A 144179-nucleotide genomic window follows, 5' to 3' on the forward strand; every position below is an offset into this window, starting at 1 on the left:
ACAGGGAGCTGGACACTCAGTAAGTAGTAAAAGTCTAGGCTACAAATTTTGGCCAATTTGGGCAGCAGTTTGGATGGAACATGTACAATATCATCACTTGGGAAATCTCTCTACAGGTTAGCACAATGATTGGAGATAGAGCATCCAGAGGAAAACCAAACTAAAATACCAATAGGTAGAAGCATAGGCTAGGCTAAAAGTCAGAATCCTGAAAGAGAATGCCCAAAGAAGACTGGGAATGAAATACAGACAAAGAACAAGCAGCAGTTTCTTGAATCCCTAGGGTATGGCCCAGGAACCATTAGTAATGTAACCATGTCATGGAGTTATGAGTAGAGTGGTTTATTAAGAAAAATGAGCTATTACAAACACTCCATTTCTAACTTTAAGTTTACATGTTTCTATAAATACCAGAGAGCTGTGCCTGCAAGTTGCCTTTCTATTTGGAAAAAGAGAGAGAGAAACAACAGTTTTTAGATAATTAACTTCAACTTTCATTCATCTGGAATTTGGAAGGGAGATGTAAATAAATCACCTCATCAAGCTTTTAAATTGGTTCAGATCCGGTCCTGTGAAAGATTATTTTGAGTATTATGAGGTGGCCACAGAAATGGACAACACAAAAAAGAATTTGGGAAAAATGAGAATAAGAACTAAAATGGGTGGGGAAGTAAAAGAAGTAAACTTTAAGATAAGTAAATTAATAAAGCAAAATGAGTAAATTAGTGGAGCATATATAAACTGAAAAGTAAAGGCATTTAGATACTATTTACTTTGCCAACTGAATGTCCTTGGTGGAGTCAATTCAACACCAACAGGAATCCCCAATTTGGGTGTAGTCAGGAAGGAAATTATTCAGTGTAAACAGCTCCATTGTGATACAGGGTTGCTATTAGGAGGCCCTGAGGCATGGAGGCAACCCTGGGGCCAGGCCTCCCTATCCCTAGACAGCTCTGCTCTGCTCCTCCCCCGTGGGCTCTGCCCTGTGCTGGTCGCTTCACTCTGTTTCAGCTTCATTGTAAATCTTCAGTGTTTCAGCTTCATTGTAAATCTTCAGTGTTTCAGCTTCAACAAGGGAAACACAGTCTCCTATGTTCAGTGGAAAGGAAAAGTTGCTCTCAAGAGCCAGAGGGGCACTGACTTACATAGACACAACTACCTGACCGGTGTCCTTGATTGGTTTGTCCTTGTGCAAATGAAGACTCCAAATACTCACAGTTTCTTTGGTCCAAAAAGCACTCTTCTGACTGATCAGAAAAGAACTGCTCTGACTGGTTGATGAAGAAGCTAATGAGGGATATACCTGCATAGCTTCGATTGGATGTGGAAAGCCTCTGAGTTATTGGTTGAAAAAGAATTCCAGGAATTCCATTAAAAGGGTTGGTTTGGATGGCAGAAACACAGTGCAGGCAGGCAGTTCAGTACAGAAGCAGGGAGTTTAGTGCAGGCTTCTCCCTGAAATGCAGTTTGCATGAGAGACCCCTGTGTAGAAATGGTTGCTAGCTCTGTTTTTTCTTTTTCTTTTCTTTTCTTTTTTTTTAAAAAATATGACGCCAATTGGCCCTGGGAGCCCTTCTTAATAGGTTTCTTTCTCAGGGTCCACAACTTACATGTCATACTTTTCTAGTAACATATCTATAAAAAATCCCTGGCATATCCTACATAGTCAATAACTTTTAAAACATATTATTTAACAGAAGAAAATGAAATTTTCCTAAGATAATATTTCTGTCACATAAAAAGTGAGATATCTGAGCAGAAATCTTGGATAAGAAATATATGGCAAAAACTGGGTTAAATAGAAAATTGAGAAAACTATTGAAGGACTTTATACTTGCCTGTTTATTTCTTAGTTTTTTTACATATTCCAGATTTTCAAGGATGTAATCATTACTGTGCTTTATTAGATATAAGTAAATAAATTAAAAGCTATCCTATTCCCCCCAAAATCTTGGAAAAATCTCATTTACTTATTTATATCATTTACATGATTAATGAAATATACCCTTCAGTTTAGTTTTGTGCATGAAAAAAATCAATCTATGACAGTGATCTCCAGAGATTCTTGAGGAAGATAAGGATAAAGAAAATATTTCGAATTTTTAACAAGGAGAATGCTCCAACAGGAGAGTGGACTGCCTCACAGAGTAATGAGGTCCAATCATTTCAACTGCCGACATGCAGGCCATTCATAATTTGTCAGAGGGGTTCTGACAAATAGAATGTTAGCTAAGAATATGTACTAAAGTAATTTTTTGTATATCTCACTCTGAGAGATTGTGCTTTTTTGATCCTCTGCTCCCACATTTATGTCTTTAATATCAAGAGTTTTAATAGCTTAATTCCAATCAAGTTAGGGAGCTTGTGTAAAGTGAGAAAAGTCATCTTAATTTAATTTTATTTTATTATTTTTCAATTACAGTTTACATTCAATATTATTTTGTATTGTATTAGTTGTATTAGGGTATACGACATAGTGGACAATCATATACTTTACAAAGTATTCCCCCTGATATTTCAAGTACATCTGGCACCATACATAGTTATCACAATATTATTGATATTGTAATAACTACAAAATCACAAAATATTGTGATATCACAAAATACAATATCACTATAATACGATACTATTACAAAATAGTACATATATTACCTATGTTGTAATTTACATTCCCATGACTATTTTGTAACTACCAATTTGTACTTCTTAATTCCTTTACTTTTTTCACCCAGTTCCCCAAACTCCCTCCCCACTAGCTACCATTAGTTTCTTCTCTGTATCTAAGAATCTGTTACAATTTTGTTTATTTGTTTATTCTGCTCTTTAGATTTCACATATAATTGAAATCATATAGTAGTTGTCTTCTGTGACTGATTTGTTTCACTTAGCATAATACCTTCTAAGTCCATCAACACTAACACAAATGGTAAAATTTCACACTTTTTTCTGACCTAGTAATAATCCGTTGTATAATAAAAAAGTGATGGTACATCATTTATTGATGAGCACTTGGGTTGCATCTATATCTTGGCTATTATTGTAAATAATGCTGCAATAAACATAGGGGTGTGCATATTCTTTCAAGTTAGTGTTTTGGGTTTCTTTTGCTAAATATCCAGAAGGGGCTGCACCAATCTGCATTCCCACCAAAATCACAATAAGGTTCCCTTTCCTCCACATCTTTGCCAACACCATCTGTTTGTTGATTCATTAATGATAACCATCTTGACAGGTGTGAGGTGATATTTCATTGTAGTTTTAATTTGAATTTTCCTGATGATCACTGACATTGGAGATAAAAGACCTGTGCCACCCAAGTTACAAGACACTAAAGAAATAAATTGAAGAAGTTACAAATAAATGGAAATATGAAGTTTGTCCAGGAAAAAAATCCAACAATTGCTAACATACCAAAATGGTTTGTGCAACATTGATGTCACCTGGCAGCTAAGGAAAGCGGAGTAGAATGCCCATGTGTGAACAATGACGACTTCTCACTGTACTAGTAAGTGGAGGCAGTAGACACCGTTGAGTGAGCATGTGTACTGTGTGGCCATCACATCAAAATGACTAAGCAGGTAAAGCAATGAACTGCATCAAATTTTGTATTAAGCGTGAACATTCCTCTGCAGAAAATATTTGGGTAATTCAGAAGGCTGCAGCTATGAGCAACTGGTGATTGGCAGCTTCATCATGACAATGTGTCCACTTGCATCATGTCTCACAGAGTTTTTTTGTGAAACACCAAATCACCCAGGTGATTCAGCTCCCATACAGCCCAGATTTGGCACCCTGTGACTTTTGGCTTTTCCCAAAATTAAAATAACCTTTGAAAGGAAAGAGATTACAGACTGCAGATCAGATTCAGGAAAACATGATGGGGCAGCAGATGGCAATTGGGAGAACTGTGTGAGGTCCCAAGGTGACTACTTTGAAGGAGACTAAAGTAGCATTGTCCTATGCACAACATTTCTTGTATCTTGTATCTTGTTCAATAAATGTCTCTAATTTTTATATTTCATGGCTGGATATTCCCAGACAGACCTTTCTCATATATACTGTGCTCATGGATAGGAAGAACTAACATCATTAAAATGCATTATTACCCAAAGCAATCTATAGATTCAATACAATTCCTACTGAAATACCAATGGGATATTTCACAGAACTAGAACAAATAATCCAAAAATTTACATGGAACTGCAAAAGACACCAGATAACAACAACAATCTTGAGAAAGAAGAACAAAACTGGAGGAACCATGCTACCTGATATCAAACTATACTATAAGTCTATAGTAATAAAAACAGCATGGTACTGGCATAAAAACAGGAATATGGATCAATGGAACAGAATGGAGAGCCCAGAAACAGACCCACACCTATATGTTCAATTAATATTTTAAAAAGGAAGCAAGAATATACAATGAAGTAAAAAGTCTATTTAAAATAATTGGTGTTTGGAAAATTGAACGGATACACACACAAAGAAATGAAACTAGACTACTTTCTTATACCATATAGAAGAATAAGCTCAAAATGGATTAAAGACTTAAATGTAAAGTTCAAAGCATAAGACTCCTAGAAGGAAACATAGGCAGTAAAATCTCTGACATTTCTTTTAGTAATATTTTTTCTGATATATCTCCTTAGGCAAGAGAAACAAAAGAAAAAAATCACAACAACCTATCTTTTAGATTAGACAAGGAAAACAGAAGGTAAATTGTGAGAAAACAAAAGGAAAAACATCTGTATATCTCTCAATTTAGGGTGGTTTATTTCTTTTCACATATTTTATCTCATGAAAATACTCTTAAGTCATACACTACTAATTAAAATACTCAATTAAAGTAGAATACAAAATGTTTGTATAAATATTCCCTCAAAATATTAAGTTAAACAAAAAATATCAGGTCAATTTCAGGTATATTTTTTTAAGATAAAAACTATACACATTTACTCCAGAAAAACATTTTTAAGAAAAATAAACAAATGTAAGATTTAAAAAATCCATAATTCAATATCAGGAGATGAACAGTGTTAACACTTGTTAACATTTTCTATTTCTCTCTCTCTCTCTGTATGAGTGTATATGTGTGTGTTTTGCATATATGTTAAATGCATATGTGCATACAAATACATATGTACCTGCAATAAAATATCATGAATGTATTTCACATGCATAAAATTTCTCTAATACTCTTTTGTCACAGAATAATATTCCAGCTTATTCCTAATAATTAATGTTACTGGCAACATTAACATAGACTTGAAGGAGCACCTTCATTTTTGGCATACATTCTTAAAAAACTAATTTCAAGTTCAAAGAGTATGATTCTTTAAGAATTTTAATATACATTGCCATGTCACACCCCAGAAAGGTCATACCCCAAGAATAACACAGTAACCAAACTTCAGTATTCATCAAAACTGAATTTTGTCAGAAAATATACCTTATTATGATTCATTTGCTTTCTAATGAAATTCATATATTTCTTTAAAAATTTTTATTTATTTTTAGAGGGAGGGGAAGGGGAAGAAGAGGGGAGAGAGAGATATACACTGTGTTCTTTGCACGCCCCCAACCAGGGACCTGGCCCACAATCCAGGTGTGTTCCCTCACTAGGAATCAAACCAGTGGACTTTCAATTCACAGGCTGGTGCTCAATTCACTGAGCCACACTGGTCAGTGTGAAATGTGTATACTTTTAAAATTTTGTTGGACTTCTTTATTAAAAAAGAAAAGATTTAATTAATTTACTTTTTAGAGAGGGGAAAGGAGGGAGGGAAACATCAACGTGTGGTTGCCTCTTGAGCGCCCCCTACTGGGGACCTGGCACTCAACCCAGGCCTTGGGTGGGAATCAAACAGGTGACTCTGGTTTGCAGGCCAGCACTCCACCCACTGAGCTACACCACCCACCGCTGTCAGACTTCTTTTATGATGTTCTTTTGTCTATTTTTCACTTTCAGAATCATTTGTTTTATTGTTGATTAGTGAGAAGTCTTTATGTATTAGATATTAAATATTTATTGTGTCATATTTTACAAGTTTTAATGGCGTGTTGAGCCAAAATCTTTGAATTTTCATGTAAGAAAAGAGATTAAGTCTTCATTTTATGTGCCCTGCTTTGGTCATCGCATATAAAGTATCCTTTCCACTTAGTTATATGCAAATAGTCACCCATAGTCTTTCCTAAAATTTTGTGATTTTACTTTTTACATTTAAATCTTTAACATGTAAGAAATTTATTTTGATATTTGAAGTAAAATAGAGGCTTTAATTATTTTAAGATGGTTAACAACTTGTCAACAATCACTTATTAAATAATACATCCTACTAATACATTTACTATATTCAATCTCTCTCTACAGACACATACATACACAAATCTGCAAATATCTATCTATCTACCTATCTATCTACTTCTATTTCTGTAATTTCTTTATATGTCATTGATAAGTTGTCTCTTCAGAGGCAATCACCACTGTTTTAATGAATTATTTTACCTTGCAATATCTTCTGATTTAGTAAGAGAATGATGATCCACCATATCGCTTCTATATTGTTACCTAGTTTTTTAAAATGCATTTTTTTATTTTAGTTTAGTTTTTTCATCTATAGGTCCTGTCTTTTAACCAGAAACATTTTTATCAAGCATTCTTGGAATAGGTATCTTGTCTTTTTCATGGGAATGCCTAGCAGTCAGGGCTGAGAAATCAAACTGCTATTGAATCCCTATAGCAATGATCATGACCAACATCAGCAGTGACCCCGTGTGCTGAAAACTCCAGAGATAAAGCACAGCAAGGAGCAGGAAGTGAGATAATGTGAGTGCTGGACTGTGAGTACATGGCCACACCCCAGCTTATTTCTGGAATGTGCATGTGACATCTATTCACATACTTTGCTATCTTTATGCTCTCCAAGATATGCCAAATAAAGGAACAACTCCAAAGGTGGTCTGTCTTAGAAAATTAATTAGGAAAGATGGTATAATTAAGTCTCATCTATACACAAAATAGAAACTTGGAGGCTCTTCTGAGATTTGGCCTAACTTCAGATGAAACAAGCTAGTGTTCTGGGGTGTTTTGATTAGTTGACTTGCTCTAACCCCTCTTACAATGAATCCTTCCTGGCCCTAGGCAGCAGTGAAATCAATGTATATCCTCATTATAAACAGGTAAACAGGTCTTTGCTTTTGTGTGTGTGTGTGGAACAGATGAATCTACACTGATCCATCAACACTCTTTTGTCCAGGAGGCTTACGCCTAAAGATATAGAAGGGCAATTAGCTAAGATGAGACTGAGGAAAAGTGTAGAGTTACAAGGCACACAATGGGATTGCCGCCAGGGTTGTGGCTGTGTAGTAAACATGTTTTAATCAATTGCTACTAATATCAAAGAGACCCTTGATACACAGAGTCTCTAGCCTGTGGCATTCTGATTTGAAGAATTCATCCCTTCCAACTTTACTGATTTGTTGCAAGAGCATCCCATGCCAGTGCCATTCCAATTGCAGTTTCTAGAGAAGGGCATCTTTGGAGTATTATAAGTAATTTTTTTCCTGTTCGTGAAATTCCAACAATAAAAACCAGTAATAATCAGTGAACATTTACATGGCTTTGCTTAGTTCTATTAGAAATATCCTGAGAAACTTCCCTGGACATCCCTAAGAAATCTCTTTGCTTCCTTAAGAGCAGAGCATGTTATATTTAATAAGGTTTTGCAGTTATCTTCAGAAGATGGTCTTTGCTAAACTGGCCTTCAGTTTGGAAAAGGGGAAGAAAAATTGATTCCTCGTTGATTTCGCTCTAAAATTTAACCCTCAGGCACTTAAAGCTTCTTTATCCAAACTGAGTCACTCTTTAAGGAGGCCCTTTATAACTACTCCAAAACGCAATTTCAAAACAAAAGTTAGAAAGCTGTATGACCCATTCTCAAGAAAGATCTGTTTCTGTTCAAAACCCTCCTTGACCTTTTTGTTGAAGAAGAACAAAATAATGTAGTAACAAAAACACAAGTGGCTGCCAAAGGAAGAGAGAAAAAAAAAAAGTTCCTGTAAGGGACTGAAACAATAAATCTCCTCTCTGCTGAACTCCCAAAGGGAGTGTGTGTATTTCCTCCCGTTCTTTATCAGAACCCCCGAAATAAGTAGGAATGGGCAGTGGTTGTTCACATTCAGCACACCTTTTCCATTTGCTAATAAGGTCCTGCCAGACTGGAAAGGAGTTGTCCCTGTCTGACTCTGGAGTGAGGAGCCACTGCAATAATCCACCGGCACCATGAAACTGCTTCAAGTGACCATCCTTTGTCTTCTTGTTTCCAGTATTCTTCATACCAGTGAAGGCGACGGTACTATTTTCTCTTATCCTTTGACGGTGTGGATTAGATATCACTAGCAGGGGCTGGTAGCCTCAGTTTACCATCAGGGAGCTTCCCCTGAAACTTAGATGCAGCAGTTCATTTGCTGAGTGGAGTGTGTGGGTGCTGAATGTGAGTGCATAGAGAAGGCTCCACAGAAAGGATGTTTGTTTTCCCTGAAGGGAAATGTTTGCCGGTGCAGTGGCCTCGAAGTGTAGGTGAGACATCACAGAGGTACTGGAAATACACAAAGACCTTTTTAGAGAATAAAAATCTGGGGATTAAATGCTGGTTTAAAGTGTTCTCTTTTCAGACATAATTCTAGAAATAACAAGGTTGTCAGTATGGGTGAAAGGCTGTAATTGGAAAAATCTCTTTGCAGATGCTGGCCTATTATTTTTCCCAACTATATTTTGGCTTTGATAAATTGAGAGGTTAAGTTGCCTAGAGGAGTAAATCGTAGCATTTTGAGGAGTGGGGTGGGTAAAGAGGAGATTCATTAAAGTTTATAGTTGTTTGCTCCAGAAATATGCACATATCCACACACACAACATTTTGCATAACATTTCAGGGAATTCTACACACAAAAAAACCCTACATGTTGATTGCAGGTTCTGAAACTCAGATAAAGGCTATATGTTAAAGCCTATATATGTACCTGCCTAAGCCCTGACTCTATTCGTGACCAGTTGCAAGAAATGATTACATTTGTCTTTTAACCCTTTTAGGAGAATTCACAGTAAGCAATTAAATTTAATCAATATTTATTAGTCTCCTGCCATGTTCTCAGCAGTGCAAGGAATAAAAAATGAGTAAGACATTGTTCTTGCCCACAGTGGTAAATGTACTATTGAGAGAAATAAGCATGTAATTCTAATACAAGACAAACTTAATAAATGCAAAAACCCAAGTACAAACTGTCATAAAAGAACTCAGTTGGGAAAGATTGATTTTGACTCTGAAGAGCCTTGGGGGGAAAAACAAAAAAGTTCTGTCTAATTTCATTTTGCTTGTGCTCTTTTCAAAAGTTTGTTTCCTATAAAATTCTAATTTGCAGTGATAATGTAGGAAAAAATGAGCACACTCCTTCATGAAATACATTTATCATTAATTTTTCAAATATATTTGTAAATTTAGCACAAAGTTCTGAACACTTCAACATCACATGTGATTGCTCACCATGCATCTTGAAGTTTTCAGGGTTGTGTTGCCATGGCTATCAAGGCCGTAAAATTTACTTGGAAGAGTTACTAAGAATCTGATTTCTTAAACTAAGAATATTTATGAGGTGTCACAGAAATCAATGCACTAGTTTAGAAGAACTCTTCAGTATGCATGGGAAAGCTTGATAGGAATCCTGATGCCATGAAAACACTGCTTGCAAGCAGGTCAATATAAATTGAAAAGGTCTGGTGAAGCTGCTCTCCATTTCAGGTCTGTGAGAATCATGAGGACACTACTTTTCTGGCATCGTTAAACTCTGAATGAGCACATGTCTTTCTGAAAGTAAAGTGAAATAAGATCAATAGAAACAGCCTGCAAAATGCAGCCATTAAAAAGATGGAAAGGTGAAAGACAAGCCAGAAATGACTTAGCAGATTTTTCTACATGGACGTTTTTGGGAAAATACTAACCTGCTTTAGCTCACTGGTAATAAGCCTAACCTCTCTGTTAACAGTGTCCTCTTTCTAATGAACTGTTAACCCAACTAAGGTAATTTCTCACTAGAGCAGAGACAACAGTTACATAATGACTTTCTTCAACCTCTGCCAACAAGCCTATCTGCTCACTGTAGGCAAGTGTTTGTAAAAACCACTCTATTTATCTTAGAAGAGAAAGCTCTAGTTTGGGAGTGTAATTTGACTATCTAAGTGGTGCTGTGAGTTGGAAGAGATTTTCCCATCCACGTGTATGATTTTGCTGCACCTGGCTCTGCCTGTATTATGTTTTCCTTTGCAGATACGGTGCAGGAAATGAAGCATTTCCCAAGCTGATTTATTAAGTTGTTGTTTTTTTTTTCCCTAACCCCGGAAACACATTGATTTCAAAGCTTTACGTGTTCTCAAAACTTAGAATACTTAATGTATTTCATTGTCATAGTTGATTATTGGAGGTGGGGCAGGAGGCGTTTCATCTGCATTAAATTCACAAGTTGTCAAAAAGATCCCTTTTTTTTTCTTTTTGTGTAGTAATTTATTCCTAAATAATGATCTTTTGAAGAAATTGACTACTTCCTTTTCTTTTCTGATGATTTTGTCAAGTCAGTCTGAGATTTAAATAAATACGATATAGCCTTTTGTGCTCTTTGAGAAAATCAAGGGAATCTTTCTACATGGAAGTGAGTGATTTTCTATTACTTGGTTGGTGGTATAATATTTTACAAATTCTAATTTGGAAAGCTATTCTATTGAGATGTATATGGAAGCTTCCTGAAAAGGAACTGTCATTCTTTTCCCAGGTTTTCTAAATTATATTCCAAAGTGAACAGACATCTATAATGACCCCTTTGGCTTTTAAGTGTAGATCCATGAGCTTTTGACTGTTGTCACTGAGAGAAGTTAAATAAAAAGGGATTCCAAGAAAAAGAAGGCCCTGGAAGCAATTTAATCTTCAAGTGTCATTTGCTTTTTCACCTTTATTAAGTTAATCTAGGAAATATTAAAATGTTTTAGGCAAGTAGGAACAAACATCACTTTATTGGTATCTGAAGAATTTAATTGCTTGGAGAAATTCATTTGTTGGTGATTGAACATTCAGTTTCATGGGGGAAAAATGGATTGTACACACTGAAACACACACTATGCTAAATACTGTAGGTTTATAGGGATCAATGAGACTCAGCCTTTCCCTTAGAAGTGGGGGAAAAAAGGAGGAGGCGGCAAGTAATATAACTTTGATTACATTGAGCTTAGTTTTGGGTGTACGGACATCAGAAATATCTTCATCTAAAAGTGGAAATTATGATAAACTATGAAGATTGAAAATGAGAAGTTTCCAGATGAATGTAAATTCCTAAGTAGAAACATTAAACATGAGTATAATCTAGTCTAGAAATGAAAGACAATCACAAGTTGAACATAGATGAATGTTGAGAAATAAGGATGGATATACAGCCTCAGGATATACTGAATACCAGGATGAAAAATATTGACTCATATAATTAATTAGTTTAGACACTCTGAATTTATTTGAACAGGGAAATTACATGATTGAGCTATAAATTGGGAAGATTAATCTGTGAGCAGGAGATAGACTGATAATTGCAGTCAGGAAAGGTAAAAGTTAAAGAAAATAGTTAAATGTTATTGCAAGTATAAGGGCCTGTCAATAAAATGAAAAGAAGGGTCTGAGGAAAAGTTTTAAGGATGTAGAAAGTCTATGATTTGACATGTTATTGACTGGCAGTGAAGGAGAAAGTGACTGAGATGTACAGAGAGTCATTTTAATACTAGAAGTAGAGAAATGGCTTGAGAGCAGAGATAGGGAAAGAGGAGGTGGTGTAGGGAGAGAAATGATGTATTTGATTTGGGACGTGGTAAGTTTGAAATCCTATTAAGATATTTGAATAGATATATCCAGTGGTAAATTGGAATTATCTGGTAGGTAGTTGGAATTCCTCTGGAGCTGGAGGTGATGGTGAGGAAATGAATTTTCTTTACTCTTGTATCCCAAGAAAGTTTAATCATGCTCATTGTAAAAGTAATAACATAGAAAGCAATTTCTTTCTCTTTTGGATGCTCATATTTCTCACTGTCTTGTGGCATTTTTTTTCTAATTCTGTCATACTTATTTGTGTCTATATCTTACCTCCCTTACCAGACTATAAGTGCTTTGAAGGTAAAGCCCATACTTACTGTTTGTTTGTCTAGTAACAGTCCTAAACACACAAGGGCATAATTTGCTAAATAAATGCATAAATGAATGATACAGTTGCCACCTTACTTTTTTATTTTTATTTTTCTCTTATCACAATCACTTTTCAGATTACTACCTTGCCTTTGTGTAAAGGTTATGGACAGGTAAGAATCACAGAACATAACATGGATACAAGTGGATTATTTTGATTCTTGGGTGTAAAAGTAGGCACCAAATATGAGGAAAGGAGCTTCTTATGAAAGTTAAGCCAATTCCCAAACTTCAGCAGGAAAGGAGATGATAGAGGAAGATGGATGACCTAGTTTCAGGTGATAGTAATTTATAAAAAATCTGAAAGAAGAAGCTGCTATGTCTTTAATCACTGGGAGGAAGAATATCTAAATAGATTGATCCCCCTACCCCTCACATTTTGAGGCATCAAATACTTTAAACATTTTCTTGTAGTTAGAAATATTCAAGGAGAAATTTTATTCTAAACCAACTTACCAAAAACACAAAGTGGCTTTCTAAAAAAGCAAAGTTCACAAAAGGAGAAGTTGAAAGACAGTTAACTACTACACATTGTTAATTCATGTGTTATTTTAGGAAACAAATTGGTTTAGAGATCATTTTACTAATGACTTCTTTTTAGCTTAATTACTATAAATAGATCTTACATAAAATGGGGGATTTGTCATAGGAAGCATGAAAAAACATGGACACAAATCTGTGGAGAAAGTTCAGTTCCCAATCTATTTGTTTAGCATTCTTTCTTCACTACTTATTTTTTTAACGGTCTGTACCTAAAAGTAGATGGAATCATTCTAGAATTCATATTTTCAAGAGACTTATAACAGTTGTCACCAGCAAGTTCTCTGGCAATTTTATCTTGCTGATTATAATTATTCAGATATTATGAAAAAACAATGAAAAGTTGAGGTTCTCAAAAAGTTTTTGACTTACTGGATAATTGCCCAACCTTTTCTTTTCATTGATGAAGTTACATTTCAAGCTTCAGGTAAATATTTTAACCTGTAAATAATTATCTAATCCAAACAATTTTTATTCATTTTTTTAGTCATCACTTACCAACTTCCTCTTCCTCTTTGAGAACAAACCGAGATGTGCACTGCTAAAACAGTGAACAACAAAGCAGGAATTACTCTAAGGGACATTCAATTCCTGTGTAGTAAGTGTTTATTTTCCTGTTACTAAATTCCTATAAATAATAGTTCTGTCTATCAGCTTAGGATCATAGTGCCTGCTTGGTGTTAGAAAAAGCTCTCTTAGTTAGCAAACAAGATCCTTTTGTACTGTTACTCTCAATATTATCATCAGCATGGGAAACATTAGTGGTGTTAATTACATCCAGAAGGGCCATTATATAGTACCCAAATTTCAGGCAGTCATAAGAATAATAGTTTTCTAAATTTGAGTAGAAATTTTAGGTCTTGTAGAATAATATATTCATAGAGATAATCATAACTAGTCTCTAGAAACAATCACAATATTATTTGACACCTGTTATGTCTTTCCCTCTATTCCCTGGGGCTATGTTTAGTCCAGCCATTGCTATGACAGCACAGGATTTATTATATTTTTTTAATGGGAACATCTTGGTTTGGATAATAATGTACGTCTAGGTATAGATTAGTTACAATTTCTCTAACACTAATTAATACTCACTATTTTTCTTCCTCTTCACTTAAAAAAAAAACTAAACTTAAAAAGCTTTGATCAATCTTTTGTTGCCTAAGATTTAAATGATATTCTTAAGCAGGTTCTATTCTAAGGCAATCATTTGTCTGTTGAGTCAATAATAAATTATATTGTAAGATTAGTAGTCAAAAATGTCAATGTCACTGATTTCATTCTTGGTATACTGCTTATCCAAAATGTGAACTGCTTTTTAATTTTTTTAATTGGTCATATTATAGCCTAAACCTAAACCAGAGACTGGAGATTGTCACTGGGTTTGGTACAAGTTAACCCAAATAAGTATCATCATAACATCTACTGACACCTACTATTTACTGTGCCTCACCTTTAAACACATTACTTCCATCACAACACTTCAAGTTCAGCTTTATTATTTCTATTTACCGATTAAGAAACTGAGGTTTGGACATAATATAAAGTTATACTAAAGTGATACAATTAAACCAAAAGACATTGTTCTTCAAAATCTCCCCCTATAGTCTGCTGCCTTCCAATGTAGTGAAACTGCAGTAGCTGAATTTTTCTGATAGAAAGTAACAGGGATAGAGGCTTGTCACTTGAAAATTCAGAAGCTGTTGCTATCTCTCAGAGCATCTTCAGCACAACTAAACTGACAGCTAAGACAACAGAGCCATGAAGGAATTTTTAGTGATAACAATCTTTTTAATATCCTGAATTCAACGAACTCTTAGGGAATGGGTTGAAAGGAGTTGTAGACACTTGCATACCTACTCATTGTTACCTTGTTTGAAAAAATATGCTTAGGGTTCTAATATTAATACCAGTACAATTAATGTGGGACTTGGAAGGGAGGGAAAAAAGCAAAAAAGAAATAACTATTACTGAATTAATCAATTAGTGTCACATTTATAATTTTCCTGGAGCCAGACTGTCTGTGTTCAAATTCCAGCTTGGACACATTTGTGTATACATGGGCAAGTCATATAAACTTTAGCTTTCTCAGCTGTAAAATGAGGTGAATATAGTCCCTGCCTCATAGTGATATGGAGATCGTGTGAGGTAATATATATAAAACTCTAGAATACTGTTCGCAATGTGTTAACTTGATAAGTTTTGCTGAGTTTTAGAATGCAGAGTCCTATAGTTTATTATATCCCATTATTTAGATAAATTAATTTATTTCCAAGTTGATTCCAATCCATAAACAGCAAATATTTAAATTATAATGTTAATTCTCACAAAGTGAAAAACCAGCACATAAAAATTTTTGACAATAGAATTGATACACAGTACTAGAAAGATGATTGCCAAATTACATTCTTAATCACAATATATATGGGCACAATTTGTAATATACAGACTGGTGTATTCTCTAGAAAGCCTTTTGATTTGTAAGGTACTTAACTCACTGTGTAAACTAATCACTCAAATTAATAAGCAAAATTGTGTTTGTATTTAATGAGAATTATTTTTAGTCTGAGAATCATCAGCACCCTCAAACATTATTACCTATTTTAAAATATTAAGCATTGCTTAATCTGAAAAGTGGAATATGTTAGTGGGAAAAAACCTAGGTCTTAATCTGAGAACCTACTTGGGATCCATCTTCTTAAATATGCTGAAATTGGTCAAGACACTAAATATTTCTTAGCCTCAGTTTTTTTAATCTAAAAATGAGAAAAAAGTATTTGTTGAAACAATGTTGGTATTACAGGAAAAGAAGAAAAGCTATTTTAGTCTTGTGTAAATTACAAAGTATTATTAAAATATCAGTTGTTCATATGCAAACTAACACTTAACTCACAGAACCAGGCATTTTATAAATTTTAGAGTTCTTTATTGGCTGGGTCTTTAACTGCCAGTCACCACTGCTCTTTTACCATCATACCTTTACACATTTTTTCATAGCTAGTAGACTGTCAGATAGCCACATGTCGAAATAATGCTTGAGTTATAAAAACCACACACATAAAAGACAGAAAAATATTTGAATAACACATTGAATTTATTTTTAAGAGTGAGAAAATAATTTATTTTGGTAGGAATTGTGAAATTGCCCTCCTAGGGCATTCAGCAAGTGTGAGGGCACATACTCCAAAGTCTAGGACACTCTCTCTCAGGAACAGAGGCAACTCTTGAACTCATTGGCTCACCATTGTTACAATTTTGCCCTACAATGACACATCCCCCAATTATCTGTATCTCTGCAAATCCAGTTTTAAAAAGTAAGGCTCACCTTTTTAAATGCAAAAGAATGACTTAACATAAAGATTTATTAATGTTAATTTAATTATTAGGATCAGGATATTTTGATTGTATTAATCAAAAAGATTTTTGTTATTGTTCTTCCTTTTTCATTTCTGAGAGCCTCATTTATTGGGTACAAGTTTTATATTAATTAAGTTTAAAACTCTACAGACTTGAAAAGTAGAAGAACGAAAAATGGTAATAGAGCCAACCATTTAAAACCTGTTATTACGGTATATTACAATCTAACTGAATATAAGTCTCTTGGGAGCAAGGACAATATCTATGAGGGGAGACATCAAAATGGAATTTATTTCTAAAACTTCAGTCACCTTCAAAGCACTCTCCATTTGATGCAATACACCTATCGAGATTTTTTTCCACTACTCAAAATAGTTTTTAAACTCACAGATTTTGATGCCTTTTAGTGCTTCTCCCATTTTTTTGTTTCACTTCTTCCACATCGACAAAAACATGTCCCTTTGAGGACTTTTCATCTGGGGAAACAAAGAAAAGTCACTCATGGAGAGATCAAGTAAATAGAAAGGGTGGGGCATGGAGTGTTGTCATTTTTAGTCACAAACTGCTGAACACTCAGTGCAGGTGGGCAGGTGAGCTCCTAAGTTACACATCATAAAATGAGCAAACACATTGGAAGAGTCTTCAAAAAAATTCCACTGAAGCCAAACACAGCCTCTCACAAAACACCAGCGGGTACGCTACTACAGATGGGTTTAAAGAACACTATCCTAGTGAGGGAAGCCTCTACTACAAGGGGCCTACCCTCCCGAAGATAATTAATTTTGCCGGGGGGCGGGGGGGTCGAAATTAATTAATCTCTTTTTCCCTCAGAGCATATCTTTGGACATTTAGATAATGCTTACTAACTAGCTCTTGCTTTAATTTGAAGAACTGTGTTTCTTCAAAAGTCAGCCGACTTGAAAATGTGCAAGGTAGTTTGAATTTGTTTTCAGTAACTTGAGGGCAATATTTATTTTTATCTTTGGCCTGTGTAGTGGAGAGGTTGTGAGTGTCATTTTCGGATACTCTCTTGGTTGGCTGGTCTTATTTAACTTGCTTTATGAAGTTGACTTGCTATCTTATTATTGTATAAATAACAGAAAATAGCTGTCTGTGATTTATATTGATTGTCCAAATCACACAAGAATGGCATGATTATCTGAATGCAAGTGTTGAATCATTCCCAAGTCTTGCTCATGCACATACAAAAAATCCTATCATTCTGAACATCATTTGGTGTCCTATAATTCTATACATCATATGTCATGTAATCATGAACAATTCAGATCAAACTAATTCTCACCCCCACTAGAATAAAATGTAAACTTATGGAAATTCAGTCATAACAACATGTTGATTATAGGTTTCACGTCTCTATTTCTGAAGACTTGGTTCAGTATTTTGAGAAATTAACTGTATTCTTATCATGTCCAGAAGCAAAGGCATCAGATAATTCTGTTGTTCCCAGGTATTTAAAATTTCATTGATCGATAAATAATCAAAATGTCCTTTGGGCAAGTAACATTGTATTAGTAGCTTTTTACTTTTTCAAATAAAGACACAAAACCCCTACAATATGTAGACTATTTACCAATATTTTACATAAAGTAAAGGCTACTTTAGTGCACTCTCTCCTCTCTCTCTTTCTCTCTCTCTCTCTCACACACACAGTATAACAAAGTTCTCATATTTCATTCTCACTGAGCTCTGACTGGTGTCTTAAGTCAGCACTGTGCAGTGGTGGACAGTGCACTGTCCTCTGAGCCTGGAGCCCTTGGGTTTAGTTACCAAGCTTGCTGTGTGTCTGAGCCAAGCAATTTTTTTAAAATGCTCCAGCAAGGCTTTAATTGCCCCATCCACAAAATGAGTATGGTTTATATAAATGATATTAGAGTTGTCTTCCAGATCTACAGTTATATGATCTTACTGTAACCAATAATTTCTATGCATTTCACCTCAAGCGATCCTGCTTCACTTTCATCCCGTTATTCCTAGACGCAGTCACAGGAGCAAAGATTCAATTGTATTTCCTAATGTTTACCTCCTTGGGGAATTTTCAGATAGGACTGTTGGAAAGCATCTGCTTTGCATGTGAAAGGCCTATTCTCTGCCTTGAGAGACATTTCTCACAGTGCACGCCAACAGATGACATTTTTAAAAATAATTTCCATGTGGTATTATGGTTCTATTTGTATATAAATTGGAGAGATTTGGTGGTGGGAGGAAAAGAAAAAAGATAGACGGGAAGCGGGGTGGGGGGTGGGGGAGAAAGAGAGAAAGAGAAAGAGATTCGTTGACATCCAGAAGATGGAAAGAAAGAACAAGGTTAAAAGAAATTGAGATAGTGATCGAGTCTGCAGGAAGGATAGGGCCCCCCTGACAGGGCTGCATGGGAAAGATGAAGAATGAGAAGGAGGGAGAACAATGGAGAGATGAGGGGGTACTAAGTGCTCTGTGTGGGAGAAGTATTCCCCTCAGTCCCTCCAGCGTCTTTTATAGGTCCAGTACCCAGTGGAGTTCTTCTTATTAAATGTCTTGCCAGCCCTTCAGTTTTCCATCCATTTAACTTGCAGAATATTGTACATTTTCAAAGCAGTTTCATCGATCAATTATTTCATTGAATCCTTCCTGTTGCCCAGGGGATTGGGCAGACTAGTGTTGTTTGTGCTCCTTGTCAAAGGAGGGAAGCTCAACACACACTTTGTATACAAACCAGTAGCTCTTAACATTTATTACTCATAAGAATCACCTAAGTATCTGTTAAAAAATATGTTTTCCTAGGGCTCAGCCCCAGAGGTCCCTGAACCCTTTTTAGGAAAAAGAACCAAAACCAACCAACCAAACAAAAAACTGTCTCCAGCAATTACTACTGATAATTTTTACACATTGGTACATCAACACATTCTCTGAGAGATCTTGGACTGGACTCAAGTTTCCTGACTAGTTATCTGAGTCTTTTTGAGTAGCCCATACCCATAAAATAAACAGAGATGTTTACCTTTCAAGGAAAGTGCTGGAATCTAGTGTTCACAGGGAAAATTTTCATATTATTTCAGTGTATTCTCTCTCTCTCTTTCTTTGTTTTGTTTTGGGGTTTTTTTTGTGTTGTTTTTTTTTTTTTTTTTTTTTTTGCTTGTACTGGTTTAGGCTAATAGGAAATGAGAATTGGCCAAGACAAATATTAGTTGAAGGAATGAAATCTCCCTTGGCACATAGGCTTAAATTCTAGCTTTTTGGGCCATCTCTTCATAAGGAGATATCCTTCACTCCCTACTCATTATAAGATCTTACGGATTGATTTCAATTCTATTAATTATCTCCCTCCTGTTTTCATTAACACTAAAAGACCCTGGGCCTCCTCCCCATACACTTCTTGAGAAAATTAGCCACCTTGAATAACAGAGTATTTGATTAGGGGAAAAGCCACAGTGATTTTCATCAAAGTTTCAAGTGGGGTTAGGGTGTGTTTGATATTCCAAACACAATTTATTTTGTTTCCCAGGGAAGTTTGAGAGTAGGGAGGATTAAAAGACTAGTATTAATAAGTAATTTGGAAGCATGAAGAGAAATGAAAAAGCTATGGTGTTACAAATCTGAGCTAGTCATGCAGGAAAACTTCTACTATTGAAAAATGGCCAACAAATTTGTCAATGGGTTACTCTGCCATTACTAAATAAGCTGAGATGAGTTTCAAGATATCAACAGCCTTTCTCACAAAGTTCACAAACTAGCAACCTCAGACATAGGACCTGCAGGTGTGTGTTGTTTGCCCACATTGTTTTAAGACTACAAGGGGGAATAGTATTTAAAAATAAGAACATTTCACAAAACAACAGTAACAGGGAAAAAATGGAGAAAACCCTATGTTTAGCTCTTCAGGCAACTCTTGGACTCACATTTCCTCAGGGCAGCATTCAGTTAAATCTGGATAATGTGTCCCTTTAAAGTGGGAAATGCTCTCTCTCCTACAAATGTGCACACTTACATGTTACCTGATTCTCTTGTTTACCTCACTGCTTAGGCCCTGTGAAAATTGAGTTAATCCTTTTACCTATTTCATAAAATTAGAATTTCATCAAAGCATTATGTGTGTTGCAGTTCAATAAATTTTGAAAGGACAGGCTCTGGGGCAATTTCCTACAACTGACTAAGCTTGCCAGCTCAGTCTCAGAATTTTAAATACTTATTCCATTTACCATTATTTCATTTTACATAGAATTCTTTTATTAAAATATTCCTATAAATAATTAATGGCACTGATTATTACTCCTATTTAATAGTCTTAGCAAAGCATAACACTTAGAAAATAATTTAAAGAAAGTAGAAACCACAAATTATAAAATGTAATTAAAATTGTATTTTTTTTAAAATATCACACAATCTCTTTAACATTTATTTGGTGAACAATAATTTCCTGACCTTGATGAAAATATTGGAGGCCTGTGACTTTTTTTTTCATTCTTAATAAATGTATATTTCAGTTGACAACTAAATTTATAGAATGTATGCATTCAAAATGTAAATGTACAATCCAAAATAATAATTAAAAATTCTGTCCTGTAGCTCATGCCAGTGTGGAATAAAATTCTACAGACTGACTTTTTTAATAGGTTCTATATTTTTCTGCTTCTCTGTTCTCTCTCCAACCCCTCTGTGACCGCTCCATGTTGGGAGCAGGGTGAGGGAGCAGTGAGAAAATTGAATGAAATGTGTTAGTTGACCTGGCACCGTAAGTTGTACCCAGGGCCTGGCAGATGGTTAAAGCCAACTGCTTAGTGATGCACTTTAATGGGTTCCTCAAAGGTGTGGCTTCGGGCCTCTCTCTCCTGTAGCTCCTTGGTTCATAAGGATGGATCCTTATTCTGGGAATTCGCTGGATACTCCTTCCAAAGCACTGGTAGTCCTGTATTAACCAGGGCTTCAAGACACCGACTGTCCAACTCTACATAGCTCTCAGGACAAGCACTCATTCTCTCTTTCCATTTGGTCCACAGGAAACAATCATTTACCTCTCTCTAAAATCCCTGCCAGGGCAGGCTTATTCTCAACATAGTAATAACTCTCTTGGTCCCATATCAAAGCAGCTAGACAGCAAACTTTCATTTTCTTGATTTCCCAGGTATGAGTCAGCTCTGAGGCCACTATGCCTTTCAGCTGTAGTGGGGGCCCGCATGTTAAGGTAGCTGTGAATTGCAGAGGGCTGTCAAATCTTGCTCCTTGGTGGTGGGAAAGTGGGAATGGGATTCAAAAAAGTATTCCGCAAAGACAAGCTCTTCTCAGGTAATATCTACGTGTCTCACTCGACACTTTGATTTTTCTAATGTTATAAGTGGGCAGAAGAACTCAAGTGTCCACAGAACAGGTTTCAGATATTTTATTTGAAAATCTATATGTGATTATTTGTCCCATCCCTTTGTAATTTCATATCTTTGTACCTTATTAAAACTTTAATGTTCACATATTGTGCCCGATAGCTTGCACCAGTCTTTCCTTTGAAACAAGACCCAAATGTCTATTTTTCTGAGTTTATTATAATTATGCTATAAATCAATAATATAATTAGAACAATTAAAATATCAGTATGTTTAAAAAGTAAGACATTCACTTATGAATAACCTATGAATCATAGAAAAATCATGATGAAAAATAATTTCTATAGAAAAAATATTTTATAACAAAATATGAATGATGCAACTAAACCAGTGATTAGGGGAAGTAAATTCTGTAGTCTTAAATGTACATATTAGTTAAAAAAGTTTTTTCGAAGACCAAAATAAACCCAAATAAAATGGATAAGAGAAAAAATAAAAGAGCAAAAAATAATGAACTAGAAAAGAAATATATAAATATAAATTTCTGTTAATAATGAGATTGCTAAACCTCTGCCAAAACTAATCAAGAAAAGTAAGAATAGAAACAAATAAACATTAAAAAGGAGACTTTACTACAGATGCTGCTAAATTTTGTTTATTAGGTGGATAAGATGAAAACTTCATATAAATAATTTTGGAATTTATGTAAAATGAATAAATTTATAGAAAAATATAACCTATCAAAACTAACTCAAGAAGAAATACAAACTTTTATAGGCCTTTAATCATTAAAAAAATTGAATCAGCAAGTAATAGTCTTCTACCAAAAATGAAAAATTCCCAGTCCAGTTAGTATCACCAGAGAATCATACTAATTATTTAAGTAATAAGTAAACCAGTTTTATATAAAATCTTCCAGAGAATATAAATGGAGGTTTTACTTCCTAACTTGTTTCACGAGGCTAGCATATGGGTGAAATCAAAACCTGCCAGGAATATAAGGAAGGAATACTATAGGCCAATCTTTTTATTTTAAAAATGTAAAAATCCAGTAAAACATAAAAACAGGTACTTAAGTGTGTAAAAGTTGGGATTGTACTAGCAATGTGAATTGGGTTTAACACTAGGAAATCAATCAATATAATGCATTCCATTGACAGAATACAGAAAAAATAAATAATCATTTGAACAGAAGCAGAAAAAACACTTAATAATCCAATATAGATTTCTCATTAAAAAAATTTAGGAAATAAGTCTATAGGGGATTTTCTTAATTTGATAAAGTAGCTTCAAAAACTACAGTCAGCATTATAAAATCATGCATAATAGAGGAATGTTAGATTTCCCTTTGAGAATGAGAATAACACAGTCTTGCCTAGCAATATTACTTGTATTAAATATTGTACTAAGTATGCAAGCTAATGCTGTAAAACAACAACAACAAAAAAAAACACCTCAATTAAAAAGGAAAAAATAAAATTTATTTTTAAATAATATCTAATTGTATAAGTAGAAAATCCACAAAAATATACTGATAAATTATTGGAATTAAAGAATTCTTCTCCCTGGCTGGTGTGGCTCAGTTGGTTGGAGTGTCATCCCATAAACTGAAAGCTTGCAAGTTCAATTCCTGGTCAGGGCACCTGCCTGGTACTGGAGTTTAGTCTCCAGTCAGGATGTGTTACAAAAAGTAACCAATCCATGTTTCTCTCTCACATCAATATTTCTCTTCCTTTCTCTCTCCCTCCCCCTCTCTCTAAAATCAATAAGCACGTCCTCGGGTGAGGATAAAACAAACAAAAAAAGAATGTATCAAGTTTTCTGGATATAAAATTCATATATTAATTATATTTCTATCTATGCGACAAAAATTTTAAAAAGAAAACTTAACAATATGCCACTACAAAAAATCAAAATATATCAAGTGCCTGTAGTAATTCTACTAAAAGATACTCATGATTTCTATGAGAAGAATAATAAAAGATTATTGAGTACCATTAAAGAACACCTTAAATATTACAAATATGTAGTATGCTCATTGATTGGGCAATCCAGTATTTTAATTTTATTCATTGTCTCCTAAAAGACCTTTTGATTCAATATAATTACAAATGAAATCATAATAGACTTTATTGTGGAATATAAGATGATTATAAGTTTTTATATGGAAATATATACAGTCAAGAAAATCTTATAATTCTTGAAGAAATACAAGAAAGAGGAACTTGCTCTACCCTGTTATGTCCCATATCAAGGATGTAGTAACACTGATGTAGTAAAAATTGTTAAGTTGTTGCAAGTTAGATACATTAAGCAATAGTGCCATTGATGTCATGTAGATCAGTAGGTAGAATAGAGCTCTGAAGACAGAGCTCTGAAATGGACCTACAGCTATAGGGATCTTTGATATAAAATAAAGATGGTACAGAGCATTGGGAAAGCACTGGCCTTTCCATAAATGCTGTTGACACAGTCAGGAAGCCATTAGGGGAAAATTATACTGGATTCCTATATAACAATTCCAGTAGCCAATTCCAGAGGAATTACTTACTGGATATAAACTTTAAAACTTTAAGGAGAATATATAGGAGAATATTTTTGCTACTTTATTCTGGGAAAATATACAAAAAGCACTAGCCATAAAGGAAAATACATATATGTTATTGTTTTAGAATTTGTTACTCTATTTATCAAAAGACAAGTAGTAAAAGGGAAAAGACAGCCACAAAATGGCAGAAAATATTTGCCATGATTATACATGACCAAAAAAACTTCATCTAGAAATATATATAAAAAATATAAATCAGTAAGAAAAATAAAAACAATCCAATCCAAAAAAGGAGAAGACTTACATAGGTACTTAACTTTTTCATAAGAATAGAAGTAAAGTATGCTTATAGCATTCTTTTTATAACATGCAAAAATTAATGGAGCTCAAATGACTAGAATTGCAAATTAATAAGCAAATTAAGGTTTATTCATTCAATGAATTATACAGTGACAGTGAACAGGCTACAGCTGTAATCAACAAAATAAAATATCTTAAAATACAGTATTTAACAAAATACAAAAAATACATACAATATATTTCTATTTGCTTAAAGTTAAAAACAGTTAAATTTAAGTTTTGTTATATTGAGATGTGCATATAGACAGTAAATCTATAAAGCAGTGATTTTCAACTTTTTCATCTAACGATATGCGTAAACTAATAAAATTCTGTGCATACCAAAAAATTTATTTTTTTACTGATCTAACAAAAAAAGGTATAATTTGATTTTTCACACCAGAGGGCTAATGTGTTGGTTCTTGTCATTTTCTTTTTTCAGTTGTTTTTTTTTTTAATTGTTGTTCAAGTATAGTTGTCTCCATTTTTCCAGCACCACTTTCTCCTGCCTCACTCGCCCTCACCTCCCACCTTCAATATTTCCACCTTTGGCTTTGTCCATGGGTCCTTTATACTTGTGCCTTGTCAATTTCCTTTTTTTAATTTTTCAATCTAAGGGAAAGGAGATCAGTGCCCCTGACTAAAGAGTCAGGTATTGCATGTTTTAAAAATTCTTGCAGCGCACAAGTTGAAAATCCATGCTATAAAGAATGGCTAGAAGCGATGGCCCCAAATCAGATTAGCTGTGGGTAACCTCTAGAGCAGCAGGAGAGGTACATAACTCACAGAGCATTCCCAAGGAGCTTCTGAATAGCTGGCAATATTCTTTCTTAAACTAGGTCATAATTACACCAGATTCCTGAATTGATTTTGTCCTTTACTGGCTTATAATTTAATTTGTAATGTCAAAATCAAAAGCCTTACTCAAGCCTAACTAGATTATTGTAGGGCCCTGGCTTCTGATTCGTAGAGTAATCCTCTCCTATTTGTGGATAACACTTCAAAGCCACACAGTGGATGCCTAAAACCACAGACAGTGACAAACTTTCACTCTTTCACTTAAATGAAGCACTTTTACTGCTTTTCTTCAGCGTATCTGAATTGCCAGCATCACTCCTCTTGTGCTTTGAGGCCATTATAGGTAGAATAAGGGTTATTTGAACAAGGGCAGTCAATCTTATAACAGAGAAGGCTACTATGGGACTAACTGGCAGGGAGTGTGTAAGCGTGGAGACACCAGACAATGGGATGGTTCACAGTGCAGACGGGAGGGCTAACGCCACGAGGTTACGTCATGCTACTCAGAAGGGTGTGCAATTTACAACTCACTAATTGTTTCTTTCTGCAATTTTTCATTCAGCATTTTGGACCATGGTTGACTGTGGGTAACTGAAAATGTGGGAAGTGAAACAATGGATAAGGAGGGCGACTGTCTATCTTCTTCTCCACATAGGTATCTGAGACATTAAATGATTACTAATCACCTACTCAGCCCATACTTCTACCAATATTATCAGGCACTTAAACAATAATATTGTTTAGAAGTATGGGCTCCAATGACCTTGGTTTTGGAAAGGTGGGAACCAATGCATGTTTGAGAAAAAAAGGATAAAAATGGAGTCAAGGCTGTCTTTCTTCCATATAGATAAGCCATAATTTGGTGCATCACATGGTGCTTTAAGACTGATTGGGTGGCATTAAAAGGCTTTCACCTGAGGCAGTATCCCTAGGATGTGCACTGAGTGTAACTGATGAGACTTGAGATAACTGTAGGCATAAACGGCCACAGCGTTAAGTAACATTGACTCAAATTTCTATCATACTTCTGGTTGTCTAAGTCATGCATTTGGTGTTCTTATGTCTTTCCTATGCCTTGCACCCACCAATTTCACTTGTCAACACCGGGAGAGCAGACTCAAGCATGGAGCCATCGTAATTAGTGGTCTCTACATAGAAAATGACTTTTTTCATAGTTTTTATTTTTATGGCTATTTCAGTTAAAACTAAATTTACTTTTTAAAAGTGTTTTGATTTTAAGAAACTAAGGAACTAATAGTAGATAAAGCATACGAAATACTCAAAAGTGGTACAGGAGTGAATTAAATTTGGGACACACTTTCCTGGAGATTAAACCTTAGGAAGCAGCTACAACTAAATTTAGCATTTCCTTTTGTCAACTCTTTTGTTCTCTCTAGTAGGCTGCTAAAATGGGCAAGAGTTTTGAGGACATTTTGATAGTTGGTAAGTGACTCTTCTGAATTTAACAACTACATTTTATTTCAACCTTTATAACCCAGAAGAATATGAAATATAATGCTTTCAAATTTTACAGAACACTCACAATAGATAAGAAAATGCCAAAAACGTATTCTTCCTACAAATTCTTCCCAGATTTTAAAGTGACCCTATATGAGAAAAAAATCATAAATACAAATTTATACAGTATTCAACACTGTTGAGGTCACAAAAGAGCAGAGATATGTTTACAAATAGAGCATAAGGAATAATGATTTACTAATAAATTTAAACCCAGAAATTTAATTTCAGCATAAAATTTCAACAGTAGATCATATGTTCAACATAAATTCAACCCGAGTTTTCCTTTTTAGCCATTGGTAATCCTATTTTAAACAACAGTATAAATGTAACATTTTGAGGATTCTGGCTATTCAGGAAAAATTTACTTATATTTATAATTTAATAAATATTTAATAAAGGTCTATCATCAAGTACAGCACAGATAGTGGAAGATACACAGAAATATTAATGCTAACCTGATATTCAATTCTAATTGCTTGAAAGCTATCATTCTGGTATATCTTATATAATGATTCTAAACAAATAAAAACATTTAATTATACAAGGTACCATACTTTTAGGCATTCTGAATTAAAGAATCTAATTATATATTGATAATAATGAAAGATTACACATATTGGTTTCTCTTACTTCCTCTGTTACTCTGTCAGGAAACTAAGTTTAATTGTTCAGACAGGAATTTGTCTTCACAACCAGAAAAAATCAGTTTACAAATAAATGTCAGCTGTGATTTAATGGCAACCTTCACACTTAGAAAATACTTTATTGGTTAATACCAGTGATAGCTCAGATTTCAGTAATTATTACTGCTGCATTGAAGTGTTTATTCCATGGCTTGAGGATCTATTTTTTTTTATTACCTATCTTGCCATATTTATGAGGCAAACAATTTATAGCCAACTCTGCCTGGAATAATTTACTACAGAACAAATTTACGATCATCCTTTGCTCAACCAGCGCATAAATATGACTCAGCAATTCTGAATCAGTAAACGGTATTTAATAAACTAAGAAAATAATTTTATATAACTCTGATGTCACTGGGATATCTCCATCCTTTAACACAAAAATATGCTTAGACTGAAGACTTACTCTCTTCTCTGAGGAAAGGCCAAGGCCCCACATTTCTGCAAACAAATCTTTTGTGGCAGAGCGAAGATTAAGTTCTCAGGCTCATCTTTCTAGATACCTGCCTCCTTCAAATCTTGTAATCCCTTTGGTATCTCACAACATTTAACTTTGCACTGACAACAATAAAACTGTAGTTCCCTTTTCCTTCATACAAGTCTAGACAGATCCTCTTAACTAAAGTTTTGGTTGGTATTTATAGACTGCGTGTGTAGAAACCGAGTTTAAAGAAGAAAGGAAGGTTTTACATCAGAGTTAAGGATGAGTTTTAAATGTCCCTGTTCTTAAAATTCCTTCTTACTTGGCCTTTCCTCCTTGTTGTTCCTTCACGTCTTCTGCCTTTTCAACTTTATGGGTAAAAAAACTAACAAATTATTTCTGGGGTTTTGTTTGTTTGTTTTTGTTTATTTGTTTGTTTTTTGAGCAGAGGCATTCAGGTCTCCCTAGTGCTTTCTCTTACATCTCTTCAGCCTGGACATCCTTTTACATTAAAAAATCACCTTTAGAAAAAATACATCTGACCATTTGTTCTTAGATAAGAACAAATTTTCCATCCTAGTTTTCATCTTGGCATTTGGGAATGGATTTTTGGAGGGTTCATTCTTCTAGTTAAAATTGGATGATGTCATACAAGAACATACTACTTTAAAATAATGAAAGAAATGAATTTCCTGATTTACTCCCCATCAAGAGAGCAGATACTTCCCAAATAGGCTTTGAAAGCATATTCTGGAAATGTGTGTGCTGCCTACTATTAAGTACAAAAATCTGTTGCAATGTTCAGTGTAAGCTTTTTCTTTTTCCGAGGGCTGCATCTGTCCCATGACATGCAGAGTTATTTTTAAATGTGTTAGATTTAATTAACCCACCACAAATGACTACTTTGATGGCATCCTAATGAAATGTTCAGAATATTTTTAATTTGGAAAACATACCATGTAAAAGCTAGTCTCTAAAATCAGAAAGTAGACAGCATAACTTCTCTGTTCTTGTGTAAATACATGATGAGGTCTTAATGGGCATGTGGTTCAGAGCAAATTTTCCATCACAATGTGGAGAAACTGTGGGGAAGGAGATTTACCGAAAGCACTTAGATATGGGATATACCGGAATCAAAAGGGCTTAATAAGTCCCCTGCTCTGTTAGTCTTTGCTTGTTTGTTTCTAATGAAAAAGTATGACTCACGGGTGTTTAAAGAATGTCCCTGACCATTTGCAGGGAATAGTTTAGACAAGATAGCAAATTCTGATTCAGTTTGTGATGCTAGATGAAGCCTTCAGTCAAAATAACAAAATTATACTGTTATTGATATATGAAGACATATTGTACAATGTAGTGGACCCCAATTTTCTGAAGATTAATCTCATTTATGTGGAATTTATTATGAACTCCTTTTCCATTAAGATAATAACTACACCCATATATTTAGAAATAGAATGCTTCTAAATATTTAGCAATTTTAAAATTTTTGTATTTTATTACAGTAGAAAATATTCATATTTAAAAATAGCATACATGTGTGACTTTTTTTTAGTATATAGACAATATTTAGTGTGGATAAATATTTAATAATCCCTGGGAAAACTCTGCAGATCCCAGTAGTACCATACCCATAGCATCACAGCAACCACGGGCCTATGAAACGCACTATGTAAAATCTTTTTTACTACACGAAAAGAGCTTCCAAGTTTTCTTTCTATTGTTCTGAAATCTTTCTGTTCTACAACAATAATAAAAATTTCTTAAAGAAAATGGTATAAGGGTGTTAGAAAAAGAAAAGAAGCTAATCTATAAAATCTGGCAAAGGAGTTGTCAAAGTTAGGACACAAATGAGAGACAGGTAATGATTTAGGGAGGATTTAAATTTTTTTTCAGAAAGACTTTACTAGCTTGAACCTACTGACTGTGTTGGACATAGCCCTGTAAGAAGTTAATCAATCACTGAAGCACAGTATAAGCAAGAAACATAAATTTGTCTGCCCTAATGGTTTTTAATTAGGATAAATTTAAGTGCAACCCAGATGTTAGCTGTACCTCTCACCTTTTTATATATATTAATCTTTTGATCTGTACAAAAACCCTATAAGTTTGGTTTCTATAATATTGAAAACCTAAAGAGACTAAGCAATTTGCATAAAGTCATATGGATGGGAAATGGTGGGGCCTAAGCTCAAACTGAGCAACACGGCCCCAGAGCCCTGCTGGTATCCACTCCCGACCCCACACTGCCCCTTGATTCAAATCTTGCTCACGGATTCCTTCAATTATTTAGCATTTTTTCTTAAATTCACATGAGACCTTAGATATATATGTTAAAAATAATTTGATGCAAATGAAATAAAGAGGGCAAAATAGTTATTTGATGTGATCAAGGTGAAGTAATTAGTGATTTTGCTATAAAGGTGAGACAAAACAATAATATATTTACCATATCACTGCTGCTTTATCCCAAAACAAAAAAAGATAAACATTTTTCCTGCAACATTGCCCTAAAAATAAGTAAAGTAATAAGGACACTAAAAAAGTTGTACCTTAGGAAGCCCTTCATAAATTTTCTCTGAGTGATTTAATATTATAATAAAAGTTGACTTTTTTACTTTAAAATTTCTAGTACAATTGTTTCACACTAATATTCTAATGAAGAACAAGATAATATAAAACTCTGAACTAAGATTTTGTTCTGTTGATTTATTCAATAATCCTTGATGGATAAAGTAGCTGGTCAACCAAAAACTGATGATCACTGTTTTAACTTTCAATACTTTTCATATCGTAACTAGATATACTTATTTTCATAACAATTAGCAATAATATAAAAAATGCACTCTAAAGTCATTAGAGTACTGAAGCAGTAGCACAGCAATACTGCCACCATAAACATGACTGTAGCTCTAAGACTCTAGCCAATATAGAGGAAAAGAGTGTGAAATATGAAATTAGGACATCAGAACTTAATTATTGTTTCAGATGCTTGTGTTCTGGCAATATCCATCATTTAAAGTGTTTTGTCCCTTCAAATAACTCTTTTCAGGGCAATAAAAGATAGCTTTGAATTTTCCGAAGTTAGGAATCAATTTTTGTCCTTTTATTTTAATCTTTTATAACTAAAAATAATGTCCTTCAACTGATACAAATGAAATAACATTTTAAATCAGCTAGAGTTTTACTTTACCGTTGGTGAAGATAAAAATAACAGTAGACTAAATGATAAATATCTCTAATTCAGCCAAATATCATTTTCTAGCTCCAAATGCAATATTGTAGGCTATTTTTAGAAACTCAGTTGTCCACAATTAAATATAGACATAAACACACATGCATACACACACATACACATGCACTTGTGGGAGGGAGTGGACTAGCTTATTAGATATGAGCTCTATTTGTTCACATAGGAATTCATCTACCTATACAAAATATTTTATACAAAAGTGTAATATCTTATTACACTTTGTCTTCTATGTTGAAAAGAAAACTTTAAAACAAAGTATTCCAAATGTTTATTTCAAACTTTTTCTTTCATCTTTCCTTTAGTTCTGGGTAGAGAAACACTCTAAAAGGAAAAACACTTAGTCAAGGTAACAGTATCAAATTACAAATGGATGTAGACAGTTTTGTCCCTTAAAATATAGAACTCCCTTTAGGGCTCAAATTTCTTCCAGGTAACAGGTTAATATCTCCATGAAGCCATTGTGTAAAACTGCTAAAGGATATGCATCCTCTTGGTTTGTACAAATGCAACTTTATTTTTTGCCATAACAAATATTTACATCATAATTAAACTTATAGCTGTAAAGACAGTATTGAACAGCCACTTTTCATAGAAAGGAAACTGAGGCTCAGAGTGGTAAAGTGGCTGAATCAAAGTTGCATAGTTAGCTGATGTCAGAATTGCCAGATCTATGTTTTCCTTCTGCTTCCCATCATGTCATTTCCTATGTGCAATTCTAAATCACTATTCTAAACTAACAGACCTTCTGGTAAATGTGTCTAGTGAGCCCTTCCCTGTTTCTGAAGAAATGCTCAAGAGAAATGCTCAGGTGGCCTTCCCTGTTTCTGAAGAAATGTTTCCTATAGTTAAGACTCAAGACTTGAAGTGACTACATTCTAAATTCAGAGGAAAGCTGCAGGTGCCATTAGAGAGGTAACAGGAACGCAACTTCCTTTGTTATCGCGGCCCCTACATGGAGCCCAGAGAAGGGATAGAGCAGTGCTGTTTCTCCCAGGACTGAGAGGGCATCCAAATTTATCCTCCTCCTAAAGTCATGATATGGGCCCAAGAGACTTGCTTGTGAAGGCTGCTGGGGCATACAAGAATGTGTGAAGCCGAAGCACCTTGTTTCCTTAGAAGGTACATTTTAAGTTGTAGAACCATAGTTCTCTCTGAAGTCCGAGCATATATTGGTGGAAAAGATTATGGGACATTTGTCTACAAGCCCAGAGGTAAGGCCAGGTTGTTCTTTTTCCCTCTTACTCCCACTCCTACAAATGTTAAATATAACCTTTGTCTTTTTACACATCAAGGAGCTGAAAATCTTTGAGAAAACTTTGTACAGTATACAAAAATCCGTTATCATAGAGTCCCCCATTTAAAAATATCTCATTATTATGGAACATGATTTTTAAAGAATCACGGTTATTTTGTAAAGGAAGAATAACTGCATTGCCCCACAATTTCCAACCTAACACCGGGATAAGTGGAGGCATTTGCCTTGTACACCTCCATTCATTTGTCAGCAAAACGCCTCAGATTTTCAGGTCCATTTTGCAGATATTGTTGTTTTCTGTTTAAGAAACTCACCAATGTAATGCTGCCTTACTGTTCTCCTCAGAGGGGCCAGGTGGCTGAGACACCTGTCCACACTCAGAGCCTGCTAGGCTTGGCGCGCCCTCCACACCTCACAGATGGCTGGCAACCTGAGGAGATTCCTGTTTTGACCACAGCTTTCTCCCACTGATCCAAACATTTTTCTCTCTGTAAAAAATGAAATTTTCTTCTTACTTATCCCCAAAATTTATTCCACCTAGAAAATTTAAGCATTCTCAAAACTTCTCTGCTTGCTACAGTACTTTGTTAAACTTAATTGAAAATGTACTTTAAATTTAAAATTTTCTGAGTTGTCACTACCTCTGATGTTTTTATTAAAAACGAAATTTTCCTGTTTATCTCTCCCAAAATATTTTGCATATAGTGTCTAATATCATCAATGTCCTCTTACAGCCCATATATTGTATGACCTCTATTGAATTTCCCTTCTATTTGACTATCCTTTCTTTTCTCACATGAAACTTTTTTCCATGTAGTATTAAACTGATTCCTCTTGAATCTCTTCTTTCAAGAAAATGATTCTAATTACTCCAGACACATAAAAAGACATCACCTTACTTTGATTTCACTTCAGCTTGTGTAAAACCAGCTATGTGTAATATGACTCATATAGCACCATTTTTATATGGCACTTTAGCATAATCTTACAGCTGTATGTACATATCTATATCTATAAATATATATGTATGTGTGTGTATATATCTTGAGAGTCAAACTCTAGAAAACATAGTTGTATTTAATGAAAGTTAATTGAAGTAAATAACATTGGTTAGTGTATTACTTATACATTTCATAGAGGATTTATGAAGTTTTGGATTAATGCAAACAGAAGAAATCATCAAGGATATATTCTAAGATAATAATTCTTTTTTTCTCTTAATTGAAAAAAATGCTTTTTATTTGATTGACAGTGAACCAAAGTGAACCTTTGCTATGTCAAAAGAGAAGGATCACCACTAGTGTAAATATGTGTTGATATGAAACTGATCATGAAGGCTCTGTTTTGATGAGAATATGAAAAGTGGTACCATATTTTATTTAATTAATTTAAATATATTTTGCCATTCATTATATTTTGTTTTTTAGTATGCATGTTTTAGTGTGTGAGAGAAAATTGAAATTTTCAACTTAAACTTAATGATCATTTCCTAACAGTTATGGTGTAAGGTTCTCATTAAACAAGAATTATATGCTAGCAGTTACTGACAAATCATTATCAAGAGGGACCCTCTTACCAATTGTAATACACTGATTTATGCACTGATAATAATACATTGCTATCACATGCAAACTTTATGAGTGGATGCATGTTCATTATAAGCTGTGATAGTTAAGGGGATAAGCATCAGCAATCATAACAAAACAATTAACAATTACTTTGCTTCATGATAAAATCTGTGTAAAATTTCTGAATGCCTGAGAGTGCAGCAATGTACACAGAAGGTGGCATTGCATGAAGATGATATGAATTAGTGGAAATAATACATAATAAGCTATTAAAACACAAATTATCTACTTTATCTAAAACTCTCTAGATTAGTTGGTCTAGATCAGAAAATTATTACCTTATGATTATACTTTGAGGGTTTACAGGACCATTTAGTAATTAGCATTTTACTGTAATTACATATTTTTAAAGAAATTATTATTTTGTTGCCATAAATAATTTAAATCTTTCTTCTGAAATTTTGTTATTAGCTAAAACTGGCAAAGTCAATATTATTTTCAAAGATAGTTCTGGGGAAAACAACACTGTCTCCTTCAGGAGTGCATTTCACATGCCCGTATAATAGAATGAGAAACAAAAACAGACCTTTCTATGCTGCATAATAGAGTGCTGAATTGGGAATCAGGGGAACATTTTTACCAACTTATGTAATGGTCTTTTGAAACTACCTTAAACTAACATATTTTCTAAGCCATAAAATGTAGAGATTATATTATGTTAGGATGTTTAAAACATTTTTGGCCAGTTTCAGGTCCTAGAAAGCTGACTTAGTCATTCAGTGTTAGTGTTGTCCTAGAAGAAGCAAGTTATATTCTCTTTAGTAGTAGATTTCTAGAGGACTTCAAACATGGATGTAGTAAGGAAATAGATAACTGGAGAGATAGCTGCTCAATATGAGGACAAATGAAATTCTAATTTTTAGAGACTATTTGTGAATTACCTAGGAAGATTAGAGTTGACAACTTAGCCGTTTGAAAACAGGAGAAAATGTGATTGTTGGTTTCTAGCCATAGATGAATTCTGAAAGACAATATATATAAATTCATATAAGAAATGTCCCATATGGTGCTCTGTATGAACACTGCGGAATTTCATACCTTGAACTTCAGAGGAAGGAAGACTATTCAGGATCTATGTGAATACCTTAGCATAAATTTATCATGTAATTTCTATAATTAAAATAGTTATTTATTAAAATCCCAACAATGCTTTGTCCTTTCACAGCACAGGAAACTAGTGTCATGGAGTCCCAGGCTGGGTGTATCAGGCAGAATCAGGACAAAATGCCATCTGTTTCTCGCAGAACTTCCCAAGAGTAGCGCTCTCTGATTTGGCACAAGCAAAGTCACTGGCACAAGCAAAACACAGGTCTTGTTAAGTTTATCTCTAATCACCTTGGAGAAAAAGAGAAGGAAAATGCTACTTTACTATGTCCTGTGAAGACAAAATACTTCAGAATAAATAGTCTACTATCACATCAAATCAAGCCTAGAAGAACCATAAATACAGTACAATCTAACTGCTTCTTCCATCATGGACAATAAAATCTTCAACAGTGGTAGTTAGTGGGAATAATTCTTACTCACCATATAATAAGAAAAAGCTTCTATTTGCAGAATGTTTTGAACTGAGTAAATCTTTATTTTCATTTTTAAATATAGTTTTAATGGATTGGAAGTTTCTCTTAAAGTGTTGTTGAATATGGAAATATTTTGTGTGAGTGTGTGTATATGTATGTAAAAAATGAATGTTATTTTTTAAGAAAAATTGTGAGTTATGCCTGTTTCCTCATTCTAGGTGCATAAAGGCAAAACACTAGTCACTTTCTCCCTTTTACTATCACACCTTGTTCAAAGAGCAGGTGGAGTTGGGGTAAGTGGTTTTGTTGGGAGCCACTTTCCTTTGGCAAAATGTGTGGTAGTTAATGGGACTTTCTCTGGGGTCAAGGCTGCCTGAGTAAATATTTCAACTGTACTACTTCCCCATGAATAATGTGGGCAAGCTGCTTAGCCTCTTTGAGTTTCAATGTCTTCATCTGTAAAATGATGTTCATAACAGTATGAGCATTGTACTGCCTGCCTTCTGTTAGGATTAAATGAGATAATCCATAGAAAGCATCACATTGAACCTGGCACATGATGCCATTCAATACTTTTAGGAATTGTTGTCAGTCCTTGACAAAAGAGGGTACATTCTGTTGAACATACTGAAAAACTAATAATAGAAATGTTACTTATGAGTGTTAGTAGATAAAGATCTACTCAAGGAAATCAGCGGCCATATGTGTGGTAGAGGATGGTAACAAGGAAAAGTCTTCCAGTACATTTCTTTCTTACTTCGTCAGTGGCTAGAAATTTGCCTCCTTGTAATCTACCTCTGGTTATTTCATGGGTGGGAACTCATTGATCTCACCTTCTGATTTCAAGAGGGCAGATGACATTTCTAACATAAAAAGGGGACTTTCAGTGCAATTCCACTGGTGTCTTCTCATTCTCTGCCACACCATTTCCTTATCATTTTTTTTTCTACAGGAGATTTCTGTTCAGTCATTTTCAAAAGCTCCCACTGACCTATTGATAATGTCCCAAGTCCCCACCTTGGCATTCAAGATTCTCTACAGTCTGGCCTCCAGAATTTTACCAAACATCTGTTGCATCCTTTCATAGAATAGTGCAATCCAGCCAAACAGAACTGTTTGCAGTCTTCTCAGTTATTTATTAATTCCCCACCAGAACTTTGCTCATGCTCTCTCCTCTTGTCTGTGCGGAAATACTTTTCAAGCTCCAGCTCCTATGTCAACTCTCTCATGAAACATTCCTTGCTCATGCCAGCACGGTGGTCATCTTCTATCCTATAAATTCTTGATCAGTTGTTTGTCCAGCAGCTTTCAAATGTTTAGCTGGAATCACAGTAAGGAATACATTGACACATATTTCATTTCATTTCATTTTACACACAAACACATACACCTACACCCCTAGACAAAAGCTTCACGAAATTATTTGCAATATCTAGTTTTGTCTCTTTTTCTTTTCATTTGGCAAAACATCTAACTATGATCCATTAACTGGATTTTTTTTTCATTTTTTAAGTCAAATTTATGGAGTAACATTAGATAACATAATTATATAGGATTCAAGTGTACAATTCTATGGTATATCATCTGCATATTGCCTTGTGTGCTCACCACCCAAAGTTGAATATATGGTGACAGAAGAAGATTTGACTTTGGGTGGTGGCCACTAAATAGTTTTTAATTATATTTTAACTGCCTCATAAGCTACACTTTGGAAAACACTGGTCTACATACCAGATATCCTTTATTATTTATTTTGTGTAGGCATATGTTCCCTACCAGATTGAAAGCTACATGAGGATGATACTATATGATACCTTATAGGATCTTTTACTGTATCGAATTATGCCTTTCATACTAATTATTGTTTGTGGAAGGAAAAAAGGGAAGGAAGGAGGAAGGATGGAAGCAAAGGAGATAAAAATATCTCTGAAGATATCGATTATACTCACAAGTTAAGGTTGTTAATATTTAGGTAGTTAATAGATGAGAATCATTCAAGTTATGTACAAGAAAATTTTCCAGTCAGTGTGATATGTGCTTCTTTGAGTAACTTCTTTAGCCACAAACTAAACTTAGAAATTAGTGTCACATCATGGGCTCTGTGAAAAAAAGAAAGATAGTGAGAACAAAATGACTTAGAGAAGATAACCTCATCCATGCTCTGTTATTTCTCCAGGATGAATATTGTGGGAGGGAGTGGGGTGACGCCAGGGGTGTGAAGAATATCTAAAAGGTGAAAAAACGCTTTTGACTTGATTTCCACAAATCCTGTGAAGAAGCAGTTCTGTCATTTCTGCATGTGCTGAACACATCTGTATATGCTGAATACATCAAGCAATTTCTGTGTACGTCTATAAACAAAGCTGGTACTAAACTCTAACACTTCCAAGCACCTCAAAACTATAAAGCAGTGATTTTCAACCAGTGTGCCACAAGGATTTTTAAAACATTCCAATACCTAACTGTAGAGTCAGGGACACCTCTTTTCCCTTAGATTTTCAAATAAAAAAATGACATCAGCCAATACACCAATAGCTGTCCAGTGTGAATCAAAATTATACCTTTATTTTTTTCAGATTAGCACAAACTATATTTTTGGGTGTGCTGCAGAATTTTAATAATTTGTTCGTGTGTACTATGAGATGAAAAAGGTTGAAAATGGCTGCTATAAAGTGAAATAGGAAATACACCCTATCACATGGCATCTGAAATATTGCTTTTCACTGATGTGAAAGATGATTGGTTTTTCCCAGATTCAAAGAGCAAAATTTTTTAATTAACTATTTTTATTCACTATAAATAAAGAAGTTAATATATTATATTTTAATGTAACAAAAGTTATAATTGATGAATTATATAGCCACATTTTAAATGATTACAACAATTATTTTAGTATACCCAAGGGCCATTTAGATTTTACTATTTTTGAAATGTAAAATTCACAATTACAATACCCAGGCTAGATAGCTTATTTTTTTAACATTTTAACTTTTTAAAATATTAAGTTACAGTTGACTTTTAATATTGCAAAGAGAAAAATTTTAATATTGCAAAGAGAAAATTTTTGGATGAAATTTAAATTTGAAAATGATATAGCCAGTTTGGGATTTGAATATGTCTTTGTTATTCAAAATCCATCTTATTTTTTTTTTCTAATTTGTTTTTTTTTAAATTTATTTACTTTTAAAATACATTTGTCTCTGCCTCCCCCCCACCTCTTTCCCTTCCCCCTCCCTCCTTCCCTCCCTCAGCTCTTCCCCTTTGGTTTTGTCCATGAGTCCTTGCTATATGTCCCTTGACCTTCCCCTTCCCTTCCCTTTCCCTGCCCCCCCGCTTCCCTCTTGTCTCTGTTGATTTCTTTTCCTTTCAGTGTTGCTGGTCATATTTTCCTTGCTTCTTTGCATTGTTGGTTAGGTTCCGCTTATAGGTGAGATCATATGGTATTTGTCTTTCGCCCCCTGGCTTATTTCGCTTAGCATGATGCTCTCCAGTTCCATCCATGCTGTCGCAAAGTTTAGTACTTCTTTTTTTCTTTCTGCTGCGTAGTATTCCATTGTGTATATGTACCATAATTTTTTGATCCAATCATCTACAGATGGGCATTTAGGTTGCTTCCAAGACTTGGCTATTGTAAATTGTGCTGCTATGAACATTGGGGTGCATAGGTTCTTTTGTATTGGCGTTTTGGAGTTCTCAGGGTATAGTCCCAGCAGGGGAATCGCTGGATCAAAAGGCAGTTCCATTTTCAGCTTTCTGAGGAAATTCCACACTGCTTTCCATAGTGGCTGCACCAGTCTGCATTCCCACCAACAGTGGACTAGAGTTCCCTTTTCTCCACAGCCTCGCCAGCACCTGTTGTTTGTGGATCTGTTTATGATGGCCATTCTGACCGGTGTGAGGTGGTACCTCAAGGTGGTTTTCATCTGCATTTCTCTGATGGCTAGTGATGCTGAGCATCCTTTCAAATGCCTCTGGGCCCTCTGTATCTCCTCCTTGGAAAAGCATCTGCCCAGGTCCTTTGCCCATTTTTTGATTGAATCATTTGTCTTCTTGGAGTGGAGTCGAGTGAGTTCTTTATATATCTTGGAGATCAAACCTCTATCTGATGTATCATTAGCAAATATATTTTCCCATATGGTTGGCTCCCTTTTCATTTTGCTGATGTTTTCTTTAGCCATGCAGAAGCTTCTTATTTTGATGAGGTCCCACTTGTTTATTCTTTCCTTTATGTCCCTTGCTTTAGGAGACATATCAGTGAAAAAATTGCTGCGTGGGATATCTCAGAGTTTCCTGCCAATGTTATCCTCGAGGACTTTGATGGTGTTGCGACTTATATTTAAGTCTTTTATCCATCTTGAGTTTATTTTTGTGTATGGTGTCAGCTGATGATCCAATTTCAATATTTTGCATGTAGCCGTCCAGCTCTCCCAACACCATTTGTTGAAGAGGCTGTTATTGCTCCATTTTATGCTTCTGCCCCCTTTGTCAAATATTAGATGTCCATAGAGACCTGGGCTTATTTCTGGGCTTTCTATTCTGTTCCACTGGTCTATGGGTCTGTTCTTGTGCCAGTACCAGATTGTTTTGAGTATGGTGGCTTTGTAGTAGAGTTTGATGTCCGGTATTGTGATCCCTCCTACTTTGTCTTTCTTTCTCAAAATTGCTGCGGCTATTCAAGGTCGTTTATGGTTCCATGTAAATTTTTGAAATGTCTGTTCTATTTCTGTGAAATACGTCATTGGTATCTTAATAGGGATTGCGTTGAATCTATAAATTGCTTTGGGTAGTATGGACATTTTGAGGATATTAATTCTTCCAATCCATGAGCACGGTATATGCTTCCATTTATTTGTGTCTTCCTTAATTTCTTTTTTCAATGTTGTATAGTTTTCTGCATACAGGTCTTTTACCTCTTTGGTTAAATTTATCCCTAGGTATTTTATCTTTTTTTGTGCTATATCGAATGGTATATTTTTTCTGATTTCTTCTTCTTCTATTGCATTGCTGGTGTACAAAAACGCCTTTGATTTCTGAATGTTGACTGTGTATCCTGCTGTTTTGCCAAATTCACTTATTAGGTTGAGGAGTTTTTTGGTAGAGTCTACAGGGTTCTCTATGTACACTATCATGTCATCTGCAAACAATGATAGTTTTACTTTCTCCTTTCCTATTTGGATGCCTTTTATCTCTTTCTCTTGTCTGACCGCTGTGGCTAGGACTTCCAATACGATATTGAAAAGAAGCGGTGAAAGCGGACATCCTTGTCGTGTTCCCGATCTTAGTGGGAAAGCTTTCAGTTTTTGCCCGTTGAGTATGATATTAGCTGTAGGTTTTTCATATATGGCCTTTATTACATTGAGGAATGCCCCATTTATTCCCATTTTGCTGAGTGTTTTGATCATAAATGGGTGCTGTACCCTGTCAAATGCTTTTTCTGCATCTATTGAGATGATCATGTGGTTTTTGTCTTTTCTTTTGTTTATGTGCTGTATCACGTTTACTGATTTGCGTATATTGAACCATCCCTGCATCCCTGGGATGAATCCCACTTGATCGTGATGGATAATCTTTTGAATGTATTGCTGGATGCGGTCTGCCAATATTTTGTGGAGGATTTTAGCATCTATGTTCATCAGCGAAATTGGCCTGTAGTTTTCTTTCTTGGTAGGGTCTTTATCGGGTTTTGGGATCAGGGTGATGCTGGCCTCATAGAAGGAGTCTGGCAGTCTTACCTCCTCTTGGATTTTTTGGCATAGTCTGAGAAGGACAGGGGTTAGCTCTTCCTTAAATGTTTTGTAAAATTCTCCTGGGAAACCGTCTGGCCCTGGGCTTTTGTGTGCCGGGAGTTTCTTGATGACTGCTTCAATTTCCCCAGCTGTTATCGGTCTGTTCAAGCTTTCTGTTTCTTCCTCCTTCAGTGTTGGAAGATTATACTTTTCTAAAAATTTGTCCATTTCATCCAGATTTTCAAATTTCTTGGCATATAATTGTTCATAATAGTTTCTGATGATCATTTGTATTTCTGTGGTATCCGTTGTTATTTCTCCTCTTTCATTTCTGATATTATTAATTTGGGTCCTCTCCCTTTTTTTCTTGATGAGTCTGCTTAAAGGTTTGTCCACTTTATGAATCTTTTCAAAGAACCAGCTTCTGGATTGGTTGATCCTCTGAATTGTTCTTTTTGTCTCTATGTCATTCAGTTCTGCTCTAATCTTGACTATTTCCTTCCTTCTACTTGCTCTGGGATTTATTTGTTGTTGTTTCTCCAGTGCTTGAAGTTGTAGTGTTAGGTCTTTTATTTGAAATGTTTCTATCTTTCTAAGGTAAGCCTGTATTGATATGAACTTCCCTCTCAGGACCACCTTTGCAGTGTCCATAGGTTTTGGACAGTTGTCTGTTCATTTTCATTTGTTTCCAGAAATTTTGTGATTTCTTCTCTTATCTCATTATTGACCCATTCATTGTTTAATGGTGTACTGTTCAGTCTCCATGAGTTTGCAAGTTTTTGAAGTTTCTCTTTGAGGTTGATTTCGAGTTTCAAGGTCTTGTGGTCTGAGAAAAAGTTTGGTATTATTTCAATTTTCCTGAATTTGCTGAGGCTTGCTTTGTGTCCTATCATGTGGTCTATCTTTGAAAAACTGCCATGAACATTTGAAAAGAATGTGTATTTTTCTTCTTTGGGATGTAAGGTTATATATATGTCAGTTAAGTCTCTTTGATTCAGTGTGTCATTCAATGCCACGATATGTTTATTAATGTTTTGTTTGGAAGATCTGTCCATTTTTGACAGTGGGGTGTTGAAATCCCCTACTATCAGTGTGTTGCTGTCTGTATCTTTTTTGAAGTCGTCCAACAATTTCCTTATATACTTGGGGGCTCCTATATTGGGAGCATATAAGTTTACAATGTTGATGTCTTCTTGATAGATTCTTCCTTTAAGTATGATAAAGTGCCCCTCTGGGTCTCTCTTTATGGCCTTTACTTTGAAATCTACTTTGTCTGATACAAGTATGGCAATGCCAGCCTTTTTCTCATGTCCATTTGCTTGGAATATTATTTTCCATCCCTTTACTTTCAATCTGTGTAGGTCTTTTGCTCTGAGGTGGGTCTCTTGCAGGCAGCATAGGTGTGGGTCATGTTTTCTTATCCATTCAGCTACCCTGTGTCTTTTGATTGGGGCATTTAGTCCATTCACATTGAGAGATATGACTGATAGAAACTTACTCATCTTTTCTCTTTGTACTTGTGTTCCTCTCTGTCTCATTCTTTTCCTTCATCTGCTTAAACCAGTCCCCTTAGCATATCTTGGAGTGCTGGTTTGGTAGAGATGTATTCTTTTAGCTTTCTTTTGTCTGGGAAACTCCCTATTTCTCCTTCTGTTTTAATGGAGAGCCTAGCTGGGTAGAGCAGCCTTGGCTGTAGGCCCTTGCTTTTCATGGCTTGGAATATTTGTTGCCATTCCCTTCTGGCTTGGAGTGTTTCTGTTGAGAAGTCAGCTCCTAGGTGTATCGGGGCCCCCTTGTATGTTACTTTCTCCTTCTCCCTTGCTGCCTTGAGGATTCTCTCTTTGTCTTTGACATTTGCCATTTTAATGATGATGTGTCTTGGAGTGGACCTCCTTGGGTCCTTCTTGAGTGGGGTCCTCTGTGCCTCCTGGATCCATGAGAGCCTTTCTCTCCTCAAATTAGGGAAATTTTCCATCATTACTTTTTCGAGGAGGTTCTCTATTCCTTGCTCCTCTTCTTCTCCTTCTGGGATCCCTATTATACGGATATTATTGCATTTCAGGTTGTCCTGCATTTCCCTAAATGCATCTTCATTCTTTTTGAGCCGTTTTTCCATTTCCTGTTCTTTCTGGGAGCTTTTTTCTACCTTATCCTCCATCACACTGATTCGATCCTCAGCTTCATCCAGCCTGCTTTGGATTCCTTCTACTGTGTTCTTCAAGTCAGAAATGGTATTCTTCATATCCTCTTGTGTCTTCTTGATAGTTTCTATGTCCTTTTCCAGGGTGATATAGTTTGCTGTAAGATCCTGATAGTTGCTCTGCAGTTTCTCATAGTTATCTTTGAGCTGGCTGAGCTCATTGAGCTTCCTTAGAACCATTGTTTTAAATTCCATATCTGATAGTTCCCTTGCCTCTATTTCATTTATCTCTCTCTGTGGGGAGTCCCCTTTTCCACTCATTTGAGGGGAACTTCTTTTTCTTCCCATTTTTGTGAGAGTCTGTTAAGTATTTTTGTCCTTTACTTTTCTTTCTGGGCTTGGCTCTGATGATGTCAGTTGTTGACCCTATAGGGCCTTGGGTTGTTTGTTTGAGTCTCAAAATCCATCTTCTTAACTAAATGCTATACTATATTCCATTGACTATACAACATAAAAATAATGACTTCATAGACATGAATACTTTTTCCAAGTCCTTTGTAGATATTTGTTTGTTGTTTTTCAATCTTCAAACTAACAGTGAGTATACAGAGTCAAGAGCAACAAAATTGAGGAATAAAAAGCTTATATAAATGCTAATAAAATCTGTGAAACAAAGTTTCTCATAAATCACTGAGAATTAACTCCTACATCACTCTGAAGAAGTAATATTTAATGGGAGTTCTAAGAATTATTATTAAATACTGACTTTTTACTGCCGAAACAAAATTGTTAAAAGTAAGTATACAATTTAGATCACAATTGCCTTTATTTCTGTGTCTTTGGTTATTACAGTTTAGAGAAGTAAACCGTTTGAAAATAAAGATTTATGGCGGCTTAATGGCCAAAAATTTAGGCATGTTGCAACATTAAAAATATTTAGTAAAACAACCACTGCCCAGAGAGTGCTTTTAATTATTTCATCTGACATTAGTTTAGTTGACTTAAAAGTAGTGTTAAATTTCAAATTCACATATTCATTCCTTGCTAGTTTTGTCAGATACTACTTTGTTTCAGACTCACAGACTGCTCCTTCCTGCCGTCTCAAAAATTCATGTCATTGGTGAGAAGCAGATGAGGTTGTGAGTGAATAACAAGCTCACGGCTGAATTCATGACAATCAGAAAATTAATTTCAAACTGATGCTCTAATGACTGGGTTAGCAACAATATACTTATAGTTTATTTTATTTAAATGTAATAGTCTGACATTTGGCAAAATAAATGTAAATTATAATGTAACCACTTTAACACAATTTACTTTTTCAGGTGAGCAAATCAAAACCACTCCTCCATTAAACACATCAGTACTTTCTGCAGCAAAAACACCTGTCCCAGGAACACTCATGACGTCATCACCAGATGCTGTGACGACACCAGCAGTTGGCACATCTCCCAGAGGTAGGATAAACACTTAGTGAAATTTACTCTAACTTTGACACATAAAATTAGTACTGCCTATGTAATTTAATCACAGGAAAATAATTTGGGACCTTATACGTATTATGAAGTTTCGTGCTATTTTATTATTGTGAAACTCATGTTATTTTGGATTGGATACAGAACTCAGAGATCTCAATAGGCTTCTTTGATAATGTCCCCTTGAATCTTCCTGGGGGAGAATTATCCTATCGTGAAGGTTATATACACAAAGTTTATTTTTAGAGAAGAATAAAATTACCATTTCTTAAATCATAAAAATATCTTTTCAAATATTTTAGTTCTCCACTTAAGCAGCACAGCTGATAAAGTGAAACTATATTAATAATAAGCTCATTTTGTTAGTTATATTAGGCTGATTATAGCTTTAATTTGTAGGTCTCAGTAACAATGCCATCATTATTGTTACTGGACTGAGTGACAACTGCATCATGTTTTATGGCTCTAGGTACCAAACGGGTTACCTTACTGTCCATGAAAAGTAAAAGGAGCCATTGAAATCATTGAATTAAAAACTCAAAAGGTTATCAATTCAATGAATACTTCATTATTTATCCTGCAACACACATAAAGTGTGGCAAATCGTTCAGGCCCAATAATCTATAGAGAGAAAAAATAAAATTGTTTATTGATCACCCATGGGCAGAAAAACTGGTTAGAATGGTAAGTTCACAGAAAGCCCTGATAATCATATACCCTGATGAATGAGTGACTGCAATCCCCACAGCTGTCTCTCTTGCCTCTCTGTCCTTCATTCCCCTCTTGCTCTAACGCCAGGCTCAAACACATGCTGAGAACCCATGAGGACTAGTTCACTGGGCCTCCGTGAGGTGGCGATCTCACAGAAAAAGGATGTTGTGAATATAGTCCATTATTTCTGATATGTTTAGTTTTAAGACAAAACCTTAAACTCCTAGAATTTCTCTACCAACCCAGGAGAAAGCATTATACAATGAGTTCAACACAGGAAGTTTTACTTTCAGAATCTAGTATAGCCTTTATTTTCAACCAACAGAAACTCCAAATGAGATAATCAGGAAGCATGAGGCCCCCAGTTCACTTCTGCACAATGTACTTTTATTTGGTTTTTAAAAATTGTCTTAGTTCTATTTCCGGGTTAATAATGCCTCCCCCACCTCATAAGTACTGACTTGACATGCCAACTCAAAATGTTGAAGTTCCACAATTGTTATGAGAATTACTGAGAACTTATGTTTTTTCAACAAGAGGACCCCTAACCTTGCCTACAATGATTTATGGTGCATAACACAATCCAAATAATAACACAAACCCTAACCACTATGTTAAAAACAATGAAAGGGCAGAGGTGGGGGTGGGGCATTCAGTGAAGGAATTCAGACAGAATTGTCATTCGTGATATCAGGAATGCATCTTATGTTTCTGACTTGGAAGGGAAACTCTATATCTACTCATGTAAAGCACAGCCGAGAGACATTTTTAGTGCCTTTATGGTTGGGGGCTTCTGTAAAGGGATCCTGAAGCACCTTTCCCTGAAGCAAGTGTTAGGAACACTTGAGATTGTATGTACACACACACACATACACACACACACTTCTCATTCTTTTTCATGGGCATATTTACTGCTTCATAGTCCCCAGTTTAAAAAATTCAGCTCTAGTCTTGTTCTTCAAGGGTGCTCCAGAAGAATTTTAAACTATTCACAATCAATGGTAAAAAATTGTAATAAGCTAGAGAAGCTTTTGTTTTTAATTTTTTTCTTTAGCGTTGCATAGCTTGAATGTTTTTATATATCGATCAAATTATTTTCAGTAGAGTCCCTGGCAGAGCAGGTCTGAATGAAAAACATTCCAAATTTACAAAAAAAAAGATATTGCTGATCAGTTAGGATACCTTTCAAAACTATGTAACACAAATCCTTTGTTGCTCCAAGCAGAACATGAGTTATAAAGATGGCAGGCAGTCCGGCCATCAGAAACCCATACATTCGGTTCCTCAGGCTGAGGTCAGAGTTTTTGCCATCTTTCCTGAGTATTAAAAAAAAAATTGTAACAGGCTAGAGAAGCTTTTGTTTTTAATTTTTATTATAAACATGCTCACATAAACCCTAAAGTAGTGAGTATTGTTAATTAATATCCATATGCCCATCTCCCAGAACCAATAATTATCAAGATTTTACCACAGTTGCTTCATTGCTTGTCCTCCCTCCCTCCTTCCTTTCCTTCCTTCTTCCTTTCTCTTTCTCTTCTCTCTTTTTATTTGGTTGCAAAATATTTTAAAGGGAATCAAGCCTTTATGCTGTTTTACTTCTACACACTAAAAATCTACAATGTCATTATGAAATCCCTCAAGTTAATAATAATTTCTTAGAATCATCTTTGTTTAGAGGGATTTTAAGGGTTAAGAATATAGTAACCTTGAATGTAGCAGTGAAGAGGGGTTGGGAAGGAAATGAGTCCCTTCTGGAGTCTCTCAGGAAAGCAGCTGGGAGAGCAATGGTGGGTGGCAGGTGAAGAAGGAAAGACAGGCTCTGTGGCCACAGTCTGCTCTGATGCAGTACAAGCAACAGAAGGTCTGGCAGGGTGGATGGGACAGATGGGGCCATCAAGCAGCTGGGGGTTCATGATGTCTATAGGAAAGTGAGGGAACAACAGAAGGGACGGAAGACAGAGAAAGGAACTCCTTTTTGTCTGGCTTCATCAGCATTTGTGTATTAGGGTGTAAGCAAGTTGAACTATGTATACTAGAGATTGCCCATGATCCTAAAACCAATATAATTAATACACAAATAATGAACATGATGGAAAATTAGTCTCTAATTCTCATATTCTAAGAAGTGTATCAGGAGAGATGTTTTCTTAAATTCAGACCTGTGAGGGAATTTACATATTGGGAAGTTTTATACAATGTAATCATCCTCCAAAATAACTATCTTTAGATTACACAATAATATCACAAAAGGTACATCTATAGTGAAGTGGTTCCATATCACCCCCATTCTCATGGCCAACATGGTCATTGTAGCCACAATAAAAGTTTTAACCACAAAAAAAGTATGCCATGAAGAAGCTTCTTTATTTTCATAGTAAAAGTTTCCAATCAGATTATCTTTTTCAAAGGTCAAAATACACAATTTAATACTGTATATGTGTATTCTTTTTTAAAGATCTTATTAATTTTTAGAGAGAGAAGAAAGGAGAGGGAAATGGAGAGAAACATCGATGTGTGGAACATCAATCAGTTGTCTCTCGCACGCCCACAACCGGGAACCTGGCCCACAACCTGGGCCTGTGTCCTGACCGGGAGTTGAATTGGCAACCTTTCCATTTGTGGGATGATGCCCAAGCCTTGAGCCACACCAGTCAGAGCTATAGTGCTTGTGTGTACTCTAAAACATGTACATTTTTATTCTCCTGAAAATGGCAAAAATTTTATTATCAGAAGAGTGAAAAATGTGCAACTAAGATGGGAATTCTTGCAGTGATGGCAGAGGTGATGGATAGAGCTTTGCCCAGAGCAGGGCTTGCTCTCAAGAGGTTTATCCAATTAGAGAGAGAGAACTTGATCTCTTCCTAGATTTGTATCGAAGGTCGAAGGCCGAAGGCCAAAGGCCAGGATTAAAAATCAATCTTTGGCAGACCCTGAGTATCATCGTAAGTTGAACTTCTAAAATACAAAAATAAACCTGAAATTTCAGTCTTAAGATGTAATTATTTTCCAGATTGATTTTTAAAGCATTTAATAGTCAACTTTTTAATGAGATGAATTACAATACAGAAATAAAAGTTTCTCAGTGCTGATACTAAACATTTCTGATATTAAATAGATGTTCAATTTCAACTGAGGTCAGTCAGAAGCCAGATATTTTGTCCATTCCTTCCATGTGGGTGCTAGATGTTCTCCCTCTCTAGAAACTAACATGAATCTATAAAGAACAGTTTTAGAAGGAATTTTTGTAAATTTTCTTATGTTATTAGTGGGAAAAAAGAGGTTTGGATACCTCTTTTTCCACAACTTTATTTCCTTACCTATTGTCTTTATTGTCCTTGTTAACTTTGAGTTGAGAATGAATTACCTAAAATATCTTTGTATGTGATTTCTTATTTTTTCCTTTTCATAGAATTCCTAAGTGGTAAAGTTAACATTTTGCTTTTAGTATATTCTCACAAGACATGAAATGTGTACAAATTGATATTTTCCTGAAATCCTTATGTCTTAAATGGAATTGAATAAGTTTTAAAAGTTTATCTTGCACAGTGTTATGAACAATAGTTTACTAAACAATTGTATAAAGAATAGAATTCTTCTCTGATTGAATCTTTTATAAACATCTGACTGAAAATGTTATTGTATCCCTAAAGGTATAGAGTTATACTACTTTCTTAATGTTCACATTAAATTCAGTCTATTTCTTTTATTAATCACTTTCAAGTACTTAATCATTATTTGCACATAAAATTAACAGAAATAACAATTCTCATTAGTTTCTACAACATTTTAATTTTACAATTATAAGGATGTATTTACACTCCAGAATTTTAACATATTTAGCACATAGAACTGTACTATAAGTTATATGTAGAATCCTTATCCACATTTGAAAGTGAATATTTATACATTAACCATAAATCTAAAATAAATTGTGTTTTGTCTGTGTTAAATTGTTGTATTGATTATATATTATGGTCATCAGTATGATCACAACAAGATCACCATTTATAAATGTACTTCCACTTCGGTTCAGTTTCCCAAAGATCAAGGCTGAAACTGAACCTAAAAAGAAGATTTGGGCTAAATGCTTGGTCAGAGCTCAACTTTGTTATACCTCTTTTCTCTCTACAAACACAAAGCCAGGATATGCATAAAAGGAAAGGATCAAGGGCTTCAGAAACTCAAAGATTATATACATTTTTTTATATTTATATTACTATCATTATATGTGTCCTGATTATTTCTTATAATTATCTCTATGTCTTAAATTTTAAGTTATAAATGAGACATATGGCAGTAAAACATAAAGGCAAGGTGACTGCAAAAATTCATCTCAGCCTGTTATTGATACCAAGAGTCTGTCTGGAGGGGACACTTCATTTATTTGTTGCATCTTCACTTTAAGATGCTGGCCTCATGTGAGTGGGCAACCCAAAATCTTAAACCAAGTTTTTTGGGAATAATGTTTCCTTTGTTGGTTTCTTCTTTTAAAATAGAAACACATATGAGTGGGGGTGGATAACAAACAAGAACCTTCTAGAAAGTCCTAAGTGCCCTGATGCATTCCACGTTATAATTCACAAAATCTGCCTATTACAGCCACTGTCCATTGCTATAATAACCTATTTCCCTAAATAAGCAGCAAGGACAGAGGAGTGAGCAGTGAATAAAATCTTCAATCTCTTTAGAGGTGTTTGTCTTCAGCAATTCTCCGAAGGTCTCGTCTTGTTCTTACGGTTCCTTGGGATCTTTTGATATATAGCTCCAACCAGCCTACCCTTGAAAAGTTCCTCTGGACTAGGGTTTTAAAATGTTAGATAAAATGCCCTGGCTGGGTGACCGGGTTGATTGGAGCATTGTCCCATACACCAAAAAGTTGTGGGTTCAACTCCCAGGCAGAGCACGTATCTAAGCTGTGGGTTTGATTTCCTGTCAAAGTGTCTGTAAGAGCCAACTGATTGATGTTTCTCTCTCCAGTGAGGATTAAAAAAAAAATAGATAAACTTTGCAGATCCACATAGTTCCTGCCCCAAATACAGAATGCATATTTGTAAGAACCAAGAATTTATATATGTCACATACTAAAAATGGGACCTAGGACCTAATCACAAAAGAACATGCTAACACGTTTTAAAAGAGAAGGAAATGGTGACTTTTATGGGTACCTACCTGGTAAGTCATGTTCACTACTTAAAGCAGAGCTTTGTCTCTTTGTTGTATGAGTGACACCTTTTTCGAAACATTTATTTCATACAGGCTGTATGCCAGGAATTATTCTTGATACTACTCAGATTAAGAAGATGACTAAGGATTGGATACTGCCCTCTATAGTCTAAGGAGGGTCTTGTGCAGAGTGGGAACCCGATGAACATTTTGTGAATGAACAAATTAATTAATTATAGCAGTCTGAAACTTTCTTTTTTTATTTCTGTTTATATGGAAATTTGAATGTCAAAACTAAATCAACAGAATGAAATGTGATTCCTAAAAAAAAAAAAGTTATGTTATTCTCAGGTCCTGTTGAACAGGTCATTTTTCCCATGGGAAAATCATTCGTTTCTACAATAATATTTTTTGCACATTTTAAGATCACCAGGTAACAAACTATTAAAAGTGTGATTCTTGGGTCTCTAATACAATATGTTTGTGTGTGTGCATGTGTGTATATGTGTATGTTTCCATAGAGCCAGCCAAGTATTCACTACTTACCTTTCCCACTTTGAACAAAGGGAGCTGGAAAATGGACAAATTAAAGATAGGCAGATGCTTACCCAGTACCTCTGTTGATGGATTACAGTCCACCTCCAGATTTGACTGACTTTTATTTACTCCTTGGCAGATGAGATGAAATTATGATTAATAATACTGTCATCTCTCTTATCAAACTAGGAACAACTACCAGGGGGTCCTTACAAACTTCACTGCCACCAATTACTTCCTTAACCACTACAGTTAAAGGGAAAGGTGAGTAATAATGTGTTTTGCCACCATTTTTCTTTTCTATGTATAATTTGCTTACCATAATGTCATATACCATACTGCATATCCTTTTAAAATACAGAATTCAGTGTTGTTGGTATATTCATGAGATTGTATATCCATCATCACTATCTGATTCCAGAATATTTTCATCACTCCAAAAATAAACCCTGTATTTGTTACTAATCATTTTGTACTCCCAGCCTCCTTTAACTCCTGGCAACCACTAACCTACTTTCTGTCTCTATAGATTTGCCTATTCTAGAAATTTCTTATAAATAGAATCATGTAGTCTATGACCTTTTGTGTCTGGCTTCTTTCACTTAGCATAATGCTCTTATGTTCATACATGCTGTAGCATGTTTCTGTAGCTCATTCTTTTCCATGACTGAATAATATGTCCTTATATAGATTACTAGATTTTGTTGATCTATTTATTAGTTGATGGACATTTGGGCTGTTTCTACATTTTGACTCTTACAAATAATTCTACTAAGAACATTCCTGTACCAGTTTTTATATGACCATGTGTTTTCATTTCTCTTGGGTATATACCTTGAAGTGCTGAGTTATCATGTGGTGGTAACTCCATGTTTAACTTTTTGAGGAACTGATTTCCAAAAGAGCTGCATTGTATTATGTTCCCACCAGAAATGCGTGAGAGTACGAATTCTCCATTTGCTAACCAATACTTGTTGTCTGTCTTTTTCATCATAGTCATTCCAGAGGGTGTGAAGTGATATCTCATTTACATTTTCCTAATGACTAATGATATTGAGCATTTTTTCATGTACTTGTTGGCTACTGTATATCTTTGGAGAAATGTCTATTTTCCTTGCCCATTTTTTAAGAAATTGAGCTATTTTTCTTTTTTTGCTAGGTTGTAAAGGCTTTTTTATATATTTTGGACTAGATCCTATTGGATAGATAATTTGCAAATTCATCCTCCCATTCTGTAGGTTGTCTTTTCATTTTCTTGGTGGTACCCTTTGAAGGATTAAAATCTATAATTTTGATGAAACAAAATTTATATTTTCTTTTGTCATGTAGAGTAAGCAAAACTTTACCCATTTTAGGTTTTTCATATGAGGACTTTAGCAAAAAGACTTACAACAACACAATAAAAACCCAGCTCTTTTTAACACATGCAGTGCACATCATGCGAGAAACTTAAAACAAAAAGTAACTCAAATCAGCGGCTTAGAATTCAGCTTATATACCATCTTCAACAACAACAAAAGTAAACAAATAAATAAATAAATTTGTAAAAAGAAAAAGAGAAAAAAAGAAAAACAGGACAAAGGAAAACTGTTAAGCCTCCCAAGGGTGGCAGACTGAGGGAACATAAATAAATGAAAGGAAACCTAATGGACTGGGTTTTGTTTGCAAATTCCTCTGCCGCCTTCTCTGGGCTGATAAGTTTGTCTCCAGCAGTAGGAAAATTCATATCCTGCCTTTAGGCAGAAACAGGGAAGCTTTTTCTGCATTTGCTGCTCCTTAATTGCCTTCAGCTTTAAAATTTTGTCAAATACGTCTAGTTTGGAATAACACTAGTTTTCTTCAGTCACTTGTGCAGTGGGGTCTAATCTAAGAAACCGTTGCTCAACTCAAGTCGTAAGATTTACACCAATGTATTCTTCTAAGAATTTTATAGTTTTGGGTCTTATATTTAAGTCTTTGATTTTATATATGGTGTAGGGTAGAAGGCTGGCTTCTTTCTTTTGCATGTAGTTATTTATTTGTCCTAACACCATTTTTTGAAAAGACTATTCTTTCCTCATTTGAATTGTCTTGGAACTCTTAATGAAAATCAATTGGCTATAAATGCATGGGTGTTTTTCTGGACTTTCAAATTTACTCCATTTATCTTTATGTCTATCCTTATCCCAGCATGATACACTCTTAATTACCGTAGCTTTGCATTAAATTTTGCAATGAGTGCTCCAACATTTTTCTTCTCTTTCAAGATTGTTTTGGCTATTCTGAATCACTTGAATTTTTATATAAATTTTAGAATCAATTTGTCATTTTCTTCAAGAAGTTAATTGAGATAGAGGTTACATTGAATCTGTTTGGGAAGATCATTTTGGGAAATGGCATTTTAACAGTCTTAATTCTTCCAATCCATGAATATGAGATGTTTTTCCTCTTATTTAGGTCTTTTTAAATTTCTTTTGATAATGTTTACAGTTTTCAGTGTCAAAGATTTGCTCTTCTTTTGTTCAATTTATTTCTAATATCTTATTAATTGTGATGATGTTATAAAAGGAACCATTTTATTAATTTTATTTTGGATTGTTCAATGCTACTATACAATTTATTTTCAAATAGTAAAAGTGTATCCTGCCATCTTATTGAGCTCATTTACTGGTTCCAATTTGTGCATGTGCTGTGTGTGTTGGCTCCTTAGGATTTTCTATATCCAAGATTCATCTGCAAATAGAGATAATTTTACTTATTTCTTTATAATATGGATACCTTTATTTTATTTTCTTGCATATCTGCCTTGGCTAGAACCCTCAATACAACTTTGAATGGAAATGGTCAGAGGAGGTATCTTTGTTTTGTTCCTAATTATAAGGAAATGCCTTTAGTGTTTAATCATTAAGTATGATGTTACTGTGGGTTTTTCATAGATGTCCTTTATCAGGCTGAGGAAGTACTCTTCTATTAGTAGTATATTGAGTGTTCTTATCATGCAGTGATATTGGATTTTGCCATATATGTTTTCTTACTATATTGAGATTCTTATGTGATTTTTCTCTCTCATTTTGTTAATATAGCATATGATATTGATTTCTGTATGCTGAACAAACTTACATTCCTGGATAAAACCCACGTGGTCATTGCATGTGTTTCTTATATGGATATAGTTGGATATGATTTGTATTATTTTGTAAATAATTTTTGTGTCTACACTTATGAGATATAGGTTTTTAGTTTGTTTTTTCTGATTTTGGTATGAGATTAGTACTAGCCTTATGGAATGAATTGGGAAGTGTTCCCTTCTTTATCGATTTTTGGAAGAGTTTATGGAGAGTTATTCCTTAAACATTTGTCAGAACCTACCAGTAAAGCTATCTGATCCCAGTATTTGTGAAAAAATTTTTTATCTCAAGCTCTTTATTTGCTATAGGTCTAGTTACACTTTTTATTTTTTTTCTTGACTTACTTTTCTAGTTGTTAATTTGCTAAGAATTTGTCCATTTCCTTTACTTAATTGTTGACATGCAATTGTTCATATCATTTCCTTATAATCCTTCTTATTTCTATTAAGATGGTGGTAATGTCCTCTCTTTAATACATTGTTTTAGTAATCGGTGTCTTCTTTCTTTCTCAGTCTAACTAAAGGTTTATCAACTTGTTTGATCTTTAAAAAAGACTTGATTTTATTGATTTCTCTATTACTTTTATTGTACTTCTTTCCTCTCTAATCTTTGTTGTTTCTTTCTTTTTGCTCCCATTAGGTTGAGTTTGCTCTTCTATTTCTAAATTCTTAAGTTGTCAGGTTAAGATATTGATTTAAAATCTTCTTTCTTTAATAATTATTGGTTTTATACCAATAAATTTCCCTCTAAGTGCTATTTTTGCTATATCCCATACATTTTCATATACTATGTTTTCATGCTCATTCATCTCAAAGTATTTTTTAATATCCCTTGTAATTTAATTATTGACCAACTTTTTATTTAGGATTACATTGTTTAATATCTACATATTTATTCACTCCTCCCCATTAAGTTTAAACATTTTTTTTTCTTCTGTTTATTTAAAATTAAATTGAATTTAATTAAAAATAAATGATATGGAAACTATTCTAAAGAATATTATGGATATCCTTTCTCATTAGGCAGAGCATAATAAACCTGACTTGCAAGTGTTTTGAAATTTTTTTAAAGTATTATTTTTAAAATAGTGCATTTGGCTCTCATCTTAAGAAATTTATTATCATTTTCTAGATTGGTTTAATGTTATTATTTAAACATTATTGTTTAAAGACAAGAATACTGAGTTTCAGAAAGGCTAAATGGTGTAACAATTTTTTTAAAATGACAAACTTTATAAAAACAATTTTGAATTTGAAATTTGGTCCTTTAACTTCAAATTGTTCTTTCTATTTAACAAATTCATAACCAAGTGTTTCTTAATGAATTGATATTATTTTAATCTCAATTCATCACTTGGCTATTAAATAGTGATCCCTTTAGGTATTAACAACACTCATGTATCATTTCTTTTTCTCTCTCCACAAAGCAGTCACCATATTCTATAAATATTTGTTTGTTTCTTTCTGTTTTTGGTACATGTTCTTCTTTTTCCTTGCTTTTACATTATCCCTTTGGAGAGATTGCCAGCCTGCTATGGGTAATTATTTCTTTTAAGTTACTGCTGTTTAAGTGGGAACAACTTCACACACACACACACACACACACACACACACACACACACACACACACACCACCCACCCACCCACGCACCCACCATCACCACCAACAACAACTTGTTAGAATTCTGTTTACAAAAGACTAAATAAATCCAGGCAAAAGGCCATGTTCTTGAACATAGTGTAGGAACATTATTCACACATGAATTTCCCAATAACAATAGATCTTGTTATTTCTGTCTACTCTGATGTTCTTAATCTTACTTTCAATGTGGAATGGCAAGGTTATCATTTTGGAGCCTCACATTGAATAAGGCAATTGTCTAATTCTTTTTAATTGGCAGAAACATATCCACAGAAAATCTTATTATATATCAAACAAATGGAAGTTGAACTGCTCAATTTGAAACAGTTTGGTGGTGCTGCATGTGGGTAGGCAAAGTGGACATCTATCCATTTCTACATCTTAATCACTAAAGGTGGTCTATTTGACTTCCTCACTGAGCCTTTAGAGCTGTAGTAGTACAGTTAAAAATTACTGGAATAAGATATTATGTTTATTTAAATTCTATTCATAGTAAAAAAAAGTGTATGAGAGAGGACTCCAAAAAAGCGGAGTTATCTTCTGGAGGGCAGTCCCCTTGGAGTACAGGCTTCCCCCACGAAGTGAGTGTTTTAGGAACCCCTCTGCATCCGGGTGCCAGCTGGTGTTGGGAGAGGCTGTGTTTGGCTTCAGTGAATTTTTTTTTGAAGACTTTCAGTGTGCTTGCCCATTTTATGATGGGTGATTTATGAGCACACTTGCCCACACCATGCTGAATATTCAGCAGTTTTTCACCAAAAACAGCATGACCCCATGGCCCACCCTCCCTATTCACCTGATCTCACCCTGGGCTACTTTTTTTGTTTCCCCCAATGAAAAAGGTCTGCAAAGGGAAATGGTTTGCCTATGTGGAATAGGCGAAAAAAGAAAAAAAAGAAACAGCAGAAGCTCTAAAAGGCATCAAAATTGATGAGTTCAAAAACTGTTTTGAGCCATGGTAAAAATGTTTCAATAGGTGTATTGCATTGAATGGAGAGTACTTTGAAGGACTAAAGTTTAAGCATGTAAGAATAAATACACAATTTTTAATATAAATCCCATGTTTTGGGGTCCCCCTCTTATTATATAATTAGGAAACAAGGCAACTCTTTCACCATCACGTGACCTGAGAATATTCCATTGTGCAATTATTGTGAAACGCAGTTTTCAAAAGAGCAACTCAAATGTTCCAGAAGCTTTTAATGTCCCTATAAGCATCATTTGTGTTATTCGCTGATATGTAAAACCTTGTGGGTAAATAGGATACTCACAAAATAAAGAAGCCCTTACTAATATTTTCTCTGGCTCCAAGAAACACAATTAAAATAGAGTTTAAGGAAGTGGAAAGTCAACATCTACTTCTTAGTGAAGTCTCTGAGGAAGAGCAAAGGGTTTGAAAAAGAATTCCAAATTACTAGATTCCTCTGAAGTCACCAAATTACTCCATCCAACACATGTGCTTTGTGAGTTATATATGTAAAGATCATCTCTAAGTACAACTTTATTCTTGGCCTAAGATCAACCCCAAATTCCTGTATGAACTTACCTTGGTAAACTGGGTTGGATGATGGATAGATCCGGAGGCTCCTATATACCTGTTGGCAATGCCTCAGGGGCAGGTAGTCCTTCAGTGGTCTGTTCTGGTTCACCTGCCTTGGGGTTATACTCAGGTGCTAAGTAGTCTTGCAAGAGGGAGGACAGTGGGCCATTAACATCTACCTTAACCCCCTTGTAAATGACATGGAAATGAAAAAAAATATAAAATTTACATTAAAATAAAACTCCTTTTGTCTCCCACAAAAAGCTCTAGTTTTTTTAAATTTACCTATATTTTTCTAATACTACTATTTTGTTTTCTTCAAAAACTTTGAAATTCTTGTGTAGCCTGGTCCCTTACGAGTGAAGGACTAAAGGAGATGAGATTTTAAATTCTTGAATTGTTCAGGTGTTTGGCCTACACTCCTTTACATCTCTTTTATTATCTTTTAATTTCTTTGTCATGGGCTTAGCATTTAAACTTATTTACAGTTTGGGGTACTGCTTTTCACTTCAAGGGAGGAGATCAAGAGAATCTAATCAAAATCTTAAGAAGCTTCTTTTCCAAGTCTTTACTACTGCTTTTACACATCTCCCTGGGATCATTGGTACAAACATTTATGTTCCTCACAATCTTTCTATTAATGGCTCTTCTGTATTACCTCAGGAATCAGTCAAATGAGTCAGGACATTAATTTAATTAATTTATCCCAGACTACCCATGTTGTCATGGGGACAGAATTTCTAGGGAATACTAATTCATAAAAGTGATCCTTGAAAATGTAGGTTTTTGCGAAATTAGAAAATACTCTCAGACCCTGGGGTTTTACGATGCAAAATAAAATCTTTTGTAACTCTTAGTGATCTTAGAAATCTTTTTAAAATCTTAGTAATTTTAAAACAAAGACATTTATTTGATTTTAAAACCTAAAGCAGCTTCAAATAATTTGACTATAAAAAAGATACTAAAATTTAAATCATATAATTTCAGAAGAATGAAGCTGCTTAATCTCCTTCCCCGAACAATTTAGCTCAGTAATCCTTCCCTTTCACATCAATCTGTCATAAACACATCTTAATTTTCTAATATAGCTAATGTTTACACTTACTACTTCCTCCCTAAAATGTGGTTTCCCAAAATAGGCAAGATGAATCCCATATTAATATTTTCAAGGCAATTATAAAACAGCCTCAATCCCTTTTCTCTGCACTTACACTCTAGTATTGATGTGTCTCTCTCATGTATCGCTTGTGTTAGATTTTCCTTATTCCTATTCGAATATGGGTTAAAAATTACTTATATTTTGTCTTGCATGCATTTCACCTAAAACAAAGTTCTAAGAACTAAAACAGCATGAATTTCAAAACCATAAATCCTAAAAGTAAAGAGAGTATTATTTCAATGTTGCAATATAAATTAATATTTCTCAACTAAAATAGTGTTTGTCAAAACCTATTATTACCTTCACTTACAGTACAATGTGAACCTGGAGACTAGCAATTTTCAGTTGGTATGCAGCAAGAATTTTTAAAACATGCAATACCCAACTATTTAGCCAGGGGCACTGGCCTCTTTTCCCCTAGATTGTCAAATTTAAAAAATGACAACAGCCAACACAACAATAGCTGTCAGGTGGGAATGAATCAAAATTATACCTATTTTTTTGTCAGATTAAAAAAATACATTTTCTGGTGTGCCACAGAATTTTGGTAATTACTTTATGTGTGTCATGTGATAAAAAAAAAAAAAAGGATGAAAATCGCTGCTGTAAACCAAACCAGATACATAGTGATACCTGGGGAAATGGCCAGAAAGAGAAACTAAAAGAGAGCAAACCATATAAGTTTGGAGAATAGTTTTAAGATTGGTTTTCTTCTTTCTCTGAGGTGACAGTCGCCTTTTGGCAAGAGTTCAAAATCTTCTATATGTGAACCCATAATGCATTTAGGACAGTTTTTCCAACAAGACATTAATACAAGGTTATGATTCTTCTACATTAACATATGTCGGTCACCAATTTTTCCCCTCTCCTGAGACTAGGATTTGAAACATTTTACTATACTAGTAAAACTTAAGAATTTCCAACTCTGGCAGCATTACCCTCCATATATTTTATTCTTTTCATTGTAGGTCCACCATGGATATTTAAAAATATTTTGCTTGCTTTCAAAGCATTGGAGATTCCTTCCATTTCCTAACTGGCAGTGTATCATTGACAGCCTCTCCTGAATGGCGCGTGGACTCTTAGTCTACCCTCATTTGTGTAGTATATTACATATTAATAACAGGTAGTTCTCTAAGCATGATCTTTGGTGTTGCATCCTCAGTCAGCCATTCCATTATCTTACTCTTTCGTTTGTATTTTCTAATCTGGCAGCTCCCCATATTTTTCTTAGCCCTATATTCTCTTTCTGTTGCCAAGATTGTTGAGTCTACTTTATACTGCGAAATTTTTTAGATCATTAGGATACCTTTTTCATGTTTTCCAATTTTAGTTTAACAGAAGAATTATTCTCCAAAGATTTCTGAAGAGAATCCCCTGTTCTGATGTTTCCCAAGCTTTTGTTTTTCCTTTTTTAAATTCTAGTGAGAAACAAAATCTTTACCCTCACGTGTGCCTTTATCCTCGGGTATCAAGTTCCTGCACCTGGGGTGACCTTCCTGCCTTCATCTATCACAGATGTCAGTTTCTGCCCTCCTGCTACAAAAAGAACTTTCTTTACCTCCTCAAGTATTTCCCTCTCAGTGGGTACTTCGAGATGTCTCTGACGTTTATGCCCATTTCCGCTTCTTCTTTCTCATATGCAGTGTTAATGATGTAGCTTATGTTTGAACTTATTTTACTTTTGTTTGCATGCCAATTCCTGAAGGCTTTTTGTGTGAAGACATATTTACCCACTGTCTGTGAGGTTTCCTTGCAAACTATTATTTTCTCTAGCATAAATCTCTCAGCTGCTCTAAGGGTTTGCATTACATGATAGGTGCTTATGCTATAGAATGGAAACTGGCACTTCTGGAAGGCCCCAGCAATTCCAGGTTCCAACCTACTTTTTTGATAAAAGTTTATTAAATTGCTTTCCCCCCATTTCTGGCCAACATCTTATCTAGCTAACACTAAGTACACACTAACCAGCATGCCTGTTTTTCCTTACTAACCCAATGTTAGTAAAAACGACTGAAGGGCATCAATCATTTTGTTTTTATAATGTTTGTGCAAATAGGGGTTGTTTCAAGTAGACTTATTCCAATGTTATTTTTGAAAGCTGAGCTTATTTTTGTTGTTAATTTTCTTTTAAAAAATGAACAGAGTATAATTAAAAGATTATTTTATTTACTTCCTGTGATCCTTCTACTTATGGCTAGTATACCAACCTAAAAATTATTTCTCATATAGCATGGGAATCATGGTACCATCTTCAACTATTACCACTTTCTTACCATTCCTTTTCTAGGGTAGTGAGTTATTAACTTTCACATCAGAAAAATTTGCATTCAGATGTTAGCTCTTTCCTGCTACAAGTTATGTCACTGTGGGAAAATTATTTAACTTTTCTGGGTCTTTTATATAAAATTATTATAATTATTATGTAATTCATAGGATTACTAGTATAATTAAATGAGATAACCTATTGAAAACATATAGCAGAATCTAATATGCCTCTTAATTTCTTTAATGCAACTAACTGGATCATTAAAATATAGACATCAAAATGTTCAATTTCTAAATCTTGATCAGAAGACTTTCCATAATTAATCTTTAAGTTGTAACTGAATGTTAATATGAACATTAATGAGACTATTTGGTGATTGGTTATACCTCTGATTTTTTGTTGATTCTTTTGATTCTTTTTACATAATTAGGAGCCACAACCAATGATGTCACGAAGACACACTTCACCACCGCAAGTATAATAGTAAGAAATGTTTCACTTCCAAGTGTTGTTTCAACATTACAAAGTTCCCAACACAAGAGTAAGTATAAGAATTTGTGCTGAAATATTAAACGAATGTGTTAGAATTAGTCTCAAAATGGTTTTCTAGACCACTGCTACTGAAGAGTCATGCTCCCCCAAATTCTCTCCTAGTTTCTGCGAAATGAGACCACCATTTGGCGGTGTTGGTTTGTAAGGTGATCCTCTATCCCTCCATAGCTACAAGTGGCTGGTGCCAATGAAGGTCAATGCAGGGGTGGGCAGTTACCTGAGATATCATCTGGCACAAAAATGTGAGCTTGGTTTACCAATTAGACCACCTTGATAAATGGGAAACTTCTTAGAAACAACAAATTGATAAAACTGACTCAAGATGATGGGAAGACTGAGAAGACCTAAAATATTTATAGATATTTCATTATAAATTTAAAAGGGTTCCATGAAGCAAACTGCATGCAGAATGGGTTCGCATGTGAATTCTGTGAAATATTTTCAAAAGAAATGAAACAATTCTTTTTGAATTCTTTCATGAAGTAAAAGAGGGAAAAGCACATAAATAATTATCCGAAGCCAGTCAAGAAAACTATAGCCACGTCCATCATAAATGTAGATACAAGTATTCTTAAAAAAATATTAGCAAACCAAATTCAATAACATTTAAAAAGGGATATAATCAACAAATGGGATTTATCCAGGAGTGCAAGCTTGGTTTAGCATATGAAAATCAAGTAATGTAATACACCATATTAGTAGAATCAGTAGGTATAAAAAATATTGACAAAATTTAACACACTAATAATTAAAATTCTCAAGAACTATAAATAAATTGATACTTTCTCAAACTGATAAAGGACATCAATGAAAAATAGAGCAAACACCATACTTAATAGTGAAAATCTTAATGTTTTTCTCTTAAGATCTGGAACATAGCAAAAATGTCCATTGTCACCACTTCTATTAAAAATTCTAACCAAAGATTCTAGATTGTACAATAAAGTGATAGATAGAAAGACACACAGAGAGCCAGATAGATAGAACCATTTATCCAGATTGGATAGAAAAAAACAAAACAGTTTTTCTTAGCAGAGTACATCATCGTCTACATTGAAAATTTCAAGAATCCACAAGATTTACTAGAATTAAGAAAGACTATTTTGTATCACAGCATTTAAGATATAAAAATAAATGTTTCTATATATTAGCAATGACTATTGAAAAATAAAATTAAGGAAATAATGTCATTTACAATTGCATAAGAATGAATATATAGGAATAAATTTAATCAGATGTGTAAGATTTATACACTGAACTACAAAATATTTCTGTGAGAAATAAACATATAAATAAATGAAGAGATGTTATATGATCATGGATTACAAGACTCAATATTTCAAGATATCAGTTCTCCCCAGCTTGATAAATAATTGATTAATATATTTAATGCCATCCTTATCAGAATCACCACATGCTTTTTTTTTTTAAGAAAGTGATATGCTGATCCTAAAATATATATAGAAATAAAAAGGACCTGGAATAGCCAAAACACTTTTCAAAAAGAACAAAGTTGGAGGACGTACACAAGCCAATTATAAAACTTACTTTAAAGATACAGTAATCAAGACAGTGTGTTACTGAGATAATGAATGTTAATAGTAGAATTATTAATAATAGTCACACTGAAAATAATCCAAATTTCTACTAACTGATGAAATTGAATATTCCATTGGATTTTTCCATTTGTAATGAGTTTGGAATATTCCAAAAAATGGGATAGCCATATAATGGAATACTGTCCAGCAATTTAAAGAAACACAATACTGAAACATGTTGGAACACAATGAACTCCAAAAGTATCATGCTCAGTGACAAAAACTTCGCAAAACATGATATATTGTGCAATGCCATTTATATAAAACATCCAGAAGGAACATTTTTATAGGGAAAGAAAGCAGTCAAGTAGTTGCCTAAAGCTGAAGGTGGGACTAGAGATTAACTGCAAAAAAGGGCTCAAGGGAGTCTTTTGTGTTAATGAAAAGGTTCTAAAACTGAATTATACTAATTGTTACACAATTAACTTTTATGAATTTACTAAAAAGTACTGAGTTGAAAGTTTAAAATTAGTTGATTTAGTTTTTAATTTCTTTATAAAGCTTAGTTTAAAAACTAAAGAAGAGAAAATGTTGACCTAGGCTAATCAAATTTCCTGAGTGATAAGAACTAGAAAACCCAAAGAAACAAAAAAAGCGATTAGGTGGTGGAACTGAAGCAGCAAGGTTTCAGTACAGTGAGTCTGAGATAACTGTGTGATTTCTATGCATGCCTAATACATAATAAAAAATTTATGAATAAGTAGAGTTGATAGGGAAGAATGGAGAAAGAGTATATGGGAAGATGGAGAAACCCCATGAGCAAGATTAAGTTGTTCATGAGGGACAGAGAAAGTAGCAGGACAAATTTCTGTCAGATATCCAGTTCCAGTTTACATGTTCATAACGAGCACTCTCCATTTCCTGGCCTCCATGATATAAAGGAATCTGTACTTTTATTGAAACTATCTTAACTAGAAAAGCTAGTAATTTGTCAGAACAGCATTACCAGATACCATTTGTTATAAATAACGGATGCATTTTTGAGAGATCCATCATCCTTAATAAGAAGCAGCTACATTTGACTCCGAGTCTCTAAGTCTTTTCTTGGGAGACCTCTTAGATAAAAGGAGGTGGCAAGTGGGAACCATGATGTCCAAGGCCCACTCCTGTCTTGAAACATATCAGGAACATCCATTTTCTTCCTTTCTATTGTAATCATGTTAAGCACAACATAAGGAAGGTTACCTAGAATGAGTCTGATTTCACACAATAATTGTGAACTAATATTTTTTTATGAGGCAGGGACCACATAGAGGAATTCAAAGGGAAAAATCATTTCTACTTCATATAAAGAATATTTCCTGGGGTGGTGTTTGGCTTCTTATAAGTAGAACTTATTTTGTAGGCAACATATGTCTGAAAGGTGCCTTTAGCAAATCACAACCTCACGCATCTCATCCTATGACTGCCTTGGATATAAACAAAAATAAAAGTAAATATGAATCTTCAAAATGTTTAACAGTGAAAACTTACACTCAAATAATTAGTATGCTGCACTACTACACATTCAGTGACTAATGAGGACAATGTCATTCAGGTCCATAGTTTATTCAAACTAGCTCTTATACAGAAGTGAGTGGCCAACCCTATGTACCACTTAAGACTCCTAATTTTATTTTGATTTGTACAGTAAAATGCCCTTTGCATCTCAGTTCTAGGGACTACTGTATTCATTTGGCTTCTAAACACAGTTAGAGTTGGCTTTGTTCCAGGTAGTTTTAAGAAACACCCACAAAGCCATTTCTTGAAAAATGAAATATCCTGGGAAGCAAGATAATGAAATAAGGGTATTTACAGCTGTCCTTTATAGCTGTCATTCTATTAGCCAGTTCTATACTAAGTCCTTTAGATATTTTGTTATGAAACTCATTTCTCCCCAGATCACTCCCATTCTCGAGGTGTTTCCTACTTAGCATGGAGTCCACTGGATATAGTAAGTTTACACGCATTTCCATTTGTACGTGATGAAACCAGGAGCCTGCCCGGATTCCTGGTTAGCACCCTTTCTGTTTCCATCCTTCAGGTACATAAACATTTAGAATTAGTGAAGCCAAGACAGAGAGGCAGGAAGAGAACAAAACAATCTACTGGTAGGGGAAGGTTGAAGCACTGACGGTTTGTCTCCTTACATAGGACCTATATAGGCAATGGGTCCTCAAAAAGTGACTCAGATAAAGGCACTGGGGATACATTATCTCAAGTGCAGGTTTGATTTGGAGTAGAGAAGAGTGAGTGAAGTCTGTTGCTTTACTCCCCAGAAGGGTGGAATGAAGGTCTAAAAAAAGGGTGTCTGAAAACATTTTTTAAAAATTTTTTCCCATTCTCTTAAAGTCCTCTTTCTCTCAATGATAACCTTGCTGGGTAAAACAGTCCTGGTTGTAGGTCCTTGCTTTTAATCGCTTTGAATATTTCATGCTAATCCCTTCTGGCCTGAAATGTTTCTGTTGAAAAATCCAGACAAGAAAAACCTAAAGGAGTTCATTACCACCAAACCAATACTACAAGAAACGATAAAAGTCACAGGTACCATATGATTTCACTTATATGTGGAATCTAATGAACAAAATAAACTAACAAAAAAGTTGAGTGTGTTTTTCTTGTTTTACTTATTCTGTTTTATTCTGTCTGTAGAAGACACATTGTTAGAATCCTAAAATGTTTAAGACAGAAATCTCCATTAATTCAGTGTCTGGACATTGTAGTTAAACTAATAGGGGACCTTTGAATTAAGTAATAAATTAATTTATTCACTAAAGGTCCTTTGGAGGGCATCTGTGTGCCATCACACTTCCTAGCTTCTGGGGAGGGCCCGCAGTCCTCTGTGTTCCCTGGCTTATAGATACGTCACTTTACTCCCTGTCTCCATCTTCACATGGCCTTCTCCCCATGTCTCTTCTGTCTTTGTCTTTTCTTATAAAGGCAAGTGTCATTGGTTTTAGGGCCCAGTCTGATCTAGAAAGATTGCATCTCTAGGTCCTTAATAACATCTGCAAAGACTTTTTTTCCAATAAGATCACATTCACAAGTTTCAAGTGCACAGGTAAGAAAGGGGTATCATCACTTAACTCATGCCAGGCCATGTCCTGAATTTACCCTTACTACACCTGGGTTTCATCATCAATATATTTGTCATTTTCTATATGCAGGGGTACCTTGCTGGGCATTGAGGGGTGATTTAATGGAAAAGTCAACCCTCCAAAATCTAAACTATGGGAGGACTAGGTCTGAAACTCTTATAAAACTACAAGTTGTCTCTGCCTGAGTTCACTATTTCTTCCAATGTCTGAAAATATGGCATCCTCCCTGATTCTTCTTTTTTCATTTCTTGTGCACATCCTGATGATTTCTGAGCAAAAAAAGAGAAAAAGAAAAGGAGGCTGGAAGGGAGAAAGCAAAATAGATGCTTTTCTTGCTGGGAAATGAGTCATTCAGGTTTCAATAACCAGATTTGAAAGCAAGCATGGTGCATACTGTAAAAGACTGTAGGGAAAAAGATGTTACTGCAATATCTTCCTTTGGTGAATTCAGACTTAGCCAAGGGAAAATAATTATAGAATAGGATTTTAGGTAGAAGGCAAATTGAGACAAGCAAAATGCCAATACCTAACTCTAGTAAGGCAAGTTATTGAATAGAAAATTTTTTGATTTTTCTAATCTAGAACTTCTGCTATCCTAGCACATACAATATTACAGTCTTAAAATCCGAAGGGGAAAATCTGGCTTTTGTTAAGTAGAAATGAATAACACATAAGTAATCAGTAGGTTACTAACTAGGAGTTAATTACATTTATATATAATAAGAAGTCTATATCATGTTTCCTTTTGAATAATTTGTCCTAGTTTAATATGGAATTTATTTTTATACAAAAGCATAGATAATTGTACAATAACCAAGTAGACATTTTAGAAATATCACTGGCTGAACATGAGAAGAGCCTACACCCAAGCTTGTGATTTTCAAGGGCAACACACTTTTCTTAAAATAAAAATTGTGCATTCTAACCATGCCAAGAGAAACTTGCTTTTTTGGTTATAAATAATGATTCTGAAGTCAGATTGCTTAGAGTCAAATAATAGCACAATCATTTATTTACTCAACTTCTCTGTGTTTCAATTTTCTGATCTATAAAATAGTTTATAATAATATTATACTCTTATCAGATTCTTATGTATATTAAAAGAGATGAAACATATAAAGCTTAAAACAGTATATAGCAAGTAAACAGAGTAAATTTTAGCAATTGTTTTATTAATAAATATCCTTGCAAAAGCCAGGTAATGTTAGTATTGATGATACCAGTTTCACAAATAAGGAAACAGGTTCAGAAGATTAAATAAGTTGGTTGGGGTTAAATTAAAAAGATGAAATTCAAACTTTGTTTCTCTTGCCTCAAACCCCATAAACTTTACTATATCACACTTATTTTATTACAGATATTTTATGTAAAGTTTCTAAAGGAAGTAGAAAACAGCTAGCTTTTAATTGGGTATATCATATGCTTGACAAGTAAGTGTTCAATAAATATAACACAAGAGATGAACTGAGTGACTGGCTGACAGAATGTAAACCTGCAGTTCTGACCAGGGTGCTTTTCTCTCTGTTGTCCACCATATGCCAGATTTGTCCTTGACTCTGCATGTGTGTGTGTTTCTTGCCCTCCTCATTAATGTGGTCCTTATTTCTCCTTCCCCTTGCCCTTCTTCTAATATCTCATTCAAATTATATACATACCTCAGTATTTCCCACAACTAAATGAGTGTTGCCAGATATGTGTACCATCTGCACTATTATTTATTTAGTACTTTTCTTAAATTATGCACTTTTTATTCTTAAATTTGTTGGAAAAGAAAACCACCATAAATGAAAAGCCAGTTTCACTTGGCATAAGCAAGAGCTATAAAATCACAACGATGTAAGCAAAATACAATTAAGTTCTAGCTAGGTTTTGTTGCTCGCCAAAGGCTCTGAGTGTGAGGCTTGCTTGTCCTTCTTTACAAAAATTAGTCAAATACCTGGCAGGGGAGATACCATGATCACGAAGGTGTTTTCCCAGGGCCAGGCTTATCCCCTGCACTTTGGACATGTTGGTCCCTGCAATTTCCCCAAATGTGGGCAACCCATCTGCATCATTTGTGGTAGTGTTGGACTGTGTTCTCACTTTCTCCTGAAAACAAGAAAAAAAAATGTCAAGGTAAATGCAAGGTAGTTATTAATGACATACTTGCATTAAACTGAAGTTTTCAAATTTCCTCATTGAAATAATCAAATAAACTGAAAGAAAAATAAAAAGAAATAACTTCCTATTTAGTGTTTCAATGTTATTTAATACCACTTTCTAGTACCACCTTACAGAATCTCTCACACAGTGCTATGCATCTCATCCTTTGGAAAACCTTCGGAAAATTCATCTGATCTCTCAGACTCATTATTTCTTTTGTAAATGGCATGATTTATTTATGCCACTTATTTGGGAACTTTATCATAATGTTTTTATATGCTAATTAGTCTGTATCAGTTCTTGTGAACAGATGCAAGATGAATCCTCAAGATAACAGCGTCCTAGTCACAAATCATGGTTCAGACAAATGAGAAATAATCTCACATAAAATGATTCAGACAATAACATGTATGGAGGAATAATAAGGAAAATTTAATTGTTTATAGTAAATTATTTTAAGCAAATCAGTAAAGAATTGTAATAACTGTATATTTTTTTTCTCCTGGACCTGTTAATGATATTTTGTGTATAACTATATACAGCTCTATATAACTGGAAACACAATATCCTTTCTCAGATAAGAATATTTAGCAAAGTTATTTGTTGTACTGTTGTTTAAAATTTCTGTTTTGAAACCAAATTAGTTGAGTAAAGCTGAGCTTTGGATTAATGTGAATTAAAGTTTAGCAGTTTAGAACTTCATTTGCATTTCATAAGACTTTAGTTTCATATTAGAACATCAAACTCAACAGATTTTAATTCACCAACTACCCTGACTAAGATGTTGGTCTTTATTAAACATCTAAGTTTGAGAATAGGTTAAAAGGATGCACTACACTCATTTGTAATTTGAATTAATCACTTCCTCTATAGATCAGATCTTGGCCCGTTCTCAAAACACGTGTGTATTATGAAAATTGGACTTAATTATATAAGCTTTCCTTTCAAAATAGTTTAGTGGGGGGGAAAAACTGTCTATTTTATTAAAAGAGGATCGACATTAAAACCAAGAGATCCGAATTACAATCACTGTACTCCCTTGCAAAAGTAGTTCCACTTGTCTCAGAAAATGTTTGCAGATGTGCAAAATGAGAATGTTTCTTGGAGACATCAGCAAATAATATATGGGACTAACCATAAGAGTGCTTCAAAATTGGTAGCTGTGATTATCTAACTAGATATTTTAAGCAAAGCATTAATTTTCCCTTAAATTTTGGTATATATAATTAATCTTATTTATTATTGTTACTATTACTAATGTTTTCTATTCCCATTCATTCATTCCAGATTTTTTAGTAGAATCTGCAGGGTCTGGCAGAAGTAATGCCTGCTTGAGTGTGGTTGGTAGGGTGCTAATATGGGTGTAATAATTTAGAGTTTAATTTGGACATTTCACGTAAAATGTCATATGGTGTTCTTGAGTGTGCAATATTGTTATGTTACAGAATTACATGCTTATGATTTGGTAATAAAAGATTTTATAATAAAAATGGGGCATTACTTGTACTGGACCTTGTACTTTCCCATGTCCTAGTGGTGGGCATTGGAACTATTATAAAACAAGTAATCTTGGATGGACCTAGAGAGTATTGTGCTAAGTAAAATAAGGCAGGCAGAGAAAGATAAATACAGTATGATTACACTTATATATGGAATCTAAAAAACAAAACAAATGAACAAACAAAACAGAAACAGACCCATAGAAACAGAACAAACTGATGGTTCCAAGAAGAGTGTGGGGTGGGGGATAGGTGAAAAAGATGAAGGGGTACAAACTTTCAGTAATAAAGCAAATAAGTTACAGGTTGTAATAGGGAATAGAGTCAATACCGTAATTTTTGTTACTAGACATATCATGGTGATCACATTGCCGTGTATATAAATGCCAACTCGTTTATGTTGCACATTGAAAACTAATATAATATTACATATCAACTATACTTAAATTTTTTAAATGAAAAAAGAAATCTCTGTGTCATGGACTTTACATTCTGACAACAAAATTTTTTAAAAAATAAAGTGAATGTCACTGTAGTAATGAAAGTACTATTAAACAAATGAAGCAGATTGGTGGACTAGTGTGAAGAGAAAGAATATACAACTTTAGATACGGTGGTTGGAAGAGGGTTATTTGAATGGTGATATCTGAGCAGAGTCATTAAAGGTAGAAGGAAGCTGATGTCAGCTTGAGAGAACAACAATGAGGCATAAGACAGAAGAGAAGCCTGAGGCAGGAAGAGCCTCCTCACTTTGACCTAAACAGGGGCTGACTTGTTGGAGGTGAATTGAGGAACAAGGCAGGGACTACTTCCTGTAAAGTCTTGCCAGCCATAACAAGAATAAGGAACTACTGAAGTAGCCAAGTTTAAATTTAAAAACATTTTTTCTAGATGGCTCTTATTGTAGCTACCAAGAGGAAAGATATGGGTTCCAGATGAATAGAAGGCGATTAAGTGGTGAGACATATTTGGAACATATTTTGAAGCTAGAGCTGATGGAGGTGAGAAACAAAAGAGAATCGTGAAAGGCCACTACTTTTGGTGTCGTGCAACTGGGGGACTATTGAGCTCTGCCCTGAACCAAGAAGGTGGGGGAAAAGGCAGATTTAAAGATATCAGTCAAGTGAAGATACAGAGGAAACAATTGGATACCCTAAACATTTATCATTGGGCTCCTGTTTGTTTAAAAAATATTTTCTATATTTTCCACATGGCAAATATTGTTCATGGAGAATATACTCAAAGTTGTTGAAGTGAAATTTGATCATAATTATCTGAAGTAATTTGACTTGTACAAAACTCTTATGGACTGTATTTACTTTAAAGGAGTTCCCTAAGTTTCAAAGATATCTGTCTGAACCTTCCTGCATTTTCCCCAGGTCAGGAGATGCATTATATCTTACTAGGCATACAACACATAGAGCACCTACCAAAGGATCTGTAATTGTCTGTGTTATCTTGGTGTATTCAAGATGTGAGTTTGTACCAGATGCTCTAAAGCAAGGTTCAGCAAATTGTGGATTGCAGGCCAAATCCAGCCTTCATCTATATTCCTAAGTACAGTTTCATTGGCACATAGACATACCTATACTTCAGGTATTATGTATGGTGGCATTCACACTACAACACTCAAGTTGAGTAGTCGTAACAATGGCTTATGGCTCACAAGCCTAAAAAATTTACTATTTGGCCCTTTCTATAAAAGTTGGCTGACCCTTGCTCTAAAGTATCTTTTAATTATAAAGCCTTATGATTTTATTATTTCAGAGAAAGTGATTCATAGATGAGCTAAGTTCTATATTCATTTGCCACCTGAAATAATTATGAGAATAGATTTGATATTCAGCATTTAATTTTGGCGATTTTCTTTTCTTTCCTTTAAAGCTGAGAACCTGAGTTCAATCAATGCAACACAAATACCAGGTAAGTTAAGATTTTTATCCTTTTAGGATGTTCATGTGTAAAGTCCCAAAAATAAGACAAAGTAGATCAACCAGATGGAGGGCAGGATGAGATAGTACAGGGAAAACATTACATAGCAACTAAAATGTTTAGGAGACCTCACATTTAAAAATAAATGCAGTCCATGCATAGGTTGTGCCTGAATGTTCTGTGGTTTTAGTGAGTGGAACCAGCCCTGGTAAACGGATGGAGCATTTGGAATTGTCCTCTGATCAGAACCTGCTGTTTCTGGTCTGTTTCTATGGTTGGCATGTCCTGTCCCAGAAGTCTAGTGAGTGTTGAGCTGTCTTCTCTGTGTTTCTGAGCAAAGCCTGGCCCTGGCATCCAAAAAGATAATCCTATAAACACAGTTAACAACCTAAAATGTTGTCACTTCAAAAAGCACTCATTTTGCCAACCTTAGTTTTAAACTGAATGAATTTCAGATGATGGAGCAATAGGAACTGAAAGAGATCATTGGGCAGAGGAAGATGGTCACGTTAAATCTTCCTCTTGTTTTGAAATCAAAATTATTTGGGTGATTATTATCTTCCTACATCCTAACTGTACTTTAATAAATGACAAATCTCTTAGGTTCTCAATCCTGGTCATCTTCGGTATTTATAAAATGAGAAATATATGAAATAAACATAGGAGATCATGTAATTTTTTTTAAATTGAAAAAAATGATGCTATAACAATTTTGAGTGAAATCTAATAACATTTTCATGACAAATGTCCAAAATAATCATCATAGTCTAGATTCTACTTTTTGTGTTTGAGAAATTCAAAACTGAACTGATTACACTTTTAACTTTTAATAAGTCTTTATCTTCTATATAACATATGTCATGAATGAAAGTATTTTTATATTATTAATTCTCTGTATTTCATCTCATCACCATATTTTTATTATTTCCATCTACATAGTCTGGAAATGCACTCAAAAGAGCACTTGGAAAAAACAAAGCAAAACAAAACATAAAAACAGTGCATCCAGGCAAAAAGGGCCTCTGTGCATTGGCGGATGCTATGCACATTCTGGAGAAGTTCTTCCCCTCTGCTTCATGGGCTGGTTTTTCTGGAGAAGTTACAGATGGGGAAATGGAAAGCTGTCAAAATCCTCAGCTCCTTCTAAGGAGGAGTGAAGTAGCCTTTATTTTGTTTAGAGAAACTGAAGTTACAAAGTGCCACCTTTAACTATAATCTATTTTTAAATGTAATGAAAAGCCCATTTAGAATATTTTAATTTTGAGTTATGGAAACTAGTTCTCCTCAAATGGATAATAAAATGAGCCAATGATTTGAATAGTGGACTAGAAAGAAATGAGACTGATTTTGTAAGCCACAAGGAAAGACAAGCTCGAGTTTCAGATATAAGTTATGGCTAAAGACTAAATCAAGATTCATTAAAAAAAATTAACATTTACCTCTTAACAAATACCTCTGTTAATACCTGTAACTGTGTTTATTAAAATATTCAGTTATATATATATATATTTATCAAAGAGGTTTAAATATCAACTTTGTGAAATTTTTACCCCTAGATCAAGAATATTTACCCTAACATCAAAATAATTAGTATTTCTTATTTTATGCATAAGTTGAGGTAGAATTCTAGCCTACAGAACTATTAATACTGCTTCTATGAGCTAGTATTCATGTGTTTGACTAGATCACACATATTTCTCACATTTGATATTTTTTCATATGCATACAGCTTTAATTTTCTTGAAAAATGATAGTTTTACCACCCACTTCAAAACCTATAGTAAGGGTCTAGAAGTTGATTGTTTTATATAGGGTATTTTTTTGGGGAATCCAAAATAAGTAAGGTAACTGTCCATCAAGTGTGAATTATAAGAAATTATACATAGATACGATGTTTAATATTATATAAACAAATAGAAGAAAGGTGGTTGTATGAAAATGATTGATACAGATCTGAAGACATATCCATTCATTCCATTTGATAGTCTGCAGTAGTTAGCTGTAGTTAACAATGCTGAGGATGAGGTAATCATGCTCAATGTCTAAGGCATGTGTCAAACCTCAGCTGCCCACTGTCACAGATCTGGCAAGACTTCAAATTTAGTCTGATACCCAGTTAAATATACAAAATAGTATGTTCTACTAACTGATACATACAAAGTACCAGGTGGAATAATATTAACCTTTGCTAACAGAGGTATCCAGTAATATGGAACCTTCCATTAAGTGTTCCCCAGGGAGACTTGTCAGCATCATAAATAATTATAAAACCCTAGTAGTTGTTTAGGTATAAAATGATAACATCAGTTTATCTGAAACTTTTCTAAGATTGGTGGAGGGAAAGATTTTTTTCCCTTTAGCTGTAGTTATGTTATACATTGCGTATGGGGAAAGCAGTTTAAGAAGGATGAGGAATGAGTTTATGAAAGAAGTGACCTTCTAGCTGCCAGATTATTCTGCCTACTCATTTTTCTAACTCTGAGCTCATAAGGGGATGGAAATACCTACTAAAAAGTGATGAAAGTCTGTTTACTCCCTAGAGGTATGTGCAGACATCATGTGGCCATTACAAGTTTAAGCAATGATGAAGTCACTTTTCTTTAGCATTATCATTTTTCTACAGACTTGTCCTTGTAAATAAACCCCTTTATTTCTTTGATAAGAGACCTCAGCTCTGAAAAACAATGGATATACCATGACTCAGTGAACTAGGAAAGGAATAAACCATTTGCCATTAATTTTCTGTAAAATACAACTATATTAGAGTTCTCCAGAGAAACAGAACAAATAGGATAGATAGAGAGATGATAGATAGATGAAAGAAAGAAAGGAAATATAGATAGATACAGATAGATTATCATAAGGAATTGGATCGTGTACTATGGAGGCTGAAGAGTCCCAAGAGCTGCAGTGAGCCTGAAGACCCAAGGAACTTGATGGTGTCATTCCAAGGCCTGAGAACTAGGAAAGCCAATGGTACTAGTCTGAAAGCCAGCAGGCTTGGTGATCAAGATGCTCAAAGAACTCATTGAGTATGGCTACAACATAAAGGAAGAAATGATGATTACACTAAGTGAAATAAATAAAAATCTACAGGGAACCAACAGTGAAGGGGAGGAAGCTGGGATTCAAGTCAATGATTTGGAACATAAGAAAGAAATAATCATTCAACCAGAACAGCAAGAAGAAATAAGAATTCAAAAATATGAGCATAGTATAAGAAGCCTCTGGGACATCTTCAAATGTACTAACATCCAAATCATAAGTGTGCCAGGAGAAGTGGAAGAGGAAGAAATTGAAAACTTATTGAAAACATAATGAAAGAAAACTTCCCTGATTTGGTGATGAAAATAGACATACAAGTCCAGGAAGCACAGAGAGTCCCAAACAAGTTGGACCCAAAGAGGACCACACCAAGACACATCATGATCAAAATGCCAAAGGTTAAAGATAAAGAGAATACTAAAAGCAGCAAGAGAAAAGAAGAGAGTTACCTACAAAGGAGTTCCCACAAGACTAGCAGCTGATTTCTCAAAAGAAACTTTCCAGGCAAGAAGGGATTGGCAAGAAGTATTCAAAGTGATGAAAAGCAAGGATCTACAACCTAGATTACTCTATCCAGCAAAGCTATCATTTAGAATGGAAGGGCAGATAACATGCTTCTCAGAGAAGGTAAAGCTAAAGGAATTTATCATCATCAAGCCATTATTATATGAAAGATTAAAGGGACTTATTTAAGAAAAAGGAGGAGATCAAAACTATGAACAATACAATGGCAAAAAATTCACCACTATCAACAACTAAATCTAAAAAGAAAACTAAGCAAACAACCAGAACAGGAACAGAATCATAAATATAGAAATCATTTATAGGGTTATCAGCTGGGAGAGGAAAGGGGGAAATGGGGGAAAAAGGTGTGGGGATAAAGAAGCATAATTGGTAGGTACTAAATAGACAGGGGGAGTATAAAAACAGTATAGGAAATGGATAAGCCAAAGAACTTACATACATGACACATGGACATGAACTAAGGGGTGGGAGATTGCTGTAGGGAAGGGAGTACTGGCCAGAGGGGGCAAAGAGGGAAAATTTGGGACAACTGTAATAGCATAATCAACAAAATATACTTTAAAAAATAAAGAAGAGCCAATATTTCAGTTTGACTCAAATGGCAGAAAAGACTGATGTCCCAGCTCAAGGCAGTCAGGCAGGAAGAGTTCCTTCTTAGTCAAGGAGGGTTAGAATTTTTTCCTCTTTGGGGCTTCAAGCAATTAGATGAGAGAAACCCACATTGGAAGGCAATCTGCTTTACTCAGCCACCAATTCAGGTGTTAAGCCACATAAAAACACATTCACAGACACAGTCAGAATAATGACCAAATATTTTGTCATCCCTTAGCCAAGTAGACACATGAAATTAATCATTACAACAATATTCCCGTAGTGACCAGCACCACTTGTAAAGGATCTCTTTGTACCTATTTACTTCACTTTCCTGCAATGTATTTTAGAAGCTCAATTGCACTGCAGACATTAATTTTGATGGGAAATCAGAAGCCAGAGCAGATATAAAAAGTACCACTAAACCTGACCATTGGCCTTTGAAAAGCTGAACACTTTGTCCTGTTATATTCATTGTGCTCAACACCCTATGTAATGCCCAGGGTTTGGTTGCTGATTTCCCGGAATTCATATAACATGAAGCATGAATCATTATATACATAAGGTTATTTATCTGAGTATTCTAATTTTGAATGACAGAATCTTGACACTATTGTTCAGTTAGGATCTCCTCAAGCTGAAAATATACATATACCAAAGCAATACCTACTGGTGTTTTTTTTTTAACTTGGAAATTTTATGATGCTTGAAAGATTAGTTGATAATAAAAGAACTCACTTATAGAATGAGAGGTATATCAATGTGGTAGGGAGGGTCTGCCATAAACTTCCACTTAAGAAATGGTATAAATCTGGGTATGGCTCAGTGGTTTCTCCTCTGGTTCTGAGATCTGCTGAGTCTCTGAAGTGCTCTGCACTGTTCTTGTGCCTCTCTAGTACAAAATTAAAGGCCATAAAAACTCAGTCTCAACCTGGTAGCTGCCCAGCATTCACTATATGGACCAACATTTTTCAGTGGTATTATTATGGGTGTGTGCTCCTCTACAACATGTTTTATTTCAATATATTAAGAATAATTTTGTCTCCTTACATGCATCTGCATGGTCCAGTTTGGCCTATTAAAAGAAGGAGGTGCTCAACTCGTCTTAAAGAAAAAAATACATTCTTAACAAAAGCATGAATTGAAAAAGATTATATTTCATGCAACAAAAATTAGAGACATGTACTTATAACTTATTCCTGCTGAAATACAGTAGCTTAGGCAACACTAAGTTTTGGCTGACCGTGCAGAGCTAGAGCCTGCATTCAAATCCTGGCTCTGCCACCTACTTACTGTGTGACCTTGGGCAAATTAGTTAATCTCTCTAGGTTTCAGTTTCCACTTCGTACAATGCAAATATTAATATCACAATAACTGAATGAGTTAATATTTGTAAAACACTTTGAATAATGTCTGGCACATAGTGTCCAGGGCTTGAAGATGAAATCTTTTAAAATATTTTTATGTCTATTATTTGGACTGCTTCCATTCATGTTCTCAGAAAGCATATCGCACAGGTACAGTTGCATATTGAAAAGCTTCTCAGTGTTTCCAGGTCACACTATCCAAATTGTAAATCTGCATGTTGGGGGAGGGGTGAGGACATTCTAAAACTTTCTGAATGCTGAGAAGAAAACTTAATTGATCATTAATAATGATACCACTAACAAGTATGATAACTCATTGCAAATGTGTTGGTTACATGGCAAAAAGGTGTTTGAGTCATACTTGGCTTGTGGCTTAGCTCTTCCACTATTGTCAGGTGTTACCTTATCTTTTTGAGCCGCAGTATCTCTCATCTTTAAAGCACAGGATTAAAGTGTTTAAGAATAAGGTGAATAAGCACATATGGAAGTAATTAGCACAGTGCCTCATTTATTCTTTGTATATTGTGCATAACTTTATGTATACTAATAATATCATAATCAAATCTAAAAAGAAAAATACATCCTCCTTCCTCAACACGCATTTCTACAGATATATTTAAAGTAAATGAAACTCTATGCAAAGTTTCTACTGAATTAGAGGACACCATTACCTCAGGTTAGTCACTCTGATGGCCCAGAGTAAAGTAAAAGAAATCGGAGATAAAACTTCTTTCTTGCATCGCTTTAAGAATACAGCTATGTCAGAAAGGTAAGGTCTGATGAGAGTAGAAATCAGTTCTCATCATGTGAAGCCAGAAACCTTCCCGTTTGGTATTTTGCCCGTTAAGTAGACAGGTAAGCCATCATGGGTGCAAACATATTCTAGTTCTGACAAAATCTGCACTGATAAGAACCCTGACAAGATGTAAAATCTTAAAGCCAAAAGAGACTTCAGGGATTATCTCAGCACATTCTCTACCCAAAACACGGAATGGTACCAAACATTCTCACAGCATTTATTGTCTGTAACACTTATGTGCCATTTATTTTATGATAGACCATTTTCCTCTATGATAGCAAAAGCCTAGAGTAGACCATACTCTTTTTTTCTGAGTGTGAATGTGCTCAGAGTCAATTCTTATGGCAATGCCAGCAACTAAACTAACTCTTAGAAGGAGGCTGTTTGTTTCTTCAATTTGCATTTGTTCTGATTTCCTATTTCTATTTTATTCATTTTACAGTATATATCATTGCTTAAGTTCCTCAAATCCTTCTTGTTAAGAGCTAATTTTTAAGTAAAAGTCAATGAACAATAACATAGTCTCTCCTATTTTGATCCCTGACATACTGTTTTGTTGTACTCTTTATCTCTTCACATCTATCAATTCTGGGCTGTGCTGGAAGGCCTACCTCTCTTGTACTCTGTTATATTTCCTTCAACATCTACTCTTGGGTACTCTTGGGCCCAGAGTACGTATCTATTTTTTTTCTGTTATTGCAGAATGAAGAAAAAACTAATAATGCAGTAATTTTAAATATGTAACAAACCTATGTTAAGATTAAAAAGGCATTCTCATTAATACAGTTAGTCTTCAACAGCAGTCCCTTTAGCTGCCAAAAGTTTTATGCATTTAGCAAAGACTTGTGGATCCTACTTCTGGACGCTGTTCTAGCATTTGAAAACATCAATGAGCAAAATAAAGACCCTTGCCCTCAAGAATTTTTTATTTTGCTAGGGCATAAAAACCATAATCAATAAATATATTAATTAACTAAACTATAATAAGGTAGAAGGTGATAAGTGCTATGAGCAAGAAAAAATGTAGAGCCGTTTAGGAAGAAGAGATGATGAGTTCTGGAGTGGTGCAGTTTGCATATTTATAAAAGTGGTCAGGTAAGCCTCCCTGAAAAAATCTGAGTAAATACAAGAAGTAAGCAACCCAATAGGTGGGGGAAGAGCATCCAAGTAGCGATAGAACATGACGAGATGCCTGGTATGTTAAGAAACTGTACCAAGTACATGGGCAGGGGGCAGGCAGGGGATTGACTGGGCACATTACCCAGGGTTTCATGGGCTATTGCAAAGGCTGAGTCTCTCTATAAAAATGGAATGGAAAAATACTGGATGTTTTGAACAGAAGGGTGACATGGTCTGACTCATGTTTCATAAGTATAACTGTGAAATATGAGGAGGGACTGTCTGGTGAAGCAAGGATACCTTTTACAAATTTTCCAAGAGGCAGATGATGGTAGCTTGGACTGAGGTGACATAAGGTAAATGGCATGAAATATCCAAATTCTGGATAAATTTTGAAGGTACATTCAGGAGATATTCTTGATGCTTGTGTGTGGGATAGAATGAAAGAGATGAGTCCAAGGAATTCTGAGGTCTTTGGTCTGAGCAGTTGAAAAGAATGATGGCCATCAGCTAAGATGAGGTGGCTGCAGATAAAGAAGTCCAAGTTTGACATGTTCAGTTTAGGTTTTTATTATTTTCTGAGTAAGCATCTGGACTTATGACGTCAGAGTTTAGGAAACAGGCCTGGGCTGAAAATATAAATTTGGGGATCATTGGCATTCATGTTGTATTTAAACTTTGAAATTGAATTTGATCAATGAAGAAAATAGTGAAGTTAGAGATGAGGAGTAAAGACTAAGTCCTGGGACCTCCAAAACTGTAAGTCATAGCAAAAAGGATGAACCAGCCAAAGAGACAAAGAAGAATAAGCTGTAAGGTAGGAGAAAAAGAAATATAATATGCTTTACTGGAAGCCACATAAAGAAAATGTGTTGAGAAGTGAATGATTTAGTTTTAAATTCTGAGATGCTCTCTTTAAAAATGGAACAGAAATCCATCAAATTGCAATTAGAGACCAGTTCTAATTATTTATAAATAATTCAAAACAATTAATGATCATTCAATTCTATTGAATTTAGCCCCTCAGACACATTGAACCTACACCTATCAATAAAAAGTGTAGAACACATAAGGGAAATAAAAATAGAATACAGTTTTACTTTTTTTTACATTAGAATGCTTTTTCTTCTACTGTATCTCACTCTTATCTGCCATTAGTTATATGTATTATGTGACTTCCTCTAAAGAAGGTTCCAGAAGACCATCAGGGACTCTTCCAGTCTGAATCTCTCCTCAGAAGAGTCCCTGGCTTCCAGGAACAGCCTGCTTTCACATTCTTGCTAGGCTCAATTATTGGTTGGGAGCCTTGGCTTCATCCCAAACACAGGGATGGAATTTACAGAGGAGGTGGAGAACCTTGGTCAATTATACTGTCTATAGTGTCCATTCTGTGAGATGCATCTTCCTAACCAACACAGGTGCCCTGGGTTATCAACAAAGACAGTCTTCTGTCTTTAAAACTCCCACTGATTTATCTAGTAACTGATTTACAGCAAGGGTCAAATATGTACCACTGTCAGACACCAATTGTATAAATTTGCATAATATTATAACAGTCTTGGTTCTGAAGTTCTTTTTATTATAATAAACTTCGCTCTGAAAGTCTCTGCCTCAAATAGCCAGCTGCAAGTCCTGGCCTGAAGTTTGCAAATTGGATTTAAATCATGACACAAAATATCTGCAACTGAATAATCATTCCAATCACCAAAAGTCAAAGTTCAAGAGCAAACCCAAGTCATCTAAGGGTACCATCCACTCTCTTTTCTCTTGTCTCTAACTAGAGCAAGGAAGCATCTGGAAACATGGAGGTTTCTTAAGAGTCTATTTCATGTATTTTTACACTTTAAATTTTGGAGAAAATTAGACACATGGACTTTGGTTGAAAGGTACAACTCTCTAGGGGCCTAACCATGCTATAATAATATGATATTATATGAATAAAATATAAGTTAAAATAGCACATAATTTTATAACATTACATATAATGTTAGTATCAAGTACTTTTCTAAGCAATTTAAATTATTTTTACTTATTTTTCACAACACAGTGATGTAGAATTACTATAATCACAATTTGTAGATGTGAAAACTCAGATACAAAGAGGTTAAGTGACTTGTCCAAGATTCCACAGCAAATAAGTACAAGAGTCAGATTTTTAACCAGGTACTCAGTCTTTAGAATTCTGCTCTTATCTATCTATTGTATCTCTCTTGTACCTCCCTTGTGCCTCCTCTGTCAATAATATTTTAGTAGTAACCTAGGAAAACAGAGTATCAACAAAACTTGCAGAGATCATTAGCTCTGAACACATTGTGGTCCCACTAACTTAGTCTGAGAATGTATCACATTAGGCTCACAATTGATGAGTCCAGCCAAGACCCATAATTTCATTAATATGATCACGTTATTGGAGGGAATTTCTCGAATTGTTTGTTTACTCTCATTACTGTGGCATGAGGAGTATTTAAAAAATCAAATAAAAGAGAATAGAAAACATCAGAAGGCATTACATATAATAGAGGTAAATTGTGTGTGTGTGTATATATATATGTGTGTTTGTGTGTAGGTACTGGATTCAGAAATGATTTATTAACTGAAGGTTGAGGTTAAAAGAAAAACAAATTTTTTAAAAAGTTTTTGTTCAGGGGTCTAAGGAATTCTCCTTCTAAGAAAAGTTCATTCTATTGCCTACCAATAGATCATTATCAATAATAGTTGAAAATTTTAAAATAGAAAATTAGAGTTTCATCTCAACTAGATAGATTATACTCAGAACTATAATTGCCATTTAACCTGTCTATGAGAAGGTAATAATGTGGGAGTCTTGAAAATTAACCCTTGGGAAATTCTGGATGGATTAATGCCATTAGTACTTGATAAAAAGTACTTGATACTAACATTATATTATATATAATGTTATAAAATTATGTGCTATTTTAACTTACATTTTATTCATATAATATCATATTATTATAGCATGATTAGGTCCCTAGAGAGTTGTACCTTTCAACCAAAGTCCATGTGTCTAATTTTCTCCAAAATGGTTATTTAATCAGCCATCTCATTCTCTACCAAGACAACTGAAAGAACATCCGCCCTTATTCAAACACTTGACACTGAAAAAAGCAACTAAAAGTACCAAGGTTTCAGCTAGATCCTACTCTTTCATTTAATATTCCTTTTTTGGCCTGCCTAGTGCACTAGCCTGACATTTTTCTTTGTTCTTATGGGCATATATCTAGCTTCCTCCCACATATCTCTTGCATGCAAGAACAGTACAGACTCTAAACATTATTCTTCCCCCACAGATGTCAAAAATGCATGAGCATGCAATACATGCCGGTGTGTGGGTGGCACAGAAGGAAAGATCCAAGGCAGTCCATAGGCAATATCAGTTTTTTTGAGGCAATTATACATGGCCTCAGTACTTCTCAAGGGGACATATCTGTAAGAGATGCCTCTTCAGTTCCTCCCGGCTGCCAGCTGTATTTTCCTGCACAGCCGGTGTGGTCAGAGCTCCACGCGGGGCATGGCGGGAGCTGTGTCCTTCGCGTTCCGTGAACATGCAGTTCAGTGGAGAGCCAAGGCAAATAGCTGTGATAGAAAAAATATCACTTCATATTAAAAGAAAAAGAGAATGATTTTTCAAAAATTTTCTAAATGCAGATTTCATTTTATCCCAAAGTTACAAAGAATAGATACTGTACACTGACAAAACATTTGATTATTTATATTTCTTTGAAATTTTTTGAGACTTCTGGATTTTGAATAACCTACTTTTATTTATTTTGTGTTTCAGTCCTTCTGACTGAAGATGGCAAATGTTGATTTATGCAAACAAAAATAATTATAATAAGTTAAATTCGCATTTTCCTTGGAAGAAAAGATAATGGTCAGTGGTAGAAACCAAGCAGCAGGTTCTCTAGATAAGATATATAAATTTTCTTCTGTGCCTGCTGAGCTTTAAAGATGAAAATGAAGGAATTTTTTTATTTTTTTCTCCAGTCCTTTTAACCAGAGCCTCAACTGCAATTTTTCTCTTCAACCACTAAGAAACACTACAAAAATGAAAAGAAATGAAATCCTGTGTGTTTATGTTCATTTTAAGGATGGGTGATGGAAAAATATCACTATCACCCAAAGTTATAATAACTGAAATGTGAATACTTTTGCATAGATTTTCAACCCAGAAGAATCTTGTGCAGTAGGTGAAACAGATTGTAGCCTAAGATAAGAGATGTACGCACGTTTTCTTGGCAGTTCTTGAGAATGTAATACTGATACCGAGGTATTGCGATTCCAGATTGAATCATCATTATAGAAGGAATTGATGAACTTAGGATTTAATGTATAGTTGTATACGTCCTACTGTGCAGCAAGAAACAGTTTTCACTAATCTTCAGAGACACTGAATCTGCAAAGAAATGCAGTAAGAAGAGTTGATAGGATAATCTGACTCTGGATTTCTCATTTTTTTTCAACAGTTAGCAGTATACAACCAAATGCCTCCACTTCTAATACTAGTTTATTGTCCTCAATATCAACAACAATTCCAGAAAACATCTCACCATCTCAAGGTATGACTCCTGTGTGCACGACTAGGAACTCACTTTGCTTAACTCCTTCTCACCAAGAAAACTCTACCATTCTTTTAAAACCCAGCTTTATTAATTTATAATTGGTATTCAAAAATGCACATCCACAAAAGGGGGGACACAAGGAAACTGTTGGAGGTGATGGATATGTCTATTACCTTCCTGCAGTGGTGGTTTCATGGATGCATACCCCAACTCATCCAATTGTATGCATTAACTCTCTGCCAGTCTTTATTTGCAAAACAGAGTTCTTTCAGAATGAGATCAAATGTACTTATTTGGAACATCCTACCTATAGATCACAGAGGCTTACTTCAATTAGGGGTCATGGGGGAATGAAGGGAGGATTGTGAGGATTGGAACACATACCTGAAAGTAACTTATTTTTTCTTTCTTAAAATAATAGGCACTGAGAATGAAAAAAAGGAAAGTTCTTCTTCAACCAACCCCTCCCATTCCAGTGAGTAACATTCATAACAGTAGATGTGTGGAATATTTGAATTTGGAGGGATTTGATTATAGACTTTTATCAGCTTTACTGAACCTGCAACCCCATTATAATCCTATCTAACTGCCACTTGCTTTAAGAATTTCCTACTTGTGAGTCTTATTTTAATGAGGACACCTTTGAGATTATTTTCTTACTTTAGTGCTAAGCAATTACTACCAAATTTCAAGGTGAATTAAAAGACTAGTCTCAGATAAGCCAAAGTATGCAGAGATCTCCATAAAAAAATAAATTGTTCACCTTTATAAAACTTTGCCTTAATTTTAAAAATAGCCTTTTTATAAATGTTCCATTTTAGCAAAAACATATATATCATATAACATACAAGGTGGGGCAAAGTAGGTTTATAAGTTGTTCATATGGACAATAATATAATAGTTGATAAATAATAATACAAGAATAAACTATGTTTCACGTGCTCACAACTGTAAACCTACTTTTACCCCACCCTGTATATGTGTATGCTGGCACTAAATAGAGAATATTCATTAATTTCCCTGGAAATTAAGATGAATACATATGAAGCTGGGATATTAAAAGATTATTTGAGGTTTAGGTAAAGCCATTCCATTCAATATAATAGCATCACGTTTACTGATCTGCTGACTCCTACCTTCATTTGGGGAGGCATCACTCAAGGTCTAATATGAACCCAAAAGATTGTACTTGAAACAAATATTTAATCATAACAGTGGAAGTGTAATCCACCCTACAAATTAATTGGATAACTATTCTCATTCCCTAATAAACATGAGAAATACATAAGGAAGCAGATAAGAATATCTAACTAAATGGCAACGGTAATGTCTATGTCTCTAGTTATATCACTAGGGCAGTGTTTTCCTTTTATCACTGTTGTTTTAATCTGAGAAATGACTGTCAGAAAAAAAGGCGGATGCTTTTTTAAAAAGTAAAACCCTCCTCTTAATAAAAGGAGGAAACACCAAAATCGCCTATATATATATATATATATATATATATATATATATATAGCTATATATATATCTCTATAGCTATAGATATAGATATCTACACATCTTTCTTGAACCATGTTGTTTTAGAAATAATATACACTGTGATATACAATTATATTCACTTATGTCTTTTCTAGTTTTAAGATATTATTATGGAAATATATTTGTGAGTTTTTTAGAAAGTCACCTTTATAACTAGAGTAGTTCCAACATAGGCTATATGTGGTTTTTTTCCCAATAACATCATCATAAAGTAATAATATAAAGTAGTAAAAAATATAATGTGTGAACGTAAAGCTGACTCTAGGTCTAGAGAACATGTTCTGCCTCTTGTTTCCTGTCTCCTCACTCCTCCAGTCTCCAGGAAAGTGGGGAACTACCTCCTTAAGGTTTGAAATTTTATTTCAGAAAGGCTACAAGACTGACATCAAGTGGATATGTCAGAAATGACAACTAAGGCAAAACTCATGAATCAGATAAATCTTCTTTGCTTAAAATACAGTATTTTAAATAGAATGATGTATAAAGAAGAAAGCATGCATGCTTTTGCTCAGTTCATAAACTATTTATTATGAAATTCAATTCTGCTCTAACTGACAATGTCTCCAATACTTTTTAGGTATTATTTTGCCGGTGGTTATTGCTTTGATTGTACTAACACTTTCAGTATTTGTTCTGGTGGGTTTGTATCGAATGTGCAGGAAGACAGACCCAGGTGGGTAACATTGTTTTGTTTCATTTTGTTTTCCCCAAAGGAGAATACACATGCTATATCTAAACTTTAATTTAAACTCTGAAGGAGAGAGGAATTAGAGAAAAAATAAAATGCCATATTGCTTGATCACAGAAATAGAGGGGAAGGGACAGAGAAATCCATGAAATGTTGGTGAATGAAAGGAGTAGGGATAACTACCAGTGGCAGATATTATCAAATGGGGACAAATACTTTTCAGTGAAATAGCCCCAGTTTTGTGGGTGGTAGTAAAGAAGGCATAAAATACATGCTTTTCTGTAGTGAAGATTTGTTTTTGTTTTTGTTTTCCATGGAACAGAGGGCAAAGAGAAGTCTTGTTAGGAATCTAGTTCAGGGGCCCAGAATCTTGGGAGGAACGTTCTGTGACCTATTTCCCACCCTGGGAGGCACAGTTTCCATCCAATGAAAGTGTTGTCTTCCATGACAGTGTGTTCTGCTCCTTGAATTGGTTCCTTGGGATTGAACGTTATTGCAAATATTAGTGGAATTCTAGTTTGAAATTCTTTATTATCTTTCTTAACATCTCTAAGAGCATTTAGATGTCTTTCTCCTTTTCTTTTAAATGACACTGCTCTCTTTTAAGCATCCTCATTCTTTGTTTTCTTCTTTTTGTTTTCATCTTCTCCCTGCCTCTTAAATACTTTTTGTTCCTATATTGGCATTACATTTTTTTTAAACAAATGTTTTATTTTAATCGAGATTTAGATTAACTGAAAAACTGCAAAAATAGTTACAAAGAATTCCCATATACCCTATAGCTGTTATTCTTATTAATAATATGACATATTTATCACAATTAATTAACTAATATTGGTTGATACATTATTACTAAGGTCCCTACTTCATCAGATTTCTCCCAGTTTTTATTGTCTTTTTTCTGTTCCAGGAAGTGGAACTTTTTATTTAATGTTTCACCTGAATCCCCCTTCAGTTTCCATGGCTCACAATCCCCTCTGTTATCTTAAGCATCAACCAATCATTCCACTCCGGACCCCTGCCCTGCTTGTGTGCTGTGGTGTCCTGTAGCCATGCTTTGTCCATGCCATTCCTTTTAGAATGTCCAGCCCACCACTTAACTTTTGTCACATGCCCAACCTCCAATTTGTCCATTAGCACCGAGCTCAAACACCAATTTAATACATCTTTTTATAACACGCCATCTCTTTATGGAGAATAGACTGCTCTCACTTTAAATGCTGTAGAATTTTATGATATTCCTCATGCCATAGTAGAGTTGCTTTTCTATGTGCCTGTTCCCCCTTAGTCTGTTCTGGGTACTACAACCAAAATAGCATAGGCTGGGTGGCATAAAAAACAAACTTTTGCTTCTTACAGTTTTGGAGGCTGAGAGATCCAAGCCAGATGCCAGATGGGTATCTGATGAGGGTATTCTTCCTGGTTTATAGCTGGCCACCTTTTCACAGTATCTTCCCAGAGAGGAAGGAACAAGAGAATTCTCTGCAGTCTTTTTTTTATAAAGGCACTCATCCCGTGAGGACTCAGTTCTCATGACCTAATCGAGTTCTAAAGTCCCAACATCCTGATACCATTATATAGGGCACTGAGATTTAACACAGGCATTTTCTGGGAACACAAACATTTGGTCCATAACATCAGGCAGCCTTTCCAGTCACATACCACATAGTGTTCACATTGCATTGTTTATAATATATAACAGAACCTACTATATTCTTGTTGAGTTGAATTTTTAAGTTACCAGTAAAATAGAACCTTGTCTTTCCTCACTTTAAATGTAAATATTTCATTAACAGAACTCTACCTAAGTCTCAAATACTATTAAAAAGTAAAAGTCTGTTTTTATAAGATATATAAGCTACACTATTCTTTGTTTACCCCATGGACAGTATGCCCCCAGGATACTAATGAATGCTGCTCCTGAGGCCGTCCTTAACCATGCATGGCCTGGAGGGCTTGGTGCAAGAGCATGACAATGCAGGGGAAGTTATGAGGACAGAAAGAATGAAAGAAAAAAATGGGAGCTTTCATTTTAGCCCTTGGTGGAAAATAATAAGAAGATGAATCAATGACTCTCCCTTAGGGAGTTAGTGAATAAACTTCTTAATAATATCTAAAATATGTTTTCTTACTGAGTTTCCAGGAGGGAAATATCCGTTTAATAAATCAATTCAATTTCCCTAAGTTTCTAAACCACCAATACCATCTTTTATGGGAAATCAACTATCCAAGATGAAGTCTGTGGAGTGCATAGGAGAGGTAAAAACAGTGTGCTAAACCCACTTGTAAAAATACTCTTTACTGAAAATCGCTTTGCATAGGAAGGTTTACAAATAAGTTACCTGAAAAGTTCACATTTGCTATTAAAGAGGATTCTATGGATGAATTACATCATTCAGGGAAAAAATGTATAAAATTCTTATCACTGTGAAAAATAAAATAAAATAAAATTTCTACCACTAGGGAGAGTTATTCTGAAGACATACTATACTTTATAACCAAATTTGGTAGTTGTACAATTAGCCAAATCTATTTGGTTATCATTAACTTTGTTTGTCATACAGAACTTGTAGCATTGTTACTATTAAATTAGCACTATTAAACAACCACAGTAATCAATCTTCAATGTGTCAGTGAGACTTCATTAAGTTCAGAAAATTAGTAAACCTATTCTGCTCACTGGAAGACAACACGAATCAGATTCAGTACGAAATTGAGGTTATCTGGATAATGTTGACTGTAGTCTGAGCTTTAGCCCAAATAAGAACAGCATATAGTCTGTTGGTAAGCATCTGTCTGGTAATAAACTCATATTACAGTATTTCTAGGAAAAATATTAAAACAGACACACAAAAAGTGTCGATTCATGTTGGAACAGGGCTATTAGAGTCACAGGTGATATCATATAGAGCACTTATAATAGGAATTTCAAGACTCTTAAAACCCTACTGATGGTAGGGAAGACAAGGTTCGATCTACTTGTGGGACAGCACGTGGTAACATGAATTAAACCACAGGGATTAAGGGTCATTGTGGTGTATCTTAATGAAGGGGAAGTAGACATAGCAAAAATAGTAGTGGCAATCGAGGTCTTCATAAAACGATGCTCCAGGGCAGGAGAATTGTATTTAAAGGGCTTTATATATCCAATGTCAAGAGCTAGACTAAAGATGGAAAGAAATCCAAGAGACAAGAACTGAGGAGCAACTGAATAAAACTACAACAAAATCGGGAACAGAACCAAGGAGACCTTAAGTGATTATATATTTTGCCTAATAGGCCACAGTTAATGCAAAGTTTTACCACCATTGGCTTCTGGAGGCCGTGCTCTTGTGCAGAAGGAATCACCTGAGTTCTCATTCTGACCAGGTTTGTTTCTCCCAGAGCAGCCTGGCAAAGTGTGCAAAAGATCAGTTGCCTTTAGTTGCCTCCGTGACATTTTGCAGGGCACTTTTGAGAGGCTGAATTAGTATGATTCAGATGCAATTAGAAGCAATATTGACATCATAGTTCATCACAAGTGCAGTGATTTGTGTCCCCAGAAAGAACAATATATAAAGAAATGTCAGAAATTCAATTCTGTGGTATAAAAAGATAATTAGGCACTTTGAGGAGAATTTTTTCCAGAGGTACTGAAATAAACAGAGACATTTGCTGGTGTTTGTGGAATGTGTGATAAAAAATTGTAGTTTCACATAGTGATATGAAACTACAGGATGAACATTATTAGTACAGAACTAAGTTCAGTGGAATTGGCCTAGTTAGGACTATACCATGAATGTACTAGCCTCACTCCTGAGGAATGAGTGGTAATCGTATGAGTATCTGAGAAACTGATCAATGAGGCAGGGAGTGAATAAAAAAGGTAATCACTGGCTTTAGAAATGTCTCTGCATAGAAAATGGCAGGGTCTAAGGTTTGTTTTTGTTTTTGTTTTTTGTAGCCACGCTTCTTCGAACTCTAATAACAATTCTCTCTTCTCATTAGGCACACCAGAAAATGGAAACGACCAGTAAGTAAGGCTACCTCATTCTTTTTTTCTTCCCTGGAAGCTCTGATGGTATCATTTACATAAGGAAAAAAGTACTGAACTTCTATTTACACTTTGTTTTTTTTAAGAATTTGTGTAAGAAGTATTGTAAATGGAGTTTGACTGTCAGAGCTCTCTCTTTTCAGCAGGGAAATTCCAACAACTAAAAGAGGGTTGTTCTTAAACTTGAATAAAGTATTAAAATGGAAAATCAAAAAACATAAAAACAGAAGAATGAATATAACTACAAGGATAAATATCATAGAAAACACACCTAGAGTTTTGAAATAATTTTCCCAGTGAATTTTTCAGTGTGTTTCTCACAATTAGGGAAAAATCATGGCTGCCCCTTGAGACAGTTCTGAGTGGCTTTATTAAAGGCAAAGTGTGTTCTGCATTGACTTTTTAAAAACAAAACAGTTGTTACCATTCCAACCAGCTGGGGCAATCAAGGTGCTACAAAGAGACAAACTGTCAAAAACCAATTCTGTGGTTTCCTTTGTTGACTTGAATTTGTACCCTGTCTTTATATAGACGTTTTTGTATGTTCATGAGGCTATGAACCTTCCAAATAAAACCCGTAGATCACCTACCCTTCTTAATTAGAAATTAAGGCTTTAGAGAAAGGAGCAGGGGTTTCAAACTGTTTAGAATCTGAGAAAGGACAGGTGGGACCTCTTGGTTAAAATAGTTGAGACACTATACAGCAGAACCCAGTGCCTCGTGAAAAGGGACACCCCTAGAATTCAGCAGCAGCCCCCAATGTTCGGAAACATATATATATCTTCCCTTTCACAATTCAGGACCGGGAACATGTACCATATAGACCTTGTGACAAGTGTTTCACATGATCCATCTTGATGTTTAATTTATCAGATGATCATTGCTGTATCAGAATGATGGCAATTTATTGGGTTGATTCCAAAACTGGAAAATACTATAAAAGTATGTGTATATCTGTATGTGAAGAAACACAGTTTTTGCCATAGAAACACATAAACTATATATGCTTGTGTATCTTCTTCATTCTGTGTCTATCATGTTTACTTTCTATCACAGACATGCAATGCTAATTACATGGTGCTAATTTAATGTTTTCTGTTCCAAATAGACCTCAGTCTGATAAGGAGAGTGTGAAGCTTCTCACAGTTAAGACAATTTCTCATGAGTCTGGTAAGCTCCCAAACTGTTGATTAGATGAAAAATGCTTATTTCAAAATCTAATTTGGATTTTGCTCATGTTAAAACATAACTGAAAAATAGAACTTCTTTATAAATAATCAATTAGTAACTCCCACTAAATACCAAATTTTCCTTTAAAGGAATGATAAGCCCCCAAAATGTAATTTTTAGTAAAATTATTGCATTATCTTTTAGAAATTGCTTTTTATAATGTGTAGATGTGTTCTAAAGAAAAGGTGGTAACTGGAAGCATTTTCCATTCTGCAGTAGTGGTAAAAAGAACACTACATGTGCTACAAGGTTTTTATTATCACTGTTATTTTGTTTCATTTTTGGTATGGCTGCATGTAGTCCACAGGAAACCAGATTTATAAACTGAAATGTAAATCATGTTTTGTATAATTTCATATGATTTTAATTGAGTTTCCTCATGAGGAAAGAACACAATTTCCTGTTGATAAAATTTACATTTCTTCTTCCATTTTCTTAGGTTTTAATTTTTCTTGACTTGAAATGTAAAGGTTTTTTTTAAAAAAAATAGATGTGATTTCTATGAGTTATACTGTATCAAGAGCAATAATAAATGAGATGCTACATATCTTTTAAAATTAAAAAAACACAGATTATTTTCTTGAGTAGAACACATTTAAAACATTGATATTACAAAATAGATAAATAAAAATTATTAACTTTACAAAAAGTACATGTGACTCTAATTTAAATACGAAGTTACATTAACACATTTACAATATTGAGTTCCACTAATTTTATCTATGCAAAATAGTCTGAGAATACAGATGTTATGTGAAGTGTATGTTAAAGAATGATAAATAACATTATAAATATGTAGCAAAATTTTTTTGTAAAACAAAAAGTTATATTGCCTCACTTTAAGAGCAAGATATGAGAGCCTGAATTAAATTTCAGGTAGGAAATTCTAACTAGAACAAACTACAAGATGGGCAAAGGGGAGCAAAATGGGGAACAACTGTAATAACATCGAAATAAAAAGACAATAGATGAAGTGAAGGGTGTCAGCACCCAAAATCTGTGGACATGCCCAAACCCCCTACATGAACCACTGTCTCTTAACAGAGACCGTCTTCAATTCATTGATCTCTTCTACTCTTTAATGTACACGATTCCTTTATTCCTATGCTGTTCTCTCAGAGGTAACTATCTGAATGGGCAGAGGAGTTAAATTCATTCATAGGATAATTAGAAATGACTCACATGTTCTCCACTGGCTCCACTAAGTAGCCAAGCCTATTCTACCAGATCAGGGAAAAGCAGCCTAAATGTTAACTAGTCCCAAGTAAGTTCAAGAAGAAACCTAAGTGTGACTATACCTTTTGTCAAGAAGAGGTCTCAGAACCTGCCTGTGACTTGCAAGCAAGCATCATAATAATTTCATGCGCTTTCCCTTACTCAACTGAGAAGGTAACCTAACACTGCAGCCTCCGAGCTCTTCGAGCTGTGGGTTGGTGTGCTAATCTGCATTTGGATGAAGCCTCTGGGTAGGAGCCTCTGGCTCTCCTCGTGAGGAGGGGGCTTGGGATCAGGACCATCTATTCCACCACCCTTTTCTACCAGGGAAAAGACAAATGACACCTGAATTGAGGCTTCTGGAAGAGAAAACTCCAAAGAACCTTCTATTATTTGATGACAAATTTAATATCTGACTCTTCTCTAAGGCTCAAGGAAAATTCTGCATAAGCTGCTATCTCCCACGCTCAAAGTAACGGCAGTAATAAGTGGAATGGACTGTGGTAGGAGAGTCAAGACCCTTAACTCTCCAAGCTTTCCTTTCTTAATAAGGAGGCAATATTGTCATGGAAATAATAATATCTGTTCTCTGGTACTTTTATTTCTGCCAATCTCAACTTAGAACTCACACCTCATTTAATAAAATAACCTCTTAATGGTCAACCCAACTGATTACCATGGAAAATATTCGGTCAGAGGACAAGGCTAAATTGGTGATTCATAGTCTAAGTTTCAACAACTTAGAATTAATAATCTGAAACATAATGATCTCCAAATGCTCTTTGTGCTACCACAGTTTTTATTGAAATCTGGTTCCTGAACACTCACAAATCTCTTTCTATTGCCTTTCAAACTTATTCAAGTATGCTTTCTTTATAAACTTACATTATACACTATACTCAATAGAAGTTATATATAATTACTTTTACTTAATATCTTTTGCCCAATAGTGACATCTTTCCTAAAAATATAACTAAAATAAAATCAGAAATGATTAGGTTTTATCTAAGTTCACAGATATAGCCCAATTTCCCCCTAACTCTTGTATAGTTTTTTTATAAATTTTAAAAATACAGAAAATAATTTGATAGAATCTGTCACTCGGAATGGATAACTGATACACTTTTATTTGCTTCTAAGAAATATGGTGGGAATTAACGTGCCTAAGTGGTAACAAAAAGAAACTTGAGCTTCTATGACCATAAGAGTTCACTGGATTGGTCAGTGCTTCAATTTACAAACTCTAATCTTATATCTGAAAATAAGTTGTGTTATTTTGGAGGTCACTAAATCATGTTTCCAAGGAAACAGAGCCCTGCAGCCACCGACCTTCAAGGGAAATGCCAGGGGTGCTAAATTGTCTGGGTTTTTCAAGCCTCAGTAACCAGGGTTATTGCTGATGAGACAGTTCCTTGCCCTCAAGCCTCCTCTCATCAGGCCATGGTGTTCACATTTCCAAACTCCCTGCTTCTTTTAAGTATGTTCTCTCTCAAGGAGGGTTCTTCTGCTGAAAATATGAGCCCATAAATGTTCAAAAGTTGATTATTTAAATTAGGAGGGTTTTCTTTTTTTTTTAAGTAAAAGAGAAAGCCTACTAGAGTATAACAAGAATGTGCTTTTAGAAGAAAAAAAAATTAACACCAAATATGAGATACTACACAGCTACAGTAAGGAATCTGGACAAGTTAAACATCCCGTGACAGACTGCAAAATATATATGTGATGGGATGCATGTTAAATATGTTTTCCACTGATATCACATCTGAGAAAGTTAATATACCATATCTCATCTGTAATATTAAAAGCAATGAGAATTACGAAGAAAACTTCTTAAAGACTGCATGACTTCACAGAAGAAAGAAAACATGGTATTTTTTAATTTAGTTTTGAAGCATTACTTGATTTTCAAACACTTGGAAGAATAAAAAGCAGATCTGAATTCACTATAGTATTGTTCTGCTTAGAAAACTCTGGTAAGTGTATATTAGCTAAGATTGAGTTCAAACACTTGAGCCTGCCAGGCCTGCCATGGAGAACCACGCTCCGTTGCTCAGCTTTGAACCACTTCACAGGGCACGTTCCCCAACGTCATTCATCTCCCGTCCCTGTCTCTCTCCACGCGCTCAAGGTCTTTTGAAGGAGGAGGTGGTGTCTTGGTCTCTCCACCTCCTCCTCCTAAAGTATGGTAATTGCCCATTATTAGCGTATTATTAGCAGGCACATCTGTATTTGCTTATTTATTTTTACAAATAAAAGCTCATTAACAGCAAGAAATGAGCAAAAGTGTAAAAATCAACAAAAAGATTAATAGATTTATAATGCCATATAGAGCGATTCAGCGCCCGCCTTCTCAGTCTTTCAACATTTGGCTCCTTCTCCCCATGCATTTTGACTAGACCACCCTTCGCGCCCAAGCTGCACATGGGCTTTCTCGCCTCTTAACGTATTAACTTACTGTTACTTGGGAAAATCAACATATATTACCATGTAAATATCTCTTTATGTTTTAAACTGCCATTTTAACATTTGACCACATTATATATAATGGGAGATAGAAAAATACAAAGTAGAAAAGAATTAAAAACTTTCATGAAATATAACCGTATCAAAATCACTATTGACGTTTGGTATATTTTCTTCCATTTGCTTTTTCTAGGTACATGCATTTTGTTTGCTTTTACCATTAATATCATTATTATAACTGTTTTGGAATCAGATTGCTTTTGAATCTTTTTCACATTCTTTATTCCCAGTTAGAGAGGCCTTGAAGGGAGAGATTAAGAGTTGTAATGATGTTCATATAATTTGTTTTGCATGACTTCTGGAAGACAGTAGGTGTTCAAGAATGTTTATTTTGTTTACTTGTCATCCCTGTACTTCATATCCATAGATTCCAGGAGGTGCCACACCTTTAGTGAGCTAAGAGTTGCTCTGGATTTGGAGCCATGAGGGCCATTACTCTGGTGTGGCATTTCTCAGAGCATGGGACCAAGGAAAATTCCAAGAACAAATCTGGTCTGTTCTCCTCATAGGTTTCTGGCACTATTTATTGACCATGCAGGGAACAGGTGACATCAATGACATCCCCAAAAGACAGGTTTCTTAAATGGCAGGTAAAACCTAGAGCAAAATGATGACATTTATTCTCAGAGTTGGAGACTTTTGTCCATGTTGCTTCTATATAGTGTGACTGGTGTTGAAATTTGAATCTACCTGAAAGACACAGGTAATGTGAAGTGTGTTGACTGCAAATCCAGGGCCATGTCTCTAAACTTCCTAGGTTAATATTTATCTTTATACTGGGCAATGGAATAACACTGCTATTTTGCGTAACGTCCCCTGTGTCATTCTGTATGTCACCAAAGTGTTCATGCTGACCTATAAATTCATTTTCACAAAGCTCTCACTGAATTAAACAGAGGATCCTAGAATGTCTTCCCGATAAAATGGCACTTTAAATATATGACATAGTTTTACTAGGCAGGGCCAGCTAATGGAACAAGCAAAAATCAATAACTCATTCCATAGGGTTCCTCTCTTGCTATCACCTCCCACTCACACCCCATCCTACTCCCAGGGAGTTAGTTAGCTTTGCTTCTCTAGGGTGAAAACAGACGATGGCCAAAAAAAGCTCATAAATCTTTGTGAACAATTTCCAGACCTTACCAAAAGGCAAATTGTGGCTTTAATGTCAGTCTTGCAGGGAAACTGGACTTTTCTTGAAAAACAAAGAAGCCCAGAAACTTTATTTTCATCCTTATTCACTCTCTGAGCTTACAGATCAAAACCTATCTCCTGTTTTTAGGTGAGCACTCTGCACAAGGAAAAACCAAGAACTGACAGCTTGATGAATCCTCCCCACACCTGGGCAGTAAATATGTAAGATTCCTAATTTCATTCACTCAGCTACTTGTTAATATCTGTTCTATTAGCCTGCTACAGCTTAGAGTATTTTTAAAGACTTTTATAAGATGAAAAGTTAATGGTCTGTGTTAGTGAACCCATCATCCTCTGTTTGTCTAAAAACAAACACTGAAATGATTTGCCAGTGTTATAAATGGCTGGGTGGCTGCAAACAATTCTTCCTGTTGCCCTGCCTGCCTCAGGAATGACACAGTCCACTCTTCGGCCTGTTGGTAATGTTCCCTTCTAATTGCAGTTTGCAGTTTGGGTCGCTATACGCACACTGACAGTGGCAGTTGGGATTCTATTGCTATTGACAACTTGCAGGACTCAAAGTGACATTGCTTACAAATTTATAGTTTATTGCAGGAAAGGTTATGTTACAACAGCTCCACTAAAGTTAAGATGTACATCACAGGCAAAGACTGGCTCAGGTCATGAAATCTGGAGAAGCCAGCTCAGAGGTCTGATTGTCCTTCCTCCGTAGGGACAGTACCAAGATGTATTTTCTTTCTGGGTCCAGGAACCATGATGTATGAACAGAGCACCTCCCAGAAGGTGATCCAAAATGCTGTTTCACCTGGAGTCTCATACCCAGCTGGTCATGTAAGAAATTTCTTGCTGTATATAACCAGCTGAGTGACAGAGCCCTTCGGGTTTCAGTGAGACCATAAGCAGATGACCAATTTCATTACAATAAGTTAAGCAATAAATAATTGAAATTTTTCAAAACTCCGGTTACAAGTAATACTGTTATTCTGCATGCTTCATGCTTTGACCAGGAATCAGTGCAAAGCAGATACATTTCTTACTTCAGTAAAGTAGCTCAGGCCAATTTTAGGCCTGCTGAAATGAACTGCCCCAGCTTAACACAGGATTGTTTTTTGTTTTCCTAGAATTGCTAAGGGGATTTTTTCTGATTTAATTTGGTTTTCATAAGAAGCATTGATTAAGTGCCCACGCAATTAGTGTTTGATGCTTTTTAGGGTGTACAGAAGAATTTGCCCTCTGACAACTAATAGCTTTTTAAAAAAGAACAAAAATATGTATTTGCCCATAAGTGGCCTGACCAAAATGGCAGCCATGGAGATAGAATATAGTTGTCCAGCGGGAAGGATAGAGTTGTGTCCACTCTCTATGTCTCTTGTCAAACCACTAGTAAAATGCTATTATCGACATTCTGATTAAAAAAACTCCAGTTTGTTCCTATATTGGTGGTAGATCATTGAAAAAAATGGTCAATGCTATAATAATCATGAGCATAATCTTACTCACATAAATTCAGGTGTTTACTTAGCTGATCTATGCTGCAAACTCTTGACTTCACTTGAAAGCTCCATGGAAACCTATGGAAGAGCATGGTTCAGTTAACAAAAAGTTACAGAGACCTTACTCCTTGCCAAGTACTCAGCACCATATAAAGAAGGACAGGACATGGTTGATATCCTCAAGGAGCTCATAGAAGTGGAGAGAAATAAACATAAGGAATATCACTTTAACATAATATAGGAAATAATAAGATAGCCCTGGCTGGTGTGGCTCAGTGGATTGAGCACTGGCCTGTGAACCAAACGGTCACTGGTTCAATTCCCAGTCAGGGCACGTGTTTGGGTTTCAGGGAAGGTCCCCAGTAGGGGCGGCACAAGAGATAACCACACATGGATGTTTCTTTCCCTCTTTTTTCCCCCATCCCCTCTTTCTAAATAAATAAATAAAATATTTTTAAAAATAAGACAGTGGTATGGAAAGATAAACATGAGACTTTGAAGTTTAATGGCAAATTTTTTTAGAGAAGATGGTATTTGGTCTGAGACTTACAGAGTAATTTTTAAAAAAGTGATTTAGGTCTTTCTAGGGGCAGGAAACAGCATGTACAAATGCAAAAAAATGTAAAACTGCATGGTATATGAAATAATTCATAAATAATTGGTTAGCCTAGAGCTGCGCTGTGCACATCTGCTGTTGGGTCAGCGAGCCATTGATACTGTTCTGCAATGAGATTAAGAACAGAAGTTGAGTGTAAATATTTAAAAAATTGTTACAGCTATCTGATATCACTGCAACATTTGATTCATGTTATTGTCTTTTTTAAAAAAATCAGCTGGCAGCTGATTAGAAATTTAAAAAAAAGAAAAACATGGTTCATGGTTCTTCACCATAGATAGCTTGGGAAGCACACCCCTACAGGATATAGGGTTCAACTCCAGAGGAATGGGAAAAGAGGCTGGAGCAGAAGAGGCATCAGGTCATAGGAAGTTCTGTTTAACACAGTAAATCATAAAGTCTTCACAGGAAGAGAATAAAGTACCTTCTTTTTCCTTTTCTAAGCAGAATAAAACCAGATTCTTTCCTCCTTCACTAATGCCATCAAGAAGTCACTTACTCATTTTGGGGGATCCTCCAACCTTGAATGTAAAGCACATCTAGAAAATCAGTCTAAAATTTGAGAGGGACAGTCTGTTCCACAGTCATCCTTATAATTCCTGTGCTCTGTCTAGAGCTACACCATGCTCTGGTGTGTGCTGGACCTGCTGTCAGCAGCAGATGCTCTGGTAGAACATCAGAAATACCCTGTTCTACAGTTTTTCCCACATACAAAGTCTTGACATAGAGTCTATGGTCACTCTCTGCCCTTCAAACTGCCCCCCAAAGCCATGGTGGCCAGTGGCCAGCTGTTCCCTGTGCAAGGCAACAGTGCAACCATTCTTCCAAAGACCCTGACTCTGCCAACCATGCTGTGAAATAGTAGGATGCAGGTTTCCACCCCAGCACCACTGCCCACCCCCATGACCACCATACCATCCTCCTCCCAGGCTCTAGCAAAACCCTAGCACTAAAACAGTAGCAGACAACATCTAACCCTGCCAGGGCAGGCCACCACCACTTTCCCACTTGAGGAACAGAAGCTTCCATCTCCTGATGCTCTTTGGAACAGAGAAAGTTGTTTCTGCCCAGCTTTTTAAAAAAAAGTAATCAACCTAAGGTCTGGCTCTCCCTCCAGTTTTCTGTGAAGGAGAAGTGGAGAGTTTCCTGTTCATTCTTCTCCCTACTTATTAGGAGAAAAATGGAAGTGGCCAATAAATTTCTTAATTACATTGTCATCCAAAGCAACAGACCTTGAATTGTGTCCCATTGGGGGTAGGGCACAGATAAGGGCTTTAATCAGGAGAGAAATGTGATGAGATTTGTGCTTGAGACACATCACAAATGTTTACTGTGGAAGATTAATTAAAAAGGAATGAGACTGTAAGCACAGAAGTCAGAAGATTAATGCAATATTTTCTAGGAAAAAAAAAACAAGGGCTTTACCACATCTGCAGGGACAGCAGAGATGGAGATGGAGAGAATGGAATAGAGAAATGTCTAGCAACTAAAATTCTCCAGAGTTGGTGACTGACTGAATGTGGGCAGTGGGAAAAGAGGAGAATTAGAACTATAGATGATGTCCACACTTCTAGCATGAGTGTCTGGATGGATCATGATTGTACCGGCACAGAGGGGAATGTGGAGCAAGATGGGACAGGTTTGGGAAGCAGTATAGCGATTTTCCTTTCAGACGTGTTGTGTTTGAAGTGCTGTGAGAAATTCAGGTGACTCTACTGGGTGGAAAAAACTCAGCTATTCACTAACGTGATCTGCCCCAACATCTCCACTTCTTCATTTTCTTGAAATCTGAACTGTTTTTCCTCTACAGGCTTAATCTTCAGCTTCTATGCTCCAGGAGTAGAAAGAGAGACAGCTCTGTGGAATTGATTCTAACTTCCAGTCCTGCTCACTAGTCTACACCAATCACCTGTCCCAACAAAGCAACATCCAGATGACATGCAATAACCTGACAGAATAAAAAAAAATCCTGGGTATCCCCTGTCCTTTGAGACAGGAAAGAGTATATTTGTACATTTTATAAGAACGTTCTCTGGAGAACAAATTTTAGGAAAGGTGTTTGTGAGCAGTTAACCTGAGAGCCCTGGGTGTGTGGGTTCACTGATGTTATGAACTTTCCTTGAGTTTATAGTTTCCAGAGCTGACAGTTTGTATCCATAGGGACTTTCCTACTTTTTTGGTGTTCTTCTATTACCTAATGTTTGTATTTATTGTTTTCCACTATGTTAATACAGGGAAAATCTGCAAGTGTATTATTAAATATTAGATAGAAATCATGATGGGTCACTTTGTACATAAAGATATTTTATTTGTATTTTCATGTGTTACTTGTAATAAATAATTACTGTATTCAACACACTAAAATATCATAATATGACTGTGAAAATGCAATGGTATTGCCTTCCATAATTATGAATATTTTTGGATGGGTTATTAGATTATGAGAACTCTATAATGAAAGGCATCTGTAATAAGAAAGGGACAAATGATTCATGTATCAGACCCTGTTAGAGGTAAGTCATACCATTTCTTTGGTCTTTCTATTTGTAATTCATGCTGTGTAACAAGGATATTAGGGCATTTATGACACTCCATACTGCATTCAGTAAGAAGATAAACAGGACTGAGAGTTTTTCTTAATCTTTTTAGTTAATACTATTTGTGCATTTTTTTTACTTTTTTTAAAAATGTAATTATTTGTTCTAGCAATCATTGTTAAATCTCCAGTTTGTAAAAATTAACACTTCATAAATACAAAATTGTGATTTTTTTCAGTGTATCCCTTTCCTAAAATATATATAATTATAGCCGCCATTCAATCCAGAGCACATTCATCTGTGGAAAGCTGACTGATCAACCTTTACCACTCCTTGGACATATGCAATCAAAATGTCATGTTGGTTGAAGTTCTGCAGAAACTTTTGAAACTAATAAGCTGCCAGTGGCAGCTGTTTAACTTTTATGATTAACTAAACTTATTTCAATGCTAAATCATCTTAGTGATGTGTGGGCAGTGTAGTGGAATCAGAATGCTGTATATAAAACTTCCTTTTAAATTTCTTTTGTTGCAATGTATTTGAAAATTTTCAGCTTTAAGGATTATATAAATAATCATCTTGCTTTTAGCTTCCTGATGTCTGGATGCCAAGACACCAAGACTCCAAGAAAGCATATCTATATTTCTGACTGGTGTCTCTTTCTGTTCCTTTTGAAAGAAAGATAGGGAATTGGAGGGAGAAAAGAAAGTAAGAGGGTAGAGAAAAGGTCAAGAATCTTCAACACATACACTTTCCCATGAGAGATGCTTTGTCCATACTTTACTCTAACTCACAAGCTGGAGCATGCCAACCATGGGCCATTTGTCTTCAGAAGGAAATTATTCTAGTACCCCTAGAATGCTTTACTGAGCTTCTCAGTGGAAGCCTTGTTAAACAGAATGTACTGCACAGAAACAAACTCTTCTGCAACATAAATTACTGTAAGTGATATGTTATTCTGGTGTCTAGAAAAAACATTTTCTTGACTTTCATAAGAACTGTTAGAAGAATTTGCAATGATTGGTGAAAAGGAAAGCTTTTTAATGACCATGAAAGAATAAAATTCATTCTGGTTCAAAAATTGTATATAAAGGATATGCCTTAGATTAAGAGCTACAGCAATAAATCTTTAAAAAATAAAAGTGATACTGTGGCTGGTGTGGCTCAGTGGCTGAGACAAAAGGCTGAGTTCCGGCCTGTGAACCAAATGGTCGCCAGTTAGATTCCCAGGTCAGGGCACATGTTGGGTTGCAGGCCAGGTCCCCAGTAGGGGTCTCATGATAGGGGGCGCATTGATAGTTCTCTCTTTCTCCTTTCCTTCCCTTCGCTCTAAAAATAAATAAGTAAAATCTCTTTTTAAAAGTGAAAGAGGATTGAGGAATTTGCACAGATATATTCAATGACATTTTGTACCATCAATCTGAGAGGCAATGTCAGCATTGTTATAAATCAGCTTAAACTTCTATTGAAATAGGAAATTTTGTTATCAAGCCAATATTATCACTCATCAGATTTTTTTAATTATCTGATTTAAATTGTCTACTTTTTATGCTTCACTTGTTACAAGCTTTTTATTCTGATATACAGTTCAAATGTCACTACAGAAAAGGAATGACTATTTAGATCAAAAACAAACTTTTCTATGTGTTTGTTCTGAATGACAGTATGAATATAATTTAAGTCCATCAATAATCAAAACATAAACAAGAGCTAATTAACTGGCACTATTTACCTGAGAGTAAGGGGATATTGTTGACTGACACATTGGCTATGACCGCAAGCAGAGAAAGACTTCTAAATTCCTCTTGCTGAGCTGAAATATGCCATTACATTTCTGACAAATCTGTGTCTTATTTCTTGTCTACCTTCCATGCTTAAGTTCATGAGGATCAACTCAGGACATCAGAAAACCTCCAACAATGAACCTACTAGCTTTCTCTGATTTTTCTCAGTTGAGCTCTATTTATGATCTTGAATGAGTTTTTATGAGGTCCTAAAAAGAAAACTGAGTATGTCCTTTAAAAGTTGTGATTTGAGTAATGATAGTCTGAAGACTGCGAAACTGTTAATTTTTGCCTAATATTAAAGATATCCATCATTGTGATTAAATAAATTATAGGTACCCTGAACTAGGAATTTGTGATGGATTATCCAGAGGTCCCTCCTTAGAAATTTCCCCACAAACACAAGCAAGACTTCTCATGTTCCATTAAATGAGTATGTTTTGCCATTGCTTTAAGTGGTTTTGTCCTATAGGCCTGAACATACTTATTTCCTGCTCTGGATGCATTTTAAAGGAAACCCAGTTTTGATAAATAATGGGAAAACATCTCTATTGTCCAGCAATATTGCATTCCTGAACTTGGAGTCAGAATTCTACCAAAAGCAATAATGGGAAATATGTTAGTTAGCTAACACCATATCCAAGACTCAATATGTGCGAAGAACTGTGCTAAAACCTCACATTCATGATCTTGGTTAATCATTGAAATAATGGTAAGAGATAATTTCCAAGATTACTTTATTATTTTTATTGCTGTTGTCATTACAATCACTTTCACCATCATAAGCATATCCATTTTAAAGATAGAAAACCAATACAAAAAGCCAAATAAGTTACCCAAGGTTGTAAAACTAATAAAGAGTAAAAATTTGAATTCCAACCTAAATCCCAAGACCCTTTTGTTCATCACTATACTACTTAGTCTTTCTAATCTCAGTTTACTTATCTATAAAAAGGGGTCATAGCATCATGTTCCTGGCCACAGTTAAAAGCAGGATCTCAGTATATCTTCTCACTACAGACAATTATAAAACTGAACAACTGTTTCAGATGGTGGACAAAGGCAGAGTTGGACTGTGATTCATGAGAAAAGAGAATAAAATTGTAATCTCTATGAATGTCCAACCTTGATACATTTCAGACTAGCTGCATAGAAGAAGACCCTTAAGTAGAACTTGATGATCACACTGAGTTTAGAAGACATAGTTTGGAGCAAAGAGACTAAGAACAATAGCTGAAATTTGTGGAGCAGTGTACCAGACAAGAGGGAGCGACATAGGAAAAAAAAAACTCAAAAAAACCTCGTGATTTTTGTATCTATTAATGAGCTATTAAGCTGTATATACACTTCAGGTTAAACTCCATGAAATTAGGCAAAGAACTACTGAGGAGTTGTACACTGAAAATTCCTAGATATTATACAGAGCAGACAGACATTCAAGGCCTGATCAACCATTGTGGAAAATCTGCTCTGATCACTTTGATGAATGACCCCAGAAAATTCACACCTTAGTAGTTGTGCTAAAGTAACCCTAAAGGGTGCTTCTGATCAAATGGCACCACAGGTAAATGCCATAGTGGAATCTTCCCACAGCCACATCAAAATTACAACTAAACTACAGAACAACCATCATTCAGAACCACCCAAAATCTAGCTGATCAGAAGTCCTACACCTAGGGATAAAAAGAAGAAGCCACATCAAGACTGGTAAAAGGGGCAAAGATGCAGAACAAGCTCATCTTACAGCCACATGTGGCAGAGACATGGAACAGGCTGATCCTATACCCACATGTGGCAGAGAAAAATCGGAGGGAAATAGCTGTGTGCATTCCTCCTGAGGAGTAAGGGGTCCCCAGCCCAGAATTCCAGTGCAAGAAAGAAAAGTCAGCATAACTTCTGGCTGTAAAAACCAGCAAGGATTGTGGCTGAGTGAGAAGGAGGGCTGCTAGAATCCCAGATGTCCCTCTTAAAGGGCCGATACTTGGACTCACTTGCTCTGAGCTCCAGTACTGGGACAGTAGCTCAAAAGGCATCAGAGACATACAGGGAAGGACTGAATTGTCTCGTATCAGGGGAAGAGCTGATGAGGGAAGCAGCTTCTTTCCAAAAAGAAGTGCTGACAGAGACCATTGGGTTTCTTTTTTCTGAGCTCTTCCCCCAAGAGCTGGAAGGTGGGTGACATATCTGAGTCTCCATCAACTTACCTATCATTGTACACCCTTCCCTGGTGATTCCCTATCCCACCCAACTTGGGGTCCACCCAATCTGTTTCCAGTGGCTTTTCCATACAAATAGCTTCTCTTGACTCATGCTTCAGACTTTCCTCAATCTCTCAAACAAGAAGCACATATCCTTGGCATGAGACTAACCTCTTGCTAAGTGGCCACAGGCCCAGCATTAGTGGCAGCTACCCTTGATTTAAAGCTTGGCCTCTCCTGAGCACCTCCAAGCCCAGAACAAATAGCAGGCATCTGCAGATTGCTTTGTAAGTAATGCTGGGTGGCCCTAAGCAGAACACAGGCAGCAGCTAACCTTGGCCTGTACTTCCTAGGAGGCCTCAATGCTAGCACAGCTGGAGGACACCTTGAGACCATGTCAAAGCACCACCCAACCACCTCCACAAGCCACATATTCAAGGGGAGGACTCAGAAGGTACCAGAGATCTACTGAAAAATCCTGCACAGCTGATCCTCCACCATAGTGGTTGCAGCCAGTCCTTGCAATTGATAGCCTGGGGGTAAATTCTTCCCATTGCTGTGCCAACAGCAATTAAAGCTCAATTACAATAGGTAGTGGTGCAGGCATAGGGGGTATGCCTGGAATGTAAGCTTTGATGATTGGGAAGCTGTGCCACGGACCCTACAAGACACTTACTACAGAAGGCCACTCTATCAAGCCCAGGGTACGCAGCAGCTCTACCTACTACATAGAAACAAATACAGAGAGGCTGCCCAAGTGAGGAGACAAAGAAACATGTCCCAAAATTCCAGAAAAAGAACTAAACAAAATAGAGACAAGCAATCTATTGTACTAGATGCAAAGTTCAAAACATTGGTTATAATGATGCTCTGCAAACTTAGGGGAAGAGTAGATGAACTTGGTGAGAACATCAATAAAGGGGGGAAACAGAACTAAAGCTGGAAAACATAAAAAAGAACCAATAAGAAATGAATACATTAACTGAAATGAAAAATACAGTACAGGGAATCAACAGCGGTATAAATGAAGCAGAGGATCAAATAAGAAATTTGGAAGTAAAAAAAAAAATAGAAAACAATCAGAAGAGCAAAAAGAAAAAAGACAGAGAATCTTAAAAACAGCAAGAGAAAAATAGTTAACTACAAAGGAACTCACATAAAACTATCAGATGATTTCTGAACAGAATCTTTGCAGGTTAGAAGGGATTGGCAAGAAATATTCAATGATGGAAAGTGAGGACCTACAACCGAGACTACCTAGCAAGGCTATGATTTGAACTGAAGGACAGATGAAGAGCTTCCCAGATAAGAAAAAGCCAAAGAAGTTCATCACCACCAAGCTAACATTACATGAAATGTTAAAGGATCATCTTGAAGAAGACAATGACATAGGATCAAAACTATGAACAATAAAATGGCAATCAATACATTATCAACAACTGATTCCAGAAACTATATTAATGAACAAGCAGAGTGGAAACATATTCAAAGTTACAGAGAACATTTTGACACTTGCCAGATGGGTGGCGCGTTGGGGGGATGAGTGAAAAAAGTTACAGGATTAAGAAGTACACATTGGCAGTTGGAGAATAGTCATGGGGATGTAAAATACAACATTGGGAATACAGTAAATAATATTGTGATAACTATGTATGGTGTTGTTGGAATATGAGATTTTTCAGGATGATCACTTAGTAAGTTATATAATGTTTAATCATTGTGCTGTATACCTGAAACTAATATAGTATTGTATGCCAACTAATATTGAAAAAAATTATTTAAAGTAAAAACTAAATGCCCCTAGGGTAAAACCCTAACATGACCTAAAAGCAAACCTTGGAAAACACAGCAGGTAATCCACAAAATATTTAAAGACCTCCCAGGACAAAGTCTGATGATCTTTTATAAACAAAATGCAGCAAAAAAAAAAAAAAAACAACTCAACAACATGAAGTTCCAAATACTTAACTTCCAGTTTAAAATTATATACATGCTTCCAAAGATGTAAATCATGAACCATAACCATGAGAGAAACTAGTTAGTAAAAATGTAATGCAAAGTGACATAAAGGATGGACACTTCATAATTAATTCCATGAGAACAGTGTTACCTTAATGATAAAACCAGCCAAAGACAAGCAAGTAAATGGAAATAAAACTATAGGCTTCTATCCCACATAAACATAAGTACAAAAATATCAAAATCATTAACTAAATATTAGCAAATAAAAGTAAGCAATATAAAAAAAATAAAAAGTGAGTTTATTTTATCTTTCTGCTTACCCTTCATGACAGCATGGATGGAACTGGAGGGTATGACGCTAAGTGAAATAAGCCAGATAGTGAAAGACAAATACCATATGATCTCATGTATAAGTAGAACCTAATCAACAAAACAAACAAGCAAGTAAAATAGAACCAGAGACATGGAAATAAAGAACAAACTGACAGTAACCAGAGGGGAGAGTGGAGGGGGATAATGGAAGAAAGAAAGGGAAGGGGCAAGGGAAAGAACATGTATAAAGGACCCATGGAAAAAGAAACAAGGGGGGAAGAATTGAAAGTGGGCAGTGGAAGGTGGGTAGGGCGGGGAGAGTAATGGGTGGAAAATGGGGACAAGTATAATTGAACAATAAAAAATTTTAAAAATTTAATTAAAAAAATGAAAAGTGTGATTTATCCCAGGAATCCAAGGTGGTCTAACATTTGAAAATCAGTCATTATAACTCAACATATTAATAGAATATGGAAAAAATATGCATATTAACAGAATATGGATTAAAAACACAATAGATATAGGAAAACATTGACAAAATTCAATATTTATCTATGATAAAATCTCTCATCAAGCTAGGATTAATAGGGAACTTCCTCAATTTGATAATGTAAATTTATGGAAAACGTACAGCCAACTTTTACATAAAGAAGTGAAATGAAATGCTCTTCTCTGAAATTAGAAACAAAGTAAATATATGCATTCTTGTCATTTCTAATCAACATTGAATTTGAGGGGTAGAGGAGCGAGGTCCTACAAATGCATTTATGCAAACAAAATAAAGTCTTACATAGATTGGAAAGGAAGATGATAACAAAATTATATATAAATCCTATAATATCTACAAAAAAACTACCAGAATTAATAACATAACTTGTTATGGTTGCAGACTGATTTCTTTTACTTACTAACAAAGAAATAAAAACTGAAAAATTATACCATTTACAAAAATGCCATCGAATATAAAATACTTAGGGATAAATTTTATAACTTATGTACACATCTTGTAATTTTAAGATGATAGAAATTAAAGAACACTGTATCATAGATTCAAATACTTAATATTATTAACATGTCAGTTCTACTTAAATTGATTTACAGATTTATCACAATTGCACTCCAAACCCAGTTTTCCTCTTTGTAGAAATGAATGATTCCAATATCTGTGTGGAAATAAAACAAATTAGAAAAGCTGAAACATTTTTTTTTAAAAAGTTAAATGACTCACACTGCTAGATTTAAAAACTTACCTTAAAGTTACAGTAGTCAAGACAGTGCAGTATTGACCTAAAATCATATTTTAGATTAGACTTCTAGTCAAGAAGGCACTGTAGGCAGACATGGCTCAACCCTTCATACAACCACATCAAAACTATAACTAAAATATAGAACAGTCATCACTCAGAACCATTAGGAATCGAGTTGAATGGAAGTCTGACAACTGTGGAATTAAAGAAACCACATCCATCCAGACTGGTAAGAGGGGTGCAGACATGGAATAGGCTGTCCCACACCCACACATGATGGATAAAAATTCAGGAGAGACATCTTGGGAGTGAGTGGTCCCAGCCCTGCATCAGGTACCACAGCCCAGGGTTCCAGTGCCAGGAAGATAAGTCCCCACAACTTCTGGCTGCAAAAACCAGCAGGGATTAAGTCAGTGGAAGAAACTTCTAGAGCCCCAAAGAGTTACTATTAAAGAACCCACGCACAGACTCACCTACTCAGACTCAATCCCTCTGAACTCCAGCACTCAGGTAGCATCGGGAAAGGCACAAGTGGTATATGGAGATAAACTGAAGTGTCTGGCATCAAGGCAAGCAGAGGACAGTGTCCTTTTCCTAAACCCTCCCCTCACAGAGCTGGCAAGCTGATGCTGTATCTGAGACCCCATCAACCTGGCTAACACTGTTTGACCCACCATGGTGATCCACAGAGACTCTGCCCCACCTAATTTAAGGACCCACCCAAGCTGCTTTTCCAAATGAATGGCTGGTCTTGCTCATGCTGCATAACTTCCTAAATCCTCTCACACCAGCTGGCCTCTCTTAGCCCCAGGCCTAGCACTAGCAATAGCCAGCTTAGAGTCACAGCTTGGCCTTGCCTGAAAAATCTCCAAGTCCAGCACAAATAGCAGCCATCTCGGATTGTTTTGTACCTCAGGGAGGGTGGCCCTGGGCAAAACACAGGTGGGGTCTGACTATGGCCTGCACCATCCAGGAAACCTCAGAGCCAGTGCCCCCAGTAAACAGCTACAGACCATGTTGGAGCACCACCACCTTGCCCCTGCATAGCTGATCCTCCAAAAAAGGTGGAGATTGGTGGTCAGTGGTCACAGCCAATCCTTGCAACTGACTGGCGTGGTTAATCCCTATCATTGATCTTCCAACAGCAACCGAAGGTCAACTACAAGAGGTAGGTGTATTCACCCCACACAAAGGGTGCACTTCAAGTACCCAAATAGGGTAATAGGGGAGGATGTGCCACTGGACCCTACAGGACACCTACTGCATTAGGCCATGCTACCACGACAGGGAGTCATAGCAGCTGTACCTAATACATAGAAACAAACACAAGGAAGCTGCCAAAATGAATAGTAAAGAAACATGGCTCAAATGAAAGAATAGATAAAACTCCAGGAAAAGAACTAAACAGAATAGAGATAAATAATCTGTCAGATGCAGAGTTCAAAACATTGGTTATAAGGATGGTGAAAGAACTTAGTAAGGACCTCAAGAGCATAAAAAAGATCCAGTCAGGAACAAAGGATACACTAATTGGAATAAAGAACAACTTACAGGAAATAATAGTAGAGTGGATGAAGCTGAGAATCAAATCAATAATTTGGAACATAAGGAACCAAAAAAAACAACCAATAACAACAATAAGAAGAAAAAGGAATCCAAAAAACTGAGGATAGTGTAAGAAGCCTGTGGGAAACTTCAAACATTCCAACATAAACATCATAGGGGTGCCAGAAGGAGAATAAAAAGAGCAAGAAATTGGAAATCTATTTGAAGAAGTAATGAAAGAAGACTTCCCTAATTTGGTGAAGGAAATAGACATGCAAATCCATGAAGCACAGAGTCCCACCAAGATGGATGCAGAGGCCCCCTCCAAGACACATCATAGTTAAAATGCCAAAGATAAGGGATAAAAAGAGAATCTTAAAAGCAACAAGAGAAAAGGAGTTACCTACAGGGGAGTTCCCATAAGACTCTCAGCTGATTTCTCAAAAGAATCTTTTCAGTCTAGAAGGGATTGGCAAGAAATATTCAGTCATGAAAGGCAGAGATCTAAGCCAAAATTGCTCTATCCAGGAAGGCTATCATTGAGAAACGAAGGGTAAAGAAAGAGCTTCTCGGACAAGAAAAATCTAAAGGAGTTCATCATCATCAAATCATTATTATATGAAATGTTAAAGGGACGTATTAAAGAAAAAGAAGATCAAAACTATGAAAAATAAAATGGCAAAATTACATGTCTATCAACAATTGATTCTTAAAAAACCAAACTAAGCAAACAAGAACAGAGACAGAATCTTAGATAAGGAGAGTGTTTTGATGATTACCAGGTGGGAGGGGCTTATGACGGAATAAATGGGGACTTGAGGGGATTAAGAAGTACAAATAGGTAGTTACAGAATAGCCATGGGAATGTAAAGTACAGTATAGGAAATGGAGTAGCCAAAGAAGTTAGATGCATAACCCATGGACATGAACAATGGCAGGGGAACTGCCTGAGGAAGTACCTGAAGGTACTGGGTGGAGAACAAAGGGGGAAAAATCAAGACAACTGTAATAGCATAATCAATAAAACATAATTTAAAAGCATAATTTAATCAATGGAGTAAAATAGATATTAAACAGGAAATGGATGTCTCCCCTCTACATACACTTGGGTATGTTACCAACTTCTTTTTGACAAGGATACCTTATTAATTTCATGAGAAAAATAATCTCAACAAATAGCTCTGAATCAATCAGATACACATGCAGAAAAATGAAGCTCAACAATTACTTTATACCACATGCAAAAAACAACTTGAAACCCAAGTCTATAACATTTGCCTTCTTTAGAGTCAGTATAGATTTTTTAACTAGGATATAAAAGGCCAACTAAAGGAAAAATGAAAAGTTGAACTTTATCAAAACTACAAATTCTACTCTTCAAATGAGCATAGTATACGGATGATACAAAACAAAATATACAAGAAAATTTTATATTATATAGGTCTCTGACAAGAGGCTTGCATAAAGGACACATGCAAGGAACTCAAAAAAACATAAAATTAAGAAGTTAATCCACCAAAAATAGAAAAAAATATTTGAAAAGCCAATTCAGAAAAAAAGATAATATGATTTTCTAATAAGCACATTAAAAAGTATCAATATTATTTAGTCATTGGGAAAATACAATTTAAAACCACAATGATACTACATATCTATTACACATCTACAAGAATGGCTGAAAAGGCCAATAATACACACTGGTGGTGAGAACATGGAGGAACATGAACTCTCATACATTGCTAGTGGGAATGTAAAATCATACAACCATTTGGAAAACAATTTAGCAGATTCTTCTTGAAAAAAGTTTAAAAATTTAAATGCATACTCCTCATATGACATAGTATCTTCCACTTTTATGTATTTACCTAAGAGATATAAAAATATATGTCTTGACCTAACTGGTGTGGCTCAGTTGGTTGGACGCCATTCCACAAAATGAAAGGTCGCCAGTTTGATTCCCAGTCCGGGCACATAGGGGAGGCAACCGATTGATGTTTCTCCCTTGCATCTATTTTTTCTTTCCCTCTCTCTCTCTCTTCCTTTCTAAAAATAAATAAATAAAATCTTTTTAAATGTATATGTCTTAGTTATACAAATATCTATAACCAAACGTTCATATTAACTCTAGCCAAAAGCTATAAGTAACAAACAAATTATGGTATAGTCATAGACTGGAATACCACTCAGCAAAAAAATGGAACAAACTACTAATACACCCTACAAAATGGATGAATCTCAAAATATTATGCATTATGCTACAATAAAAGAAGCCAGACATAGTGGAATGCATACTTTATTACTGCATTTATATAAAACACTAGAAAAGAAATCAGATCAGTGGTTGTCCTGAGCCAGAGATGAAATGGCAGTGCCAGGAAAGAAGCATAAGGGAAGTTTTTGAGATGCTGGAAATGTCTGTAGTTTGATTATGCTGCTGGTTACATGGTTGTACATATCTTCTAACACTCAAGCCAAACACTGAATGTGGATATATTTTTCTATGCAAACTATACCTTAATAAAATTGACTTTACAAAATATTTTAAAGGCATTTTTTTAAGGAGGAATTATATTACTAACTTTCTTTTATGGGCTGACTTGTGCCTCACCCTGCCCCCAATTCATATGTTGAAGTCCTAACCCCCAATACCTCCTCAGAATGTAACTGAATTTAAAGATAGGGTTTTTTAAGTGATAATTAAGATCAGATGAGGTCATTAGGGTAGGCCCTAATCTAATATGACTGGTTTATATGAACGGGAGGTTTGGACAGAGAGAGAGACCACATGAAGACACAAGGAAAAGACAGCCATCTACAAGCCAAAGAAAGAGGCCTCAGAATGAAACAAGCTTTGACACCTTAAAGTTGAATTTCTTTCCTTCAGAATTGTGGCAAATAAATTCTTGCTGTTTAAGCTACTCAATCTGTGGTACTTTGTTACAGTAGCCATAGTAAACTAATATGTTTTCCTACAGGGTTATTGAGATAATTAAATGAAATTATAATATATCAGGGATACAAGAAATTAACTTTTTTCTGCTTTGTATTTCTCAGTGACAATCAGCATTAGAACTATTTGTATTTCTATTCAAGATTAATTGGCAAGCTTGAGATGATTTTCCAACAATTGGGAGAATTTCTAAACCATTCTATTCTACTATGACGTTAGAATCTTTTATATTTCTAAGCATCATAATTCTAATACCACCTGTTAATATAAATGAGCTTTTAGCAAGGTTACCATCTGTCTGATAAGCTGTTAAAATATTGAAATGTTTTACTACCATTGATAAATAGGTGCTATTCTGAGCTCACTCACTCCCTAAGTGCCATACCTCCAGCCCTTCTGGTCCCTCCTGTCAGACCACAGATCTTCCTAGGGACCAACACCTAAAGGGTTAATGCCTGGCAAAAGTAAGCCCATCTGATTTTTTCTCTTTCCTTGACTTTTTTCTTCTTTTTTAATTCAATTAAATATTTTGGGTTAACATTGGTTCATAAGATTATATATGTTTCAAGTGCACACTTCTGTAATTCTCAGCTGTCTATTGGATTACGTGCTCCCCCAAAGTCTAGTCTCCTTCTGTCACCATATATTTGACCCCTTTACCCCCTTCACCTGCACCTAACTCTCCTTGCCCTCTGGTAACCACCACAGTCTTGTCTGTGTTTGTTTGCTTTGTTTGTTGTTTTCTGGTTTTTTTTTAAATTCCACATATGAGTGAAATCATATGATTCTTGTTCTTTTGAGACCATCTGTTTTTTTTTTCACATTTTATTTTTTATTTCAAAGGTAACATTTTATACACTGTTTATTTTTTCTCTTTTTTTTTTTTTAAATACATTTGTCTCTGCCTCCCCCCGACCACTTTCCCTTGCCCCCTCCTTCTTTCCCTCCCTCAGCTCTTCCCCTTTGGTTTTGTCCATGAGTCCTTGCTATATGTTCCTTGACTTTCCCCTTCCCTTCCCTTTCCCTGCCCCCCTCCTTCCCTCTTGTCTCTGTTGATTTCTTTTCCTTTCAGTGTTGCTGGTCATATTTTCCTTGCATCTTTGTATTGTTGGTTAGGTTCCGCTTATAGGTGAGATCATATGGTATTTGTCTTTCGCCCCCTGGCTTATTTTGCTTAGCATAATGCTCTCGCGTTCCATCCATGCTGTCGCAAAGTTTAGTAGTTCTTTTTTTCTTTCTGCTGCATAGTATTCCATTGTGTATATGTACCATTGTTTTTTGATCCAGTCATCTATTGATGGACATTTAGGTTGCTTCCAACACTTGGCTATTGTAAATTATGCTGCTATGAACATTGGAGTGCATAGGTTCTTTTGTATTGGTGTTTTGGTGTTCTTAGGGTATAGTCCCAGCAGGGGAATCACTGGATCAAAAGGCAATTCCATTTTCAGCTTTTTGAGGAAATTCCACACTGCTTTCCATAGTGGCTGCACCAGTCTGCATTCCCACCAACAGTGGACTAGGGTTCTCTTTTCTCCACAGCCTCTCCAGCACCTGTTGTGTGTTGATCTGTTTATGATGGCCATTCTGACCGGTGTGAGGTGGTACCTCATGGTGGTTTTGATCTGCATTTCTCTGATGGCTAGTGATGCTGAGCATCCTTTCAAATGCCTCTGGGCCCTCTGTATCTCCTCCTTGGAAAAGCATCTGCCCAGGTCCTTTGCCCATTTTTTGATTGGATCGTTTGTCTTCTTGGAGTGGAGTCGAGTGAGTTCTTTATATATCTTGGAGATCAAACCTCTTTCTGATGTATCATTAGCGAATATATTTTCCCATATGGTTGGCTCCCTTTTCCTTTTGCTGATATTTTCTTTAGCCATGCAGAAGCTTCTTATTTTGATGAGGTCCCACTTGTTTATTCTTTCCTTTATGTCCCTTGCTTTAGGAGACATATCAGTGAAAAAGTTGCTGCGTGGGATATCTGAGAGTTTCCTGCCAATGTTCTCCTCTAGGACTTTGATGGTGTTGCGACTTATATTTAAGTCTTTTATCCATCTTGAGTTTATTTTTGTGTATGGTGTCAGCTGATGATTCAATTTCAATTTTTTGCATGTAGCTGTCCAGCTCTCCCAACACCATTTGTTGAAGAGGCTATTATTGCTCCATTTTATGCTTCTGCCTCCTTTGTCAAATATTAGATGCCCATAGAGACCTGGGCTTATTTCTGGACTTTCTATTCTGTTCCACTGGTCTATGGGTTTGTTCTTGTGCCAGTACCAGATTGTTTTGAGTATAGTGGCTTTGTATTATAGTTTGAGGTCTGGTATTGTGATCCCTCCTACTTTGTGTTTCTTTCTCAAAATTGCTGTAGCTATTCGGGGTCATTTATGGTTCCATATAAATTTTTGAAATGTCTGTTCTATTTCTGTGAAATACGTCATTGGTATCTTAATAGGGATTGCGTTGAATCTATAAATTGCTTTGGGTAGTATGGACATTTTGATTATATTAATTCTTCCAATCCATGAGCACGGTATATGCTTCCATTTATTTGTGTCTTCCTTAATTTCTTTTTTCAATGTTGTATAGTTTTCTGCATACAGGAGACCATCTGTTCTTATAAGTCAATGCCTTGTGCCACACCTATATCTAGATATATTGACTATCACTACTGTTTAGGGCTGTGTTTTGAAAATGAGGAGGAAACCTATCGAAGTTTAATTTGAAAGAATTTTTTAAATATGAATTTGCTTGATTTCTGTAAACATATTTATTTTGCTGACCAAATGTAACCCTGGATCACCGCAACTTAAGTACACATAAAACAATGTTTGCAGTGTTTTAAGTTATAAAACTTTACCTGTGCACTCAAATTTAGGGTTAGGTCTTGACTGGCCTTCTCTAGTATCACAACTTTCTGATACCCATGCACTTCCTTTCTCACAAATATAAACTAAGCCTGTGTGTGTGCATTCTGATAAAGGATACAGCTTCTTTGTGGTGCTGGCAATACAGTAGCAGAGGGTTTCTCTTGCTTGTGTTGCAGTATACTCTGGTAAGGCTGTGTGAATTTAAATCACAAATGTTGGCATCCTGCAGGGTTTACATTAACAAAACAAAGGATAAAAATCATATAAGCTTATCAATAGATGCAGAGAAAACATTTGATAAGATATAACATCCATTTATGATTAAAACACTCAATAAAATAGTTATAGAAAGTACCTCAACATAATAAAGGCCATATATGACAAACCCTCAGATAATATCATACCTAATGGTGAAAAACTGAAAGCTTTCCCTCTAAGATCAGGGAGAAAACAAGGATGTCCACTCGTACCACTCTTATTCAACACAGTGCTGGAAGTCCTAGCCAGAGCAATTAAGGAAGAGAAAGAAATGAAGGCATCCAAATTGTGAATTAAGAAGTAAAACTGTCCCTTTTTGCAAATGACATAATTCTTTATATTAAAAATACTAAGGGCTCTATCAAATAATTATTAAAAGCAATAAACAAAGTTGCAGGATACAAAATCAATGTAAAAAAATTGACTGCTTTCTATATACTAACAATGAAACTTTAGAAAAAGAAATGAAGGGAAAAAAATTACTTTTGCATTGCAACAACAACAACAAAAATACCTACGGATACATTTAACAAAGGATATGAAAGACCTATAAACTGAAAACTATAAAACATTATTAAAAGAGATTGAGGAAGACACAATGAAATAGAAACACATTCCATTTTCATAGATTGGAAGAATCAACTAAGTTAAAATGTCCATCGTACTTACAGCAATATACAGATTTAATACAACCCCATCAAAATACCAATTACATTTTAAAAATAAATAGAACAAAAAAGTCATTAAGTTGTAAGGAACCACAAAAGACCCAAATACCCAAAGTAATCTTGAGATAAAAATATAAAGCTGGAGGTATCACACCATCTGACTTCAAATTATACTACAAAGCAATGATAATCAAAATAGCATGGTAATAACAGAAAAACAGACATACAGACAAGTGGAACAGAATTGAGAAGACAGAAATAAAACCACATGTATATAAGCAAAAAATTTTTGCAAAGGAGCCAAAAACATACAATGGAGAAAAGAAACCCTCTTCAATAAATATTGCAGGAAAAGTTGCGAAGCCACATGTAAGAGAATGAAACTAGACTGCAGTTTGTCCCCATATACAAAAATTAACTCAAAATGGATCAAAGACCTAAATATAAGATCTGAAACAACACATTACATAGACAAAAACATAGATACTAAATTTAAGGACTTTGGCCTTAGAGAACATTTTATGAATTTGACCCCAAAAGCAAGAGAAGAAGCAAAAATAAACGAATGGGAATATATCAAACTCAAAAGCTTCTGCAAAGCAAAGGAAACTGTGAACAAAACAAAAAGGCAGTCAGCTGAATGGGAAGAGAATTGCAAACAACAGTTTCAACAAGGGGTTAACATCCAAAATATGTAATGAACTCATACAACTCAACACCAAACAAGCAAACAATCCAAATAAAAACTGGGCAGAAGTCCTGAACAGACACTTCTCTCAAGATGTAAAAATGACCACCAAATATATGAAAATGCGCTCAATTTCACTAGCCATTAGGGAACTGCAAATCAAAACTACAATGAAATACTACCTCACACCTGTTAGAATGGTAATTATCAACAAGACAAGTAATAACAAGAGCTGGAGAGGTGTAGAGAAAAGGGTACTCTCATTCTCTGATGGACAAAATGTAAACTGGTATAGCCACCATGGAAAACAGTATAAGGTTCCTCAAAAAATTCAGAATAGTTACCATATGATCCAACAATCTGTCTTCTGGGTATCTACACAAAAGCTTTGAAAACATTTATTTGCAAAAATATATGCAACCCTGTATTCACTGCAGCATTATTCACAGTGACCAAGATATGGAAACAACCAGTGTCCTTTGGTAGATGACTGGATAAAGAATACTGCTTCGCCATAAGATGAAACACTGCCATTTACAACAACGTGGTTTAACCCGAGAATATTATGCTCAGTGAAATAAGTCAGGAAAAGCTAAGAACCATATGATTTCACTCATATGTGGGATATAAAACTGAAACTCATAGACACAGATGACAGTATGGTGGCTACCAGAAGGAAGGTGGGCAGGGAGATAGGAAACAGTAAAGGGGGCCAAGTACTGGTGAGGTAAGATGATTTGACTTTGGGTGGTGGGCACACTATGCACCATTGCAAAATACAGATCATCTATCATAGAAATGTACACTTGAAACCTATATGATCTTATTAACCAATGTCACCCGATAAATTTAATTTAAAAAATAAAATTAAAAATATAAAACTAAAGCAAATAAAAGTATTTAACACAAACACTGTCAGCCACTACATTGCTGTTTCTATTGCTATGCCATTTAATTACCTCAAAGAGCTTAGATGATTTGATAGGCAGGAGAAGGCACAGGTGAAGTTTCCTCTGGCTTCCCAGTAAAGCCCACTAATCTCCTGATTACAGCAGTACCACTGTTATGTGTGTGTGTGTTGCAAGAAGCAGGTTTTAATTAATGTCTCTATTATCTTAGAATTGTGTTCAGAAAAGTATTAAACATCACTTTGGCATTCTAGAAATATGAGCTCTATCTCAGGTCCATCCCATTATCATGATATGGCCCACTCCCTAGGATTGGCATAAATTTTTATTTCAAAAGAACAGTGACTCTGAAGTTCTGAGAGCTGAGCTTTTCACTCTGTGGTGGTTCAGAGTATGAAGTATAAAACTGAAGTCACACTGTCTGGATAAGAAGTGTGGGAAGCTTTCAAAACCTGAAGTGTTAAGAAATGTGCATGAAAAAGGAACAGAATTGAAATGATCTATTAATATCAAATGCTAATAGTTATTATCTTTGTCATCAACAATAAGGCGTTATTACCTCCTACTAGTTCAAAGTATTATTTTAGGCACTGGGGTTAAGAAAATACATCATAAATGATCATTAATTCCCTGTAAGAGCTTACTGTCTAGTATGGAAGATAAGACACAGAGCTTAAAGCGGAGGGCTTTTTTGACTTAACTACTAATATGGGCAGACAAGCTGAAGTGATTAAATGGAACACCATCAGCTAGGTGACATTGCTTGTTCTCTCAGCTGCATGTAACGCATACAGTGCATGCAAGTGAAATAAATGACGCTCTGAGTTAGACATGAGCTGAGTCTAGGTTCCATCAGCTATCCTCTTAATTCTAAAATGAAAATATTAAGGTTTTGGGAAGAGTAAATACAATGCCTAGCAAATAAACAAAGCAGGAAAAACAGTAACTTCGAAAGAAAAAAAGGAAGTTAATAAATACAAGTAATTTGGTATACAAGGTTGAACATAAATAGAAGCCACATAGGGGAAAAGCGCTGCCTCTTGCCCATAGGCATTGAAGAAACTAAATATATTTCAGCCAAGTACTATCTTACAGAGGTAAGAAACTGTTTAAGGAAGATGCAACAGCTCTTTTTACCTTTGCTTTGTTAATTAGTTTTTAAAACAGGAAGAAAGGAAAAACACAGTGAAGAATATTTCTAAAAGAACATAGGTGCTTTTGATGCTTGGAATAGCATACTTCGAATGGCACAATTGAATGACACAAGATTATGTTTCCTGCTCTTAACCTATTTTAGGAAATTGTTTTGGCCAAAGATCAAGAAGAAGACTCCCTTCTTTTTGCTGAGCCAAATTAATGAATATGGTATTTTACTAAAGCAATAAAAAGTTTACACCCTTAAGATACAAATATTAGTCTAAAGACTTCCAGAAAAAAAATCCTTTTATTTGCTACTCAACTTAATATTAATTAATAATCAATGATTATGTACACTGGATTCTCAAGCTTCAGTCACCTGATTTATCGCTCTTTGTATCAAAGGCCTGAGATTTTCCATACTCACCAACTCTGCTTCTATCCTTAAAAAGGTGGATTTTAAAAATTTGATTTCACAAATTTTTAAATTTAGGGCCAAGATCCACAGATAACTGAATCTCTCCTGTGAGGCAACCTGTCCAGTTCTTTCATCCCAAGGTGATGGGCAGTAGTAATAACCTATCACAATTTGCATTTTCTTACTAGGGGCATCAGGAGGCAGGTTTCTATTATTCCCTAAAAGATACTAGTAAGTTTCAGGTAAGCAAAAATTCTCAGAGAAGTGCAAGCTATGATGATGTAAGTGTATTTAATGCTGTCATTTTCATCTTATACATAAATTTCTGTTGGAATAGAATAATATAAAGCTTTCTCTATAATACCTAGGTTATGGTGTTTTAAGTCCACAAGAAGGAAGCCTCAGAATTGTCCAAAAATCCTGTTAAGAAAAGAAAATCTCACTGCCAGATTTTGCTGTGAATATACTTTACATGATTATGATAATGTAAGATGAGCTTATAGGTTCTCAATTTTGGAATCACTCAGGAGACAGAATTTAAGATTGAACGGAAACTTTGAAGATACGGAGGTTGGAGTTGCAAGATGACGGCAGAATAGGAGGCTCTGTCGTGCACATCCTCCCACAACAAAACTGGAAATAAAATGAAAGAGAGGGACAACCACCCAATATAGTAACCGACGACCACCTGGAAAGGAGACTTTTAACGAAGGGCAGCCAGAAACAAACTACAGAATGGTAGGAAGGGCAGGGATGTGAAAGGGGATGGCCCAGTTCCCAAGGGCGGCGGTGGAGGTTAGGGCGCGGCTGCAGGTGCTTCCCCCCGAGAGGGGAGGAGCGGGACGGCAGACCGGCTCCGAGTGCAGAGCAGCGCCAGGGCCTGGGCCTGGGCCTGCGCCCAGGGGGATTCCAGCATGATGGGCCACAGCAGTTTTGTCTGCTGGGAGAAATGAAACCCACTGGAGGCAAAGCCACCATTTTTTTTTTCTTAAAGGAGCCAAAGCACGGATTTTGGGTTCACAGCCACTGACTTTGGGCTCCACCAACGGGAAGGTGGCAGGTACTGGAGTCATGTGAGGAAAGTCTAGAGTGGAAGGCACTGAGGAGAAAAGTGAGGGAGCAGCTGTGGTGATTTCCGTGCAGCGCTAGGCCTCGATACTGCAGCAGCCTCTGTTCTTGAGAAGAGCAAGCCCTTCCCAGGGGAAAAGTAAGTACCCCACCCTGTGGGATAACACTCACCCCACCCTCTGGAATCCTGGTCATCCCACCCTGCATCTCTAGTTTCGTTTTGTTTTGGGTTTTTCCCTTTTCTTCTTTCTTTTCTCTCAACACCCCTCTCCCCCCTGCCCTGCCTCTTAACCTCTGCTGAGGATACAGCAACAATATGCAGACTCTTTTGGGGTGTCAGAAACTGGCTTTAGGGCACAGCCATTTCATACACTTTCCTGGGAACCAGAATGCGCTTCCCCCCTCATGAGACAGCTAGAGAAAAACCCTCCTGGGTTTCAGGAGACCCAAAATCAGGACTCTGGAGGCTCCACCCCCTCGGGGCTCTGCCTTGCTGAGCTCAGGGAAATGAACTGGCACAGACTCAGATAAGTGGCTTGGGGGTGGGGGAAGAGAACCACCACCTTTCCTAAAGTCTGAAAAGCACAGGCGCTTCCCATGGGAGATTCAGGAGTCCCTTACCCCCAATTCTGTCTGAAGCCCTATCAGAAACAGTGAGGTTGGAGACTAGTCTAAGACAGACAGCAGGCATGCAGGCAGAGACAGATCCTGCAATGCCTTGGGAGGTTTGCCGACCCACCCCTGGACCCAGTGCTGATAAAAACCAGCTTTGCAGCACAGTTTGGACCATCCACTGTGCAGCCAAGCCTGCAGCAGATAGCAACAAACTGTGGATCACTTGTAGTTTTGAACACGCTGACGAAGTTTAGATGTAGACAGCCCCTGACATTGTCTTACATCAGTCTCAGACAACATCAGAGCCATATCCAAAGGAGCCCAACAGGCAAGAAAGAAATTCTGCTGAGATGAATTCCATTTTGTTCTTTTTCATTATTTTCATTATTTTTTCTTTTTATAATCTTTTTATTATTTTTTAAATTTTAAAATTTTCTTCTATTTTTGTTGATCTATTTTTTCTTATATATCTATTTTACTCTTTGCTTACTCCATTTTTTCCTTCTTCTCTTTTATTTTTGATATTTTCTCTCTCTCTGTCACTTTTCCCCCATTTACTTCCTTCAATTCATTCTTCATATTAGTTCTTTTCCTTTTCTATTCTCATAATCACTTTACTTTCTGTTGATCTCCCCTTATTATTTTTCCCCCTTTCCCTAGTATTCCATTTTTCTTGCCCTTTTATTATTAGTTATTCTTTTTGTCATTGATTTTACTGTTGTTGTTGTTGGAGGGTTTGCTTGTTTTGGTTTTGTGTGTATGTGTTGTTTTGCTTTGTTCTGTCAGCATCTATACAACAGCATAAAAGACATGGTAGCAGTTTGAGCCTCAGAGTCAGCCAGCTGGAGGGCAGATCTCACCAACAAATAGGCCAACAGCTATCAGGACCCAAATACAACAAGAGAGCCTACATAACTCGCACAAAGAACATTCCTAGAGCATCCAGATCAACAGATCAAGGAGACTGCTTTACTGGGTCCCACAGGATTTCTACCACATAGGGCCACCCCACCAAGGCAGGGAATCAAAGCAAATCTGTCAAACACACAGAAACAAACAAAAAGAGACAGTAAAATGGGGAGATAAAGAAACAATCTCCAAATGAAAAAAAAAATGAAAGAATGTCCAGAAAAAGAGCTAAATGGAATTGGGGCAAGCAAATTATCAGACATAGAGTTCTAAGTAATGGTTGTAAGGATGCTCAATGAACTTAGAACTACATCAGAATGAAAAAGGACATAAACTATGAATAAGAAGCAGTTAGAAATGAAAAATACAATATCTTATATGAAGAATACTCTAGAAGGAATTAAAAGCAGGCTAGATGAAGCAGAGGATGAAATCAGAGATTTAGAAGAAAAGGTGGGAAAAGACACCCAGTCAGAGCAACAAGAAAGAAAAAAGACTTAAAAAGAACCAGGATGGTTTAAGCGAGCTTTGGGGCAACATGAAATGTAACAGTATTCAGATCATAAGGATACCAGAAGGAGAAGGGAGCAAGGTATAGAAAACCTGTTTGAAGAAGTGATGACAGAAAACTTTCCTAACTTGAAGGAAAAAGTCACACAAGTTCAGGAAACATGGAAGTCCAATCAGCTTAACCCAAAGAGACCTACACCAAGACACATCACAATTAAAGGGCAAAGTTTAAAGACAGAGCATCTTAAAGACTATAAGAGAGAAAAAGTTAGTTACCTACAAGGGAGCTCCAATAAGGCTACAGCTGATTTCTCAACAGAAACACTACAGGCCGGAAGGGATTGGCATGAAGTATTCCAGGTAATGAAAAGCAAGGACATGCAACCAATACTACTTTATCCAGCAAACCTTTCATTTAAAATGGAAGGCAAAATAAAGAGCTTCCCAGACAAAACAAAAAAACTAAAGGAGTACATTTCCACCAAACCAGCATTGCATGAGATACTAAAAGAACTGCTTTCAGAAGAAGGAGAAACAGAGAGAAACACAGGTCCAAAGGGGAAAAATGGGAATGAATAAGTACTTATCAATAATAATCTTAAATATAAGTTGATTAAATACTCCATTAAAAAAACATAGGGTAGTTGAATGGATAAGAAAACATGGCCCCTATATTTGCTAGCTATAAGTGACCAAACTCAGAACAGAAGATTTACAGAGGCCAGAAGTAAAGAGATGGATAAATACTACTCCATGCAACGGGAGACAAAAAAGCTGTGATAGCAATACCTATAGCTGACAAAATAGACTTCAAAACAAAGGCCATAACAAGATACAAGGAAGATCACTACATAATACTAAAAGGATCAATTCTACAGGAGGATACAACCCTTATAAACATATATACACCCAGCATAGGAGCACCTAAATATATTTTTTTAAATCTTGGAGGAATTTAAGGAAAAGATCGATAGCAATGCAATCATTGCAGGGAATTTTAACACCCCACTGTCAACAATGGATAGATCTACCTGACAAAAAAATCAACAAGGAAACAGCTACCTTAAATGATACACTAGATCAAATGGATTTGATTGACATTTATAGAACATTTCATCCCAAGGCAACAGAATACACATTCTTCTCAAGTGCACATGGATCATTTTCAAAGACAGACCACATGGTAGGACACAAAATAAGTCTTAACAAATACAAAAAAAATTAAAATGATAGCAAAAATTTTTCTGGATCACAGTGGCTTGAAACTGGAAATCAACCTCAAAAAAAACAAACAACAACAAAAAAACCCTCAAAAACATTAATATAAATTGAGGCTAAATAACATGTTATTACATAATGAATAGGTCAACAATAAGATAAATGAAGAAATAAAAAATTACCTGGAAACAAATGAAAATGAACACCCAACAACCCAAAACCTATGGGACATAGTGAAAGAAGTCCTGAGATGAAAGTTCATAGCTTTACAGGCCTTAAAGAAGATAGAAGAAAGAGATAGAAAAATCTCAAATAAATAACCAAACCCTACACCTAAAAGAACTAGAAAAACAACAACAAACAAAGCCCAGAGTAAGTAGAAAAAAGGAAATAATCAAGATCAGAGTGGAAATAAATGACATAGAAATTAAAAATACAATTCAAAAGCACAATGAACCCAGAAGCTTGTTGTTTGAAAATATAAACAAAATTGACAAGCCTTTCAGACTCATCAAGAAAAGAGAGGACCCAAACAATTAAAATCAGAAATGAAAGAGAAATAACAACTGATAACCACAGAAATATAAAGTATTATAAGAAAATACTATGAGAAGCTATATGGCAAGAAAGTGGAAAACCTGGGCAAAATGGATAAATTTCTAGAAACATACACTCTTCCAAAACTGAATCAGGAAGAAACAGAAAACCAGAATAGGCTGATGACAACTAATGAAATGGTAATCAAAAAACTCCCTGCAAACAGAAGTGTTAGACTGGATGCCTTCACAAGCAAACTTTACTAATCACTTAAAGATGAACTAACACCTATCCTTCTCAAACTACTCTAAAAAAGTGAAGAAGAGGGAAGCCTTCCAACTCTTTTTACAAGGCTAGTAATATCTTAATTCCAAAACCAAGTAAAGACACAACAAACTAAGTCTTGAAAATCAGGTATATGATAAATTTTACAATTATAACCCATTTCAGTACAGAGTTGCCACATTCAGATGTTCAATAGCCATGGCATTTACTGTCTACCTTAATAAACAGCATGGATCCAAGGAGTCTAGGGGCCCCAATCCTTGGATTCAGAAACTCCAATACCCAAAGGGGAAGCAGAAACACAGGGTAGTGCTTTAAAATATGAAGTAGTTCAGAACCACTCCTTAATACTGGAATCAGTTTGTCAAACTATCCAATTAATTCTTTAAAATAATGTGTTGTTTATACAATTTTCATAAAGGAGATATATCTTCGATTACAAATCCGTTGCCCAACAAGATGTTCCTATTCTGCAGTTTTCTTCTCAAAAATAAAATAAAATAAAATAAGAACTAGGTTTTAAAACCTAATATCCTTCATGTGGACCCAGTAGATATTTCTGCTTGGCATCAACAGTGAGATGATTGTTAAGGATATAGTCAAAGATAAGGTAAGATTATTTTCAATTTTACCAGCCACTCATCATGTTGCATATTTGTAAAGAAGGAACCACCTGTGTACCAAATGGGATCCTCATTCTCTAACTCTCACACTATTAATGCTTCCTTTAGGCTATCTGCTAATAAAATTGCTGATATCACAGTGAGTGCAAATAAACTAGTGGCAGAAAAATAATCCATTGGTAATGATATGAAAACCAAGCCTATGTCCTAAAGTCCCCAGTCTGCAATAAAAATTTAAATAGTTACTAGTGATTGCATATATCTGCTAGAGCATTTATTCTTTGCTAAGTTTAATAACCGTTTTACTATCATAACTAGGAGGTGAATTAGAGAAAGCTGAATATAATAACTGAATGTTATCCGCAACAAAATATATACATATTCACAAAGCTCCCCACTACCTTAAAATTGAAATCAGCATATATGCAAATATAATTGAATTAAAAATATTAAGCAATTTCATCAAACAAATAAATTTATTTAGTGCTTTGACATAGTCACATATAAGTTTATTTTAATAGGCTTATCAAGATACAGTTCTATTAAAGCACCTTTATTATTATGAAATAATTATCACCTGACCTTGAAAAATATGTAAATCAAAATTGCCTCTTCTAAATTAAATCCTTACCTGTGGACAATCTGCAGTAAATTCTATGAAGGTGAAATCTCTCCATTCAGATGAAAATACTGGTCAGGATTTTAGCTATTCATTCATTCATTCATTCATTTGCTCACTTTTTTACGTATTCTGTATTCAGTGATCTGCATTGAATCTGACTCTTCTGTCAAGGCTATACACAATTATGTAAAAAAAAAAAAGGCATTTTAAATTTTATCTTCTATATCTCTTTTACTTCTTGCATTACTCTACACTTGAGGGGAACTTCCTGACTGTAGCAACAGACTCTGAAGTCTTTCTGCCACATCAATTTTATTCATATAATACACTTACCTTTCTCAAATCTCCTCCAAAGTTCTCTGAGTAATTTCCCTTCAAGCCCTCACTCAAGACCTCTTTCTTTCCTGTTTCTTATCTTAGTTCTCTATTACAAAATCCCAAGGAAACGTGCAGGGTGACAAATGCAGAAACCTTCAGAGAAGCTGAGGAAAGGAAAATAAATGAAATGACAAAACCTTTAACGTGTTTTTTAAAACAAAGAAGAGAAGGATATTCATAGTTAAATTACATTTTGTATCATTACATATTCATTCAATAAACATTTAGCAACTAGAAATAAGTGCGAGAAAAGCAAAAATGAGATAGAAATCCATGCAATTACGGTGTCCCATCTAGTGTGTGCGTGTGTGTCTCTGTGTGTAGGGGTTATTATTAGTATAGTTTGTTTAAATTTTATTAGTACGTGAACTGAGATAGTTATCATAAAGAAAAGAATAGGAAAACTGACAGAATTCTGCAATGTAAGACATGAAAGATGAGCAAAGGGAATACATCTTAGATGATTTCCAGATGGATGTCCCCTTAAATAACCAATTAAATAGTGGTATTAATATAAGAAACATAGAAGTGAGAGTGAATCTAATGTTTAATTTTGAAGAAGTAGAGTTTGCAATATCTATTTATACATACATTCTTCCAAGTGGAGATGTGGTAGGACTCAGAAGCCTGGACCTCAGAGGAGGTATCCCAGCTGGAAGTATGGTTTGAGACATCATAGCATATATATGGTGGTTAAAGAGAGTGAATATGCTGTGACAGGGAGAGTTTACACAGTGAGAATAAAAGGATGGAAATGCACTAATGCTTAAGATGGGCAGAAGGAAAATCAAGATAGGATAGTATCAAGGGTGGTGATAAACCAAGAGAGAGAAATGTTACAGAAGCAGATGGAAGTGAGCATCAATAGAAAGCTCAACTCCTGAAAGTCAAGCACATGAGTCTTATTTCAACCAATACATTAGAATCACTCAGCAATAGCTCTGCTCCAGGTTCTTAGCAGATAAGTACCACAAGTCAACTCTGAGCATTTGTGAATGGCTCATTTTAAGCAACTGATAAGTCAGAGAAATAACATATGGGAGTCTTAACTAAGCATTCTAGATTCTCCAGACTTAATACCTGCATTGAGAAAGACCAGTAGGGAGCAATATTCCTGAATCCAACTCATTTTTTTCCTGCAGAAATGCCTTCCCCAAATGATGCTTTAATGTCATTCCCTCAAGTTTTATAGATAACAGATACATAAAACTCCATTTTGAACAACATAGATGTGTCCTTTGCAAAATCCTAATGGTAAACATTGCAGGATATGTTTCTCTGTAGCCCTTATATAAAGACTCACACATGTGCTTATTTTTATTTTTTATTATTTTTACTTTTATTGAATTCATTGGAATGACATCAGTTAATAAAACTATATAGCTTTCAAGTGTTCAAGTGTACAATTCTATAATACAGAATCTGTGTACTGTATTGTGAGTTCACCACCTGGTATTATTTCTGGTATTATTTCTCTTATTAGATGATATAAAGCCAATACAGGGTGAGGCAAAATTAGGTTTACAGTTGTGAGTACATAAAACAGTTTATTCTCATATTATTATTTATTAATTATTGTATTATTTTCCATAGGAACAACTGTAAACGTACTTTTGCCCCTCCCTAGTATGTCTTCCAGTTTGCCAAAATCATCAGAAAACTCAGAACCAAATAAGTATATTAATTTATTAATTCATAACTAAAAGATGGCATTTGCCTCATTGTTATTTTTATTTGTTACCTTTTAAATTGTTTAATTTTTACAGCAAATATAAACATTTGTTAGTTAAAAAAGCAACTCCAGCTTCCCTCATCCCTCTCTCCTTCCTCCACCTCCCCTCCATCAAGACTAGAGCACCATGTCCAGCCATGTAATATGAAAAATAGAGGCATTTATTGAAGAAGATACAAGATTAAAAAAACATTGCACAAAGGAGAATGATGCCTCAGTTCCCTCCAAAGGAGCACCTTGGGACCTCACAGAGTTCTCCTAATTGCCATCAGCTGCTCCGTTGTATATTCCTGAATCTCATCAATGTTCTGAACTCGCCTCCCTTTCACAGGTGATTTTAGTTTTGGGAAAATTCAGAAGTCACAGGGCAAAAAATCTGGGCTATAGAGAGTCTGAGTCACTTGGATGATTTGATGTTTCTCAAAAAGAAACTCTGCACAACACAGGATGCATGAGCAGGTGTGTTATCATGATGAAGCTGCCAATCACCAGTTGCCCATAGGTACAGCCTTCTGAATCATCCAAATAGTTTCCACAGGGGAATGTTCAAGCTTAATGCAAAATATGATGCAGATTTGTTGCTCTACTGAGTCATTTTGAATGCGACAGCCACACAGTACACATGCTTACTCAACGTCATCTACCACCCCCACTGACTGGTAACAATGAAGTCATCATTGTTCATGCATGCACATTTCAGTCTACCCTCCTTGGCTGCCAGGTTACACTGATGTTGCACAATCTGTTTTTGTTATATTAACAATGGTTGCACTTTTTCTGGGCAGACAATCAGACCATCATATGTGTGTGTGTGTGTGTGTGTGTGTGTGTGTACGCATATATATGTATATATGTGGTCTAATCACTATTTTGTACCACTGGAACTAATATGTCAACTATAACTGAAAAAACATCATTCTTAATGATTTTAACATCACAATCCTGATTGTCTGTACCCACTCTTTCTGTAAACCCTTTGCTTAATAGTAGTTTTCCATCTTCATATTTACTATTCAATGTTATATATTCACTCAGTACCTCACTCCTCTGATATCAGGTTAGAGTCCTTGAAGATTTGTGATGATACTTCCCCAACAATATCACTGGTAGTTCATTTTGTTCTATTCTCCAAGCATTCTTAGCTTATACTTTAATTTTATCTCTACTTTTCCTGTCTTGGATCTGAGCCAGTGTTCTAAGCCATGACTCCAAGGGATACCAAACAAATGCTGGCTAACCGAAGCAGCTACACAGCTCAAACTGTAGTTCAGGTGCACTTACGATCACACACACACAAACACACATCTCTTCCCATAAGTACATGATTATCTCAGCCCTTTCTCTTCCAATATATACAATGCTATTTTTAAATCGAATTCCTCATAGGAAGCTTTTTGAATTTTATAACCCTTACCCACACATGCTTCTCATAGCCCCTCACACTAACGTATCTTGCCCAGTCATTATCACTTTGGCATATGGTCCCCTCTGAATCTAGTGTCATCCACTCATTTCAGGTCTACTTTATCCTTAGTGACCCACAACAAGTTGCATTTTCAAACCCTTCCAGTTATCATCAACTCTTTTTTTAATCACAGTTAACTACATGCAGTTCCCTGACCATGCCAGAATCTGGGTATTACTGCCTTCCCCAGCGATCCTCCTTTTCTTAGAGCTTCATCCTTCATAACTCGTAACCCTCATGGTTTCTCTCAAGACCAAAAACATAACTTAAATATCATTCTTTCTGTATATCATTGCACATTTCACATAGATCTGTTTTATCTCACAATACATTATAACTATGTTTAATATAAAAATATACTTGTATATTTAAGCTATGTTCTTTATATTTATATAGTCACCCCTAAACCCCTATTCAACTACAGGGCTGGAAAGAATTCTACCGTGGCATAGTGCCAGCCTAAATGGTCACTCAATACATGTTTATGGAACAAATGACTGATCTTATTAAAATTTCTTGTATATTACAATTCCCAAGTCATCAGCCTTTGTTATGATTATAACCATATTACTAGGTAGGATGGAAATAAAACTGGCACAAAATTTAATAAAAACAACCTTAATAGGGAAGCCTAGTTTAAACCTTCTTCTAGTTAATTGTCCTAATAATCCAGTAATATAACAATAGTGACTTTTACCCACTAATTAAAAGAATTACTTATCAAGAACCTAGGGTATTCTAGATACTGTGAGTATGTCAGAAGTAAAATGACAAGACAGACTGCCACTTTTGAGGTTAGGGAAAAAACATAAAAACTCATACAATTCCCTAAAACTAGACTTGAAATTATGAAATAGGACTGCAAAAACAACTCTTGTCCCACACACATTTTGCTTCTGGGAAGAAAGCAAATCTGTTGTTCTGCAAAAGCAAGATAATGGAAAAGAAAACATCTTTTTATTTCCTCACTGCTTGTCTCACTCAGAACAAGGATCAAAACCAACTAAAATACTGAGCATGAGTCTTGCTGCTGCATGGATTCCATTCTGGGGTGCAAGCAAGATGATATTCTCATGCATTTCCTCTCCCCTGGACATTATAACTCTCTTTCTATATCCATATAGAGACTACAAGATTCAGAATACCACCAGCCAGAAAGTAAGAACAGAAAGTAAGGCATGTGCCTTAAGCACATGCATAAAAAGAACTCAAGGACAAGAATGTTCTGGATATTATGCTTTTCATCTAGTGCTCTGATTCCAGTTGCTACAAAAATAAGTTGGGTTGGAGGAGTTTGAGAGGCAGTGTCACACGATTGAACCTCAGTAAGGTTGCATTGGGTAAAAGGCTGCCAAACTCCAGCAACAAAATGGAAACTGTGTAACAACTTCCTCTCTTTTAAGGCGAATGAGAAGATTGAACAAACAGGACAAATACTACAGTGGCTGGAGAGTGAGATCAAAGGCAACCCATATGCTGTGTATATAAACACCAGGTATAGGTCTATTTCCTTCAGTGCATAACAAGCTAGTTAAATAAAATGCAGCACAGGAGAAGGGCATAGATGTGAAACTGGCTTACCCCGATGATCTGGAGAGAAGGCGGACAAGAACACTACCTCTATGACCAAGAGACCCACCCGAAGAATGTAGATTAAGAGGCAAGGGCAGTATGTGAGGGCGAGTGTATTGGAGATCCCAAGTGAACCAGGCACAACAGAGGCATTAAAATTCTCTTTCACGGCAGTGAAGTGTAGGGCAGAAGAAAGGAGGAAGAAGACAAATAAAACAAGGAATAAGAAAAGGTCTATAATAAAAAAGGGTATGCTTTTTAATTAGAAAAAATATATATAATTAGGTATTAATCATTTTATAATCTTGATGAAATGGATGACTTTACAGGGAAATATAAGTAGTTCAGGGTTACTCAAGAAGAAATACCTGAAACTGCCAAGAATGGCATTTTCTTCTCTTCTGTGTACAGTCCTTTTGCATAACAAACTAACAAACTGGGGGCTAAAATGGGTGTGAGTTCAGGGCAAGGAAAAAAGCCTTTGTCCTGTTCCTGGGCCCAGCAAACCAGTTCTCTAATGGAATTCTACACCACACCTTGCTAACAACAGTGTTTTCAGCGAATATCTTCCTTGAGTGCCTTGGGAAGAAAAGTGCTGTGGTTTAAGGGAGGCTTTAGTTTCTCCAGGAACTCCTTGAACAATGATATCTAATGGTCCAATCTTGCTGTAAGTTATTAAGAACATTCCAGGGGGCTCTTCCTCCCTCATGTGTAATTATCTCTCTGAGTCCCCTCTTCTCTTTTCTCATTAAGATGTTGTATTAGTTTGCTTGGGCAGTCAAAAAGAGAAAAGAAAAAAATAACAAACTCAAACAGGGTGGCCTAAGCAACAGAAATTTCTAACAGTTGTGAAGGTGGAAGTCCCAGATCAAGGTGCTGGCTTTCTCTGACGCCTCTTCTTTGCTTATACATGGTCGCTGCCTTACTGTACCCCTTGTGCCTTTTTATGTACATCTTAATTGCTTCTTGAAAAGACACCAGTCAGATTGGATTGGGATCTACCTAATAGCCTCATTTCAAACATAATTAACTCTTTAAAGACACCATCTCCAAATATAGTTACCTTCTGAGGTACTAGGGCTTCAATATAAGAATTTTGAGAGGACACAATTCAGCCTCTAACAGATGCTTTCAAACAATGTGTATTATAGGTATACATTGTATGAGTTTAGGCTTTCCAATGTGCTTAACCTATGACCTTCCACTGAAATATCTACTCATTTTACTCTATATTTGTTCACATGTGACTATGAACATGTTGCCTCTTACCTTTATACGGATATCAAATTTCCTATATTTTTGTAAAATATAGGGATTCGACTAGATAAAATTTACAGTGTCCTCAGCCTTAACAGAATCATAATCCTAAGCCATTGTGCATAAATTCAGACAGATATAGTGAGAAGGCAAGAGGGTGAAGAAAAAAGTGCCAAAGCTCGAAGGAGATCACCAAGTTTTTTCCAGTTAAGTGAAAGCCCCAACCTTCTTGCTCCAGCCCCACAGAGGCAGGAACAGGACAAAGAAGAAGCTGCAGCACTCTTGCCTTCCCCCCTATTATGTCTCAAAGGGGCCTCTCCATAACCAATTAGCTGTGGATTTCTCATTTTTCACAGGCATATTGAATATCAAATGTTGTCATGACTTACCTACCTACATATATATAGTTGCATAGAACTTCTTATATGTATCTGTAGAGTTTACAGTACTCCCTTGGCAAATGCCATGTTTGTTGATTCACTTTTAACATCTCTGGAAACGGACTGCATCTTGAAATCACTTTAGCCAAGCAGCAGTCACGATGAAGTTGTCATGGCCTGGGCATGTGTATGTAAATACTTAAGGAATGGGTATGAAATTTGTAAGAAGTTCTTTGAGACAACAGTGAATCATCTTTTTAAAATGTGCTGTCATCATGCTCTTGAAAACACAGAGGATATTTGGGGGTGGGGGAAGAATATCTAAATTAAGTGTTAAAAAGTAAATCTCACCATATATATAAATGTATATGTATATAGTATATATCCTATTAGTTTTTTTCTCTAGAAAATCTAGACTAGTTCAATAGCTAACAAAAAGAGAGTTCTTAATAAGTCCCAGGTACTTTCTTGATGCTTTTACATTAAGTCCAATTAGCCCTGAAAATATAAGGTAGGTACTTTATTATCTTCATTTTGTGGATGAATAGAAAATGACGCTTAGAAAGATCTGGCAGATTTCCAAAGGTCAGCTAATCTCTTAGTACCTCTTAGTACCAATGTGATGTTTTATTTATTCTACAAACACTAACTAGTATATACACCAAGCATAGTTCTAAACATTCTCCAGGCACAGTAGTACTGCCCTCTGCGGCAGACATAGAGGTTGAGTGACTTACCACAAGAGAAGCAGAATCAGGATTCAAAGCAGAGGTCATCAAAGCAGAGGTCTGAGCCCAACCATTATGTTTCAGTCATTGGAGGCTAGACTCGCCGATAATTTCAACTCCACAAATTATCAGCATTTTTTCCTTACTAGCTTCATTTAATCAGAATTAAACTCTGAGCCCCAGTTTTCTAATGTATAAAATGGCAACTACATAGAAAATCAAATGAGAAGATACACATTTCATTACTACTTTATTAGTCATTGTGATAATTCTTAGTCCACCACTTTATAACTAAAGATTTCTATAAGTTCATGTTATGTTATAATTAATTTGATGATAAGCCCTTACCACTATGGGTGCTTCGTTAAAACTATTGCACACTGTTACCATTTTAAGATGTTCTGTATAAGTGAAGCTTTATCATCTATTACTTATTTTGCAAGCTTGGCTCTGCCTCAACCCTTAATAAGAATAAAGAGGGAGGGAAGAACAAAGGCATCAGGGTGAAGTGCCAGGAGACAAAGGAATGGCTTAGAAATCCATTCTGAGTCACGGATCTCTCTCAAGAGTACGGCCAAGGTTTATGTTACCAGCATACCACATCATTGTCCAAGAATTGAGGCTATTTTTTTCCATTCTGTCTTAGAGTTTAGAACAGTGCCAATGGCAGTCCAAATAGGCTTAGTGCCCTTTTCTACATCCTTTCTTCAAGATGATACAATCCAAGTGTACTATCCACACAAGTACAAAAATAAGGGGACAGTAAGTATATAAAACACTAATCACAAAATACTTGCGTTTACCACCAATTAAGCACAATCAGGGAAGTAAAGCCTTCCCGCCTTACCTGCAGCTTCAGAGTGCTTGGCCACTTGATTGACTGACCTGCTACCTGGGTTTGTTCTTGGCCATGAGACCTTATTAGCTCTGTTTCCTTTTTCCCAACCCCTCTGCCTCTGGAAAAACTTCAGGGTATTTTTCTAGCTAAAGTCAAAACCTCAGTTCGCTTTGTGAAACTTTTTTTTTTTTTCCCATCAGCTCCCACGCTAAATACTTTAATCCAAAAAAATGTGAGTTGCCATGGTGACTCCTATTGTAGTTGTTAGGTTTTGTAAGATGCAGTCATCTTGTTATATTTCAGTTTTAAAATTTCAAGCAATGAGAAAAACAAATGTTTCATTTGTTAGACTAGAAAGTGAAGTGCTTAGCAGTTTGTAAGCAAAATGAAAGAGCTGGGGAGTGCGTACCATGGGGCGCTCAGACCCCGGGGGAAGGGAGCCATCCATGAATGCCGACCGCAGGGTAAAGCATTGCTAAAGGAGCAGGTCCTGATGCAGAACAAAAGAGCCTCCTGGTCTTTTTATCTTAAATGATCTCAGTGTTTAGGGGCCTAAATAAATGACTGAATTAGTCAGCCAAAGCAAATCTTCAATATGAACTTGAAAGACCAGGAGTCGGTAAATTATAACCTGCAGGCCAAATATGTCCTGCAGCCTTGTTTTTAAATAAAGTTTTATTGGAACACAGCCATGTCCATTCCTTTCTGTATTGCCTATGGGTACTTTTACACTACAATAGCAGAATTAAATTAGTTGCAGCCGAGACTGTATCACCTGTAAGTATAAAACATTTATTATGTAGCCCTTTATAAAGTTAACTGACTCCTACTAGAGGGCTGAGAAGAGGCAAAAGAGTTAAGGAAGAGAAAGGGTGGCCAAGCACAGTTCAGAGTTCTATTTGAATATTGCCTCTGCCCCTTGGTTTTCCCTATCTCGTTATTTGCATTCGGATATTGAGATTTTAGCCAGGAGAAAGCTCGTTTCCCTTCCATATTAGCTCAGGTCCTCCAGGGAGCAGATGCCATGACAATGTTAGACTCATAAGAGATCTAGCAGACAAAAATACTGTGAGGGATCAAGGGGAGGAGGCTCGAGAAGAGAGGGAAAGCCTTCAGAATGGCCGGTAGGTCTGACTTCTGTGGGGCAAGAAAGAAGGGAAGGAGGGTTGGCAGAAAATTCCACACTGCAGCACAGCTGTACAAGGCCTCGGCCAGGCCTTTAAAGAGTCTGCAAGAAGAAAGTCACCCGTGAGGAGTCCTGTCTCTTGCAGGAAGGGGTCTGCCAGAAGGAGGGTTAGGAAGGCAGCAGCGGGACCCTCTGTCATTCTCCACAGCAAGTCCAAGCGGTGTGTCTGCATGGCGCTCAGGCCGCCCCCATACTACTAGCGCGAATTTATCACATTTTCAACCTGCTCACAATTGTTGAGAGGCCGATGTGTATACAGAGCACTACACTAAAATTTAGTGATAGGAGACAAAGAATACAAAAGATAAAAAAATGTACTAAAAAGTTCAGAGCAGGGTGAAGATATTGAATTCCTGACAAACAGTACAATGATCTCTGACTTTTCTCTGCAATTGTTTGTTAGGCTGTCAGAGCTCATGTAAGCCTGGAAAACTCCCTTCCTGACTTTGTTCTGAGCCCTCAAACTTAAAGGACCACAGAACAAAGGGCCTGTGTTATGCTGGTTCTCCAGTCCCTGCACTCTGGGCTTTCTCTCTGCTGTTTAAAATACACACGACAGAGTATGGATGTCCTACACAATGAAGTGCGACAGATGTCAAACTGCTTCTCAGTTTCCAGTTATTCCTGCTTTACAATGAAACAGTCAGAGATAAAAAACAGGGATTACAAAGGGATGAATCCGCTTAATGTTATTTCACAGTGCAAATACTTGGCACCCTTCATTTCTTTTCTCTTGTTTTCTGACCAATAAAATCTGATGGAGGAGTCATTGCGACCACTAACTGCATAGTGAAAACAACAGTCCGGTATCACTCTGACAGTACTTAGATATTGTTAAAGAAATATGTGAGTGAACAGAGTTGATATCAATAATGATTTTTCTGCTCTCTGGTCACACAACTTGAAAGGATGACCTGAAATCTCAGGAACTTGTTGGCTGCTTTTTTAAAAAGCAGAATTCTTCTAGAATTCACTTTAGTTTCAGAACTTAAAGACACATTAGTTCCAGGAAGGAAAATCAGCAGGTCAGCCTCTCATCGTTTTCTTACTCACAGCTTGGAGACCAAACCTACAGACCCAGATATGTGTTCATCTCAAACCTACATCAGCCTTCTCACGCTTCTGTTCCTCACTGCCATTTAACAAAGCTCTGTCACCTTTTGTCTCCCCTCCTAAGCTGCTAATTGGAATTAGAAAGAAAATAACAAAAGGGACAAATAGCTTTCTGCTCTCCAAAAGTTAAAAGCTGGTAACTTTCAAGGCCTCCTACCTCTGCTCTACGATTTTCTTGCCTTAGTAACAACTTCCCTAATAACAGTTTGCTGGTAGAAATTCTACTAATCATATAAGAGAAAGAAAAAGACCCAAATGCCCAGACTTTTAATTTATAATCCATTGTACAAAAAGTACTAAGAACTATATTAATGAGCATAATATTTACAAATGCATTTTTAATCAGTATTTTTTAAAGATCTTATTTATTTATTTTTAGAGAAAGGGGAGGGGAGGGAGAAAGAGAGGGAAAGAAATATCAACATGTGGTTGCCTCTCACAGACCCCATACTAGGGACCTGGCCTGCAAGTCAGGCATGTGCCCTGACTGGGAATTGAACAGGTGGCCCTTTGGTTCACAGGTCAGTATTCAATCCTCTGAGCCACACCAGCCAGGGCTACAAATGTATTTTTAAGGTCATTCATTCACACCTTATGTAAGACCCAGGGCTTACTAATGATAGTAGTTTTGTAAAATATACTCTGAAATTGAGCCTCCCACAATCTCACCACCCATAGCACCCGTGCCTGGAGAGGGGAGGTTGTGAAATTCAAATTTACTGAAGGTAAATAAGACATGAATAATTTCTAAAAAACTCATAATTAAAATTAATTATTGATTACAGCTGTCATTATATACAGAACTCTCTCCTTAGTAGTAGATTTGTCCTTTCTTCAGTCCTATCTACTTTAGAACAATATGCATATCTGTGCTCTTGCATACATATATATGTTACTATGACTAAGAAAGTTATTGATTAAAGAGAATCAACATATATTTCGCCTGCTACTTATCCAACCTCATTTGGGGTCAGTGGTTTCCAAACTTTTTAGCTGTCACATGCTCTTTTAATTATTTTTCTTCAATGTGTCCAGTGTTTTGAAATGGTGTATCTATTAAATAATCAAACTTAATTAAATAGAAATTTATTTTTTTCTAATCTATTCATCCAAGAACATGTAAGTGTTCGTCAGAGCTTCCAAATACTTGCCATAGTTAATCACCATGAGCTGATATAATTTTAGCTTGAAGACGAGAGAAAAGGTTTTAGCCAGCAGCTAGAGCAACTTTATTGTCAGGAGATATACCCGTTCCATACAGTTGTTTTGAAAAATAATGAACATGGCCTGTAGGCCTCCATTACCAATTTCATGAGTCCCCAAACATGGCCTGCAGGTCCCCATTTCTAACTTCATGAATCCCCAAAGAGTGAGGAACACTGTGGAGAAACATTGCTCCAAGACACTGGAGCTGTTTCTCAACCTTTTTCCACTCCAATATCCAGGGCATGCAAGCCACTCATAAGTAACTATTGACTACAGCAGCAGATTCAATCCATGCTGCCCCACAGGCAGGAATGTGCCAGATCCTTGAGGGGAAAACAGGACTCATTTAAAAGACAGGTGTAAGTTGGAAAAGCATCACAGGTGACTGACACAGCCCTCACTTCACCTCCTTAGTTGGAAATGACTGCTGGAAGTTATGTAACTCCTGAAAAGAAAGGCAATATATTTATTCGCTTATGACAATTAAACCCTTTTCTGTGAACCCTAGATGTAGCTAGATTACTAAGAAAATTCTCATGATCTGAAATATTTTTTTCTCTGTATTTTTGGAATAGCGATGCTATATCTTAAGTCACTTTAGAAGTCCAGTCCTTTTGAGAAGAACACAGTGCTGCTCCAGAATTCATAAAAGACCAGTTTGGTGGGTAGAACATCTATCTTATTATGAGCACTCAAATATTACTCAACATTCTAAAAAAAAAATACAGGAAAGGGGGTTTCAGGACTATAGCCAGGTTTTACCACAAATACCTCCACTCCAGCTTCTGGGTGGCCTTCTCCTTTGGAGGAAGCCCTTTGAATTTAAGATGCTAAGATAAAACAACACAAGGATGCACACTGACTGTGGGAGTCAAAGCTTATTGTCCCCTTCTCTGTGATTATGAAAAATGCCCCCCATACTCCCAAAGTTAAGTGAAATGATAAACATGAAACCCACCAATCTATTTTGGTAATGGCAGTCTTGGCTATGCATAGAGTTAATTTTGCTGAACTCTGATTATCTGCCAGTGTCTTCATCATATTTTCCAGGGAGCTTATTATTAGCTGTACTCAAAGTACATGGACACCTTGAATGCATTAGAGTAATCCCCATAGCTTTATCTTTGAAAAGATTTTGAGCTAGAGCTTTGGCTAATTTTATTTTCCAGGGGAAGTCCAACCCTGCCAAGGATTCAAAATTGGATGCATTCCCAAAGCCAAGCCTATTTATTTCAATACATTATCTTCCTCGGTAGAGTTTTGCCAAACAAAAGAATTGTGCAAATTTTTAGTATGTAGCTTATGGAATAAGTTTCAGGTGGGCAATAATTTACGTTTATGAAGATAAGGAAGATACAGCACAAAAGAAGCTAAACTCATAAACAGAAGGTAGCATTACCAAACTGATTTCCAAATTGAACAAGTAGGTAAGATTTTATCTAAATAATACAAGGGCTATTATTTGAAAAGCCTATATCCACTGGACTGTTTTTTTTACACTGAAATTCCCTGTGTAGAAAACATATTTAAAAATGTATTAGAATAATAGACTCACTGAACAGGATACATAGGGACCTGAAGTTTCATGAATCTGAAACTCTGATTTCACATATGAAGAAACGAATACACTGAATGGCTAAATGCATATTTTAGGTTACACAATGGCAGGCCCAAGCCCTTTGGTTTTAATCTAATACCTTATGAAGATTCAAAATAGGTTTGATTCTTCACCAAAAAGTACCAGAGTAGAATTAGGAGTAGTAAACCTTGGCCATGGAGGACACTGAAGAACATAGAAAGTAATGATATAGGCAAAGCAAACTGTTTATCATATGGTCTATGGCTGTGCTGCTATGTGACACATCAGACTCCTTAGTGCTGGCAAGGGCTTCTTAACTAAAACAGATTAAAACAAAATATTGATACTAGTTGTCAAGAAAAGACTGCATGTGTTGCATTATAAAGATGACATTGGCTAGTCTGAGTCTGCCTGATTGCTATTCTTCCACTTGGGAAAGATAAAATTGAGTTTTCTTTAAAATAAGACATTTTGAGGCATCAAGTTTTCTATATGCTTATGTTATAGAGATTTACTAAAATCTTATAAAAATTATTTTATTTATTTATCTGTGACATAAACTTAATTCAAAAGTAAATTATATCTGAATTTGTGACAATCTTCTAATGAATGATGCTTCATTAAAATGTAGGAAGAGTAAACTTCTAGCACTCTTGAAAGAGACTGGCACTTATAACATTGTACTGAAATAGGGTTTGATTAGATTAGATTAGATTAGAAATAGGGTATTCTCCTATAAATTCCCTGAGGACCCTAACAGTATCTTATATACTATCTACAGAATTTAACATTGCACCTCAACAATAATTAGATCCCTAGAATATTTAGTACAACAATTTTATTAATTTAAACTGAATATAATCATTTTTATTTTTAAATGCAGAAAATCTGATATAGATAAGATGTGTGCATTCCAATGCAGAAATTATCAGAAAAGTAAACCAAATGGAGTTCTGTTGCTATTTCCCAAGGACGGTGCTGGCTCATGTGAAAGAGAGTTAACTGCCCACCCTATCACCAGAGTATGGAGAGGACACTGAGGAGCGGCTTTGCAAGCACAGATTGCATTTCTCAGCCTCCACTGCAGGTAGGTGGAAACATATGACTAATCCTCATTGGATTGCTACACCAATGAGAAATAACTTGTCTTGTGCTGGGTTAGCAAATTTCGGTGCTTTTAATTACTGCGGCAACTACTCTGAGCCTAATATAGACCTCAAAATACCACCATGCCTATCAATTTTTTATGAAACTCCATTCACAAGCATTGTTTTCTCCTGGACACACTGAACTGGTAAATTGAACAGTATGTCACTCACGAGTTGCAATACTGCAAGTACTGCATATGCAACAGGATTTGCTACTCAGCTGAATTCATAATCGAAGTAACTCTGATGACTTTTCTAGTAGTGGCAGATCTTTGAAGTTCTTGTTTACACCTTCAGAAAAGCATCGTTGTTTTTTTCTTCATTCAAGCACAGGTAGATATCCCTTCCCTTTCCTCTCTTTCTCCCCTTTCCTTCTCCTCTCTCCACTCCTGCTTCAATTCTTTACATAGTTAATAGAGATTTCTTTTCTAACCAAAAAGCTTAATTTAACTACATTTTATAATAAAATCAGTATTTTCCATATCTGATGGATTACTGGCAATTGAAAAAGTTGGTATTAGCTTGTATTTTATTTATGATTATGCTGCATTCTCCACTGCGTTTAAAACAGAAAACTCAGACCTGTCATTGAAATCACCTACTGGAAAATATTACTGTGGCGCTGATCCTTTAATAAGACAGTAAGTAGGCTGCCTTTGGAAACCAAAGTAACTCTTTGGTGTTATAAAGATGTACAAACCAAATTTCCTTTGTACATATTTAGCACAAGTTGAGATTTATGCCTTTAATAAAGCATAGCAGTGATCTAGTTGCATATTGAAAACTTACAATGGGCAGTAGAGTTTTCCCTGTGGGTGCCATTTGCCTGCAAGCTATAAGAGTAGAAGGTTACATGGTCCCAATAGAATTAAAAACATTTTCCAGAATCCTGCTGGGTAAGTGAACAGTGAAATGGACTTCTAATGAAGAACTGGGCAGTTAGCAACTCTGTAATTACTTAGTGATCATTCCTATCTGCATACAGTTTTGTTGTTGGATAAGGGCTATCATACCTCCAACCCCCCCCCGCCATATTTACTGTTTTGATGAAGTCTGGCTCCCCATACATTCTTAAATTTTCTGTCTGGCGAAGGTCTTTCCATCAATTAACTGTGTCTAGCACCAACAGCTGTAGTACTACCAGTGGTATCTAAGGGCCAAAACTTCTCAAGATAGATTATAAAATCCTTTGTGATTTAGGTCAAGGTTGCTTTCCTAGCCCTGTCTCCCATAATGCCTAACTTCACCACCATCACTCCACTCAGCAGACATGCATGTGCACACACCTTCTAGTCTCCAACCATAGGAGCTGTTAATATTTACTGTATATATTCTTCTGTACACTTACTTTGGTTCTCAGGTTGAACACCATTTCCTCCAGAAAGCCATATTTTATAGGTTCACTTTCCTGAGAAGAAAAATGACACAGAGATAACTCTGCCGCAGGACTTTCAGAGTTCTCTTAGGATTAATATCCATGGGAAGAAAAGGCAGAAAACAAAAATGGCCAGAGGAAATACAGCTGTGAAGAAATTTAAACAGCAAACTTAGCTGACTCTAGGGGGAGTTTTAAGGCTGATCTTTAAGTGCTGTCCCAAGTTGAGGAGAGAGGGTCAGGAGTTGATATCTCATGTTGATCAAGCACTGGATGCAGAGTACACAAGGAAAGAAGTATAACCTTGGACAAATCAGTACTCATTGGTGAAGGGAGCCTAGAGTTGAGGGCCTCCTACCAGGAGGCCTCTAAGCAACTGAGGGATCAATTATTCCTTCTTGAAGGGTGACCAGAAAACACATCACCACATCTGCCACAATTCACAGCTTGCTCCTTCAGATTCATTTCTTTGTATAAACTGAAAACATTTCAATCAAAATTCATACGATGCAATTAAATCGCTATGTAGAGAAAACTGTACAGTCTTGCATAAAGGAGCTAAGAATCCATCACAAGAAGTTAGAAGATGAATAATTTTAAAGAAAATAATTTTAAAGAAAATAGTAGAAAAATAGAAAACAAATATAGTAAAGAGGGTCAATAAAGTCAAAAGTAATTGAAAAGACTATTACAATTAATAGGCTGATGAAGAGGGAACTAACCAGTTTTAGTCATGAAGAAAGTAGACATCATTACAGATTTTACAGTCAAAAAATTTTTTAATTTGTAGAAATAAATAAACTTTTAAAATATTTTTATATTAAATAATTCAGGGCAGTAATGCAGTAATTTAAAACGATCTACCGCGAAAACTTCAGGTCCAGCTTGTTTCACTCCTGAGTGCTAATAAATATTGAAGGAAGGATATTCTAATTGTACACAAACTTCCATAAAATTGAAAGTGTTTCAATTCTCAACTGATTCAACTGATTTTAGGAATTAGCATTGCCTAGGCAACAAATCCCAACAAGATCAGTAAAAGAAAAGAACTGTATAGGCCAATCTCACTCATAAACAGAGATACAAAAAATTCTCAAATATTAGCAACTCAGAAACAGCAATATATGAAAAGAATACTATATCATGACAAAGTTAGGTTTATATGTGAATTACAAATTTGGTTTAATATTTCAAAATCAATCAATGTAGATGTGTTAAGTCAAGTAACCAGAAGACATAATTCATAACTTCTAAACTAGTTAAAGCAAATAAGAGAATTTTTAAAATCTTGATAATCCAAGAGGACAAAAAAAGATGGATGGAGGAAAAAGGCTTTGGAGAAAAAGAAAACACGAAATAAGGTGGTAGAAATCATTTTAAAATACCAGTGATAATTACATACACAAATGCTCTAACTTGTCTGGTAATACATTTCATCAAATTATGTTTAAAAAAACTAATAAATCAAGAAATAGTAGTATCAGCACAGTACTTGAATATATAGAAGTAATGACATAACTGAAAATAAAGCCAATAGAAGTTGTTGCCTCTGAGAAGATGTACTAGGGCTAAAAGAGTGGAGCTAGGTGTTTTTGCCCAATTTACAACTTTTAACAAAATGTTTAGAAATATGTACATGCCATTATTAACATTTATCAATACCTATGTCTCATCTGCTTCCAAATATTCTAACCTTTTTCTCAGTTTAAAAGATTGTTTAAAACTTCTCAGTGAATTTGAGTTCTAGTCCTTCTGCACTGCCTCATAACAATGTACACAAATTCTGCACCAAAGAGTTCGAGGAGGTCTAAAGGTGGATCCTGGCTTCCAGCATTTTTGAAAATGAAATTGCCTATAATAATTTTTGTTTAAAAAATATTTTTCTTACTTTCTGACCAGGACCATAACATGTGAAAGACATCCAGAAAACTCTGGTGATTTTAGAGACTCAAGCAGAAACAAAAATTACATTTTTCCTTTGAAGTGATGCCAAAGACAATCACTGAAACTGCACATTGGGGTACCTGTAAATCAATTGAATTAGCTAGGTGTACTGTAAGAAATTTTCCAAGATATAAGATGTAAGCAGAAGAGAAATTATGTATAGAATATACAAATTT

General features: G+C 35.6%; 1 protein-coding gene and 1 non-coding gene across 3 annotated transcripts; both read left to right on the plus strand.

The window, feature by feature from the left end:
- Positions 1–8150: 8150 nt before the first annotated feature.
- EMCN (endomucin) lies at positions 8151–100597 on the plus strand. 2 transcript variants are annotated; one of them, XM_054591686.1, is made up of 12 exons: positions 8151–8357; positions 44642–44773; positions 51392–51466; positions 61346–61456; positions 71668–71706; positions 83646–83738; positions 84163–84216; positions 85858–85953; positions 89956–89980; positions 91110–91171; positions 96252–96325; positions 100044–100597. In XM_054591686.1, the coding sequence occupies exons 1-11, from the start codon at positions 8288–8290 to the stop codon at positions 96284–96286; spliced, it is 792 nt and encodes a 263-aa protein (XP_054447661.1). In that variant the 5' UTR covers positions 8151–8287; the 3' UTR covers positions 96287–96325; positions 100044–100597. The 2 variants fall into 2 exon arrangements, with proteins under 2 accessions (XP_054447661.1, XP_054447662.1); XM_054591687.1 differs by lacking the exon at positions 85858–85953.
- On the plus strand, positions 68071–68233 carry LOC129085438 (U1 spliceosomal RNA). Its single transcript, XR_008530698.1, has one exon. It is a non-coding gene; the product is annotated as a U1 spliceosomal RNA (small nuclear RNA).
- Positions 100598–144179: the final 43582 nt, after the last annotated feature.

Source organism: Pteronotus mesoamericanus, unplaced genomic scaffold, assembly GCF_021234165.1.
Source record: "Pteronotus mesoamericanus isolate MK-2021 breed Mesoamerican mustached bat unplaced genomic scaffold, CSHL_Meso_final scaffold_232, whole genome shotgun sequence".
Taxonomy (NCBI): Eukaryota; Metazoa; Chordata; class Mammalia; order Chiroptera; family Mormoopidae; genus Pteronotus; species Pteronotus mesoamericanus.

Coding starts and splice junctions, on each gene's coding strand:
- EMCN (XM_054591686.1), top strand. CDS start 8,288: ATGAAACTGCTTCAAGTGACCATCCTTTGTCTTCTTGTTTCCAGTATT. Junction 61,457..71,667: donor ACAAAGTTCCCAACACAAGA/GTAAGTATAAGA, acceptor TTTCCTTTAAAG/CTGAGAACCTGAGTTCAATC. Junction 85,954..89,955: donor GTGCAGGAAGACAGACCCAG/GTGGGTAACATT, acceptor TCTTCTCATTAG/GCACACCAGAAAATGGAAAC.